This window comes from Atractosteus spatula, chromosome 4 (genome assembly GCF_055471065.1).
Source record: "Atractosteus spatula isolate fAtrSpa1 chromosome 4, fAtrSpa1.hap1, whole genome shotgun sequence".
NCBI lineage: Eukaryota > Metazoa > Chordata > Actinopteri > Semionotiformes > Lepisosteidae > Atractosteus > Atractosteus spatula.
Window position 1 is genome coordinate 6,116,459 of NC_142709.1, and position 144,179 is coordinate 6,260,637.

At 41.4% G+C, this 144,179-nt stretch overlaps 5 protein-coding genes across 6 annotated transcripts; 4 read left to right on the forward strand and 1 right to left on the reverse strand.

Annotated features, from left to right (window-relative positions):
- The first annotated feature begins 964 nt into the window (after positions 1-964).
- On the forward strand, positions 965-12,299 carry gpa33a (glycoprotein A33 (transmembrane), paralog a). The gene is made up of 7 exons (XM_088913110.1): positions 965-1,269; positions 4,549-4,715; positions 6,256-6,472; positions 8,446-8,610; positions 8,890-9,006; positions 10,860-10,986; positions 11,625-12,299. The coding sequence occupies exons 1-7, from the start codon at positions 1,242-1,244 to the stop codon at positions 11,785-11,787; spliced, it is 984 nt and encodes a 327-aa protein (XP_088769236.1). The 5' UTR covers positions 965-1,241; the 3' UTR covers positions 11,788-12,299.
- A 3,896-nt stretch (positions 12,300-16,195) lies between these two features.
- On the forward strand, positions 16,196-54,758 carry ildr2a (immunoglobulin like domain containing receptor 2a). Its single transcript, XM_088914900.1, has 10 exons — positions 16,196-16,323; positions 22,019-22,342; positions 27,783-27,902; positions 38,114-38,170; positions 47,694-47,840; positions 48,545-48,706; positions 50,496-50,612; positions 51,989-52,193; positions 52,879-53,557; positions 54,042-54,758. Exons 1-10 carry the CDS (start codon positions 16,278-16,280, stop codon positions 54,075-54,077), a joined length of 1,893 nt encoding a protein of 630 aa, XP_088771026.1. The 5' UTR covers positions 16,196-16,277; the 3' UTR covers positions 54,078-54,758.
- Positions 54,759-65,655: 10,897 nt separating this feature from the next.
- ildr1a (immunoglobulin-like domain containing receptor 1a) lies at positions 65,656-79,767 on the forward strand. 2 transcript variants are annotated; one of them, XM_088914120.1, is made up of 8 exons: positions 65,656-65,949; positions 70,520-70,690; positions 71,063-71,212; positions 71,828-71,947; positions 74,416-74,562; positions 75,339-75,464; positions 76,197-77,044; positions 78,483-79,767. In XM_088914120.1, the coding sequence occupies exons 1-8, from the start codon at positions 65,883-65,885 to the stop codon at positions 78,519-78,521; spliced, it is 1,668 nt and encodes a 555-aa protein (XP_088770246.1). In that variant the 5' UTR covers positions 65,656-65,882; the 3' UTR covers positions 78,522-79,767. The 2 variants fall into 2 exon arrangements, with proteins under 2 accessions (XP_088770246.1, XP_088770247.1); XM_088914121.1 differs by lacking the exon at positions 74,416-74,562 and having other exon boundaries at positions 65,689-65,949.
- Positions 79,768-88,299: 8,532 nt separating this feature from the next.
- On the forward strand, positions 88,300-111,517 carry tmem39a (transmembrane protein 39A). The gene is made up of 9 exons (XM_088913427.1): positions 88,300-88,605; positions 98,977-99,170; positions 103,262-103,484; positions 104,091-104,174; positions 104,458-104,612; positions 106,109-106,436; positions 109,411-109,598; positions 109,981-110,101; positions 110,953-111,517. Exons 2-9 carry the CDS (start codon positions 99,058-99,060, stop codon positions 111,184-111,186), a joined length of 1,446 nt encoding a protein of 481 aa, XP_088769553.1. The 5' UTR covers positions 88,300-88,605; positions 98,977-99,057; the 3' UTR covers positions 111,187-111,517.
- Positions 111,518-111,644: 127 nt separating this feature from the next.
- LOC148835725 (serine protease 23-like) lies at positions 111,645-124,428 on the reverse strand. The gene is made up of 2 exons (XM_088913428.1): positions 124,043-124,428; positions 111,645-116,282 (listed from the first exon to the last, which is right to left on the reverse strand). The coding sequence occupies exon 2, from the start codon at positions 116,267-116,269 to the stop codon at positions 115,142-115,144; it is 1,128 nt and encodes a 375-aa protein (XP_088769554.1). The 5' UTR covers positions 116,270-116,282; positions 124,043-124,428; the 3' UTR covers positions 111,645-115,141.
- Between the last annotated feature and the right edge of the window lie 19,751 nt (positions 124,429-144,179).

Genomic DNA, 144,179 nt, shown 5'->3' on the forward strand with positions numbered 1-144,179 from the left:
ACTGTGGTAAATACCCGTGAATGTAAAGTGTTAAATTTCTCACTAAAGGAAACGGAGGCAGTCGTTTGAAAATAGTGCTGGCCAGTCCCTGTGGCTTTTACCTTTCCCAGAATGCCATTTTGTCCATTATCGGACATTTTCATTCCTGCTGGAATGTCCTCATTAGTACATTTTGCATCAAAAATGCTACTGTATGTGTGAACTTGTCCGAGTTTCAGAACTTGCCTTTATTCTGGCCTGGTCTCTGAAACTTTCCTCGAACAGAGTTTACACGTGATGTAAATTTAGCTTCATTTTTTTGTGGCTATGAATTTCATTTTCACCTGCTGTTAAACGAGACATTATTTTCAGCAGAATGGAGATGGTGTGTAACATAGCTATTTAAAAGGGGGGAAATGCATATCACTAAACTGGAATCTGGTCCACCTTTGGTGTTTGCTAATGATCATTGAAGGGAATATGCCGTTACAAGTTACAAGTTGTGAAAACACAGAGGCGTTTTATTTATATTTACGTTCAATGTGAATTGTGGGAGAAAGCGTAATGGAGAAATGCTTGAGAAGTAATTGCGACACGTAGAGTATGATGAACACAATATTGTGAAGTGCTTGGTGTTCACAGCACCATAGAAACGGGGATGAGACGACATGCATCTCAGGACTTTTCCTTTTGAGACTTTCTTTTTTTTAAAAAAAAACACGTTTTTTATTTGTTCTATTTATGAGGCTGACGTCTTTATATCCCTGGCTACCAAAATGTATGCAGCGGGATATTTTACTGAAGCAACCTGACAGAAATGCCGCGCTGTGTTTCTGTCACCTGTCTCACACGACGCCGGAGTTTGAACCGACAGCCGCTTACTGAGGCTGCTGGTGTCCTCACCTTTAATCATCTCCGCCGGCGGAAAACAAATTCTCATTTACAATCACTACCTAAAGTACTAATACCTCTGCTCACCACTAGTATCCTGATACTCAAGCAAGTTCGCATGGCGCCATGATTCGCGAGCACCGTCACGAAAAGGCCGATACAGGTGGGGACGCTGGCGGTGGGAGGACACAAACAAGGAAGAGGTTCATTAATATGTGATTGGACAAGACAACCTTTTAACTTGTTCGAAGAAAGTCCCGGAAGAACGGCGGGTTTCGAAAAATTTCGTATTAGGCCACGAAAAGGCTTACAGAGAAGATACGTAAAGCACTATTGTTCCATTTTACGTATTTATAAAACAACAAACAGCAATGTTCGGAGCATTAATTATATCGACAGGTATGTGTTTTTTTACGTCTTATGTAACCTTGCTTACCTGGGACGAGACACACCTATGTACGGAAAGATCAGCAACGCTACATGTTCCCATTGAACTGTACCTGATCAGAAACCGTGCATGAACTCTATTTCTATTCAGACTAATCAAGTAGAGACGGTTCGGTTTTTTTTTAAAAAAGTAATCATCAATGCTCAGATTTTATTGCACTATCAGAGCTATATTTCGTTTTCGTTTTTTATTTTTAACAAAAATCAGACATTGTTATAAGGCGTGGCTAGCGTCTTTCCCGAAGTTTGTATTATAAGAATTAGGGGGAAACGTAGCATTAGTTATAAAGTCTAATGAATGTGACCTGACACTATTGTAAAATAACGTAGTCAAATTAAGACCCATTTTCGTTTATAATGTGCAGGCTGCGGTCTTCAATATGTCATTTTATTTACGGGAAGGGAGTTATTGTCTTACCTGCAGTAAAAACTGTGCTGGTACTACTAAGCGGACTAATACTTCCGAATGAGGTTTTTAATCGAGGTTTGTTTCGCCCGTTTAATGTGTTTAAATATTTTTTGTTCTAAAATTAAGTTTTTTTTTGCGTGGATTTTAAAAAAAGGTTAATATCGTTAACCCTTTTGTATTGGTTCTGTTAGGGGAGAAACATCTTTGGGGGTTTTCGGTCATTCTATCGGAACAAAACTGAACAGTGACTCTAATCTAACCATTTATATTCAGGATTTTCTTTTGACTGAGCACTTACAATCCAGTTACATAAAAATACTTTATAACAGACAGCGACCCCGCTCTGTGATTTATATCTTGCTCTCAGATGTTAGGTATCTGAAATCCTTGATAGCATTTAGCGAGCGCACTTTTTATTTGTAAAAATGCCGTTTATTGTAACATTTAGTTAAAATACTTTTGAGGAATGACTATCCCATAGTTGTTTCGCAATCAAAATGTTTCACTCCCATCACAATTAAAGCGCGATTGTAAAGTGATTAGCAAACTAGCATTTTAACGTTGTTGTTGTTGTTTTAATCTTCGTGGCCGATTATCTCAGTGACCTGTGTTATTAATAGCTGACGAGATCGGTCGTTTGAAAACATTTTTATTTATAATGAGGAATTTGAGTTTTTGGGGAAATGTGTTGAACGTGTGAAACCCGTTCCTAACTTCTGCATTCAAGTTCTATATTGTAGTTGTATTTCTATAATATATTTGTGGCTGAAAATGCATGGATGTTTATTTTTTTTTACACACGAGTCAAATTTTTCTACGTATATAGGCGTATGAAATACTTGGGAAGAAAAGCAGTAGACGTTTAATCTGTAGATAGGGTAGTAACATTGGATTAACTCATCTCTACTTCATATATTTGAATTTTTTTTAAAAAATCAACAGTTGTCACCGGACGGATTGTATTATTTTTAAAAAAACAAATCCCTTAACATGAAACATAACTTCTGACTTCCATTATTTCCTGGGCTGTCTTCACTCAACGGTGCGGTACAGATTCCTTTTGCACTTTGTTCCAACCTGAAGCACGTCGAGGACCTGGGCTACAACACCGAGAATGAACTTTAGCATTTTACAAATTATCATTTTCGATTCGAATGTAGTGTCACTTTACAATGGCAGCTAAGCAAGATGGCTGCTTACAGAGACTTGCCTATGTAAAACATCATTTCTGCCAGTGGCACAACGGTCAGGTTTGAGGTCTATGTAATAAAGCACTTCGCCTGTTAGTACTAAGTGTTCATCTAAATCATTCATTTCCTTTGTAAAGTTGACCATATTGTTAAAATGTTTTCTTTAAAATTTTACAGAAATAACTCTTGTATCTTCTTAAAAATTCATCCGACCTGCTATTGCGGGGATAGTTTACATAATAAACTCACTTTTCACCACTGTATTTCAGTTAAGCATGTGCGTGTTGTGACAGACCCGAGGAAAGGGGAGGAGGAACTGATTGGCGCTCAAATGAAATTGAGATTATTTGCTAAAGGCTGTCTGTCCCCTTGGCTGTTAAAAAGACTTATTTTTTTATTTTAATTTCAGTTCACATGACTTTCCTTTTAAGGAAGTTTAAGTTCAATTCTGTTTGCTGGACAGTTCTCTAAAATAAAAAAAATAGTCATGCTTATCGATAGAAAATACTTCTATTTCACGCAGGCCCATTCAGTGTGTTATTTAAAAGAAGGGACAAAGCGATTATTATATAAGAAGACTATTTTCCTGTGTCACTTCATTTCTTTGATTCAGTTCCTGCTTTGTGGTATACGTACAGTACTTATATTAGTATTTGTGCATCAAATATCACCACAAGGCTGTATTTTTTAAAAAAAAAAACTAAATGAGTGGTGGTCATTAGCAAGGAGGAAAGCCTAAAGCCTATACTGGAAAAAAATAAGCTGTAGACTGCAAAACGTACATCAAGATACTGCAAGCAAACGCCAAAGAAAACGAATGTGTACAGTTCATGAACCCTCTATCGTGCTGATAGCATTTAAGCCATTCTAGCTGTGAGGTTTAAGCAAATGAAATTGACTTGACTGTAGAACAAGGTTTTGTTAGATGGCTGTGTATTTTTTTTACATTATTACATTTCAGCGCATGAAACACGACTGCATTCTGAGCGGATATTGTGATTAATACCAGATAGTAGTTAAAGTTTCCAATCACTGAACAAGACAAGACTCATTATTACTCCATTTTAGTCCTGATAGTATTAAACATTAAAGTGTATCACATGTTTTCCTACTAGCAGAGAAGCTGTTCATAAGGTATTTATAAAAAACTGACATTTGCATGTCCATAAATCTTTTAAAATGTCCTGTAGACTATAGCCTGATCTGTGCCAGTCAGGGGTTGTTAGTGGGACAGAGGGCTGAGAAATACCACACAGAGTCCTGGTCATGACACCTCTAGGGATAAACCACAATCTGACACCCGAAGAAGGCTCCACAGCCAAAACGTTGTTTCTTTTCTTCTCGTGGAATAAACCTTTACTTGGTCCTAAACCACAATCTGTCGTTTGAACAATTCCGACACTTTCCATATTAGAAATTCTGCTGCAAAACATTTTAAGCAAGTGGCACAGGATATGAATACTTATACAGAAAGTTGTATTCATAACATGCTAATTTATTTTCTATGAAATGTAAAAGCTGATGGCGATATTGAGCTCTTTAACTTTTATTTGTATTTTGCTGGCTTCCTTTCTTGGGATGTTCCCTAAAAGGCACTGTGTTTTCTTTTTCTCCATTGTCTTTTCCTTCTAGTGTTATCTGCAGCCTGGGCCATAGAAGTGATCACTCCAAAGGATACGTATGATGCAGCCAGGGGTGGCAATATTACCATTCCCTGCAGCTTCAAGTCCACTGTCGCCAATTTAAATAACATGGTCCTCTCTTGGCTTTATCTCACAAATGACCCTAATGGCGAAGATGTAAGTAACCGTGCATGAGGGGGCATTTGCTTTTCATCGACTGCATTCCCTATCTCGTAACGCGTGGACAGAAGGATGTTTCCCTTGCCTTTATGAAACTGATAGTTATTTTAGTCATTATTCATTCACTCAATATTTAGAAGGCTGACTTGTGATGCGCAGCATGGTGTGTGTGTGTTCTTTGAAATCAAACTGCTGAAGGTGATTCTGCCTGCCTGCCTCCAGTTTGTGGAGGACATGTGAGAAGCACCTTTAGTGGTTGGGAGAAATGCTTCTTAAACATCAAATTCATAACAGGTTCACAGAAAGAGAAAGCCTTCGATTTAGGCCGTTGTGTCAGGGAGCTCTGCTGGCGATCGCTTGCATTTGAGTAATTGCTCAACACTCACCGGTCTTCATATTGGGAAAAATAAATAAGTGGGGAGATTTAGCAGGTCATGCCTGAAGAGATCCTGTGAAAATCTGCTATGGGTTACTGTTTTATAGTCAGTGAAATATTGCAAGGACATCTGTTGATAATGTAAATAAGCTGCTTACTCTCAAAGCAAGGTGATCACTTCCACTTGCATATGTTAAGTGCTTCTTATAACATTGTGTTGACTGTCGTCTGCTCTTTTTTCAATTGCAATGTAATCAGAGTCGATATGCTCTCCCTTTAGCACTTTATCTGATACAGTAACCGAGTCTATGATTTAAACTAACGTGTGAGTCACAGCTATCTCGCCATTTTTGGTTCCACTCCAGCTTTTTACCTCCTTGGCTTTGACTCGACGGGAACCTGCCAACCGCACCTTAGAAACAACAGGAAGTCTGTGCGCTGTAATTACTAGTGGAGTTACTAAGCTCATTTTTATTGAGACATCTTACAGACTTAACTCTGTGTATTAGCGGTAGCCATTCATTTGGGGTGGGGATAATTTAATCATATAGGTGTATTTAAATACAAGCATAGATTACTTCCTCTTTTACTTTTAAATCCTAGTAATTACATTATTACATGCAGAGGGTAAGGGTTTTCCAAAGTAAGCAAGACATGTGGACTTCACACCGATCAAAATGCTGAAAAAGAAAGTCAGAAATATACTCTTGATTTGTTAAACTGTAAAATGCTTTAAGCTTTGACATGAATGCCTATTTAAAACTTTTTTAAAAACAGGAGGGCTGTTTTACTTTCTTGTCTCATTTTGTATGCTAATAACATGCCTTATAGTAAAATACAAAATATATAATCCTTTGATACAGATTTAAGTTCTGACTGAATAATATGAATCTTACTTTTGCTCAGTAATACTCAGTGGATATTTATTAGTTCCAGCCGTGTAGAGTATTTTGCTAGGGTTTTTGGTGAACTGAAATGTACTGATTGTCACCGGTTGTGAGGGTTTCACTGTATCTTAATCACAATTTTATCACATGAAGCAACAAAATATGCAAGTGTAAAATATCAAGATACTCTTTATCTATCAGCTAGATATTTTTCTTAGACCATTTCTTAAAATTAATTCTCATTTGTCTGAGGTATTTGTTGGATTTTTTTTAGAATCAATTTCTTACATATTATGCCGCTGCCAAACAACTGGATTTAGTGGAGGATTATCAAGGCAGAGCAGGTCTAATAAGTGACCCAGTTAGTGGAGATGCTTCGATCTACATCAATCGACTTACAATGAGCGACAATGGGACTTTGGAATGCAGGCTCCAAATTCCAGGAGATAATAAAGGAAAAAAGGCAGCAAAAGTTAACCTGATTGTGTTGGGTAAGTTATATTTTAGTTTTTGTTTTTCAGACTGAGTTCAATATATTTTTCCCCTAGATACCACAGTATGCATCATATTTAGTTGCATCAACTACGGTAGTAATTTTTCTTTAACAAGCTGATGAAAAACCTGTAGCTCAACTTGAGCACCTGCAGTATGTCTCTCCCTCTCGCCTTCAGACCGCTTGTCATTCATGATGTCGCAGGCAATGTAGCCCTGTAGCAGAGGTTCAGGTGAGGCTGCAGGAGAGGCACATCCCTCGCTGATTGCTCGGCATACCTGTAGGTGTCTGGGAGACCATAGGGGTTGCTGCTTCCTTAGAGAGCACCGGTCTATAGAGCTTAGAGAGCATTGCTCGGCCAGTTTAGTGCCACTGTTTAGACAGTTCCTGCTTGCAGTCCGCAGGGCAAGGAGCGCAGAGCTCAGCCTATGATGGGGAAAGTTCATTTAATGTTCGAGTCTTTGTTCTGAGACAAAATCAGTAAAACCCCAAAGTATTAAGGACCTGGTACTTAGGGTGTTCACGTTATGCTGAATGATGAAATTAAAACATGAGGCTTTCTTAAGGCTGTGTTATCTGTAGATCCTTTAGGAGAACATTATGTGTTGGTTTCACAGGCATAAAGTACCACTTTTTGCTTAATTAAAAAAGTTTTTCTGAGAAGACCGGAAAGAATGACAGTGAATTCCTGTCTTGACCAGTAGATTGATCTGATCACCACTTTAAAGTATTAGTGCTCACAATGTCCAGTCTCTTCATCAACTAATAGAACACTATGGATTTAAAGCCAAATGTCAGTCATTGAGGTATTTTATTGTAATAAATAACCATGTTAAATAATGATGATTTTGTCAATCAGTACAGAAATACCCAGCATTTTTAGGTATCTAAATCTTAATTTCTGTTTTCTGTCTGCTGCTTAAAATTTCACAGAACCACATATTACAAACGATACCACTGTAAGACACTCCAGGTGAAAAACATTTACTGTAACATGACAATTCAAGCAATTTGATGCACATAACAGTTTCAGCCCATCATTTTTCAGATATACAAAAAATGCAGTACATTGCACATAGAATAATGAAAAAATAAGGAATAAAAAAGACAATGTACTGTGAAAATAATCCACCTGTTGCACTGTTGTAAAATTCTGTATAGCTTCTAAGCAAGGCTGCATCTGGTCAGTACTGGGATGGAAGGCTTGGAGACTCCTGTAAGTATAGGTGGTAGACCAGTATTAATGTTACAAATGATCCAATATTTTTTACTCTCTCTTAAAGTATAAGGAAATATCTATTAGCTTTTCAACTTATTTTCCCAAAAACGAGAGAAACTGGGGGGTGGCACGGTGGCGCGGTGGTTAGCATTGCTGCCTCACAGCCCTGGGGCCCCGAGTTATATTCCAGACCTGGGGTGCTGTCTGTGTGGAGTTTGCATGCTCTTCCCTGGTTTGTGTGGATTCCGTGGTGCTCCTGTTTCCTCCCACAGTCCAGAAACATACTGGTGGGTTAATTGACTTCTGGTGTGAGTGCGTGTGCCCTGTGATGGACTAGCATCTCGTCAGGGTGTATGCTGCCTTGCTTGCCTGGATAGGCTCTGGCTTCCTCGCAGCCCTGAACCGGAAGAAGCGGTTAGGAAATTAATGGATGGATGGGAGAGAAAATGGGAGGTAAAGTAGGAGTTGGTGCATGATTTATGAATACAGCGAATTCTAGGTAAGGCCTATCCTGAAATAGTGCTTATTGATCTTATAAAGTACACAGCTGAGATGGGCTATTACTTTTTTAAAAAACAATAAACTACCTTGAATAAAACTTGAAAAGTCTGTAAATGTGATTGACGTTTTAGCTTACTTCAGAAATCCCATTGTCAAATTATGGTGTAATGGCACAGGAAATGTATAAATCCATAAATGGCATAGAGCTCAATTAAGGTGCACATCACTGCATTTTGCTTATGTTTCCACAGTGGCTCCTTCTAAGCCTATCTGCAAGCTGGAGGGAACACCAGAATACGGACAGAATATTAAGGCGACGTGCTACTCCGAAGAAGGCTCCCCCCAGCCGACATACAAGTGGCAGATCTATGATGTTCAGAACAAACCAAAGCCAAATCCTCCGAAATCAACTGAAGGTGCAGGAGGGATATTTGTGCAGAAGCAACACCGCATTGCAGTGAACAACTTTTAGTTTTACTCTTTGATTTTTATGCTCAACCAAAAGATGTATGACTGACACATTAATGGTTTCTAAGATACGATTTTATGAACGTTTACATTATTTTTTGCACATGTGTGAGAGAGGAAGGGGCGTTTTATATTCTGGGATAGTACCTGCCACAATATCAGGAAGATTGGAGGTTTTACCTCTGAAGTTATATTTGCTTCACATGTTATTTTCCTTTTTATTGTAGAAAATGGGATTCTAAGCCTTGTGAATGTTTCGATTGACACGTCTGGATTCTACGTTTGCACTTCAAAAAACCGAATCAGTTCTGCCATCTGCAACATGACCGTATCGGTGATGCCTCGTAAGTACCCTCGGAAAGAGAAGAAAATGTCATCATTTGTGTATTTCGTATTATATTTTTCTTTACCTTATATTTTCTCTACCTCTTTAAGGCTTTAAGCCAGAATACAATACAACACAATCCCTCTCTTTAAGAGTGTATGGAAACAGAGAAGAGCCACATTGTTTCTGCATACCTTTAGGGTCAGAATGAGTCTTTCTGATATGCTAGGGAAAACATGATTGGGTGGCCGCTCTGGTCCACTAAGGTTCAGCACGATTTACAGGTCTACATTTTCAGCTTCTTGAAGACAACAAAATGCTTCTACTTGTCCAATGAGGGAAATAAGGGTCAGAAACTGTTTGGACCCCCCAGGACTGGAGTGATGCACCCCTGGTCTGTCTGGAAGATAACTTGTTCCACGCTGCGTGGCAAGATCTTCTCAAATTTTCTTTTTGTAAAGTGGTTTCTTCCATGATGCGTGGGAGCTCCTTGTGTGCCTTTTTAACAGTGTACCGTTCCGTGTGATTACTCCAGTAGAAAAGGCTTCATATGTGAGTGCTCATACATACTTGGTGGGAATGGTAAGATGCTTTGTCATCTAATATTCGCACCATAATCCTCTACAAAGATCAGAGTATTGGAGTAATTTACAGAGTGACTAAGCCATCTAAACAAAGGTAGAGTGTGTAAGGGAAAGGCGGGGGTTAATACGGCACTGGCTTCACAGTGGTTTATAGGATACCCGCACTGTGCTACATGACACAGCATGTCAGGACATGCGTGACTGTGGTTATCGGATAGCCTCCACCTCTATGTTGGGCTCCACCCCAGTTGCCATGGAGAAACTTTGAAATCGCATTGTTCTGGACCTGTGACACTGTGAAAGATCCAGCTGTCTTGTCTGTCTGCGAATGGAGCGATCCAGCCAGGAAAACGTCCAACGTGGTACACACGGTTAAAATCTGTGGCGGATGACATTCCAGTTGGGATTACGTGTGAAGAAGCCAATTACCCTGAGGGAGAGCGTGGGAAGTTTGTTTTTTTTTCCTGTGTGGCATGCCTACATTTTCACTGCTAAAGCAGAAAGCCATGAGAGCAAAGCCAAATGAGTCTCTTCATTAGAAACTCTTAAAAATGAAGGTAGTGAAAGTTAATTCCTAGGTTAGAAGAACCAATAAATATTTTAAAGAACAGTGTGGATATTTTTCAGGTATACAATTTCATAAACACGGCAGAGTTTACCTTTGGAACATTTTATAAGAGACGGTGGCCGCAGTCCCCTTATTTTAAAGGCCAGTGGTCTGTTCTTAGATAAGAATGCATTTCTTGCATTGTCTTTCCAAGCCTGATATTTACTGTATACTTTGAGGTGCCTTGAAGGTGCTTGATGTATTTGTGTGTTGAAATTTACCTGTATCTTATCAAGACTATATCTTGAGCTGCTCACTTTGAGAAACCGAATCAAAGCAATCTCTAATGCAGCCCCTCCAAAATTTCCGTCATTTAAGTACAGTCGGAAAGTTAATATTTATCACGGAATTTTAGATGTAACTTAAAATCCACAACTTTTAGATGGATAAGACTTTATTGATCCTGTAGGGAAATTGATTAACTTTTCTGGAGCTAAAACCATTTAGATCAGTGTGAAATGATTGCTATTGGTGTTTTTCCTGGTTTTGCTTTCCGTCCTCGATCCCTCCCCGGGTTCAAAGCGGTCAGAGCTCTGGCAGCAAACGGAATGTCCTGAGGGCGCGGAATGGGCAGCCATGGTTGCGCTCTCCGGAGAGGCTTCCTCAGCAGGAGGAACTGGGGGGATGGGGGTCTTTGGGTCCGGGATGAAACCTGAACCGTCTGGATCCCGTGTTTTTCAGCCTCTATGAATATCGCCTCCACTGCGGGAATTATCGGCGGGGTAGCTGCTGCGGTGCTTCTGGTCGGCGTCTTGGCCTACTGCTGCTGCTGCCGGAAGAAGGAGCAGCCCCAGGAGTACGCCATGGGGTGAGTGTCGGGACACCGCGCGGCGCGCTCCGGGATTCCGGAGCAAAGGGCGTTCCCCCTGCGTGCGGGCCATTCGGGGGCGCCGCAGGGCAGTCCTCGCGTGTGGGCGATCGTACAGAGCATGTGCTCATCTGAAGAGCCTGACGCCGTGTTGTTGTTGCCCATTTGTTTTATTTGGGGCGTTTCGGGGAGGGGGGGAAGCACGGCGGCAAAGGCCGTTCCTATTGCTTTTCGTCTCGGGAAGATCGGCGCCCCGTGCTCCTAATTGCCCTCGAGCTTCCAGTCAAACTTGACGTTTATTTGGAAACGCCTCGGGTGAACTTGTTTTTCGGTGACCAGTCGCTCGCCGCTCGGCACGTGCCGGTATCGGTATTTTTTTGGGGGGGATTGGCAGGGTTTGATCAGTGCCCCCCTTCTTGATCCATGACCAAGAGGCAGAACAGTCCCTCTCTTGCTCTGTGAGCCAAACCCTGTACCCTCCCAGTCTGGCGTATACGGTTGTTTTTAATCGTTTTTCAGGCCCCATTTGAATAAAACTGACTGGAGTGAAGTGGGTTTTGCCTTCTTTCCTTTCACGTTTAGGAGATGATAAGGTTGGTGCCTTGGCCTTACTCGTCCTCTTTTTTTTTTCCTTGCAGGCCGCCGGAAGAAGGGGAATATCATGATCAGGGAGAAGACAAACAGTCCGCTCACAATGGGGTGGCGTCCTATCGTGACGACGTGTCCGACGACGGCGGTGCGCGGCGTGGGCCTCCCATGGTCCCTCCGAACAAACCTAGGAGAGACGAGTACGAAGACTGAGCTCCGAGAGGCGTCCTTATCGGAAGAGCTTCCCTAAGGACTGGACGAGTCGAAGCTTTGGCACAGTCCTCTCATGTCCAGGAGCGATACTGTGTTAACAAGATAGTCTAGCATTTAGTAAATGAACATGAAAACCAAGAACAGAGGAGAAGAGGAACAGAACCATTACTCATCTTTTATTCCATTTTTTTAAACAAGTACTTGTCATGAATCAATTTCACGTGTGTAAATTGTCGCCTGTGTAGTACTGTGAAGGGGATTCATTAATTGTGAATATATAGGTGTTTTATCTTCTTTAAATAGTTTTGGGGTTTTGTCTATGCTTTCTTCTGTTAAAATTAATGGTTACATTTTCATGTACATAGCGTTTTTATGCACCAGTTTCAAATGTAAGTCTTTAATATGTGATGTTTTTTTTTCTTTGACCCAATTCCACTGCCTGATTATTACATTTTAACTATGCTTTTCAATGTCTGTGGTGGACTTCATAATAAAATCTTTATTGAATCTAAGCTATCATGAGTTGCTTGTTTATTCATATTTTAGCAAAGGAACCAAAACAATTGAAATGTATCAATATTTTTGAGAAATTGGCAATTTTTACACTTCTATCAAAACATATTCTGATCTGTATGTTTAAAAACTGTTGAACATTATTAAACCAAACAGAAGTGCTGGATGTTTTAACAGAGTCTGAACAAACTGTCAAAGTAAGATCTAAAGATAGTATGAGATGTAGAAAACTGGTGTATTGTCTTCATTTGAACCATTAATTTCAATTTTGTTATACTGCAAACTTAAATTCTTAGCTAATTATGCATGTATAACTAAAATACATGCATATTGTGGAACATGTACAGTATGTTACATTTAATTAGTTCTTGGTGTCTATATAGGACATATGAGGGACTATCCCTGTTTTTCAAATGAAGTTGAAGAGGTGAAGAATAGGAATTTTGTCTAGAATTTTTTACCCTGTGATAACAGGCATTTGTAGGAGAGGAGATTTCGTATATTGTCAGCATGCAGACATGTAGCAGCACAATGTATAGTGGGCCTTTAATACGGCAGTTCAGACAGTGGTGATGTTGTAGTGTCAATGGTAAGAACAAAGCAAGACTGGTTTTGCAGGTCAGAGAGTAAAAAATGGCATTTTCTCTGAATCAATTGCCAAATCACACATTTTTGATAGAGGATGTCATACCCAGTGGTGCTTGTTTAATCATTGAATTGCTCTTAATAAGGTGTAATATTTTATACCTGGCAAATGTCTTCTTTAGAATTCTTCCATTTTCCATGCTGTTTTGGAGAGCTGTGTGAGTACTTTGTAGCTGCAGTCTTAAAATTCAGACCACATGTTAAAACACTTCAGCTTTACAGTTTCTTTGTGTTATTTTCATATTTGACCAATCGCTTTCATACCTTTTCCCTTATACTGTATGTTTAAGACTTCTTACAAGTTCAAAGGCCCCCAATATATTTGGAAAACATTTCCCAGGCAGTTTTGACAAATTGAAATAGATATAATTAATGGGTGGAAAATGTGGTTCAAGTTATACATTAAAATGCTTCTCTTTTAACGAAAATAAAAATCCCATAAACTGAGGCAAACACATCTATGAAAGCAGCTTCAGACATTTTTACTCTTTATCAACAGTCTGTGTGTAAAAAGAGATTTATTAAAATGCTTAATGCCAATGCTCTCTCCTGTCTGTTCTTCATGGGGCACACAGCCACAAGAGGCACCTGCTGGTAAAACATGGCTTATGGTATAGCACACTCTGATTTCTCAACTGTATGACTCAGACCTTCCCCCTGCTGGCCCCACGAACACCTCTTCTAGCAGCAATCTCAGTTTTTCCCAGGAGTCTCCCATCCAGGTACTGGCCAGGCTCACACCTGCTGAGCTACAGGGGGTTGGGGGTTGTGAGTTGTGAGTTGCAGGGTGATATGGCTGCATAACAGCAATAATCTGAATATTTGGAAGAATATTATTGTATGTTTAGTTAAATATAGCTAGGTTCAGCTCTCAGATCTTTCCTAATTCCGTTTTTCTTTAGTACAGATAAGCAGCTGGCTTTCTTTGTGGTTTTCTGCTTTACTGTTCCCTGGCTTGCTTTGCGCTGTTCACGGTCATGGTCCCGCTGTGCTGTGAAGACTTCTTTCTGGTCGTCTCTATGGTTTGCCAGTCTGTAACTTTCATCAACCGGATTCCTGGTATTTCAATTAATCATTTTCAGGCTGGTTCCGAGGTTTCAGTCTTTCTTTCCGGCATTTGCATTGCTGGCGGAGTGGGGTTAAAATGAGAATTTTGTTTCGTTTCTTTTCTCAGCCTTTATGTTCTACCATTTTGCGCCCTGCTGTCCTGTGCTCAGAGGTACTGCTCTTCTTTTTAACTAGCCCACTTTTACGGCTTTTAAAAAAAATCTAAAACGTCCTGGCTTAGTCGACGTTTCAAGACAGGTAAGGAAAGTTTCCCATCAGTAAACACACTCGGGGAATCAAAATAACCCTTGCCTTCAAAACACTGGGACAATAACGTTGGTTTTCAGCATTATTCCCTCTTTCTGTAGCTGGGAAACTCATTAACATGCTCATTTATAGTTATGAATGGTTAATAAATTCCTTCGCAAATGTATTTTGGATGTAGGATTGGTTCTTCAAAACATTTTAAGGTGGAGAATGCATAACATCTAACATGCAAATTTGTTCTTGAGCTCCTTGACCTCCCGTTAACACACATAACAATCAACGACGTCAAGAAACATTCTTCACACCTGAAGATCGCTAAATCCTGAACATTGTGTACCTTAACAACAGTTGCAACAATAATACGTTCCCCTAAAACAGACATCTTGCCGTGACATTGATCTGTCCCATTTGTATGAAATTTGAAAGAAATTACCTGCTGCTAGCGGATATGCAAGGCGTACAGCAGAGGGCAGTGTTGTAACACCTGAAAACATCAAATATTTTTTTTACTTGTGACAACAGTTCTTAACCTGACTACTACAGCAGAAGACGAGATTCAGAAAATTCGGAATTATTATTTGTACCAGATCAATAATGACTAATACGTAGGTGTAGATCTATTCATGAATTCTAGAATTCACTGTTCTTAGCAGTTTCGTTGTAAAGTTGACTAATCTCCCATTGGCTCAAAATCACATTTCAAATCACCTTATCATCTTAGTGTTAAAATATGGATACATAAATGATCAAGTAGTAAATGTTTATTTATATAATGGTATATATTATCTAAGTATTTTCGGTAAAAGGGACATTCAACAGAATTTATCTTCAGTAACTATAAAATTGTAGGTAAGTAAAATGCCTTTAGTATAAAATGTACTATGCCAATGAAGAAAAATATTGGAATGAGAAATGCTAAGATTATCAGATTCGATTAAATGGTCAATTCACGAATGATTTTATTCTTACCGTTTTTAAGAAAAATGTTCTTAGCAACTCTTGTCTGGTTGCGGTAGACACTAGAGATTTTTAAACTGAAAACTGGACATTTCATTCAATAAACGCAAACATGGAGAGGAACCGTGAAGTAATTTACTCCAGGCTCATTTTAGTTTTCTTAATTTTAGTCTCTTGGTTTTAGTTGACTGTTAGTGTCGTGTTAGTTAAGGAAAGAAATAAAATAAAGAGAAATATAAGACTATTTCAGAATTAGGCCAATACTTCAGTAAAAGGAGAAAAACTATTTTTCAGTGAAGACGATTGAAACTGAATTTTGTGTTTCAAAAACGAGCCAGGAAAATCTGCGATCTGTTTTATTCATTCTTTTGCTGCTTTTGTTGTGTTCAGAACAGTTTTTTATTCTCCAGTGGGTTTGCTGGAAGTCCTACAACATTCCGCTCTGGGGCAGTGGTCTAGAAAATGTTACAATACAACTGTAACGGTCCCACTCAAACGTTTACATTTGTGGCGAAAAACCCTATGATATAGTGATACAAGCGATGTTTACAGCGACTGCACGAATCTAAAACGCCGCCGAGCAAGTTAGTGGGAGATAGACTCGATTATGTTAACTGATATGAAACGACCGTCCTTCAGCTATGGTACGCGCAGGCGTGCGCATCAAATAGTTCACTTATCAGTTTAATTAGAAACTTTCCCCTTTCCTGCAGCGCAGCTTCGCAGTTCAAACCATTGTGGGGAGGATAGGCCAAACAAAACTAAAAGTATTATGATACTATTATTTACACCGATGCATTTTCACAGATCAGTGTAATACTTTTTAACAATCTAACCGTGCAATATATTAACAACCAACATTGTGAATTGAATCTCTTCAGTTTTAGCGGTGACTCTTCGGATTGCGAGCACACCCGTTGCTGGAGTAGTACATTCCCGGTAGGTGATTGACGGGGCTCGTTTTTATCCTCCTGAAAAGCGGTTTTGGGAATGAGGCGAGCGCCTTCTGCGAGCGACGCGCACCGAATTCTTCTCTAAATGAAAGCGTTAAAAGTTGGGAGATGATTTCGCTGCTGGGTTGCTGGATCCCCTTTCTGTGGCTAACAGGTACGGCTTAAAATCATGTATCGGTCGTTCGTTAGAAATGAGCGGATAATGGGCTGAGCTTGTCAGTGTGTTCAATTCCGTTCACATCTGGCTGATTTCGGGATGTATATGTATCTGCCTCTTGCGAGAATTTGAGTTTCATTACCCAGCTCCTTTTTTTCCCCCCACTACTTGTTATTCTCACCTGGAGCTTTACGATCATTAATTCTTCGGGTATTTTTTTTTTCCTGTGTGTGGAAGAAGTAAGAAGCGAGAAAGACCTGCTCCAGGGTTACACAAAGTGGACAGCGAGCTTGTCCAGCCATACATATGATACAGTACTGCTCGGCTTCTTCAGCTTTGGGGTTCTGATGAATAGGGCGTACTTTGTTTCTTATTCTAGATTTATTTTATTTGATAGAATTTGTGTACCCCTTGTGCGGTGATGTGCAATCGTTAATCCTTCATTCTAATTATTTTTATAACCGAACCCCAAAAGGCTGCATCGTTAGCAGTAAAAAATTCGAAACCTTTGAATAACATTGCCAACGACTTCTAGTGACTGGGGTTTGTTTCACACCACAGGTATTTTACATTAGTTTCCACAGGTACCTGTTCATTCAGTGCCCTTTTACTTGTACGGCGTATGCCTAAAGTAACACGATTGAGTACATTGAAGAATACCGTATTATTTTGCGCTCAGACTTTCTCTTTTTGAGCAGAAAGTAATTACGAAAAAGACGCGTGGCTGTTGTTCACATTCCAGCAGGCTTAGCATTAACATCGGAACGAACTCATTTGTATATATATATACAGTATATTTATGGTAGTATTTCTACAGCTTCTGCCATCACAATTAGTTTGATTTTATAGTCACAGGGATTTATAAAGCAGTAATAGCACTTAACTGTTTCAAGACGGGTGTTATACCTTGTAATATACTGTAGATTTTGCTGGAGCTGTCTAATTTGTATAGTTAAGGAGTACCCAGCCACACAAACTTTAACCAGGCTTGTTAGATTTTATGTAACATTGGAATATAACTTGAGGACCACCTGCTGCTGTTTAAAAGATATTAAACGTTATTATAACACCACAGACTTAAAATATCCACCATATCGGTCAGAAATAAAATGAGTTAAATGCAATTTTTGTTGGCCGCCTTCTATGAAATAGATATTAAAATTTCTTATGATGACGTTTTGTAAATACCATTGCTGAATTTCTCAGAGCTGAAATCATGAAGAAATACTTCGACTCTGCATGTCCAGAACTCCAGTACACCTGGGACATGACCCTTTGTGTGATCTTGCATTCAGTTTGTCTTGTTTTCTTGCATACTCATAGTAGTATATTACATTTTCTCTTTAAGGGGAGTACAATGTTGAAAGAGGAGCAAAGACTTGAAACATAACTGTCTTTGTAGGTTTTTGACTACATAATAAAGAATGGATTAATTGACACAAGAGTTCTGAAGCTAACTCTTGCTGTGAGCTGCCCTGACTGCCAGATGCGTTTAAGTGTAGTTTGTTAGAAGACCTTGTGTGAAATGGAAAGGACACATTAGCCTCGGATTCTAGTTTGTAAAACCACAGCAAAACGATCATTTGCACAGTAAAGTTAGAATTTTTTTTTAAAAACGAAATCAGTTTAAGGAGTCAGTTTTTGCTGGCGCGTTTGGGGTGATGACCCTTGTGTAAATCCTGAGCTTCTGTCATCCGAAAAACAATTCGTCTGAAAATAACGATGAAGGTCAGAGGGTAAAAAAAAAACAACAGAAGTATCTCAAAACAGAAAATAAGGAGCTACTGGATCCACTGTAGGTGTACAGTGGGATTTTTCCTCATTCTTGAAGTAAACCTTTGTTTGATAATATCTGAGATTGGTTTAGAAAGAATGGAAAAAGTAGCCCCAAAAAAACTATTTATGTATTTTAAAACAGCTTGTGAAGATAAATCTTGTCCTGTAGCACTGGGATTGTCAGCAGGGTCTTGTCCCTCTCTAACGGCTCTAATTTCGATTGCAAATCGCCGCCCACACATGCGTGAGCAGACCAGAGCGCCGTGTGTTTAAAATCGCTGTGGCAGGGTGTCTCTGCCCCCTTTGTGCCCCCTCAATGAGCCCCTTGAGGCGCGGGGTGTGTGGGGCGCCCTGGGGCTCAGCGGGGGGGTGAACGAAGGCCAAGCAGGGCAGATGACACTGAGGAGCGACGCTCACGACGTGACCTGGCCAAATCTGATCGCGGGCAAAAGTTGTGTGATCTCCCGCCTTCGGCTGCCCCAAAGCCAAAGGACTCTTGCTGAGTGCCTGTCGGGGTTTCTCAGGGCCACGATTAATAGTAACGACGAGAGATGAGTCATCGTGAATTGGCACTATAAATGGCTATAAATAGCTCTTTCTTTGTATTACAATATCTAACAAAATGCATGTAAATCAGGTGGAAATTGTTTTCCATGCTTGCCATAGGGTCTAGTCTCTGCAATTTAATGCTACAAATTAGCAGAACAGCCTTTTATTCTAATTAATTCCTTGCACTTGTATATCATCCCTTATATTCTTCATCCCAGAGGATCTCAAACGCTTCATGGTTGTAGGGGATACTGTGTACCCCTGAACTGCACCACCTGCCTGGACGACGCCAGACAGCCAATGAGCACCAGCAGCCCCGCTGTTTACCCTGATGTTGCGTCATTAACCCCTTATCTACTGTTTCTTCCGCAATGCCTTCATGCTTTCATTACTGGTACAAGTGCTAACTGTCCATCCACAATGATTGTTGGTGTGGAGAGGGAAGCAGTCGGCTGTTTCAGGAAGGGAGATGAGTATAAGTCTACAACAGGCTAGTAATCCAAAGGAAATATTCATGACATCTGGAATATAGTTTGTAAGAAAAGCTGCAGTAGATGCTGTCTCAGATATGAGAGTAAAAATGATAGGAACTCCTACATGAATGTCATACGTCATGAATTTCCAGTTTAAATATACAGTATCTCCATTTTCTTCACCTCAGTGCTGTGTAGAAATGGCAAAAGTAATACTAATACTGGAGGTGTAGGGGATAATTTCTTGCATATTAGACTACTAACTACTGAACGGGCTGGAGGAGCCAAACGACCCTGCTCTCATCTGTAACCTTTCTTTGTTTTACTACGGTCTTGCTGAACTGCCTGGAGATCTCGGTGTAGGGGAGGTCTGGTACCAGGCTGTGTGCCTCACCAGCTTGTCTGCGATGCTGCTTGTCTTGACTTTCTTCCTCGGGTTAAAGATCAGAAGGTAAAGGAAAATTGGGCATTGATGCCATAAATGGGAATAATAGGTTGTAGAAACTCATGCACAAGTTAAAGACGCACTCTTTGTGTACAGAAGATCTTCCACAAAGTCAGCATTTTTCTGTATTTAATCAAACAGCCAGGTTCTATTTTATCTTTTTATACCTGCTCTTTGTGCTGCATCATATATTCTCATTATTCCATTTACACTGCTGGATATTTAGACAACGGTTTTGGCCTCAGAACAGCTTCATCGTTGCATTTTTACAATTGAACAAGGGCTCGTTTCACTGTGGATTTTATTCAAATTCAGTGGTGAACAATATAGGGAAACGTTTGTCTTAAGAGTTTCATTGCAATGGAATTGTACATTGGAATATTTGGGACATTTAGGGTTTTTCTAACAGAAGCTCTGTTTAAAGTGTTAATGACAGGCCATATCAGAATACGTTGATCACTCTGAAAACTCAGTTAGTATGAACTTGTGTGCTTAGTTCTCGGCCTATATGGAAATTTTCTTGTTTCACGTACTGTATGTACATGTACTGTATGTAGCATGCGCTATCCATTGAATACAAAGCATCTGTTAATCGTAGTTAATATATGGCGTGCTGTGCAGTATGGTACCTTTGCAGTCTTATGGGCAATGGTCTCAACACAAGGGGTTAATAGCAGTATAGCAGGGTGGAGCGGTGGCTCTGTGGCTCAGGATCTGTGCCTGTGGCTGGAAGGTTGCCAGTTCATATCCCGTGGCCGGCAGAGGAATCCTACTCTGTTGGGCCCCTGAGCAAGGCCCGTAACCCCAGCTGCTCCAGGAGCACTGTATAAATGGCTGACCGTGCGCTCTGACCCCCAGCTTCTCTCCCTGTCTGTGTGTCTCATGGAGAGCAAGCTGGGGTATGCGAAAAGACAAATTCCTAATACAAGAAATTGTATATGGCCAATAAAGTGATCTTATCTTATCTTTAGAGCCTGTCAGGGAAGTATTGGGAATCTCATGATGAAGTGCTCTTACCATGGCCTGCTCCAGTGCTTTGTCTGAGGTGGGGCCTCGGACTGGTCTGTGTTGTCTAGGGAGTTTAGATTTTGAGGTCTACATGGAACCTTAAAAATGCCAGTGCATTTTGTTTTCATCTTTGAATGTTTTTTTTTTCTTGCAGATAGATCAAATGGATCAGGTGTTAAGTGATTATGTAGGCTATATTGTTCTAGATATCGAAGAGCTGAGGTATGGAACCTGTGCAGGTTTCAAATACAGTTATGTTGGTGAACAGAGGAGAAGTGGTGGCATCCTGGGCGATGGCTGCCCTCTCCAGCTTCACCTGGTACAGGTCCTGGATCTGTGTGCAAAGGGCATCTTTCTTCAGCTCCTGTGTGACTGCCTTAGTAACTGCTTCAAGGCTGGAGGCAGCAGACTGCATATTGAGGCTCTGTGAAAATATGCATGGAATGCAAATTCCCATTTGATTCGCGGCTCTGAATCCTGCGCCAAGGAGTATATCAATGCTGGGCTATTGCGTCAGGAAACCGTGTACGACTACAATACAGGAATTATTCAGAAAGTGTGAATACTGACCCTGTTGCAACAGTTTGATAAACAGTGGAGGAGTCTGTGAATGACCGAGTATCTTTTGTAACTTTGCGTCTGTTGTGCACGTTATCCTTCGCCTCCATTTTCAGCAGCCCGTATCTCAGAAATGTGTGGTTCACTAACGCTTTTAAATTGTACTGCAAAATGAACGAGTCTTCCTTTATCGGACTTTTTTTAAGGGGGGGGGGGGGGGGGGGGAATAGAAAAGTGCTTTTTTGGCACCAAACCTGAAAAATATCACAACTGATATTCATGTTGTTATTTTTTAAAAACATCCAAATGACAGTTACAAATCTTGACAGAAGCCTCAATGTACGTTTAGGATTCACAACTTTATTTCATACTCCCAGCTGTCTATGAGAGAGCTGGGAATGCGCCGTCTGGACTGAAGGAAAAGAAGTGACTTACTTCTTTATGGTCCTGCAAAACCGAAGTGTGGCGTTTAAGAAAGAAAAGCTCGCTAATTAGCGTGAGCCCTGAACAGTTCGGATTTTCAAACCGGCAGCTCGCCTGCCTTGTTTTCATGTCTCAGTAAAGCTGCAAGGTCAGCCTGGCAGAATTGACGGCGTGTCTTGGGAGCGTGCCGGAGTTGTGTGCGTTTTGAACTGTTATATTGCCGAATCTGTCACAAGAAAGCTGTAAGTTAGTGATAATGAATGCAGCTCGAGCGCCCTGGGGTAAGAAACAATACATTTCGGACAAAGTTACGTGTCGACAGCTCTGCCTTAAACTAATCTGCTTTGCCAGTGAGAAAGCGAGGCACCGAGCTCCTGCGGTCTCCGCCTGGCAGGCTGTGCGGCCCGCCGGTGCTCGGCTCTGCGGTCCCGCCTGTAACCGGCTCCCGGTCTTCTTGCAGCCTGGAGGTGCGAGGGCCTGCACGTGACCGTGCCGGGGGGGAAGAAGCTGGGCATGCTCTTCCAGACGGTTGTCCTGGAGTGCCGCTACACCACGCCCTCCAGCCAGCCGCCCGTGGTCCAGTGGTGGTACAAGTCCTACTGCCACGACCGCACCAGGGACGCCTTCAGCGGCGCCGAGAGCCTGGGCGCCTCCGAGCAGGACTCCGGCGCGCACCTGGACTGCGCCGACGCCGGGCGCACGGTGCGCGTGGTGGCCTCGCGGCAGGGCGAGGTGTTCCGGCTGGCCGAGCACTACAAGGGGCGGGACATCACCATCGTCAACAGTAAGTGAGGCGCTCCCTGCACTGCCAGGGCTCGGATACACAGCGCTTCTGATCTCTGCTCTCTTCCAGAAGGTGCGCAGAGCGACCTGTAGTGCGGTTTGTTTGCTTTCACGATGATGCTTTGCCAGCTGTAGATAAGAAACAAGCCAATTTCAGCCAAAGTCTTACGGGCTAGATGTCGGGCGTATGTATATTTGGTGTGGTTAATTTTTTTTGCTTAGAATAAAATGCTGGAATTTAACACAGGGGGGTCAAGCTCAAAGTGGTCTGTAGGCCACCATCCAGGAGTGCAGGTACCTGCAGGCTATAGCCAGAATTTCAAGTCCTAAAGCACCTGCATAGGCAGCTTACTGTAGTGGCTCTTTATAGGCGGTACTTTAATTTTATTCTTCTTCTTAGAAAGTATTGGTACATGAAGTTTAAACCTGTGGATGCACAAACACAGCCTTCCAAAGGTGCGACACAACAATTTCCAAAAATGACGAGAGCTCGAGCTCTTGAAACAAGAAACATGTCTAACGAAGCAGTTTGGGCCGAATGTTTTGAAGACCTTCCCACTACAGATAAGGGGGTTTTCCCCCATCTTTCAGCAGAAGTTAACTTCAACACATCACATTACTTTCGGTAACCGCTCATCCGATTCCAGCTCACGGTGGCCTGGAGCCTGTCCCAGGATGCACTGGGTGAAAGGCAGGATGTGCCGTGCACAAGTCGCCGGTCCTTCGCAGAGCACACACAGGAACAGAACCAGACATGCACACACACACACACACGCCAGGGACAGTTTTCCCTGGAGACAGCTACCTACCTGTGTGTCTTCGGACTGTGAGAGGAAACGAGTACCCAGAGGAAACCCACACAGACACAGGGAGAGCATACAGACTCCACAAGGACGGCAACCTAGGAATTCGACCCAGTGCTCCAGGGCTGTGAAGCCGGTATACTGACCACTGTGCCACAGTGACCCTGTACTGGATAAAGTGATTAGAAAATGGATGAATTGATGGATACTAATAAAACGTTTCTATTGTATTTCATGCAGTTTTATTTATTATGTTCTTACTTAGTAGATGAACAGTAAGTAGAATGCTAAAATATGTTAAGATGCATTATAGTTCACATCTGATCATTGCTGTCTTTTAGAAGGTACTCAGAGTGACCTGCAGTGCCAGTGTTTGCTTTCACAATACTGCATTGACAGCTGTAGATAAGAAACAACCAATTTCAGACAGTTACGTGTTGACAGCTCTGCATTAAAATAATCTTCTTTGATTCCTTAGCAAAAAAGAACACAGAGGAAACCGCTCAGAACTGTATAATAGTCCAATGTGTTTGTGGATGTGTGTAACCCGAAAGGCTGAGATCTGTAATCTAGCATGTAGTGTTACAAAACAATTTAAATAATCTGGAACACTGTAAATATGAATACACGCTAGAACGAAAAAAATACCAGGAAAATGCAGGTGATGTGAGCTGCTGCTTTTAGAAATGTTGACAATAAGAGGAAGCTGTTTGGTCAGTCCTCTTGTATCCTCTTCTGATCTAATGTTTGAGGACACATTCACATGTAGTTCACTTTTCATTACGATTCTAGGTTTGGAAACAAACCTTTTTTGTTTATTAATCAGATTCTTACTAGACCATTAAATACTAGACATGGCTGTGGAAGAAGTCAATGGTAGAAAGAAGGTAAAATGGATATAACTATAAAATTAGCTTTTGCTTGCTGCTCACCGATTTCCAGCAAGAGGAGCATGGTTTCTAGAGACGCGCAATGCAGTCTGAGAACTTTAATACCAGCCTTGATCAAACCAAAAGTAAACAAGACCATGTTTGAAAGTCTCCTAAATGAAAATTTGTTTCTGAGATATAGCTTGCACTCTAAGAAACTTCAAGAGTGCATTTTGAAAAGTGCCAACAAGTCACCAGCACACTGCAGGCTGCAGAAAGCTGAAAGTGACTTAAACACAGACTTGAGTTCAGTTCAAATGGAACTCAAGTATGACTAAACATTCCTGGTGTCAAAGGAGCCAAACAAAGTTTTTATTTTTTTCTAGTTATAATTGTGCTGTGGTCTGTGATGCATGTAAATGACAATGGTAAGATGCTAATTTGGTGCTTTCTTAACTCCATACAGTATAGTAACATTTTTAAGTAAAGCAGGTTGCTTTTTGGTTTATAGTTCCTTCCACACTTTAACCCTCTTGAAAGAACTAGCTAGCCCTGAGTGATCCCAAAGCCTTCATAGTGATCTGGAGAAAACCTCTGGAGAGCAGGCTTTGAAGGTTATGAGGACCATCTAAAGTGCCAGATTTGCGTTTTAATTGTTTCAATTCATTAGTTTATCAGTTGACTGCAGCAGTAAACTCTCTGGAACCCTAAAAGCCCCTTGTTGGTTTAAAAAGTTTAGGAGCAAAAGATGCACACCAGAAGAATCACTCTAAAATGAATAGGAGGGGAAAACACAAATGTGACAGGTCACCAAACTGCACAGTGCTGACGTTTTTAATTGAAACTGTGGTTGCTTAAGTAAACTGTAGTTACTCTTCCACCAAGGGGCGTGGGGGAAGGGTTGGTAGACCATGGTGGAGATGATTGCCAATAGCTTTCATCTGAAGACAAACACAGTGAAGCCTCAGCCTTTGAGGACTTAGAGCACACAGCGAGAGGTCACTGCTCATTGTGATGGAACGGCTAGCTGTGCGCTGGGGGAGGGGCAGCACACTGGGAAGACTCTTCACTGGTGTAGCTGGAAAATAGAAGGACAGTACCTTAGCCCTATAAACAGGGCTTGGGCTGTTCTCTCTTTATTTAAAATAGGTGACTTTTTTTCAGTGTTTGTGTAGACACTTTAGAATTGATGTTTTTCAATACTTTTAAAGTACTTGTAAAGTACGTTTCAATACTACAATGCTCGTAATCTGCTTTAACACTGTGTTTGAGTCACTTAATATTGATCTGTTAGGCTAGAGCATGTTTATTTTTTCTTAGGAGTGATAATATATTTTAAAATATTTACATTTTATTTAAGTTCTGTTTTCTAGTGTAGTAATATGGAAATAGGTCGATTATTTTCTAATGTAAAATCTTTTTTAGTGTTTACTTTACCTTTATATGCTTACTCAATATTGTGAATTAATACAGTATACAATGTATATGAAGTAAATGGCTGTTCATATTTTTCTGTGCATTGTTAGAGGGCACTGTTTCTTTGAAGTATAAAGATACCATTGTGGAATTTAAGTATGAAATTGAAAGAGTTTTAAGGTGGTTTCCTGTTTGTATATAACCGCCAAGTTTTGGATTCAGAACTTACTATTGGTTGGTTGGTTTAAGATTTGGTTTTATCTGAGGCAGCAGGCACATGAAGTAATAAAAACTGTTGGTGGTCTTTTTTCTGTCAAGACAATTCTGGGAAAGTGTTTGACAATAGTGGCACTTTTAAAGATTGGATGCTGCGATTGCCTTCAGACAAACCTGTTCTCCAGACTTGCCTGTTAATGTCGTTTACCATGTGTAACACACACATTTCAGATCAAATTGTGTGAAAAAAGCATATGACATCGTTCTTTAGCACATACAGGATCACCTAGAAAACCATAGAAATGTGTAAAACAAATAAAGGTTGTCTGTAATATTCTGATGAGCCAATATCCTGATGATAATGTTGTAACTGAAACAGTCAGTATAGTGATACGAACCTCTGTTGTCTATTCGTTTAAATCTTCAATATTAGCTTGGTCCAAAAAGATTGATGTTGAGCTTGGTCAGTTCCTTTCTTGAGAGAGAATTTATTTGCCATATGCACATGTATATTGGGATTCTTAAGATGAGATGTCCTTTTGGTTGAGAAGCTCTTCTTGTCTTGTGTGAGGGTAAGTATAGTACATTTTTAAAGGCGATGGAAGAACTGTTTTTTTTTCCTTATAGCAGTGTCCAGTAAATTGTTCTTTACAATACTCCTCCCAGCTGGAAATGTTTCCCATTGTGCAGCTCTTTTCCTGTTCCCTAAATAGTTTTGTTTGCACTCGCATAACAATAGCCCGGAATCTCAAACCAAACAATTCCTTCCTTGCCCTTCAGTAGAAATGCCTCGGACTCTGAAAGTACGTTTATGCGTCTACTTTTGACATTAATCACGATTCAAAGTATCCGGAGCTCAAGTCTGGATTTAGTGACGCACACAAATAAAAAAGAAAACAAAATCTATATAATAAAAGCCATTCCAGCTTGATTTTAGGTTGTGTTAAAGTCCAACAGCAATATAAAAGAAGTGCTTCCAATTTTTCAACCTGATATTTAATTGAATTTATGTTGGTTTACATATGTAATAAAAGACGTCTGTATAGGTTGCAGATTAGTGTGGTGGTTAGCACTTCAAACCCAAGGCTCCAGGGATCGGGTCCGAGTCTGGCTTTTGCTGCCTGCCTGTGTGTTCCTGTGGTTTTATTCTTTACTCGTTAGACAGTTTTTCTGTAGTTCTTTAGTTTCCTCATATCAAAAGGGCGAGAGTGGGCAAATGGCTTCTTATTGTTTGCAAATATTTGAATGCTCCACCTTTCTCAAAGGTGGTGATAAGTACATTATCAAATCAAATCTTCCATTGTCCACTCTCCTCATGTGCAGCTCCGTCCTCGTGCCCAGCACCAGCTATGGGTTCAGAGATATGGCACAGAGCCGTCTTTTGTGTGTGGAATAGATAGATTGCACGCGTTTTTAAATCTCAAAGGTAGCGTGGACCTATTCAGAACTGTTGATTTGACATTTTTAGTCAATAAAAGTAACTCTGAAGAAATGAGACAGTCTTGCTTTGAATGATGAAAAGTAGGTCAAACGGGAAATAAGGGGCAAACATTGAGTTTCATCTACTCACCATTTTAATTTGATATGTCTTTGCAACATGTACATCATAGATGTGAAAATTCCTTAGTTTAAATTGTTCAGGATTTTCCTGGGCGCTTCATTGGTGAATACAGAATACTTTTCAGCAACCATCATTTTTCAAATTCTGTATTAATCGGTCAAGCCTTTTGTATTACACATGACATTACAAAATAACGTATTATCATCACTAAAATGGCCCAATTCGGACTTGGGAAATGCAAACCAGGGCCACAAGTGGAAACTACGTGCAAGTGCATTTAAAACGGAGAGGGGGGGGGGGCTCTCCTTTACACAAAGGGTGGTGGGAGTGTGGAACAAGCCACCCAGCTGATACCACAAACTGATACCCTGGCTTCCTTCAACAAACCGATTGAAGAGATTCTTAGATCAGCTAACTGCTAAGGACCAAGTGGGAAAGACGGGCCAAGTGGCCTCCTGTCTTTGATCATCTTCATGCTCTTGCCCTGTGTCCTTGAGTTCGAGGGAGTGGCACAGGGCTCTGTGTGCAGTCGTCAGCTGCTTGTGGCTGTGGCTGATGTCTTTCTCCTCTGTCCAGAGGCCGACCTGCGCATCGGAGAGCTGCAGTGGGGCGACAGCGGAGTCTATTACTGCAAGGTGGCAGTCGGAGACGACGTGGAGGGCATAAATGAAGACAAGGTAGAGCTGCTGGTGCTGGGTGAGTGACGGAGTGGGCTCCAGCCCTGCTCCCGGAGGGCCCCGGGGACTCCTCGGGGTCACCCCAAATCTCCCGAGATTCAAAGATCAGGAACGCTTGTTTACACAAGTAATCAATGAAGCAACTATTCTGGAGTACATTCTGATTTCTGTTCCAAATGATCCTCTTAATTAGTCTGAACAACCCACCTGTCGAACTGGTCAAGGCCTTTAGAGACTGCGGACTTAAAAGCTGCTGGACTGGGGCTCTCCAGGACCGGGGTTCCTGACCGCCGGACTACAGACTGCTCTGCTCCTGTATTGACTGAAATTGCTGACATACGTTCCTAAATATCCAGCGTGAAAACTGTTGTCCATGCTGTCTTATAAAGGTTGAGTGAATTGAGTTTTTTGTAGCCGTGCCTGAAGTACAAAATGCAACAGCACCTTCAGTTTGAAGATCTTGTGAGGTTGTTTCGTGAAATAGTGCAGAATGTGGTTTTCCAGTTTAACCTGGCAGTGAAATTGGAGGATGTGAAAAGGAAGCATCTCTTGAGAATGCTTGCTGTTCTTAGTCAAATTGTTTTGAAATGCCTGTGATGAAGGGAACTGAGGTCTGTGGAAAGAAAAGCTGATGTTAAGCTTAAATTGATCACCTTTTCACAAGCAAAAACCAGGGGTGCATAGTTGTGTGTCCGTAAAAGCAACATTTATTATGAAAGTGTAAAAATGCAGGGCTTAAAAATATGAAGATATTTAAAAATGAGTAACAGGTAGGTGTAGAAGCAAGGACATCAATTGAGTGTGTGTTTTTTTAACTTTTTATTTAGCGATGAAAGGGTTTACAAACTACATAACCAAAACAGCAGATTAAGCATTTGCCTTCATCTTACATTTCTGCCACATTGTATATACAAAATGAACTATTTACACTATGCCAGCAGGTACTGTACGGAGGGCCATACAAAAAAATATAATTGTCTGATAAGAAACACAACAAACAACAAAAAAGTCTACACATAGGTAATGGAGTGTGTGTTTTACTACCATAACTCATGGAAGAGTGTTTGTTTTCTACTGTATTTGTAAGACGCTGCTTAACTATGACAAATTTCCACATCCCAATATGCAGCTACGATTGTTGTCATAGCAACAGCCTAGTGCGGGCCTATGTTGCCAGCTAGGCCTTTGATCCCTTCTAAGTAGTTCCTTTGTTTGGCTTGCTGCTCTTCGGAAAGCCCGGAGCCAATAAAAAAGCCAAATTGAATGAATTAATTGGGTCTGCATTCTGTGTGAATGAAGTGTAGCCTGTCTTGTGTACTTTTGGTTTCTTTCTTTATTTGTGAAGCAGATTTTTCGGTGCGTGTTTTTTTTTTCCTGGAACATGTTTCACAACACTGAAGGGAAAAAAAAATACAGGTTACCAATTAGAAGTGCATGCTGTAGGTCGCGTCTTAAGCCGTTACCATGGAAACCTTCAAGAGTTTTTGAGGCCACTATAGGACAGAGGCGTCTCTATTTTTAATTATGACCTGAAAGTACTGTACATGGATAGGGTTCTAGAGTTACAAATGAATGTGTTTTGTGTAGGTGGATTGTGCCATTTGCAAAATCCAGCTAATGCATATGTAAATTGTACAGAATAATAGTTGTATTTAACAGTGATTATTCTGTTGAGCATAATTTTCCTGGGGGTGCTATCGAATCAGAATAAAAAGCAAAGTCTAAAGTGAAATGTTGTTTCTCGAGGGAGGGGTTATTACTAATATTGTGTCACGTTGCCATCTTATTTTACTGAGGGGAGTCAGCTTTCCAAGGACATTCCCAAATTTAGGAAATCCCTGTGGCTGATGGGCTGCCTTTCGCCTTATTCTGGAAGCAGCGTATTCTTGGCATGGTGCTTCAAAACAGAGGTTAGCTCTTGCATAAATGGTAACTGGAGAGATTTTTTTTTAAGGACGGTATTACAAAAGTGGTTCATTCAAAGGTTTAGGTGGGAATCCTTTAGCCTCAGCTCCTTAATATGTATGTGGACTCAGATAAGTCAAAAGTGAGATTATGGGACTCTTCAGACATTGGCATTTGTTGGCTTGTGAATGATATCCCAAATTACAAAGCACCTTCTGCTGAAGTGACTTTGGGGGGAATAGTGGTGCTTATGAAACATGGTCTGTCTACTACAGTACCCCCTGTCACTGGCTCTTAACACGCCTGCTGATGGTCACTAGAGAAGACCTGGCTGAAGACAGCAGAATATCACCTTCCCCCTTTCCCTTCCTGTATAGCTGAGGTCCTGTATAATGGCCCATCTAATGTGTCATCTTTTAAAGCTACAAATCTTCGCTAGTAATAAACTAGTTGTTTTGGTTCTGTCACTGTGGTCTCTAGATCAGGTTAGGTTTCCAACTCCAGACTTCGGAATACAGAATCCAGCAGGATTTCTCTTTCTCTGTAACTCGTCATTACCTAAGAGATGTGGAGAAGAGGATATTTTGTCCACTTAAGCTTTAATTGGATCAATGTAGCTCTTCTCTTCTCCCAGGTAAAGAGCTGTTTATAACTTATGGGGACATAGAAAACCCATTGGATTCCAGACCCAGGGGCTGGAGAAGCCCTGCTCTAGATGCTGGTCTTGAACTCGTTCATCAGCAGCTCTGTGCTACATAACCTCTGAATGACCTGTTCAAGGAGTACTGTTTAATTTGAAACCCTACCGCTGGCCAGGCCTGCATTCCGCAGCATAGAAAACAACGCAAAAAAAGATCTGGCTCTTGTAATTTGTGTAACAAACACATGGAGTGTTTCTTATAAAGAGATGCGTGAATGTATGCCTTTTGAAATGTAAAGGTTTTTTGTATCCTTGTATGTTAATTGTTGTGAGTCCAAATCATAACAATGCTGTAATTGTATTCATTATCAGTGGCTTGAAGAATACAGAAATTACTGTACTTTCAGGACAAACCCAGTTTATTTAGTGACCTCAGCCTTTTCTATTTTTAGCAGACAAGAGAGAGCAATTCAAGCTCAGCCTTTTTAGTTTTTTTCACTAACATAGATACGTTATAATACATTTGAATTATTTTTGGACTTATTGAATTATTGGAATTCTTCATACTCTATGGACATGTAATCTTTCATTTTACAAAATACAGTGTAGCCCAGCTATTCTTTGAAGATCCTTGGACGTTTCCTTGTGCGATCTGTAGACAGTATATATTAGTTAATGTACCATGCCTTTCCTGTTCTGATGCCATTAAGATAAATTAAGACAAGGGATTGGCAAGCAGATTTTCAGATACAGTACTGGTTTATCAGTTGGAAGCTTTGGCATTTTACAAAGTGGGATTTGAAACTATGATGTAAACTTTCTCAGTTGTATCATAAGTGTCACCATCATCAAAATATGCAGACAAACGCATAAAGGGCACTGGCTTTGAGACCAATTTACCAAGAATATAATATAGAACGTAACAGGAGGTATTTAAAGACAAGTTAATGTAAAATGTTACTATACAGTATCTGAAATGTGAATTCTTGAATAAATCAGGATTTGACATTGCAGTTTTCTGACAATGGTGTGTAGCATGTGAGAGTAGCTCTTCTCAAGTGTTACTGAAACCTTAAGTTAATTAGTTTTTGATGGAAAAAAAGTAGAAAAGAACAGTAAGTGAATGAAGGAGAGCTTTATATAACTCTAGCTCTAGCTTTATATAACTGAAGTGTTCTTTTTTTCCTTAGAGGACATACTAGCGCTTATTAAATTGCTAAAAAGGTAAATTAATAATGGCTTATAGAAGTATAAGACAAAGTAAAATGTATAAAATCTTTGACATTCATTCAACATGGTATGCAGTAGAATGTTTTATATGATATGAAAGTTGTTGAAGTACTTCTGTTTTTCTGTACGGATACGGATTAGGAGAGATGCAGACGGTGTTTTACTCTGAAACTGTAAAACACTGTCCGCAGTGTAGGGGCAGGAATGGTGCACTGGGCTACAGGAGGTGCTAACTGAGGGATGACATCCAGCCCATAGTTAAGGTATTTGTCACGATCGCAAACCCTCCTCTTAAGAGCGCTCTGGCTCTTTCACATTTTTGCTGATTCCGTGCACCTGCCCTCAATCCTGCCCCTCCTTATTTAATCCTGGCACTCTTGCTACTGCGGGCGCTGCATTGGAAGATGGACGCCCGGGGGCCCGCCTACCACCAAGTCACCCTGCGTCCGCGGCTTGAGGGCACAGGCTCCTATCGGCGTCCTGACCCTGCTGAGTCCGGGGCTCAGAGCGCATGGCCTCGTCATCCCGTTTTTATTCCCCGTCCCTGTACTGGATCCAGTTCCGGCTTTTAACTCCGTTTTGTCCCGTCTCGTTTGGATCACCCGGTTTTGGACTTTTCGATTTCGCCCCGGATTACCCCCCTGGACTCCTTGGACTTGTTCACCATGGCCACGCCCCCCGAGCACCAGTTCACCATCATCACACCCCCCTGTCTGTCAACCCCTCCTCATCCTCGGGTCTCCTCCCCATCATCCTTCTCCCCTTACTTCCGGATTATACCGTCTGCACAGGGTCCTGAACGACGCTTCGCGGGAGCCTGGACCGGCTCCCGTTACAGTATTAATGAGAGCAGGGTTATCAAATCTAGTCTGGTCATATCTTACATGTATGAAGTACATTATATTGTTTTCTTTTCTGATACCTTGAAATAAAGACAGATGTGAAATCAGGATCCCTCTGTCTAGCTGCTGCATTCACAGCTGACACGGGTCCTGATCACGACTTGATTAGGCTGAGCGATCTGTTTATGCCAGATAATTACAGTCTACACTGTTGTCACGTTTCAAGCAATGTGTGCTATTTTCAACATCAATTTCAAAATCGTTTGATATTTAAAACTCTTTTTTCCCTAGTAGCTATGTGTAGATCATTTTTGATGAGCAAATGTGGCATAATGCAGAATTATTCTGCATTGTTACAACATACATATACACTATGCATTTTTCTGGACGGCATGATAATTCAGTGGGTATTTAAATGTAACCACAAGAAGATGTTTTCAGTTCCTGAATTGCTGTGTGTCACTAATATCCGCACTGACTATCCCTGTTTTTTCCTCTAATTGCCCCTTGTGCAAGGGTTATCAAAATAAGCTTAGCAAGGGTGGATGAAGCCCATTTTCTTCCCCAGTCTGGAGTTATGTGTGAGTAAACAGGTGATTACCGACGAAGGAGTCAGGTTTTGAGACCACATCAGTCAAGCAGAGCTCCTACACTGTCACATGGGCCGCGTTGAGACAGAAAAAAAACTCTTATGCGTCGGAGAACTGGGAGTTGAATTCCAAGTTCAGAAAAATAGTCTCCTCAGTGTAAACAGCAGAAACCTCAGTTGTTGAACAGGAACGAAAGAGATCTTTTATCAAGGAGGAGCTGGAACATTAAAACATTCCCCCTTGCTTTCCGCCCTTTGTTCATGTCTGAGTCAGTTCCAGCCCACAGCTGGGACATGGAAGATTGCTTTTCTTCGTGTTGCAATGGATTTGCAGAGAAAAGAAGGAAATTCTTTTTTTTTTTTACGGCCCCTACAAAGCAACATCAGCTGGCAAAACAAGGACTTTGACTCTGTGTATTAACAAAATAGGTCTTCATTTGTGCTCTTAAACTAAGACATTTTAGCGCTTTTACCCCAGACTTGCAATTAAGGAGCAGCTCGACTACAATCAGACAAGCAGCAATTTTCTGCAATTGTGGGATGATTTTTTTTTGCGTGTAATTTATGTTTTGATGAAGCCTGAGAGGAACAGAAAATTATGTTGTGCTGTTGCATGACCACGGGCACACCTTCTTCAGCAGGGACCTCTTAACACCGTTTAGTGCCATTAGTGTCTCAGCATTGAAGTCCAGGACAGAACGTCTTTCGGCATTTTTGTACTGGTTTGAGTTGTCCAGCTGAGATAAAAAAAATCTTCTGATCGGTTGAAGGCAGAGAATCGGAGAAGGAGAAAAGATATGAGAGAATTTAGTTTTTATTGGTATTATTTGGTTTTTCTATGTCTTTTCATTTGGGTGAAATAGTTCAGATATTATTGTTCTGATCCATTAGAATATAGGCTTGTGAAACATACTGTTCCAGAATGGAGCGTTTACACAGCAGGGGTTATTCCTGCAGAAGTACAATGTGAACATGCACACAGAGACAACCAGAGACCAACAGGCTCCCTGGTCTCCCGTGACTCCCTTAACAAGGACAAAAGGGTTTTGAAATCTAAAATGCAATATATGGATTGCAGTACGTAAATCATCAGTACATTATTTAGGTAATCTTGCAATGCCACCAATAAAGCAAAACAAAAATTAAAAAGCATGGGTTGCGATAGCTATAACAAGATGTAATCATAAGCCTTACACTTATAAAGCACTTTTCTGGACACTCCACTCAAAGCGCTTTACAGGTCATGGGGATCCCCTCCACCACCACCAGTGTGCAGCCCCACCTGGAAGATGTGACAGCAGCCATAGTGCACCAGAACGCTCCCCACACATCAGCTCTCAGTGGGCAGAAGAGCAGAGTAATGAAGCCAATTCAGAGATGGGGATTATTAGGAGGCCATGATTGGTAAAGGCCAGGGGGAAATTTTAAGGTAATAATCTGCCAAGGTTTAGTGTGAGATTGAAGTCTAGCTGTATGGTTTTGGCCGTATTGCAACTTAATGAGAAGAGTAGTAGAGAGTTGCAGAAATCAAACCTCGATTTCAAGTTATAAATGCATGAATCAAGCACTGTACATCAGGCATTGGCAGAAATTCCCTGATGCGGCCAATATTGCTTAGATGAAAAAAAAAAGAGGTTGTAATAAAATGTATTAAATAAAAGTCAAATTATTGTGAGACTTATTGTTGTACATTCCAAAGATTTGTGCTAGTGGAAATTAAATGTCTTAAATGTCATCCCTCTAAAACTATTTCATAAATATTCAAACCAAACATGTAATGCAGGTTTACAGATTATCGAAGTGAGTTCAGACAATGTCAGACATTGGAATAGAGTGATTTCAGGAAGGCTTGCTCTTATAAAAATAGTTATATTGAAACGTATGGGTGTTGATCTTTTATTTTGGCGAGGGACAGTGTGGGTGGGCTCAACTCAGCAGCCTCTAAGAAATGTTGCTCTTCAAAAGGTTCTTGTCCTTAGAACACACCGTAACATTCAGTCCCCCAGCATGCTGAGGGAGGCTGAGGTAGGTGTCTCAACAGGACTTCTTGCAGCTGGTGTGGCAGTCTGAAGATTAGTGACTTAGCACTGCCAATATCTCAGTCTCTGTGTCATGCATACCTTTGTGCTTTCGACAGGCTATTTCCAATCCACATGGGTAACCTGTGATAGCGTCAGTCTCTCCGTGAAGCTGTGATACTGTCCTGGACCTATGGGTTAAAGTTAAAAAAGGAAAGAAAAAATCCCAGCAGACCAAACGACACTTGTCTGAAAATTATCACAGTTGTGGGACAGAAGAGTCTGTTACAAGTGGCGGAAAAAGACAGAATAATCACAGTTTTAGTGAAGAGGCAGTCTGCTTGAACAGTCGGTTCCTGAAATCTCTGCTTCTGTGTTATTTTGTTTTTTTACAGTTTTTTTCTGAGTCCTCTCCTCTTCCATGTCTCTGTGGTTTGGTGTCCTTGTTTTGCTGTGATTGTGACTCTCCAGGCTAATTTGATTAGTTTCCTTATATTTAAGCCCTGAGTTGTTGTTGTTAGAACTGCAACATAACAAGTAATGGGAGACGAGAACAGATAATCTCTATGAACATTCACAATAAAATATTTGAAAACATGTCCTGACGCAAGTCAATAAAATAACAGGAAAAGCATGATGTGAACTACTCTTTTCAAGTGTTATTGAAAATATTTTAGTCATGCTTCATTGGAAATGGTTATTTTATTATATTCATTTGCTGTCATTAAAGGCTCATATTTCAGCTACTGTAGCTGCAATGGGCTTTTGAAATACTAAGATCAGACGTATTTATTAAATTGTTCCACTTGTTGCTTATTACAAGTTCAAGTTTATTGTCATTATACTCATATACAGGTATATGGTATGACGAAATGCTATTTAGCTAGCTCTCGGACGATACTTGGTACGAAAAAAACAACAACAACAATACAATTGTATAATAAAAGAAAGACAGAGACAACAGGCAGTGTGCAAAACAACAACAGGCGATGTGCAAAACAACAAAAAGGTAACAAGTAATGTGCAAAAACAAAACACATTACAACACATTTAGCTAGGGACTCTTTCTTATGAGAGTTCAACAGGTCTATGGTAGATCTCAGAATGCATTTCACACGGCATGTCACTGCTGTATCTTGAAGAGAATGGTCGTCCTTCTCATTGTCTCAATCTGCTATAGTTTTTCTGATTCTGATAATTGTAGGTGACTTCTTCTGTAACAGTGAAATACGACTTTACAGATGCAAAACAGATCACTACACAAAATGTAGAACTTACATGGGTACTTTCATACTCTATTAGTTTTTCTTTTACCCATAGTGTAGACATATATACAGTATATACACTGAAATGTACAATCTAGTCATTCATTCTGTAATATACTGTTGTAAGAGAATCAGAAAAAACAGATTTTTTAATTCTGTTTTGTTCATCAGTTTTATTCATAGAGAAGAATCATTACGCTATAGGCATCTTTTCAAAATACTTCATATAATACAGAAAAGCAGAGGCTGGCGGAGGAATCCTACTCCACTGGGCCCTTGAGCAAGGCAACTGCTCCAGAGGCGCTATATAAATGGCTGACCCTGCGCTCTGACCCCCAGCTTCTCTCCCTGTCTGTGTGTCTCATGGAGAGCAAGCTGGGGAATGTGAAAAGACAAATTCCTAATACAAGAAATTGTACAGTTATGGCCTATAAAGTGATCTTCTTAAATACCTTTTCTATTTATGTAAAATACTAAACTTGACCACAGCCTGCATGCATGTTCTATTACTTAATGAGTTATTGTTTTTAGAAGCAGATATGCATCTTGAATTTGTTTGTGCTTCTTGAAATGGTTTGGGACTTGTCTGTTATTTGTCAGTCCTCCTTATAGAAAGGTGACTCAGGCAATATGGTATTTTATAACCACTGGCCTCAATTGCAAACCAGTCCAAGCAGGTCTTTATCCTCCTTCCCAGAGAACTAGACTGATGGGAGTACATCTGTCTTGTATTGCAGTAGCCCAGTGGAAAGAATGGGTGTCGGGCTTTTAAACTGGTACTTGTGAGCACAGAGAGTGGTAAACCTTTAGACAGTTCCTCAGCTTGTTTGGCTGTATTTTGCCGGCTTAAAATTCTTTCACTATTACGCATGACTTTGCCAAGTTCTGATGTAACTTCAGGAATTAGACATATATCTCCTTAAGTTTTAAAAAGCTGTTGAAGCACAGTCTGTCACTCTGAATCAGTTTTATCCATTGAGAAAAATCATTACACCATCGGCATCTTTTCAAAATACTTCACATAATAATATAATTTCTTCTTCAATCTTGCTTTATATTAACATCATAAAGTCAGTTTGTCCTTAATTGTACTCACCGAAGATCTGAGAAGATTACCCCAGAGCAGAAGACAGTGCCTCTCCAGTGGGCTTCAGGGGATAGTGCAATACTCTTTTTTTGCCCTCAGTACACCTTCCCAAAATCAGCCGTGACACGCATGTTCGAATGCAGCCTTCCTTTTTCTTTTAAAGATGCTTTTATGGCAGATAACAGACTTTGCACAAAAAAACACTCCAAAGTATAATAGAGAATGCAGTTAACAAGGAATGTAAAGGATACAAAGACAATTCCAATGCATAATTACTACTATTATGACATAACTTCCAGTGGAAATGTATGCTGTGACATTATCCCATGACATTTGCTAATGAAAGATATCCACGTGTATCCGACATAAAAGAAAACTGTTTTACCAGCACTTCATGGTTCATGTGTTTTCTTTTTGTCGTGAGAAATAACAACACTGAAAGTACACTAGCAGTGTGTGACAGTACCATAATACAGTTATTTATTCAGATAATGCTGAATTTTAAATAGGGAGCAAACTTTTTGTGTTGTTTTTTTTCCCAGCAGAGCTGAGCTGAACGTGTGCATGCGCCAGACGTTTTTCGCTTCAGCTTGCTTGTAGCTGATGCCTTGCTTGCTTTCCTCCCTTTTCTCACCTGCTTTCTTCTTTTTCCAGGTAGGACAGGGTCTTCTAACGACCTCCTGCCCAGTCTTGATGTGGAGATTATGCCAGGTATCTGTACCTTTCTTGCCACTTTTTGTTCAGTGTCTCTGTGCCCTCACGCTGACTAGGCATCTAACTGCTTCTCTGTGGTCAAGATAAAACTAATTCAAGAAAACAAAACTGAAACTGGCTTTCTGCTCAAATCAGGCATCGGTAGGATGTCAAAAATCCACAAGATGTCAGAAGGTTCTGAAAGCTGCTTGTGAACAGTACTGTGAATTCTGATGGGTTGGGCATTGAGGAAAAACTCTTGATTTGAACTCTGTGAATTCTTAAACCTGTGAAAAAATGGTCTGCTGTTCTTCTATGGTTTCAGTACGTTTTCTGCGAGCAGCTAAATGAAACTACAACATTGAGATTGACTTGAGATTGACAAGTGCAAGTGGTTAATATTCAAGGAACAGAAGCAAAAGCTCTGCCATCCTCTGACTGGTTGGTGGTTTTGGCAATGGCTAACAATTCAACATAAGCACTAGGTAAGAGCAGAAAATGGAGTACTGCAGGTGTTATATGTTTTTAATGTATGATAGCATAGTTGTATGTCTAACTCCAAGTCCAATATATATTTAACATTTTTTTATTGCATACCTTAGAAAATACGAATGGCTGTGAATAGTTGCAAAGCAACTGTTTAATTATTAGTTAAAACAAGCTTTATGTTTGATATAAACTCTTCTTTAGCAGTGCAACGTGTATGCTTAGATAAAATGTTGTAAAATGATCTCTGTACAGAAAGAAACTCTGAGGTTTACAATAGATAAGAGTCATCTGAGAATTGTATTATGCAAAAATGGAAGCTGTGGCAGAATCTAGTATACTGTAGGTATACGTGTGGGGCATTCACATCAGAATAAGGCTGTTAATTGCAGAAAATCAAGCTGCTGCTCAACTAAGCTTGGCACCGATTTTTATAAAGCACTTTTAGAAACTTTTCTTCAGTCAGACGCAGCCAGTTTCCATATGGTATAATAACAGTACTTAAGCAAATATAATGAAAAGACTAACTGACAGTCCATCCATCAGTCTTCGGTAACTGCTTAGTCAAACCCTGGGTGGTGGAGATCCACAGCCTGACGCGGCAGACAATGGGCGCAATGCAGGAAACACCCTGTACAGGACACCAGGGTCACAGACACACTCACATTCACATGGGGAACGTCTAGAAGGGCCAAGCAACCTGGGCAGCACGACTTGAGACTGTGAGAGAAATCTGAGAGAAGAAACTGTGAGGCATTGTGTGCCCACAAAATCATTCCTAAAAGAATTCAGCATCACAGATCCATCAGTTCAAACCCAATAGGAGTGTTGTTAACCCCTTTTCTTACTATTGTGGGGTGTCAAAATCATTCAAGAAGAAAACATCGGCCAAGTCCCTATCAAGCACATGGACTGAGTGGCATTAGGCAGTGTACATATCAGAGTGGAACTGTAGCTCGAGTCTTCTTTTTCAAGAGCATTAAATCAGTGTTAACAGATTCGTAGATCTTTAAAAGCCCGTGAGTTTACCTCGAGACACTAGATGAAATGGGAAAAGACATGTTTGTAAAACGCAGGAAGCATTTTTCAAGAAGTGTTATTAGATATAAAGAGGGTCCTGCTTGAGGACAGCTGCTCTTCCTAATTCACGGTGAGAGTCTGGACCTTTAGAAAACTACTGATCAAAAAGTAGGTGGATCTGGGGAGACAGTGTGGGTGAGTTCAGGGATTTACTGTACGTGAAGGTAGCAAGAATTTCCATTTGAATTTTCAGATGGCTGCTGAACTGGGGCAGCATAGGGTGTGTAAGGTCTTGAGCCAGACATCTTATCTTTGAAGTGACTGGAATGGAAGTAAACTTTTGCACAGAAATCTGGAGAAGCATCTTTACACAGCGACTTACAGGGATTGTGAACAAAACCCCTTTCCACAACTTTGAACCTGACTTTGGGGTATCAGTTTAGAACTGCCTTGATGGGATTCTTACATCACTGAGACACTAATAGCTCAGTAAGATGGACCAAAATGTCCAACCATTTGTAACTGTGCATATGTTTTTAAAACCACGTTTCACACTTAAATACAAAAGTTGCATATTTTTATGCAGTGTGAATGTTAGCAAACACAAATAATTCACAAATAAGCATTGATTCTTGATCTCAGAAATATCCCCAAACTACACCTGATGTTGTCACTGTTGCTGAAAAGCTGGCCGACACTTTTGTCTCTTCTCGAATTGACTATTGTAATGCCCTACTCGCTGGGGTATGTCCTGAATTCAGCAGCGAGAATCCTGACCAGGTGTAGTGCAAGTGATCACATCACTCCCATCCTGGAGTCCTTGCAATGGCTTCCTGTCAGGTTTCGTGTCGACTTGAAAATCCTCACACTCGCCTATATGGCTCTGAATGGCTTGGCACCTCAGGATCTGTCTGTTACTATCGTCCTGCTCCCCACCTTGCAACCTCCGCACATCTAATTCTGGTCTCCTGTCTGTCCCCCAAACCATTCTGCATACTATAGGTGACAGGACCTTCTCCTGGTACGCTCCCAAACTCTGGAACTCTGTCCCTGTGGATATCAGAGGCACTTTCCCTGAGCTCTTTCATATCCAGACTCAGAACCTTTTTAGAAGGGCTCTGATTTAAGTGGTTTTGTGTGCCCCTTGGCCTTCCTACTGTATTCTGTACCTCCATCTACGATCTGCTCTCAATGTCTATTTTTGGTTGTTGTTCTGTAAAGAACTTTGAGAAACCACACTTAAAGGCTCTCTATAAAAATAAAGGTGTTTATTATTATTCAAATTACATCAAGGTTTTAGTTTTTTTCCTCTCTAAAGAAGCACTAGTAGATTTACTGTCTTGACATGACCAAACCTTGAGCATCTTTCCTGCTACAAAAAGAATAGCATTTCTGCCAGTCTTACAGTGAGACCAGACAAAGAGTTAAGAGAAGGGTTTAGTTTAAAGCCGGTGTTCAGATTGCAGGTGCTGGAACACTGAAAAGAAAATGAATCATCAGCCACTGTAATGACAGACTGCTGAGGTAAATTAGCATTCAGTGGCTAGTGACTGAACTTCTCATCTGAAATGCAGTTTAGAAATGGCAGCTTTAACTCCTTACAGACGCATCTTAAGTGACTAAAAAGTGATCTGTCATGCGTGTGGACAGATACATGCTTGAGTTTCTCTTCTCTCAGCAAGAGAAATTATATGGATTTGAAGGTGGACAGGTTTTGTGCTTTGCATTCATAGAATTTCACCTTTAAATAAAAAAAAATTGGGTCTCTTTGTTCTGCTTTTCTACTTTTCTTGTTGGTTAGGTAAGAAAAAAACTTCGAAAGAGGAAAAGAAAGGTTTCAAATTTCCATTTACTATTTAATTGAAAAAGATTTATGAATATGTAATTCATGGCTTAAATAATAGCAAGCATCTCTAAAAATGTTCTGAACAGTTGCTTCAGAAGAAAAGGAACAAATGTTTATGAAGATTATAAACCACCTTTTGAACACTTATATTTACTGTTCTCTAGTGCCTTAACATCAGTGAAAACATTTCACTGCACTTTATGATGCATAGTTTGGATTTGGTTTAGACACAAACAACAAGGAAGAAATAAAGCTTAAGGATGAGCTGTTTTTCAAGACACCGCCCGTGGGCCTGGGTAATGAAATAATAATACACTCATACAGTGTGTTCAGTACTGCAGCACTGTCCTTGAATGGTGCTGAATCACATCGTGGGGGAATCATTTGTTCTTCCCCAGAGGAGAAAAATGTGTTTTTTTCCATAGTTGAGTAATCTTTTATTTCAGAGCCTTAATGACTAAGAGACACAAGCTCCCTGTAAGAGCGTACGTTTGGAGCCGAAAGTATTGAAGGTTATTACACCAGCTGTAGTTAAAAGAAGTTGCAGTACAAGTCCATGTTATTGAAATGGCGGGCCAGCTTAGGTTTTAACTGCCTACAGGAAGCAGCTCCTTTGGAATAGTTAAGTTTTAATAAACTGCTTCAATTTTCATTCCAGTGTATTCCTAGGATATAATCCTTTAGAAAAATAAAACATACTGTAAATATGTCTACGGGGCTACTAATGATGTATATTATAGCACTATGCTGTTCAACCTCAAACACTCCGTGATGCGGTGTACTGCAGCCAGCATCCTGGCTTATCCCTAAAGTTTTCTTCTTTCTCAGTAGATACTGAGCATTGTGTCGATGGGTTGTGGAGGGGACTGAGCGGTGTCGTTCCGTCATTTGATGTGAGTTGTGACCCTGGAGAGTCTTCAGGCAGATTGAGGTTACGCAGTGCTGTGAAGCAGGAGGTGTACTGTTCCTGGTCTTATTAAATGTGCTGCAAACCCAGATTTCCATATAGGTTTGCTAATAATAACCACAGGAAATTAATTAATGAACTCAAAAAGAGGGTTTAATTGTGAATAAAGTGCATGCGTGACATGACTGAATTTCTTTGTCTGCTGCATTTTCATCTCTCTTATAAAGGAAGTTTAATCCTGATTGCAGGTGTCTTTTGTAGCCCTGCTTTGTAAAACTGCACAGATAGATGCCTCAACAGGTATCAAGTGTGATTTCCTGAAAGGGGCTCTGACTGTTTATCATGGCATCGCGTTTAAACTACGTAACCTAACCTTGGGTTTAATTAGGGTACCAGGGTGGGTAGCGCTGCTGTCTCATAGACCAGAGCACATGTGGAGTTTGTATGTTTCCTTCCTGTTTGCAAGTGTTGTCGCAAGGTGCTCTTGTTTCCTTTCACCTAGTAGTCCTGGAGACTGGGTTAATTGAGGTTTCTAAATTGTCCTTGTGCGTGTGTGTGCCCTTTGATGGATTGGCATCCCTGGCATTTTTCACAACTGCAGTTTTTATCCCCATATAACAACGTCTGTATTTTCTACATTGTTCATGGACTCTTGCTGGTAACACATATTTAAAACAAAATAAATGGAAACACTGTAGGAGTAGTTTTACAGAATTGAAAACAGCCCCAAATACCTTACCTAAAGATTTGGTAATTGTGAGCACCATGGAGCTGCAAAACTGGAAACACAAAACATAAAAGTATACTAAAATACACTGCTATAAAATATCATTTTTCCTCATACCCTCCTGCATTTATTGTAATATGATTCATTTTATACCTTCCCTCCCTGACATTTTCTCTTGAGTAATTTACTGTAAGACTCCCACATTTCCCTTATCTTCAAGTGTAGTGATGCACCGCACATCTCCACTCAGGCCTTAGGAATTTAACCAAATATTTTAAATATGTGTCACAGAAAATGTGAACAGCAATCCAGATGACCCTGTCAAAATTAAAACATTCCAAAATTAGAATAGGGTGTAACCTCCCTGCGCATTAACACAATCCAGCATAATCAGGACCCACAGACCTGATCAGCCTCTGTACAGACTGCTGTGGGATGTTTCAGCACTCTTTATGCTGCAGTCTGTTGATGAAGGCTGGGTGGTTGCAGAAGTCTCCTGTCAGAAGCATTGGCAGATTGGTTCCACAGGTGTTCTATGGGACAGATTGGGAGAGAGGGCGGGGCACAGCTTAGACCTTGGGTACACCATTTTCATCCCAACACTGTGTGGTCTTGCATTGTCCTACTGGAAGGTTGACGCTCATCGATTGCCTTGCAGGCAGAGCAGAAAAGCTATTGGATTAAGACGCATCTTAAGTGCATCTTGCATAACTGGATCACTGAGCAGTAAGGCTGCCCTCAGCTCATCTGCAGCAAACATGGTCTTGTGGTAAAGGAGGTGACTCCTCACACACTGTCTTCCTTCAAGTAGGCCAAGGGTATTATGGTGTGCATTAATAGAACACAGTCCAAAGTCCACAGTTCTTTTTGCCACCACCTGATGTTCGGTGATCCACAGAAGGTGGCATGTATCCCCTGAGCAGCCTAATAAATCTCAGAGCATTTTCATGCAGACAGTGAGTTACAACCATCCAGCTGTACACAGGTTTTTTCATCCTGGAATTTTGCAGGCCCCAGCCATTGCAGCCTGACAGCGATTTAACAGATTAGTATTGTACCACATGGTTATGAAGGCCATGAGCTGGTGTGACCCCCTGCTTTCGAGGAAATGGCCTGTCCCCGATAGAGCTGGTTTCTTGGTTTCTGTGGGCTGGTCCTCCAGCTGTTGATAAGAACAAGGACTTCTGCAAACAGGACACTTTCAGTTACGGAGATAGCAGCCAGGTGATCTTCATGACTCAAGCAGGGGGAAGGGTTGTGGGAATGTTTCTCCTTTTTGTGCCGATTACAAGCACGTCTTTTAACTCGAGTGTCAAACGCTGAAGCGTTTTTTAATCACATTTGTTTTACCTCACCAGATTGCTATTTCAAGGAAAAATGTGAAATACATTATTTACAATGAGCTGTTGATACGAACGCAAAACTATTTTCATTGTTTAGCCCATTTTCTTTTTCGGTTCCTTGGAAGTGTTGCATGTCCTTCAGCAAAATCAAACTTTATAATTCCTGCACACTGATACCACAGTAGAAACAGCCTCTGAGGATCTAAAGAAGGATAAGGATGCACAGAATACTTTTTGGAAAGAAATATTTTCCTGCATTGCTTAACACAGTTATGTTAATTAGGACTGGAGAATTGATGCTTGAATGAAGTCGCCTCTGTAGATCATGAAACAGTTCTAGATGAAACCAAGACAAGTGTGTCCTCTGAAATGGGAATAAGCCAGGCTGACCTGTATGCTTTTACACCGAAAGGGAAGGCGTTTCATCTGAATTTAACTCTCCTTCTCTTAGGTTGTACTGTTATTTGAAATGTATATGGTTTGTATACATAAGGTTAATACTTTTACTTTACTTATACCTTTTTCATTGTACTATGATTCTGAGAAGACCTAAAAATGCGCTTGAAGTAATACAAGAAGCAACAATAAGAAATGACAACCCACATTCCTGAATGTAAAAATGAAATAAAGCCTTGACAAGTTATGACAAGTATTTCCTCAGATGTGAGTTCCCATCAAAGCAGGAGGAGGTTTTGTAAATGACCTCAAGGAAAGACAGTGTTTGATTTATGTTATCAGAACCAGGGAAAACAGAAATGCTTTATACTTAAAGGACATGACATTCCAGTGCCTACAAAAGCCTATTGGATTCTTTGGTCTTTATTTCTTCTTTTTGGAGTTTGTTATTAAAAGTTGATAGTGGTGTGGCACTTAACATTGCATTGTCTCCCTGGAGTGTTGATTTTTTCCCACTGTCAAAATATCTTCTTAGATTAATTGGCAGCTCTAGACTATGCCCTGTATGAATTCATGTACAATATGTACCTTGTGAAGCACTGGTATCCCCTCCAGTTTGCTGTTCCAAGGAAAAATATAACTTGCATTGAACGGTTGTAAAACGCAAAAATGTTTTGACCTTGTATTCGTTGTCTGTCTGGTTAGGCAAACCACAGCCCTGTATTGGACTGATGTACTGATTTCTATTAGTTTAGCCAGGACAACTGAGCTGAGGCAGGTTCCAGCAACCTTTTGTATTCAAGAAATGAAAAGGGAATTGGACCATGAATGCAGTAGGACCTCAATAATTGCTAGTTCGACTGTTTGCACAAAATGATTAGTGACCATGTTATCCACATTCGCAGACCAAACTCGCTTGTTCATGAGCAGCGCAGTAGGAGAGTGAATCCACTTGCACATCTTCATCTCATGGATCCACTGAAGGCATGGCTTGGTTAACAAAGTGTTAACATCTTTGTGTCTAAGTGCTTCATGGGTTTAGCTTTGCTTATTCCGTTTCCATCAGGCAAGAGTTAGATTTATATGTTATGTGTATCTTCCTGTGGGACGTTTGTTTCTTTCAGAAACTCATTAGTTGTTTGCTCGGTCATCTGTTGGTGTTGCTGGTCCGGCAGAGACGGAGCTTAAGTGCTTCTACTGGAATCCAAAGAATGAGTGTTGTGCCAGACCTGTGCTGGAGTCTGGAGTATAGCTGCCACTCATAATCCAAGTTGGGAAGTCATATATGTCTGCTTGTAAGGAAGTGTTATTATGCGTTCTTCCAAAGAGGATTTTGCGTCTGTTTGTTCTGTCATTCAGAGTTTGAATTGCCCTGAATGACTAACATGCTTTTCAAATGACAGCTCTTTCATTTCCCATAATTACCTGGCCTTGATGACATTACTCCTGTCAGCACCAAGGGAAACTTTATCAGCACCCGGGCAATCGCTGTTTGAGATTCCTCATACTGCACATTAACGGCCATTCCAGCTCCGGCTAAAAGCTTTTGGTTGCTTTTGTTTTTTTTTCCTCATCTGCTTCTCATTATTGAGATTTATGGTAGTTTAGGACAGTGCCAGGATGACAGAACTGAGAAGCTCTAGTAAACCTTTATATAGGAGAGATGAAAAAAGTGTTTCAATTTTTTTTTTACTATTTCACCATTTAATGAAAAGTAATCCTTCATTGTTTCAATCCTTAGATTTATATGGTCCATCTTTCTGCAGTTCTATATCTAGTGTATTGTGAAATCTGGTAAAAGCCCTCTGACAACCAGACAGAGGATTCAGGGTGCTGACTGAATGTAATCAGTGTGGGTGGGGATTGCAATCTATTGAGTTAATCTAAAAATCGCATTTTGTTGTAATATTATCTAAATGTGCCTTCATGATATCCTTCCTAGCATCTCACAAGTCAATGAGAAAAATATAACTAGCTCTAAACAGCTGTAACTAGTCATTTTTATGAAAGCTCACAGTTTCTGGTAAACTTTATTGCTGTTTTAATTTTCTAATTTCTCTGCATATCATCTTTTTCTTGTAGATTCTTAACTTGTATCTCTTACTAGAGAGGACACATTTTGCAAAACACTGATGTGGCCCCGCTGTCTGTAGTTCAGAAAGCTTTGCCGTGCAGTAACCAGCTGGTTGTAAGGTTCAGGCCAGTAGCTTCATCCAGTGACAGGAAACAATCAGTATCGCGTTATCTTATTAAAAGAGCCATTCTGTGTCAGGCAGTGGTTCTGGAGACAAATTAAAGGGTGTGTCCCTGGAAATGGGACAGGGGGTCCCAGAAAGGCCTGGCATTAATTTACATGCAAACCAGAATGACAGGGGTCAGTGTGATGGGACAAGGTAACATGAAAAGCAATATCTAAAGTAAATGTGTATTATCGCTGTACTCACAGTTACAGAGAAGCGGTCTGTGGCTGGAGACTGAATTTAGGTGCAGGTTTAAGGCACAATTCAGGGAATATACAGGGAAGCAAAGTCAAACAGCCAAGACAGGGGAGGTGGGTAAAGTAGAGAACGCCAAGACCAGAAAACGAATACTAAGACTAAGCGCCAGGGAATACAGCAACAGGTATTAACAGCACAGGAAGTTGCAGTCTAACAAGTGGTACTGATTATCCTCCATAGCGTATTGTCACGCTTCCTAACTGCGTAAGCGCTATTGGAGGTGGTTCTGTGGTGAGCACGGGGATATCAATACTGTAGACCGTTGTAAATGGCTCTGTTCTGCCATCTTACTGACTTGGCAACCTGTTTGATTTTCAGAGTGGGTGTTCGTGGGGGTGGTCATTCTGGGCGGATTCACCTTTATCCTGTTTGTGGGAATCTGCTGGTGTCAGTGCTGCCCTCACAGCTGCTGCTGCTACGTGCCCTGCCCCTGCTGCCCGGAGACTTGCTGCTGCCCCCGACACTGTGAGTAGACCTCTGCCCCGTCGCCTGGACTCTGCCCACCTGTTACCAGCATTAGGGAGAAAGCCTGCTTTTCTTTCAGGAATGTACTGTACCATCACTAATGCTACTGGAATGGCTGCTGAAACTGTAGATGTTTGTGTTGAGAGAGATTGATCTACTGATGTCCTTCAGCAAAATCGAACTTCTTTATAATTCCTACACACTGATAACACACTAAAAACAGCCTCTGAGGATCTAAAGAAGGATAAGAACGCACAGAATACTTTTCGGAAAAAAATATTTTCCTGCATGTAGGAATGCTAATTCCCATTGCACCTTGTCGGTCAGACGGGTGGTGTCAGTCAGTGAATGACGTGGTCATTCAAAGGACCCGGCATTTATTTCAGACCTTACTTATGCTTCTTGCAAGCCGTTTGTGAATTTGTAAAATGATTTTTTTTAAACTATCCTTTACTCATGCCTTTGGAATTTCGCTGTTCTGTATTTTATAGAAGCGTCTTTGGCCTCCTGTGTATTTTGTCTTTTCTTGCATCCGATTTATTGTGTAGGCCAGGAAGCCAGGACCACTTCACTGCCATGCAAAGTACCATTGCAAAGTACTGAACAATTAAAAATAATGAGAATTTAAGTGAATTTTCAGCTTGGTTTCACTGATAGCCTGAGCACTGTTTAATTGTATGTTGTTTTTTCTACTCTGTTGCTAGTGTATGAAGCTGGAAAAGCAGTGAGGACTCATCCAGCCCAACAAATTGCCACTATCTACCCACCTTACTATGTGTCAAATGTGCCCATGGTTCCCATTGGGCCTCCAGCCTTGATGGATCCAAAGGTGGCTGCGCCAACCATAGAGAACAGTGTTGCAGGCGGTGAGTCCATGTGCATAGCCGTTGCCACCCTCTGTCATGACAGCAGCACTGTCAATGTCATGGTTTGTCGGGAGTTAGTAGGTGTCAGTTTTCTCTTTTCATTAAATGGTGAAATAGTCTTAGAGTTTCTTTCTTTGTGAGTTTAACTTGTCTAGAAAGAAGTTAGTTCTTTGTCCCCTTTTTTTGTTGCTGCTCTGTGTTCTGGTGTGTTGCTGGTCCTGCAGAGACAGAGCCTTCAGTGCTGCTACTGGAATCCGAAGAATGAGGGTTCTGCCAGACCTGTGGAGTCTGGAGTGTAGCTGCCACTCATAACTGGGCTGTAATATGTAATAAGGAGCATTAATATATTCTCCTCAAGGTGGAATTGGTGCTGCTCGGTGTCACTCAGGGATTGAATTACTCGGGTGTCTGAATGGCGAACACTTTCAGTTCGCATTTGTGTATCTTAGATTTGACAGCATTATTCTTGACAGCACCGAGGCAAGCATTATGAGCACCAGTGCAAATATCAAAGTGTGTTTACAGAATATTCTACACTGTATGAAGTCATAAGAAATGTGCTGCGTGATGTTCAACGTCTCAGTAACTTTGATACAACATGTTCAGTGGTGTCAGCTTCAGCAACACAGAGATGAACAAAAGCAGAAAATTTAACCTGGAAAGGTTAAAGCAGTCCCAACACGACATGTCCTTTTTAGTAACTTACAGTAGAATTAGGAAATTATTTCTGTGTAAAGAAAAAATATATAAAACCCTATATTTGAAATTAGAATAATTTGATCATATTTTGTTCTGCGTTTGAAAATTTAAAGCTAAGACGTATTATGCTCAGAACAAATGAAGGTTTGTTTTACTTCTCGGCAGAAGAAACTCCCTTTTAAATGTAAGAGAAGTTCTCTTTCACCAGAACTAAAATAGGCTCTTAGTTCAAGGGCTTTTATGCAGTAAATGTTCATAAGCAGTTTGAGACCTTGAAATTTGAGTACAGTATGTATATTGTGTACAGAAAGATATATATAATCATGTAAACATAATGGTAATGGTTAAGATTTCAGTGATATAACAAAACTTTCCTGCAACTAAAATCACTTCTTCCCATTTTGACTTCTCATACTAAAATTGCTTTTAAAAGTACTAAATTGCTCATCATTATAGTTTTTTTTTCTGTTTTTATTGAATTCTCTTTAATCAGATTATCTTTTTTCTCAACAGGTGAAAAACTAGGGATCTTATTTTGATCTGAAACTAAATACTATTTAAATATCACCTGATTAATTCATACAGTGTGTCAGCTTAATTGCTAAATGAATTCCCTTAAGAAAGTGGTTAAACAGTGTATTATGTTCCCTAAAAATTCCCATTTCTGTTCTGTCCTATTTTAGTTTCAGTCGTGTCTAATGATGTAAAATGAGTCATGAAAATCAATAACCTATTTTCTGTTTGGGAGAAGTTGCACCATCATGCTCCTCTACTGAGTCAAATTTGTGAGATAATCTAAATAAAACAAAATCGAATTTTTTCTTTGTTACTTTATTACATTATTCAAATACAAAAAAAATGATTCCAGAAATTTCCACACGAAAATGTCCTCCAAGAGCTTCCTGGAGAAAATAATCCTGTAGGATTCTGAGGTAGTCCTGCAGAACTGCTTCAGTTATCCAAGATTGCTTCCACTAAAAATGAATGGTTTCCCATTCATTCGCATTTATGGCAGGAAAAAAAGGAGTAGCGGGATATTCCAGGCTATAGGCTGTATTTCTGACCTCTTAGTTGTCTGTTGTTCTGTCAGCAGTGTCCAGTGGGTACCACATCCAGGCCAGTAAGGAACAGGACTCTATGAAGGCTCTGTACTACATAGAAAAGGAGATTGCACAGTTTGATCCTGCCAAAAGAGCATATGAGAAATGTAAGCCTTCAGTCATTTCAGTACGCTGTGCTTTGTCTTGTGTTCTAGGACAAGAGTAGGGAGTAGAACTAGAGATGCAAGTGAGATCAGACTTGCTTCCATCAGCTTTGGAGCTTGACTGAACGATGTCATTTAAGAAAACACATCTGTGTTTCCTCAAGCATGCTTCCTCCAAGCAGGCTGCGGCTGCTGAACAGCATAATCCATTAATTTCCTCTGGGTGGTACTTTTTATTGGCTTCTTCTGAATCGGACATCAGATGAATCCGCTTTCCACTCAAGGGAAGGCAGTACAATGCAAATAAAGATCTTACTCTATTCCAGGTCTCGGATTCAAACAGAGCTACAACTCTGCCATTGATTTGACACGCATCTCTTACACTCACAGTGTCAACAGGGCAAAGTGGTTTCCAATCAGTCACAGAAAGACAATCAGATGGCTTAACTGGCAGAGATTTTGCTCGAGGTGGGGGGACAAATAATAAAAAATAAAAAATGATAATGCCCTGCATTTTAAAGTTTCAGTGCCAGTTAAGTATGACAGTAATTATAGTACACACTTGCTAAACAGTTCTCCATTCTTTTGAATTATGTACATTCATCTAAGGTTTATAGAAAACAACTCATCTAGCCACTACAGTTTCCTGCAACTGGTTTCTTGAAACGTGTCTTCCTCTTGTCTTTGTCACTGGCAATGAAAATCTAAACCTGGGCAGTAGAGGAGATGTTTTAATTGATGAGAAAAACATTAAAACTTGCAGTAAAAACAAATGTGTTTTTAAGCATTTTATTTGTAATATTAAAGCATAGAAGAGCAGAAAATATTGGGAGAAGGTTTCCAGACTTTGGAAAGGTTAAAATCGGTCACTCATCTATTTATAAAATCTGTTCAATCTGTTTGTGATTTAACAAAATACAAGAATGTTCCTTGTAGCAAAGGAAGATTAAGGGGAGACATTGGGAGGGAATTATTTTACTCTGCTGAGTCTGGGTCATACCTCCGAGAGAGTCACATTTTCCGCGAAGTTAGAACGACTGTACTCTTACATTTTCTCCTCACCTGAAATTTAAAAATGAAGATGGCAGATGATGCGTTGATGATGCTCTAAAATGCATTACTGAACAAATCTACTTTTGTGTCATAAGATTGAACCTCGATGTTAAATTCAATTATGGCGGAGAAGCTGAGATCCCTGCTTGACCTCCCTGTTATTCAATTCAAAATACTTTATTCGTCCCCAGGGGGGAGATTTAAGACGTTATACAACAGGATGGTGTCTCTCTTCGTGCAGGTCTTCCCTTAGAGGCCTTAGTTGGAGAGTTAAGCAGCCATCGTTCATGTTACGGGAGAAAGAACGTTGTGTTTTATCTTGACAGCCACCAGCTTGTCAGAGCTCAGCTCCCTGCACGAAGGAGACGCCGATTTCCGTCGGTCCTACCACAAAGTGCAGAGAAACGCGCTCCCAGCCATCGCCGACCGCGACGAAGAGTCGGAATTCAGGTCCGCTTCTGCCTCCCAGGGGCGCCGATCCGCACGGTACCCCCTCCAGGCAAACAGGTCTGAGGAGCAGTACCAGAGCAGGTACACGCCGGAGGAACTGCTGTTAATCACAGAACAGGGGTCTTCGCTTTTCATTCTTGTGCTCCCCTCTTGTTACACCATGCAAGAGATCAATCAATCGTAGACATTTGCCTGTTTTCAGTGCATTTCTTCAATGAGGCATCAGTGATGATGCACAGGAAAAAGACCTACTGTTGACAAATATGATAACCTTCTTGGTTTGAAAAAAAAACCTCCCGTGAAAATGTCTGCATTTTACTACACCCTCTAGTACAAACCTTTTATCTCTGTATTTTTGTAACACGTTTACAAAAGTAACAGTCGGCTCTTGCTTAAGACACTTCCTAAAAACGTCCTTTGCTTTAAACAGACGGTCACTGTATTGGGTAGGCAGTGAGATGACTTCATGCTAAAGCTTTAAGGGCAGGTCCACTGGAATTAAGTACAAGAACCAATGATAAAGATTCATTCAAGACTTGGAATTAATTAATCTTGAAGCTGTGTGTAATTCATTTGCAGTTACAGTAGCTTCTTATTCTTTCACTAACTTCACTTACAATCTGTTTTAATTTTACTGGTTTTTGGCACGCAGTGAAAATCGCCACAATGCCTTTTTTAACTGGTTTGGAATCTCTCCCGATTCCCTGTCCAGTGCTGCTGAATTAAGCCTCTTTTTTTTTGTTTCCCCTCGGTGGCCCTGTGACAGCAGGTGGAAGCCCAGGTCGGAGCACCTCCAGAGAAAGTCCATGCGGTCGAGCGGCCGCACGGGCTCCCTGGACGAGCTGGAGGAGTTCGCCCAGTCCTACGACCAGAGGCTCAAGCGGGGCGACTACAGGGACGCCGAGCGGGACTACAGGCTGGCCCTTGAGGATAGGGATGCCTGCCGCCCCTCCCAGGACCACGGCCGTTACCACGACGGCGAGCGCCCGCGCCGCGGGGCGTCCGCGGACGATTACTACCGCAAGGGAGAGCGGGGCGGGTACGAGCCGGAGCGGAGGTGGCCGCCCAGCCCCCCCTCGCCCAGGAAGAGGGAAGCAGGCGAGCGCTACTCTCCCCACTACCTCACCGGCAGCAGGAGCTACGACGGCGCCTACCTGACCAGCGTCCTGGAGAGGAAAGCCCGGGGGAGGGCCCCGGAGGAGAGCTTCGACAGCGAGACGCCCTCCAAGTCCAGCTCCAAGAAGAGCAGCGACTGCCTCTACAACCGAGCCCCCAGCTGCAGGCCTGAGGAGGAGGACTCCCTGCCCCCCTACTCGGAAGGAGAGGCCGACAGGCACCACACGGTGGCGTCCTCAGCAAGGCCCTTCTCCTATATTAGGGATCCTCAGTGCAGCTCTTACACACTGCATGACAGGAGGGAGGAGAGGCAGAAGCTCAGGAAAGTGGTGAGTTATATGTAGCTCTGGTCAGTTAATGAATACATCAGCTGCCCTACTGAAAACCTGTCCCCAGGTGATTATACTATCCTTGATGGCAGATCACCAGTAATATCAGCTGTGCACCCATTTGATTACATGGGAGGAAGAACCCATTTTTTACGGGGCTGTTAGTCAGCGAAGCGCCCGAGTTTCCATCTGATCTAGCTCTAAACCCCATTAAGGCAACAGTGCATGTGTAGAGCATCATAACGTCATGGCACTGGTTTTTGCGCATGAGGACTGGCATGTAACATGGCTTCAAAATACTTTACCCCTTTCGTTTTCGAAGGTTCCTTCTTGAAAGTAACATCCGTTTCATGTACTAACAATACATGCTTTTGTCAGTGTTGCTGTAATGTGTGATGGGTTACCTTGTGCTGGTCCAATTCTTGAGATCTGATAGAATGCTCATTGATACTTTGCTAACCTCTGGATTTTGATATTTTCACAGAGCACACTCCTAAGTAGGGATTCCATTGTAGTGTGAGCTCTGAATCTGCAAGAGACTATGAAGGTTTTTTATGCGTGTTGCATTCAACAGTGGAGCCTGTACCGGAGGGGAACTAATGAAAATGATGCGGAAACTGAGAACTGGAGGAGTGCTTTTACGCAAAGTGTTGCGTGGGTGTCTTGAACACGGGACCTAGCCCAGCTGTTGAAGCTGATACCCTGGCTTTCAAGAAACGACCGGATGAGATTCTCAGAGCAGTTCGTTCCTAGCGTTTGCAAGAGCTGGAGGGCTTAATGGGCTCATTTCATCAGTAGCTCTTGTTGTTTTCAAATCAACGGAGTTGGAATTTGCAGTTATCTTTGTCCATATATGGGATTTTTGAGAAGGAGCTTCAGGCCGATTCCTCACATCAAAGCACTGAACACTGAAGTCAACCAAGGTGCTGTCCACATTGATCAGTCCACTGAAGCATATAGACCCAGCTCCCCACAAACATAACAAGGTCATCTTTGAATGTCTGGGCAGGTTGGTGATGCTTCTGATTGTATGGAGCAGCAGGATGAAACAAAATACAGGAAAAGCCTGTCTGAATATCCTGCTGGGTGGAAAAAGGAAATGCAACTTTTGTTTTCTGGCATGCGCTGAATAACTTTTTGAACTAGGCGCAAGCCTGCCAGCCTCAGGGTTATTGAATGTCTCCTGCTGTTTTTGCTTTCTGTGAGGCTACAGTTCCACTCGTGTCAGCTCATCGCAGTGAGAGCACGGCAGAAGATCCGAAAGCTAAAGTCACGAGGGGCGGATGTCCAATACCATCACGAAACTTCTTTTCCTCTACTCTAGCTTTGCCTTTTGGATCAGGGAATACTGTATGCTGTGTGGAAATGGAAAACTCAATTTTGTATGACAACATACATACAGCATGTGACACCGACATGTTAGAGATGTATCGTACAAGGTATTATAATAAAATGATGAATGAAACTGACTGATAAAAATACATAATTTAAAAATAGTTTTAGTTCCACCCCCACTCCCAAAGACTTGCTTTTTTGAACAGCCGATGAGAATCGGAAACAACCAGCGAACCCATAGGACCTGCTATTAAAACTAATCACTAGGCTGACTGTAGGTTTGTAAAAAAAAAATCTATTCTCAACCTTTCATTTAACTGAGGTTCGGTGAGAGGTTGTGCTACTTCATTTTGAGAACATTGTGCCCTCATTTTGCTCACTAGGAGTGCAGTCTTGTTTCATTTAGTGTATTTATTGCAATGGGAATGAAGCCTTGGTGAGCATGTGCCATGGATCATACAGTTACAGTATAGTTTTTAATTGCGTTCACCCAGCAAGAAGCTACTGAGTGTCAAAAGCTTTGATTCTCCAGACGTATTTGTAGGTCACACCATACGAAATTATTCCAGCAATGCGGTATCTGTCTACGGGTGATTTTATAGTTCTGGAAATTACTGTGCAACTTATAAAAGAAAGTGAGAGCAGCACTGCAATAGCAATAATTATAAATGCTATAGCAACTGATTTTACACTTTTAAGACCCATTTCACCACTTTACTGCACTAATTAAATTATTTCCCATTATTATGCATTTTTGAAAAAGCTGCTTTGAGGGAAAAATAAAGAAGCAGCCACATGCATGTGTTCTGTAACTCACATTTAGCGTCACACTGCTATGTGTGACATGTGATCTCTGCTATGGTCTAGCCACCACTAGACCCAAACTCCACAGTGGCCCTACAGTATACCCTGTTATTGCCTGATCCTTGCACAGTGCATTCAGCAATCTTCCTGGGATTATCTTTCTGTACCAGGTTTGTAGTTTCACAGGCAAGAAATGGTGATCTGGCCATATAGTGTGTTGGCATTGACAAGGCATAGACAGGGCAGCACCAAAATGTGATTACTCCGCTTCTATTTGGCCTGTGTTCTCTGTATTGATAATAAGAACCGTTCCCCTAGGTAAATAAATCATCTTGTGGTTCCAGAGTAAAGAGGCTTTCCTTTGAAACTTTGGCTCATGTACTTTCCTTCATTTCACTGGCCCCCCTCCTGTTTCTGTGGCACAGACTCGTACAGTATGAACGTTAGAGTCAGTGAGCATAAAGCAGGGTTTTTTTTTTATCTGACTTGCACTGAGTAACCTGATCTCAGGCCAAAAATTGGGTTTACCAGACTAATCCTTTGCACATGGCACCTCCTGCTTCTTCTCTGCTTCATTTCCTTCTAATGCATAACAATGACATTCAGCTTTTAGCCATCGGTGACTTACATGCCTTCTATATTTGGTGCCTTTTCTTTCTAAATTACCAGGGCGAATGCTACTGTGGGGCTGGCAGTTTAACCAATACAGCTAATGGATTAGTCTTTGGGCTCATGCTTTATGTGCCTTTTTGAAAGGCTTGAGAAGTAATTGCTTTGTTCCATCACTTAACATGAAGCACAAAATTGTTTTCATGGGCACTGAAGGGAAACACATTTTAGCCTAGCTCTTCAGTGCAGTTTGATATCAGTCTTTGACTTAACTGGTTGTTGAAGATTGGTTTGCATTTATAACGTAAGGTATTACTCACAGGGGTGGCGTAGGGGTGCAGCGGTTAGTCCTGGGGTCCCAGGGTTCAGTTCCAGGTCTGGGGTGCTATGTCTATGGAGTGTGCATGTTCACCTCATGTTCATGTGGGTTTCATCTGGGTGCTCCGGTTTCTACTTTCTGGTACAGGAGGTTAATTGGCTTCTGGGGAAATTGGCCCTGGCACCCCGACGACACTGTACTACATAAAAAATAAATGAATGGATGGTTGTTACAAATGAAAGGAGGGTGTTAATTTGTAACTCTTATGTTCTAAATTTAATTTTGTTCACGCTTTAACATTCTGATTAAGCTTGGAGTCGCTCAGCTATGTATCCGTCACTCTCGTCCTGGGCCTCAATCAGGAAAGGTCCTCTAGTGCTTAGAAACATCTCAATAAAAACGAAGGACAGGAAGTGAAGCACCACATTTACAGAGCACGACTGGGAGCATCCAGGAAGCCCTGCACGTGCAACCATCTAAACTTTAAAATGTCTGAATTTTCTTGCCGTGACTGTTTTCTAACGTATAATAAAGAAAGAAGTGAGGAGGTTAAGGATGTGCGTATTCACAAAACAGCTGGATGTGTCCAACGCCTGTGCTAGTTTATGCTCAGGCATAAAGACCTTAGATCCTTAGGGTCCTCATGAGGTGCAGATTGAGCATGAACACAGCATACAGCACAGTGAGCAGCTATATCTGCTGTAGCAAGTCCACTTCTGCGTTTTTCAATTGGAGCCCCTCAGCTGGCTTTTAGTTTCTTAATTTTATTACCTCCGCTTGTATCCTGTACTTCCCACCACCTTCACAGTCTCTGCCTCTTCCCTTCCTTGCATATCATATGCCTAGAGAATGTTTGTTCGCTAGTCCTGTGCTTACGTTTCATGTGTGTGTGTGAACTAGGCACTAGCAGAAGTGCTAATACGCTAATGATTCTCATTGCTCCTATCTACATTAGGGGTCCTTACATTAGTGAGCATGAGCTTGTGGTGGTTGCATGCGTCTAACGGGATACTGCTTAGATTTGCCTTTTTTAGTTGTTTTCTACATCCTTGGAAGGAGACACTGCTGAATTTATGAGCAACATACTGTACACACAGAGGTGATGATATGGCAAAACAACACTTATTGCATTGGGAGATTTACCTCAGATGGTAAACAAAACCTTAACTCTTATGATCCTTAACTAAATGCTTCTTCAGTCCCTATTTAAACACACAGCTAAACTGCTTACTGATGCCATTACAAATGTACTTTTCCTCAGGCTGAATTAATGTCTGACCCTCAGAAATGTGTTAATTCCCTTGTCCCCACATCCTGCTTCTTAATGCATGATACCTGGTTGCACCTTCTCAGAGGTGCTCTGCATTCCTTGGGGACCTGCACTTTGTCTCTCATGTCAAGTGGGACACGCTTGGCTCTCTTCACTCCCTGTGCTCCAGCTGGTCCAGTGAGCATGGGTGAGAGGCCATTCCCCACAGATTTTATGGGAATCTCTCTGATGCCGGAACCTCCTCCCTTCTCTCATCCCATCCCCCTGCCACAGGTCACTAGAGTCTGAATATTCCTAGAAAAACAGACAGGTTGGCTCAGCCATAAAAGGCCCATAACTGGAGGACAGATGAAGACCTGTAGTCCAGATGTCTCGTTAATTGACCACTGTGCAGGGCTGTCCAGGTGGCAGATTGAGCCCTGCGGGGGCTTGATGAGTTTCTTTGGCTTCTCGTGCAGGATGGACCTGCGAGGTCCCTGCGAAATTGCAGCGACTGCCGTGGGAGACGAACACATGAGTGCTGACGGGTGGGATTACAGGAAGTGTCGGAGAGTGCAGTGAGGACGTCTTTCTCCCTGTGGTCCTCATTCTCTAAGAGTCCACACTGGGTGGATAGAAATGAAAAAATAATAATTCCAACTGCAGCCTGTCTAATAAGCAACACGTCTCTTGTATAAATATAAATATCTATACTTCCTTACCATGATTGCAAGATTTCTTGCAAACATTGCGATTCTGTGCATTATTTGAGAATTGTGCACCGCTACTCCAGTCAGTACTGTACTGTCCAAGCTTTCTTTCTTATCTCACGCAAGGCCTTATCATAAAAACCACAGAGCACACTTTCACCCAACCCGACCATTTATTTAACACCAGATAAAGAACTTTATCTTCTTGAGTGTTGATAACAGTGATCTACAAATGAACCTTAATGAAATGATATATTTACACAGGTACATACAACAGCTCATATTATTACAAACCTTTCTTCAGATGGCACACCATTTGTTCCTTTCCTGCTTTGGTTTATGTTTTTCTGATACATACTGTATTTGTCACGATTAACCAATTGTTTTCTTAGCTTTAATACTGATTTATTGAACATAATTGTCCTTTTGACAACTTAATGTAAACATTTTGTTTGAGATTGTCCAAAGTGCACTTTTCACAGGATGGGTCTAAGTGGTCTAGTATGAAGAGTAGACCTCTCACAGAGGCAAGTTGATTAGATTTCAGTGAATTACAAGGTACCCGCAAACAGGAGCACAGTGAGCACCTTGTGTATCCCTCCTGATTTAACACATGAGGGTAAAGATCAATCATCCCCATAGTCTGGAGTTTCATTTATATGGGACTCTCAGCGATACATTTCCACCTGTGGTGTTCGCCCTACAACTCAGGTGTTGACCTGCTGGAAAGAAGCTGCTTTCGGAGAAGACTTCTAAACCGTTCACCGTTCTCTTTGTGTGACAGCATACATACGGGTCTTCAATAATGAGCCGTCCTGACTAGTGCTGTATGGAAAGCAAAAGAGATGCTTGCGCTCAAATGGTCTGATTTCCAATCTGTTGTCTAAATTACCTCAACAATCCCTCATTATTTGTCCCACTCCATCCTCTCCTGCTCTCAGGACAGCTTTGTTTATACAAGGGTAGGGCTTCAGTCGAAATATATACATTCTGTCTTGGGTTTCATTTGCCAAACGAAGTTTGCTGAACACTGTTGTGGGAATTATGGCTTTTATTTTTGTATGTTTATATATATATATGCTTCTTTTCAATGTTTTTATAATGCACTGTTAGATTTAGGTTTATGCTGATGCGTTAGAGACACACTGGCCAGGTTGCTAGTAGCAACCTGAATACTCATTGTGAAAATCTAGATTTGCTGGTCTGCTGCCAGATGCACATAATTATTTTAAAGAAATACATCTGCAAAGCTTGCCCTATAATTTTCCATAATGCAGATACTTTTACCTGCTTATGAAGTGCAACACCTGATCTGGACTCTGTTTTCTGTTTTCTCCAACACTGTGAGATATATTCCTAGAATATCCAGTATATCTATGTTCTTTACACAGTATGCTTACTTTAAAGAAACTCTCGAGGTCAACCTTACGTCAGTCATATTCTTCTTTGTTCAGTTTCTCTTCTCTTCGTAACTGTACATGTTGTAAAAGTACAGTTCGTGTAACTCCCACACCTTTTCACTGTTCAGCAGTCAGAGATACTGGTTCAGATTTTGTGAGCGGTTCATAATGTTACCTCTGTTTAGATCGTTTCCTCCGTTCAGACCAGTTTCTGAAGCCACTTCTGCAAACTGATTGCAGGGTAGAAGATCTGGAAGGGAATCGCGTTAGCAGTGCCTGAAGATGTGAAGTCCAACAGTCGGGTTTCCAGTGACTGCCTTTGTATCAAACCAAATAAAGTCCATGATCACAGATCACAGTTCAGACTGGGGAACCTCCTGAACTTTAGCACCTTGCTTTGCACATCAAAGCAGGACTCGGAGGTACCAAGTTCCAGGGAGGCTGGAGAACGGCTGAGTAACTCACCCACGTCTTTCAGCCTTTTCCCACTGTTAAATGTGTTTCCCTTCTCTGAATTTAAGAAGCAGCCCATCTTGTAAGCCATAGCATCTGGGGATGTACTGTATTGCCAAAGGGCAGCACTCTGAGCTTCGTGTTGCCTGAGACTGTGGATTTTGTTTGTTTGCTTTGTGTAACATGAAATTCTAAATTAAAAGATCTAATGTCTTATTTTTTTTATTCTTTAAAAATGGTTGTACTCGCCATCCCATTAAGAACCAGTCATAACGATGCTCATATATCCCTTTGTGATATCTTAACGCTTGTTTCTGTTGCCATGGAAGTGTGCCAGTGGTGAGAGATTGCTGTATCACTTGATCGTAGCCATTTACTGAAGTTACACCACTGTTTTCATCTCGATCAGTGTTTTCCTGTTATCCAGGTCTTAATCATTGAGTGTTGATTGTGAACTGATGCAGCAATTGATCTTCTAATTGTAATGTTTATTATACAAGAATCGCTTTATGTGTATCCTGAATCACAAAACCATTACTGAAACAGGAGCTTTAATTTACAATATACATTTCCTGCTCTTGGATACAGCGCGTGTGTACTGTATATATATCCAGATGAATTTGTAGTCACTTTGAAGGTCTAAGAGAATGAAGAACTGAAAGTCTGAAGTCTGTTTTTTATTCTGAACATCACAGCCATACTGTAAATATTCAATTTGTAAAATGCTGTCAATACATACTGTCACTCCCAACAAATAAACTGACCCAAAAAGAAACTGCAGGACAGGTAGGGTAAATGTGTAAACTTTTCTTACAGGTGGTTTTTGGGATCCAAGCTCATTTCCATATGAAAACTGGTGACAAAAGCAGTCAGGTGTGATTTGCCACAAATTATTTCAGCTGGACATGTGCAGGCAAGAGCCAGCATATTCATTGAAAGTATCTGAATCCTTAGTATGTGAGGTGGTGGAGGGGATCCCCATTACCTGTAAAGCGGTTTGAGTGGAGTGTCCAGAAAAGCACTATAGAAGTGTAAGCAATTATAATTATAATTATCAATGCAGATCGCAAGGCAAGATGCTGACCTGCCTTTACACCTGCTTTGTGCCGTCATGTTCAAGACCAACCTGCAGCGCTTGAATGATGCAGACTCTCAGGAGTGCTTCATCCTTTGTCGATTTATATATTGTACACCTTGTATCTCAGAGACACACACTTTTGCCTTTCGATACAGTTTGTTTTTGGGTGGCAGTACTGTACATATAGGTGTATCAACAGTATAGCAGTGATATTGTCTCCTCATTGATGTGCTCTGCTTTTACTCCTTTTTTGTTTACATTGTATCCACAGAAACTGAAAGTTTTGTATGATGTTTTTTGGAAATATTTTTATAAGTATTTACAAAATACTTTGGGGAATTGTTGGGGGACAGTACATGTCTTAATTTTTTTCAGTGTTCCAGGTCAGCTAAGAATGTTTAAAGATAAGCAAGATTTACTCTGAGCTAAGTGCCTATCCAGGATATCAGTTTTTTTTTGCACAATGCTTTCTCAAAACCTGCCCTGTCATGTTTTATATCAAAATGTTTCACTATTCCTGTGATGTGTATTTTCAGATTAAAATATGCCTTGTGAAGCATGCTGTTTTGCATCTTTCTATACAATTCCCAATGTGGCTTCTAGTATTTCTTGTCCAGGGCTATGCTGAGACATTTTTTACGAATTAATAGCAATCTGTAATTTCAGGCGCACTTTATGAGCTGCAGAATAAACTCTAAAGTGGGTCTTCAGTGAAGACAAGAAGCTTATGATCAAAATTTGGTATGATTCTTTGTGGTAATATTTTCATATTCCCAAAATAAATATTCCCATAATAAATATATGCAGTAGTTTAGAGGCTGTATCATGAACAATGGAGAAAGGAACGTAGCTACAATTCTACAAAAGAAACCTTTATTAAGGGATAAAGTATTCATGTCCATACATTCTTGTTACCTACAAAGGTTAAATATTCAAGGATGTGGAGTCCATGTTTGCAAACTCACATCATAACCAGACCGAAAAGATGACGGTACATGAATATGGCTTGCTTCTTTAATTTCCCATTGTGTTCTTTTTCAGGAAAAGTGACAACCTCTTACAATAATGTAAAAGGAAGGAAAACATTCTTGAAAATGTCAGTGCTAGCACTGATTTTCTGTGACATGCTGTCATAAGAGGGATACAGTTCCCTTTTGGATTTTAGGCATAGGCTAAATTTCACCAAATGTGGGTTTTGGTAGAGAGTGGATATAGATGAGGTGTGCGGTGTTCTGGAATGTGGATTATGACTGTTACTTCCAAAGGAAGTTCCAAAAAAAATACACCCCACAGCAAGCTTGTAGACAACAAGAATGTTAGGCAAATACGCTAGCTGAAAGTACAATAACAGGAAGCTGTCTGATTAAAACTCACAGGTGCTTGCGATTCATCTCACACTGCATCTCGCCTACAAATCACCCAGCCTCCTTGTTTGACAGAAGGAAATACTGATCCACCCACATTCATGGTTTATAGTCTGCTGCTTTTTGCAGGATAATCTCTCAGAGAGACCAAGTAAGGCTCAAGCCAAGACCTCTACATTGCGCAGTGGATACCTCAGGTCACTGTCAGTGCTGTGTATTGTATTAAGGAGAAGGAATATATAAGATAAGATAAGATAAGATTACTTTATTGGCCAGATACAATTTCTTGTATTAGGAATTTGTCTTTTCGCATACCCCAACTTGCTCTCCATGAGACACACAGACAAGGAGAGAAGCTTGGGGTCAGAGCGCAGGGTCAGCCATTTATACAGCACCCCTGGAGCAGTTGGGGTGAAGGGCCTTGCTCAGGGGCCCAACGGAGTAGGATTCCTCTGCCGGCAGCAGGATACGAACCAGCAACCTTCCAGCCACAGGCGCAGATCCTGAGCCACAGAGCCACCGCAGTAGCGCGTTAAAGACACAGGGACGAATGTCACATGATTTAATCTTATGTTGCTTTGTGAATTGTATTCAGTACTCTAAAATGTGGTGAGAATTACAGTAAGTCCATCTGTGTAACCACGTCGACAGCTGTTATAAAAAGTCATTTTCTATGACTAAAACCATGGGAAACAATTTTAAAAAGTAATGATGCTGATACCTCAGCTTCAAACAAGGTATTCAGTTTTGTGACAGCCTTGTATTCCTACTGGTGGACAAAACCTTTAATTTTTTTAATGGAATTTAGAAATAACACAACATAAAGTCAGTCTCACTTCATTTCTTACGTCCATCTTCATTTGGAATTCCTTTTAAATATATATATATATATCGAGAGCTTATGAAGTTAGTACAAGACCAAAGACAGATTTTTCAATTCAATTAAAATTCCAACAATGCAATGCAAATTCAGGTCACATGAGTGAAACTATTTTTAAGTTCCTTTCACAACTAAATACTGTATTTCTGTATGTGAAAAAATAAAACTGATGGATAAAGCAATCTTTATTGGCTGTTGTGGAGTCCTGTCCATGTATTTCCAAACAGACCTGAGCATTTATTTCCTGGGTAAAAGTTCACAAAACCCAGCACAATCTGCTGTGAAGCCTGTCAGCAGGACTGCTGCAGGCCTCTCAGTCTTTGTGAATGAAGCTGCCTGTTTTGTGACGATCCGCAGTATTGAATGACCCTGGCTTTATCTCTGGGCTCTGGCCACCCCCTGGAGCTGCTGCAGACGGGACCGGGACACTCCCACGTCTCTTTTCCCGCTGCAGTGTGAAGCTTTTAATTAAAATGCTAATTTACCCAGGGCCCCTGCACTTTGTCATGTTGGAGGCTGTGGACCGGGAGCTGATTGGCAGCCAGTGTTAAAAAAAACAACAACTCTTTGCCAACAAAAGATTTCATCTGGTAAAAGAGGGAACGATCACAAATTTGAAAAGGGTTTAGAGTTAATGCAGAAAAACGCCGTATAAATTGACTTGGAAATCTGTAGAGGATTGCATTGCTTCAGCAAGATTTTGAACATCCCTTCTGCTCAGATGTTCAGTTATTTGCTCAGTTGGCAGATACTTCAAAGCAGATGAAACAGTCTTAAGTGTATATGCAGCATTACACAGGAGCACTTTGTTTGCGCAGTACTGTTAAAGCTTTGGGAAATGGCGCCATCAAGTGGATATTTGCACCACACGCAGGGTTTTGCGGCTTTTGAGCGTTTTGTTGTAAATTTTAAAGCTGATCATTTACTGCCAACGATGGCAAATTGACACAATAGTTAACACTGCTGCCTGGCAGTAGTGGTGCCCTGGGTTCAATTACTGGGGTGCTGTCTGTGTGGAGTTTGTATGTTCTCCTTGGGTTTACATGGGTTTCCTCCTGGTGCTCCAGTTTAACTCCACAGTCCACAGACATACTGGTAGATGAATTGGATTTAGGGAAAATCTGCCCTGGTGCGAGTGTGCGCCTGCCCTGCGATGGACTGGCATCCAGTCCAGGGTGTATCCTGCCTTCTGCCTGTTGCTCGCTGGGATAGGCTCTGGCTCAACTGTAACCCTGAATTGGATGAAGCGGTTAGAAAATGTATGAGCTTTTACAGCATAAATTACAGCATTGGTGTGAAATAGTATAGTATAACAGAAGGGGGTGGTATTTCTGATACATTATTGTATAAACATCATGTGGAGCAGTGATTAGGGTTCTACACTTGTAGCTAGAAGGCTGTAGGTTCTAATCCCAATTGAATACTTCTGTTGTGCTCCTTTCCAAGGTATCTCACTTTAATTGTTGCAAAAAAAATTAGATATCCCAAATGGGTGTAAATTTACGACGCTTCAGATAACTGTCAGCCAGACAGCAGGTAGTTCAAGATACGTCTGCATGCGTAGGCTGCAAAAGGACAGGTAAAGGTTTATTCCGTGCTGAAAGGAAAAGAAGAGTGTCTTTACACCTGAAGAAGGCTCCACAGCCGAAACGTTGTATCTCTTTTCTTTTCAGGACGGAATAAACCTTTACCTGTTCCTTTAGTCACTGGGCTAACTGGATCAAAGTAACGTTTTAAAAGGTAGAGTAGTCAGACTGCTTAACTTCAGGAGATGAAAAGCCGTACAATTACAAAGAACAAAACCAAGGTTGCGTGAATGCTGAAGCCTAAAGCGAAACCTGCAGGGAGGGTCATGTGATGCACCTGTTTCTGGGTGGGGTCAGTGATGCGTTGCTGTCTCCGTGCGGCGGGGGGAGGGGTCGCTCTGACTGGGCTGTCCTGGGAAAAAGCTCAGAGACGACTTTCTCATGAAAAAAAAAAAGGCCGGTCCACAAAGGGGAGATTTTATTCAGTCTATGTGCTGGAAACCAGAATAACAACATTACAACAAGTGAATTACATTAACGGAGATTTCACGGACATGTGAACATTACAAAAGTAGGGTCGGATTAGCAGAACTTCCTTATGGCATTTATCAACACAATGAGGACACCGATACTGACCGCGTTTCTGCTTGGGCTGCTCTCAACAGGTAAAAACCGTTTCATCCGCCGGGTTTGAGCTGATGTGAATACAGGTGAATACTATATCACGAAACCGTGATCCATTTTCTGACGTCGTATGTGCCGGGGCGAGTAATTCCAGTAAAGCTGTGAATAAACGTCCCGAGTTGCGGGCTAGCGCCTGCGCACTTGCCCGTCGACAGGTGAAACTATGACCTCAACAAGCGGAGCTCCAGCAGGCCGAAACCCCGGCGGGGTGGGGGCAGGGCGCATCGCGGCTCACCTGTCCGAAATCCCTTACCCGCAGTGCAATGAAATATGAAATAAAGACGCATGCAATCGTGTGCTTAAAAAGGCACAGAGGTGTAAATTACTTTTGAGTTCTTCACAACCGCAATCACCCTTTTACTCTGTAGCATTATATCAGCCATGGAGAGCCAGGTAAACACCACGGAGCTTCAGCGAGTAGAAGAGAAACTTTGCATTTCTCTCTCGTTCACTCGGTAAAACAAGCAAGCCAACGACATCCATTTGCAAGTCCCGATAGTCCCGAGTTTTCCTTGATTTTCTAAGCCTGTTCATTAATGTTCTGCTCTTAGGAAAAGAAGGACAGTTTCGTATAAATCGATTTTTAAAAGTTTTTTATGCATGTATGGCATGGTTCTGTTTATACACCATCCAGCCGTTGATCATGGTTAATGCATCTGTTTTTTAGAAGCTTTTCAGAAAAGTATTTAGGGGAGATGGAATTTACCGATGTGGAATGAAATTATACATTTTACAACTTGTTTTTAGAGTACAAGTTATGGCTACCTAGCTACATTCAGTTTTTCAAACAATGTTACTAAAGGAACATTAAAAACACTAAATATTGCTACAGTACTACTACTGCTACAATAGGAGTAGATAATTTTGTCTGCCTTGCCGTTTCAGTAATAGTCTTCAGCTATGAATGTAAATATGCCCAAAATGACCAAACACGCTGAGTAATTTTCCTTTATCATTACACTCGAGATGTAACGTGGTCAGGCTACAAGGTGTCAGGACAGTTCGTCTCTTCGTGCTGTTCAGTGTTTGACATCTCAGTCTCGCAAATCTCATTTTGTGCTGCTTGTGAATTGTGATTGAATTAAGGTGCTTTTCCTTTATCGTCACTCTTTCCCATAGTATCCCAGTGAGGTACATTAACTGGGGTACATTGCATGGAGTTTTTTTTCCAAAAGTACACTGTGATATTTAAACAGATAACTGATGTTCACATTTTTTTTATGAAGCCGGAAAGTAAAATCACAAGGTGTGTCCTATGACGGCAAACAACTTTGAAGGCTGTAATTTCAAATTCGTTTGGTGCTTTATTTCATGTGGGATAAAAACGCGTTTTTTTATCATATTGTCTTACACGCTTGTCTCTTTTTTGTATCCCGTACTTAAAGTTAAAGTAATTAACATTTACTGAGACACAAAGCGTGATGGGCAGCGTTAGGACACAATGTGGAGTTTGTTCTTTGTGTTTCCGATAAATGCTTTCTAACTTTCCGTTTCCGATAAACTCGCTGAGGTCGTTAACTCCCAATCGAGCTGCTAGCTTTGGTTAATAACTATCTCTTCATTTTCCATCAAGCTTATTACTTATAATAATAACTGGCCAACCGCAGTTTCAAATAACGCATTTCAAGTATCGGGTGAATTTACGAGGTTAACTTGGAAAGTCCAACAATTCTTGATCTGAATACAAGAAAAAATGCAAATCCAAACAAGACAGCAGCCATATCACCCTTCAATTCACAACTAGCAGCCCACTGAAGCTCAGCAGGTGTGAGCCTAGTCAGTACCTGGGTGGGAGACCTCCTGGGAAAGCTCAGGTTGCTGCTGGAAGAGGTGTTAGTGAGGCCAGCAGGGAGCACTCACCCTGCAGTCTGTGTGGGTCCTACTGCCCCAGTATAGTGATAGAGACACTATACTGTAGAAAGCTGCTGTCCGGATGAGATGTAAAACCGAGGTCCTGACTTCCCATGGTCATTTAAAATCCCGGGACGTTTCTCGAGAAGAGTAGGGGTGTTACCCTTGTGTCCTGGCCAAATTTCCCCCTGGCCTTCACCAATCATGGCCTCCTAATAATCCCTGTCTATGAATTGGCTTCAACTATTTGTTCAAGATACGGTGCTTAATAAAAACTTTAGTCCCTTTAGTTTTGCCAGACTCAACTATTTTCCAAGAATCGTCTGGTGTTGTTTCCCAACTTGGACACGTTTTAAGCCAAGGCTCAGTATACAGTATATGTATATAGGCCTATATAGTGTATAAATAAAGAGCTTTGTTTTTTTTACAGCAAGGTATTCCCATTCAGGATAGCAGATGGCTGTTTCCTAGAGTCATAAAGAGACCTGCTTTTCTGAAATGGGATTCTATGGTCAGGAGGTTAGGTGACCATTGAGGTTTTTCATCTGTGTACAAAATGAAACTAGTCTACAGAGTAAATATGATCTTAGGTTTGTTTTTGTGTTGTGCGATTACCTGAATTTCAAGTTCACCCAGTCCTCAGCTCTGGGGAAGTGGGGCTGAGGTTAAGCAGGTTCTTCAAGTCGATGGCTTTGAAAAAACAGATGGTTTGCAAAGGGAAATGTCTCAAGATGGAGTATTCCCCTGACCAAGATACACATGAAACCTGACGTTTTACTTTATGGTCAGGTATTGTCAATCCAGGACAGGAAGTGTGATTGTTATAATCCTACAAATATTTAGACACAAAAGCTTTATCTGGAAATATCATGTTCCCTAAAGAGTAGATGGTGACTTATCTAAAATAGGGCGGACACTGCACACTGACACAGCAGTAGAACGTGGTGTTAAAGCCTGTTCTGGCACACTTCAGAAATCACACACAGTCTACAGCAGCTCGAACTGCCCTGCGACGATACCTTAGTAACCAGTTTGAGTGTGGTATACCTGCAGATGACATTAAATCTCGCATTCCCTTTTCTCACCTTGGTTATGCTGTGAAAATAAATTGACAATTTCACAAATGTAGTCTAAGAAATATATATCTGTAACTTTGCACAGGTTCTGAACAGAATGACTTACAAGTAATGAAAATCTGTACCCATTTTTTCTTTTTCGCGAGCCAGTCTGGACTGCTCTTTCTTGAAAACAATGAGAGGGTGTGTCATTTTTGAATAACTAGTAGTCTGCATGGTATTCATCAGTGATTTGTCTCCCATTAAGCCCTCATTGCTTATTGCTTGGGGCGGTGCGGTGGCTCTGTGGCTAAGGATTTGCGCCTGTGGCTGGAAGGTTGCTGGTTCGTATCCCGTGGCCGGCAGAGGAATCCTACTCTGTTGGGCCCCTGAGCAAGGCCCTTCACCCCAACTGCTCCAGGGGCGCCATATAAATGGCTGACCCTGCACTCTGACCCCAAGCTTCTCTCCCTGTCTGTGTGTCTCATGGAGAGCAAGCTGGGGTCTGCGAAAAGACACATTCCTAATGCAAGAAATTGTATATTGGCCAATAAAGTGATCATATCTTATCTTATCTAAATAGTACATAATTTGTCATTTTAGGTTAGTTCACAAAACTATAAGTACAAACGCAATCATCACAGCAGGGAAATAGGATGTGTAATATCTCCCTCCCAAAATAATTTTCTTGCACTTCCCATATTTCTGTGAAGAATGAAGACGTACTAAAATTCCAGTTACTTTATCTCAAATAGTTATCTTTTTAAGACTTCTGATTTTATTTTTACGTAGGAGTAAGGAAGGCTGTGAAAGCACAGGACAGTGCAAAGTGTAGTGTCGTGAACTCAGTCACCAGTTATTGAGACAAGAATGAGTAATAACTCATATGATCAGCTATTTAATTGTGTCCGCTGGAATCCGTTCCATTAGGTCATGTGCACCATTCCAGAAGTCCATTCTTAGCAGTAGAAGCCTGTAAGGGATGTCTCATGTATTCATTAATTTTCAGAGGCTTCAAGCAGATCAAATGCATGTCAACCATAAACACAGCTTTTCTCAAAGTATCATACTTTACACATTTTCAGTGATACTTGAACATTAAACAAAATAACAATAATATTTCTGTCTAACACAGTGTACAGAATTATTCTTCAGCACATTTGCAATACCAAACATAACGCTTTTTTACACGTATTTCAGTTTGTAGTCCACGGACAATCTTGGCATTCTGTTGTATTTTTTGGAACTTGTGAAAATTTGCTCAGCTGCCCAGAACGTCCACTCTGACATATACTTCAATTCAGGTCAGTTCTTCATTTCACAGAATCTCCTGTGATGTGCATTGATGGATAATTGCATTGCGATTCTCTGTAGTGTGAAGGCAGGGGAGTACCTGCAGAGACTATGGGGAGATTTTGTGATTTTTTTTTTATTTGTGATTTTGAGATTTTTATGTGATTCTTGTGATTTTTGTGAGCTCGCAGAAAAGACATTTCATTGCCAGCAACTACTGCTGCACGCCGTATTGTTGTGCATTTGATAAATAAACTTTGATTTGATTTCATTTGAGATGTCGCACCTCAGACAGGAAGTTGTGGGCATTGATTCCTGTCACCATCAGTGCTTTGTGATTTGTGGTTTTCAGGGGTCTCTTCTCTGCAAGTGACGGTCCCAGAGACATCTCGCTCCATCACCTTGTTCGCCTCAATCACTCTGCGGTGCGACTATTCGACATCGGCTAATCCACAGGACGTTGTGGTCACCTGGCGCTACAAGTCCTTCTGCAAAGACCCCATCCTTGACTACTACTCCACGTGTAAGTGGGCGACAGGCTTATACAGATGTGCACTTTCCTTTTTCACGCACACGTTCAGGACATTCGCGATAAAATGGCTTAATTCAGTTTGTCCTTCTTCTGAAGCACCATTTCCACAATAATAGTAGAGCATTCCCAATAAACCATCTGTTGTGGGGAAAAATTATTTCATGAAATCAGAGGAAAAACATTCTGGGTTTTGGCTACTCCATCTGTAGCTTTTAATTTCAATGAAGAGGACTGTCTTATAGTCATTTGTTTCTCCTTAGACAGTTCCATTACTTTGGCTTGAATTCCAAGCTGCCTTGATTTTGTATTTGAGTTCCGAAAAGCAAGCATGAATGCGTGATTAACATGTTTTTTTTACTCCAGCATACCAAGCTGCCCTGTCCCTGGGCCAAGACCCTTCAAATGATTGCCAGGACAGTCAACGAACAGTTCGGATAGTGGTCCAAAAGAAAGGCACTAATGAGGCGATCCTCGGATCAGAATACACACAGCGTAAAATCACTGTCCAAAACAGTAAGAGCTTCTCCGTTACCCAACTGCCTTTGTTCTTCCATGAGGTGAACAGCAGACGGTTCCACTGAACCAAGTAAAACATGTTTCACTTTTCTGAAACTGCACTGAATGTCTGAAAAACACAGCAGTGATTCTCCCTAGCGTTTCACAACAGAATCTGCAAACTGTGCTGTCTTACACTAGCTAGATTCTGCTATCACAAGAGCCTATAACTGAACGCAGTTCACTCCTCCACATCCTGAGTTCTATTTTGTAGGGATCTTATGCTAACCTGAAATGTCACAAGCATGTGTAAACAGTCAGCAGAGCCGTCGATCACAGGAACCGCTGGTAGCAAACATTTGACCTGAAAAGATCGCACCTCTAGATCAGTTTAATGACCGCTAAGAATAATTTATCTAGTTGTCCAATGAGTGTTGCAAAAATAGCTTTTTGTTGTCTAAACCAGGAAAAAAAGATGCTGCGTTCACAAGCTTTCCAGCTGAAAGTCGTAAAGAGCAGCATGTGTCAGAAATGTACCAAGGTGCTCCTGGGACCAGCTGGTGACGCGGGGGCGACACCAAGAGGAACGGGGCACCTATGCGGTCGGTGTGACGCCCTGCTCGTCTCTTGCAGAGGCAGACCTCGTGATCAGCGAAGTGATGTGGTGGGACAACGGTGTCTACATCTGTACCGTCGACGCCCCAGGAGACACGACGGGCGACCCCGACAAGGATGTGAAACTCATCGTCTATGGTAAGTCCGGCAGCGGGAGGAGAGCTTTCTGGGGTCGGGGAAAAAAAGATTTTTGTACGTAACATGAGGTTTCATGCAAGCAGTCACTCAAGCCATCTAGCCCACGTGGAGCTAATAACCAACTGACCCTAGATCCCATTTAGTCTGTGTTTTGAAAGACGCCTTCAACGCGGGCTTCACCAGCAAGGCTGGGTAACGTATACCATACCCACACTACCCTGCTTTGTACGGTTTTGCCTCCTGTTTTCAGTTTTATGTATATTCATGCCCTTAGGTTAAATTTGTGTCTTTTTAGTCATGTTACAGTGTTTTTGAAGAATCACATACGGTTGTCTTTGCCAGCCTTACCTTTGAGGATTTTGAATCCTTGAGTCGTTGTTCTCTGAGAATAATTTCTTCTAGCCCTTTAAAGACGGACATTACTTTGAGACCAGGAATGTGTCGTGTCACTCTCCTCTTGACTGATATAAATGCAGTAATATCTTCTGTATAACACGGTGACCAGAAGTGTGCTCAGTATACTGAATGAGGTCTCACAGGTGCATTATGCAGCTTTAATATTGAGTGATTTAAAATTTCTGCTTTTCACAGTTCATCCAGTGTTGTTCAGATTTGAAAAGTTAATTTTTTTAATTTGAATATAGTTTTGTTTCATAAACAGTATCTTCAGACTCAGTATTTCCCAACTGATATATGTATAGTTTTGTATTTTAGCTCTTTGCAGATAGCGCTTTATCCTTGTTCACATCAGTTGTCTGGCAGGTGTTTGCCCAATCTTTGATTGTACCTTCTACAGTGTTCATTAATCCTCCCATGTTGGTGTTATCTGTGAACAGGACTAGACAACCTGACCAGAATCTAGCTCATTGACAGACATTAGGAAGGGCAGTTATTCTGATTACAGTTTCTGAGTCTGAGCATTCATCCTCCCTCTGCGCTCCGTTCTCTATCCATTAACCAGTTCTCAATCCAAATATTTGTGTTTCCTTGAATGCTTGTCTTCTGCAATGCAGAATTAATCATTTATGGGTTTATCAAGAGCTTCTGAAAATCAAAAATGTACCCTGTCCTATGCTTGTGTTGTATGCTTGTACTCTATTATGCCTGCTTCTTGTTTAAAAACTTTGAACAAGTTCAGCTGAGCAAGACTTTTTTTAAATCCACAGAATCCTATTACCAAATAGGTAATAGGTTTAAGATCGAATCTAATGATCATTTCTCTAACTGTGCTTGCAATATAAATACGATTTATTGGTCTATAATTATTTGAGCTACTTTTCTCACCCTTTTTATGGTTGGATGCTACAGTATACATTTTCTGTCAATGGTTATTACCCCAATCTTGAGCAATAGTTATGTTGGAAGATGACTTTTTATTGGCCTGTATTTAGTATCTCATCTCGTTTTCTCCAATTGGTAGAAAAAAAACAAATCTCTAGCAGCTAATGGTAATCTTAAGTTACCTGGAAACTTCTGTTATCTGGAAAAAACTATTCCCTCTTGCAGTATGCCTTTCTAGATCACCTGTTGCATGTACTTGATGTACTTCATTGTACTCTCTTTCTTTAGCTGAATCCTGTCTCTTTTTAAGAATCTTAAACAGTGCTCTTTCTCTTTACTCATTACTTGCTTTATTAAACCATTTAGACCACTGCTTCACTGCTTTCCAGACTTCGACTTGCTCACTCTTGGGATAAACCTGTTTTGTGGTTCAAGCAGAATAGTTTTATAATGTTGCCATCAGGTTTCTGGTCATTCCATATATATTGGGATCTATCTGACGTCTTGTGTCTCATAAACCGGTTGATTTCTTCGTAGCCTGCTTTCTTGAAATGGTAACCTTTTGTTTCTGACTCTGTAGAGTTTCCGAATCTACTTCAAACCACACCACGTTACAATTCTGTTTTGGTTATCTGAAAACATCCATGTGGACATGTTTTCTGACAACCTAAGGGAGGAAGCAAACATCAGACCTCATCATTTTCCTGAATCCATAAGAGAAAGATATGATCTTCATTTACACAAACACCTCTATTTCATTATATAAGACTGCAGTGTAAAGTATAACAGAGGCATCCTCCTGTCATTATGCCCTTTAAAGGTTTTCCCCCATAGTCTGACCCCGAGACATTCTGAGCTCCTTGACATATCTACAGTAGGTTCAGTTCCTGTCGTCCGTGCCCTTGTCCATATGTAGTGCTACAGTTCAGCCACCACCTCTTCCATCTTTCCCGTCAGTCTAGAGTGTTGCGTCTCCACTGCTGTTGTTTCACAGTCAGTTCTGAAGACGTTCCTCGAGTTGAGTTTGTCAAACCCACTGAGGGTCTTTAAGGCTGGAATCGGGTCTGCTCAAAACTAAAATGATCTGCCCGTCGGGGCAGGACTTTCCTGCTGGTTGCACAGTGACCCGAGCCGGACGCCGTGCTCTGCAGCAGCTCTCAGGGGTGCGTTGCGGTCTTGTCCGACAGGCTGGCTGGTCGTGCTGTTCATCATCATCGGCTTCCTGCTGCTGCTGCTGCTCCTCTGCGTCTGCTGGTGCCAGTGCTGCCCCCATCGCTGCTGCTGCTACGTGCGCTGCCCCTGCTGCCCCACCAAGTGCTGCTGTCCGGAGAAAGGTACGAGCGCGGGGCCGCGCAGGCTGGCTTCCATATGCGGCCGCTGAAATGCTTTAAGGACCAGTCATGGCCCTCATGGATAAGGTCATCTGCACTGGGCCACTGAAATGCTTTTGCAACCAGTCGTGGCTAAACGTCTAAGGCCATTTGTACTGTACTACACTGCGCTATGATACGGTTACACCCTTGCTTGCAGACCAGGCATGTGCATGTTGTACCATGATCTGCCTGTTCGTCCTCTCTCTGGTGTGGGATGAGAGCCGGAGCGAGGTTTTAGACCAGAGCGGCTGTTGTGAGTGGGCTTGCCGATGTGTAGCCCCGATTGTGTGGCTGAAAATATTTCTCCTCGTACGTAAGTGGGGGCGAGCCTTTTCGGCGGTAGCCCCTCGTATTTGGAGCACACTGCCTGACCATATTTAAAACACACTTTCTGCTGTTGTTTTTAAATCTCCCCTCAAAACCTGTTTTTGATGTCCTTCAGTTATTAAACTAATTTCACATTTATACATCTTCTTGTATTTTGTTGTTTTTTCAGTGTAGTGTTCATGTTTTATATCTACTATTTATGCAACGTGGCTTGAGAGTGCTTTGGACTGAAAGGCGCTATATAGAAATTGAAAGTGTCAACTGATTTTATATGAGATATCTGCATTTTTTTGCATGGCAAGCCAATACTGCCACCTTGTGGTTCAGATCGGCCTGGAAGTGTGATGGACTCCTTGGCCAAACTTGGCCTCAGCTCTTCCCAGTGCCTCATGCTCTTGTGCTCCTTTCAGCGGTGATGCGCTACAGGATGGTGAAGGACGCCCAGAAAGCCATGTCTCAGTGGGGGTACGGGCAGCCTGTTTATGCGCCGCTTGGCTCCAACACGTCTTCGAACTTACAACCCCTGCTCTACACAGGTAGGAAACGAGAGCAGCCGTCTTCCCACACGTATCTGCTTTTTGCTCAGTTAAGTGCTAGCCTTTCAGCCAGAGAGCCCTGGACCAAGCGTTCACCTAATCAAAGTCAAGAAACCTACTTACTTTACTTGAGCTCTTCCTCCTCTGAAGCCCCGGTTCCCATGGTTAGCTAGTATGACAGTCTCTTGAGATGATGAAGCAGTGCAATCCAGTCCTTCTTTTTTTCTGCTTTAAGATTGTTTTTAAAGATCACTTTACTGGCCAGATACAATTTCTTGTATTAAGATTTTGTCTTTTCACATACCCCAACTTGCTCTCCATGAGACACACAGACAGGGAGAGAAGCTTGGGGTAAGAGCGCAGGGTCAGCCATTTATACAGCACCCCTGGAGCAGCTGGGGTGAAGGGCCTTGCTCAGGGGCCCAACAGAGTAGGATTCCTCTGCCGCCCGCGGGATACAAACCGGCAACCTTCCAGCCACAGGTGCAGATCCTGAGCCACAGAGCCACCGCACCTTAGCTATGAATCCTGCATTCTCCAAGTTCAGAATGGTATAGATTTTTTGTTTGCCTCAGTAATACCACTGGGGTGTTCTTCCCAGCTGCCAAAGACACGCTGGCTAGGTTTGATGGGCTAGCGATGTCGCCTGCACGCAGAGCCAGGTGGTCTGTCAAAGGAGATGCCTTTCGGCTGTCTGTAGGTAACAAAGACGTGGCGCTTTCTTGCTTTCAGATTACGGCCAAAAGCAGAACATTCCTCTGAACGCCATGCCTCCTCCTCTTCCTCAACCCCTCCATCCTGTGGGCGGTCCCAACCCCGTCCTGGATTACATCGAGAACCAGGTGAGGAGCATGGACAGAGGCACTCCCATAATGCCTCTGCAGCAGCAGCAGCAGCAGCAGCAGCAGCAGCAGCAGCAGCAGCAGCAGCAGCAGCAGCCACCCCCCCAGTTCATGCCCCAGCCCGTGGCCTACATGCAGGGCCCTCCCAGCATGCTCTCTTCCCTCAACGAACAGGGGGTATGGGAGCTGGACCGGCGGGTCATCCAGCTGCCCCCCCCCCTCGTGGGAAGGATGTCCAGCTCGGACTCCTCCCGGAGGACCCCCCTGGGGCCGGGCCCGAGGGGCCGCTACTTGGGAAGGTCCAGCGGCAGCTCGGCCGCCACGGGCCGCGGGCAGTTCCGCCCAGGAGCCTCGAGAAACCAGTCGCGCAGGCGGGACGACTCCCCTCCCCGGCGCGGGGCCTCGAGGAGCTACAGCGACGAGTCGGACCTCGATGAGCGGCGCAGGAGCCCCAGGCCCGGCGGGGGCAGCCGGCATCGTGGGAGCCGCCTGAGGACCCGCAGCCGGGACGACCTGATGGAGCAGCCGCGGCGGCGGCCCCCGCGCCGGGAGAGGAGCCACTCCCCTCCGGCCCGCCGCGGCTCCTGGAGCTCGGAGGACGGGGGCAGCAGGAGGGGCGCCTGCAGCCGGGGGAAGAGTGCGGGGCTCTGGCCGGAGAAGCCTCCCAGCTACACCTCCATCGAGTTTCAGCCCGGAAGGACCCGGAACGGCGGCCCGCCGAACAACGACCGCTTCTCCGTGAGTCTGCCGGCAGGCGCCTTCGCTCGTCCTCCGCCCGCTGACGGGACGGTTCGCTTCACTCCGAGCAGGAGTTTGGTTCAGGGACATTTGTTCCATCGTGTTTGGAAGTGAGATTAAACTGTGGCACTTGGAACCCGAGGAATATCCTGAAAGTGAAGCTTTTATTTCTAATAAGCGAAATATTAGATTGAAAGCACACCCAGCCCAAAGCATGTAATATATTCTGTTTGGAATAAGTAATGAGAGGAAATCAATGCATCACATAACTCATTTCAGATCAATCATTAAATAACTGGAACATAATATGGACCCAGTTTGATCCTATATTATATTTAATGGAAGCATCTTGTGTGGAACCAGATTTTTCTATAATGTTCAGAAACTTGACCAGCCTCACATTTTTGGTTAATAATGCCAGCGAAGGAACATAATTTTTTTCCCGTTGTACGTTTGGTGTGAGTGGTACCGCACCGTGTCAGCATCAAACACGCTCAAGCACTGCAGGAGAAATAAGGGCAAAAGTAGTTGCAGTTGTAGTGGTTATTATGCGTGAAGCAGGACTTAGTAAACCCCAATACCATAGTGCTCTGAATGTGAGATAGTGCCATTTTATGGATTATATGAATGGGCTAGACAATATAGTCATATTCATTAGAACAGACTTGCAAACACAGGCAGGTTTGTAGTTTTTGGAGTATTACGAGTGTGTTCATCTGCGGACAGAAGTGCGCGCTATGCTTTTGGGCTTTTGTCAGGTACAGTAAAAACCTTCTCCCTGACAGCCAACATTGTCTTTTCTACATCCTTCCGTTTCCATGCGCTATGAGTGTTTAGTCATCCTAAATACTTCTCTTTGTACAAAGGTTTGTATAAGTTTTTATCTTCTTGAAGACAGTTAATCCATCTTTTCAGATTTAGCTTCACAGGCCAAGTTTCAGATGTGTAACAGCTGGTGCATATCCATTCGTCTGAGGTGGAAGTTAGTTTCATGTAAAACATTTTTGGTTGGTTTACAGAGGCCCTCTTTCTTATTACCTCATCATAATCTGACACTTGAAACGCATTTTCATTAAAAAATGAATTTTCTTTATAATATGCCCAAACCCCAGTGATCTCAACAAAACATGCTGTATGTAGACTCAGTTTCTTATACTGATGGTATCATTTAAAAAACCAAACAGTGCTTCTTCTGCATCCCTGACTCAATGTAATTCGTTTTCCTTTGTTCTATTAAATTATTTTAATGCGTCAAATATGAGAATTAACACCATTCTCCTAATTTCCTTTTCGAATTAATTTCTTTATTATATAAAGAGTTTTACTAATGAATGATGAATCCTCACATAAATTGTGTATACAATACAACGTGTTGATTCGAAAACTCTGGAAAGGGCAGGAATGGAACAGGTGCTAACTGTTTTTTCTTTTTTTCCAGGAGAGGAGTTCTCGCAGTGGGAGAAGCGTAGTGATATGAAACAAGCCTGTATGACACATCGAAGTCTTTTAAATAGCAGCTTTATACTGTTTATTTTTATCAAACTTCTTTTTCAGCCAGTTTTTTTTTCATATTATATAGTTTAGTCCTTATTATCTGCCAGGTGTTGCTTTCTTGGCAGATAGATCTACCTGCCTCATTGTTTTATTACTGCGTCGAGTTCTGGAGGTTGGATTACCTTCCTGAATTGGACACGTAATGCAAATATTCTACTGAAGAGAATCGACAAAACCCACGGCTCCCCCTAGTGGACGCTAAGAGATTCACACCTGTCTTCGCTGGTTGCCGGCAGCTGTTCTTGAAGATGAGACACAGGTTTTTCCCTCTCTGCTGGCTACAGACTGAAGGATTTTACTTGATATAAACGTACTTTATATAAAAGGAGGTAACAACTAAAAAAAAAAGTTAAAGTGTTCATTCCCACAGCAAAAAAAATCATTTTTGAACAGTCATTGGGATTGGCTTTTGGATGCCCAAGCCTGACTTGGGTAAGTTTCTTATTAATGTAATAATAGTGGATCTTATCCTAACTCACTGAAGGTTTTGGGGAAAAAATGTGATAATTTCTAGGAGTTTTTTTTTAATATAGTCATTTTTAGAACTTTGTCTTATGTATTTTTTTACATTGTGTACTGTATGTGTTATGTGTACATACCTCCTGTAAGGACTTGCAGATCATCGTGTGGCACAGCACCGAACTACTGCTCTTAAATTCCTGGCGGATACATTGCCTGCTGTTGGGGAAATGTGCTGCTTTGAATGTCCTGTTTCTGATCCCCCCTACAGATAAGCTAGTAAGTCTCCGAAGTCCTTGTTTTATTGAAAAGGGCACGTGTATTGATCTATGATTATTCTACAGGAGGCCAAACAGAAATCAAGGGGGAAATCGAAACACGACATTAACACGACCGTTAAAAATGACTATATCTGTATATATTTCTGTGACTTATGTGTAAAATGTTTTTCACAAATCAGGATGATTGGTTTTTCTTTTAGTAAAGACCTTTCTGGGCTTTAGCCGATATAGCTGTTGTAAGTATATTGCAATTATTTCTTTATTAGGAAAGGAAAATGAAGTACTTTACATACAATGTGAACATTATAGTTTTGTAAACATGTTTTTGGTTACTTTTTGCTGGGCATAATGAATGCATTGAAAATTTTATCAGGCTCATGTTATCACAGTAGAGTTTTGTTAGAGCGTGCTTATAAAAAGTCTAATGCAGAACAGACTGCTCCTCTGAATTTTTTTCTCCTAAATAACACCATGCATTCTGCAAGAATTTCCATAGAGAATAAAGCATACTTGCATCTTAGTTCCAGGTCAGATAGTATCCCATGCTTTGTGCCTTTAAATTTAACTGCAGTGCTTTGTGGTTGCTAGTGACAGGGTGTGCATTCAGGATATTTCCAAATATTTCTCCTTAAACACCACTTGAACAAACAGGTATTATCTAAAAGGGACTCTATACTTTTTAATAACTGTAAAACATGATTAACGACCCTTGCCTTCTTTTAAGTTAATTAAATTATTTCAAACACAAGTGGAAAAACCTGTTTTAATGTCCTGAATGCAGGATAACGCTTCGATTTCTTTGCACCACAGAATGATGTGAACCAAGATGTCTGGAAGCTGTAACACAATAAAAAAAAACATTTGTTTTTAAACTGCATGCAATCCTGTCACCTGTTCCGTACAGAATATGTACAGTAGGGTGAGCCCAGTACCTGTTTAGTAACTACATCGAAATATAAGCGCCTTCTGTTGCCTGGTGGGTATGAATATTTCAACAGTCCCTGAAATAAATTTAAGCTGAGCTCTTCAGATATCAAAACCCTACTCACTGTTAGTCCTTCAAAGAAGATGTCCAAAGCGCTGGAAGTCTGGCTTGTGGGAAAGGGCACCAGAAAAGAAACAGAAATGGCTGAACTTTCTCTTGTTTAGTGTCGCTTGTATAGTGGGTAACATCTCCTGGACTAGCCCTTCACCTGCTTGGTTTTTAAGTCATTACTATAATTGGGACGTGTCACTCATGAGTCTGTGTTATCAGTGTATGTGGCCAACTGTACCAGCGGCTCCACTGGTGTCTTGGCTTGACTGAAAACTAACCTTTAACTCAAGAAGTGAACAGCCTGTTCAGTGGCTGCATATTAAGCCATATACAGTAAGCATGCTTTACACATAGAATGGGTTGGTGGATCATGCAGGGATGGGTCACATGCACGATATATTTAAAAAAACAGGTGTTTTTTTCTGTTCAGATTATGCAACATGTTCATTTACGTTACCCTAAACACCCACCCACTTTGTTTTAGTGATTCATTCTTTGATCTTTGATTTTGAGATTGGGTTTCTCCTTTTTTTTCCCCCATCACGTGGCAGCAGGAGAATAAAAGGTAATGGAGCCCCTACCAAGTCATGTGCGTTGATGAACCCAAAATAAATGTTACACAATTGGCCAAACTTAGTAATTCTCAGACTTACACCCATCAGTGCATATCAAGAATGGAATGGTGGAATTGTAAAAAATAAATCTTTTTTTCATTGATTATTCACGCCAGATAATCACATTTGCATATTAACGTGCATCCCAGCTTATAAAACTCCTAACTCCCCCCATCCTCACACATAAAATAAAATATCATGGAACTTCATGCATCTAGTATTCAAATCCCACGGTGAGTTGACTCATATGGCTTCAAAAGTGTAACTTCCTCTTTACAGAGGCAGAGCCACAGCTACTTTCAAAACCTTAGAAATTTCCTCTGGCAGAGGCATGCCTCGGCTCACTGGTCAGAAGGTAAGCAGCTGACATCTGGTATTCAAAAACAGCAGTATGAAGTAATCAAGACCTTTGTTAATTATCTCATTAAAAATGTCACTGTCGTAATTATTGTGGAGTGTTTGTTAGGTTTGCTCCATGCTTGTAGAAATATGCTTACAGTAATTACTTTATTTAATCACCTTTTGTATTCTGACAGCAGCTACTGCGATCTTGCTATATCTCAGGAGCTGAGCAACACCAGCTGCTATATCACCATGCAGCCTACTGCAGCTCAGCAGGTGTGAGCCTGGTCAGTACCTGGGTGGGAGACCTCCTGGGAAAGCTCAGGTTGCTGCTGGAAGAGGTGTTAGTGGGGCCAGTAGGGGGTGCTCACCCAGCGGTCTGGGTGGGTCCTAATGCCCAGTACAGTGACGGGGACCGTCAAAAAGGTGCCGTCCTTCAGATGAGATGTAACACCAAGGTCCGGACTCTCAGTGATCATTAAATGCCAGGGCTTTTCTCAAAAAGAGGTGGGGTGTTACGCTGGTGTCCTGGCCAGATTTCCCCCTGGCCTTCACCAATCATGGCCTCCTAATAATCCCCATTTGTTTCATTTGCTTCATTTGTTTGTTCTTCTGCTAACTGAGAACTGGTGTGTGGGGAGAGTACTGGCACACTATGGCTGCCGTTGCATCATCCAGGTGGGGCTGCACACTGGTGGTGGTGGAGGGGATCCCCATTACCTGTAAAGCGCTTTGAGTGGAGTGTCCAGAAAAGCGCTATATAGGTGTGTTGAATGAAATCTTTTTATTATTATTCAGCAAAGCTGGACCTGGTCAGTGTTGGAATGGGAGAGCTCTAAGGCTGCTGCCGTGAATGATGTTGGTGGTCATGTTGGAAGTGCTGGAAGCTCTCCGTCCTCTGAAACCGGATTTTCCAAACCAGTGCCACAGTTTGGAGACAGGGAATATAGCGCTGAAAGTCCCATCATAAACTGGGGGGAAAAAACAGCAATTCTGTTCATTGAAAGTCTGTGCTAGGGAGTCCCAAATGTATCACTGAATTTATAAAATATGAACATAATTTTTGTTTCTTTGCAAGTTCTTTGTTTTGAAGTGCAGATGGGCATCGTTTTGACAGACACTTCCTAACGTGACACAGCCAGCCGATCAGCAAGTCTAACTGAGGTCTGATTTCAGCACGAGTCTGATAAGATTTCGGTAGAACCCGGGCGAAGTGGGTGTCTCTTCTCGGCCACGGAGGCATGGCTCTGGGTTCGTGCCCTGTGGCGAGGGTCTGCGGAGACCAGCCACAGAGTGACCTCCAGCCAGATTCCCCACTCCTGTGAATCAGGCTGCAGTGTGGCGACGGAGAGCTTGCCAGACAAGAACAGAATCGAATGAACTGACCGTCAGACCATTGCTCACTCACATGCAACCTGAATCGGGAATTCCTGGCCAGACAGGAGGACTATGATCATGGGTCATTAATACTGTACATGCCTTTTGATTAAGTGCCTTCTTTAGGATGGGTTTTCCTTCATTCATTTCAGAAGGATAAACCTGCGGCCCTTCCTTGATCACCCATCCATCTCGTGTGCGGTTCAGGGTCAGCATACATGCGCAGCAGTTATGGTTTATATCACAGCAGAGCCACTCCAGGAAATTTCATTGTGATCACTCAAGGTGCACAGATTGAAGAACATCCGTTAGGAAAAAAAAAGGGTAATACACATCATCCTGTTTTCACACTTGCTAACAAACAGAATCAAATTGATGCATGTAGGGTGTATGTTTTATTTTTAGATCTGTTGGGCAGAGATCTTGTTCGTGCTTCTGTTCTGTCACACTGATCTTTTTATACCGACTGGTGGGAAATGTGTGTTAAAATAGGTCAATTACACAGTTACCTTTACAATCTCCATTGTTCTGTTAGAAATTCAACAAGAGGAAAAGATACATCACAATATGAATGTCCCTATACACACACTTGTGATTCTGCTAGGTGTACAATATATTACACTCCGTTTGAAGTACCTTATAAAAAGCTATACAATGCTGAAGAGAGGTAATTTAATATTTTGAAAGGATGAAATGGTTATTTAGCATTTCCATGCGTTTCTTAAAATATGTGTATATATTCCTATAAAACAGCAAGATGGATTTTTATTTTGGGGTGGCATGGTGGTGCAGTGTTTAGCATTGCTGCCTCACAGCCCTGGGGTCCCGGGTCCAATTCCTTGCGTTCTGTCTGTGTGGAGTTTGTATGTTCTCCCTGTGTTTGCGCCGGCTTCCTTCGGGTGTTCTGGTTTCTTTCCACACTCCAAAGACATAACGGTAGCTTAATCGGCTCCTGGGAAAACTGGCGTGAGTGTGTGTGTGTCTGTGTGTATCGAGGAGTCCTGTCCAGGGTGTATTCTGCCTTGCGCCTGTTGCTTGCTGGGATAGGCTCCAGCTCCCCATGCACTGAATAAAGCAGTAAGAAGATGAATGGATTTTTATTTCGCTATTTTGAAGTACTTCACTCAATTAAAAGGTCCACTACAAGAAAAATACCTAGGGGGATATATCAATTAATCATTTGTGAAGTTGACCGTTGTGCCACCCGTTCTCTTGGCAGACGTTATTGTGTTTGATTTCTGTACTGCGCTTGTTTTAAATGAAGTTTACAAAGTTCGGTTCTGCTGTCACTTGATAAGGTGCGGCCATCTTCCAAAAATCTATTTCTTATTTAGGTCTTTTGTAATTCCAAACTGGAAAACAATTTCTCACCTCAGTAGAAATTATTTCAAAAGCCAACCTTACCTCTGGTAAAACAATGTACACACAGCTGAAATAAAAAAAAACTTCACTTCTTACCAGAACTTTCCCCAAGTATAAAGAAAAAAAAGGTAAATATTTCCTTTTCCTGACTCTGAGGAAGCAATAATTTAACCTTAAGTACAATCAAAGAATGATTATTAAATACTTTCTGTTTCTTTCTAACAAAAGATCCTTAGCATGCTTAGTAACAAATAATAAAAAATACATAAAAAAATAATGATTTAGTATTTAATCTTGGGTCTGCCAACAATATAAGAAAGTGAACAAACTAACATAATTAAGATAATAAGACTATCAATTCTGTTTGAGAAACCTAGCAATCTTTTAGTTTTCCAAGCACCTGTAGGAGACCAGCTGGGGAAGATGATGGAGATTCCTGTCTGAACTACATTACCCAGAAGGTAGTGGGAAATGACTAGCCATCCTCAGTCACCTGATCAATTGGTTCATGGCAATTGGTCGGATGACATTTAAAAACAAGGAAGCAGAGCCTTCCAATGGCAGTTGACTTCTGTTATTTAGGAGGAAAGCCTCTGAGATGTGAAGCACCAGGGTGAGAAAGGATTTTGTGTACCTGTTGTGAGTTTTTTGTTTTGAAGCAGGCAAGCAGCTTAGCTGCCTTGTTGTTTATACAGAGGTGATTGAAAGAAGTTTACCTTGACCTTGGAATGATCTAAACTTTTGTTTTTGGTTTATCTTTCCTCAAAATAAAAATGAGCACTTTCTGTGCCTGTTGGCTTCATTTGTGAATCCTTCCTTTGAGACCAGGGCCTTTGAAAAGGCAGCAGCGGTACAGTACTTCCACTTCTTGGTGTGGTATATACCTTACATGACACTATTTCTAATAAAGTGAAAATGTTAGGAAGGCGAAACTTAATACAGTACATTTAAAGACGTGATTTGAAAGTGCTGACTTGCACACTCTAAAATGAGCTGGTGCTTATTCCAGGAGAACTGAAAGCACAGTCTGCGTAGGTTTAGAGCCCACTTCTTGGAAGTGAAAGCAGGCCAGAGTCCGAACAGAGCAAATAACATGCAGGTGTACAGTGAGATAACAGTTCACTGGTGTGAGATGGGATCAAGTAGTTGTTGGGGGGGGAATCAAACAAGGTAGAGAGCAGGGCTGACTGGCCTCAGCTTAGAGACCAGCAGCAGTATTTTCAATGTTATTCTGAAATTTGCAGGGAGGCCATGTGAGCAAGATGAGACATATACTTAGACATATTTTGGTTGTTCTGAGTTCTGAGCAGCTGAGCTCTGAACAAATTCAAACCTAAGAATGAGTTTGGATGGGCCATCGAGCACTGCATCAAACTGGACGGGGGGACTGGAAGAGAAGTGAATGAATACTTGCAAGCTTATGAAAAAAAGGCCACTTTACCACAAACACAGGCATCAAATGCAGGACTCGCGTCAGACATGATGCCAATATTCCTAACCTGAGCACTTGGGCTGATTGCAGTATGATTTAAAATCAAATCGAAGTGAAGAGCATCACAGGGCTGATAGAGAGGCCAAGATGTCTTTAGGTCAGATGTAAAACATTGTTCCGGTCATTTTTTCACCATTAAAGAAGGGTGACAGGACAGGTGGTGCTGGATTAATGAGGGGCTTTGTGCAAATTGCAGAATCTGAGTGCCACTGGCTTTGAGGTGAAAACTGATTTCCTTGTCTGACCCAATGGAAGCATGAACAATAAAATGAATGGAAGCAAAGCAGAAAGACCACTGGGGTGTGGGAAGAGGCCAACCATGTTGGGAAGGAACTGCATGGGTCAAGGAGTGATTTGAACAGGCAGCAGTGTAGTTAGAGCTCTGGCCTCTGGACTTGAGGTTCATGCTGCACTTCACGGTTGTAACTTTAAACAAGGTACTTTGCTCCAATTGCTCCAGAGACCTTGTTCTTAATTTACCTGGTAACGTAAAAGGAAGAAAACAACATTTGATCTACATAGTTTAGATTTAAAGTACAACAAAGCAGTTCCAGTAATACCAGCAACCTCCTGTTAAGCAATGTTACGATCAACAGTGTTGAAGGCAGCACTGAGGTCCAGCAGAACTAGAAAATGTAAAAAACAGTCTGCAGCAGATTACTGATACTCCTAACAAGATGATGTTAATCTTTAATCTAGATTAAAATGGTTTATACAGTTTAATTTCAGATAGTTGTGAAACAATGTCAAAGTGCTGTTCTAAATTCTCACCAAAATCATTTCATAAACAACATTTTTTTGTGCAAAGTCAGCAGTATCAAAACCTAGACAGCCATGACACTATTTTAAAGAGCAGTTTACAAACACCTGATAGCTTTTTTTCCAAATCTACACATGCTCTATAGGGTTGACTCCCAAAAATACTTCTTAAAAAGTAATTTGAAAAAGAAAAGGTTGCTCTGACAAGATCAATCTCCCACCCACTTTGCAACACAGTACAAAAATGTGTTTTGAGAGCGATCAGTCTCATCAGTAAGGGGATACAAATCCTTGCACTGTACTGCTGGGGATGTTACCTGTTCTGTTTTGTTTAACCTGGATTGTCAAGTAAACGGGGCACTGGAGATGTATTATACCTAGCAGAGACTTATCTATCTTCATTTGATTAGATAGTGTTCAGCAAACGTGCCCATACTCTTTGCCATTGAAAGGCTAAACCTTTCTTTGTCAAAACAAACCAGTTAACTTTGTGGGTTTTAATAAGATGTAATGTGAAGAGAATAAGGTTACCAGAAGAGCTGCAGCGTACTTGTGCCATTACAGTGGTAACTGCCTCAGAACTTCAGAGAACAAATGGTGCTTCTCAAGACCTGTAGCATATTATCTTTCTGGAGCCGAATGGAGACTAGAAAGGGTAGTGTGAAAGTTTTTAAATTACTGCCTTAAGTATATGCTCTAAAAGATCTCTGATAAAACTATTAAAAATATCAAATCGTACATTAAATATACACTCAGGTATTTACCTGTATTCAAGTTCTGTGATGAAGCTTTGTGTTGTGTTTGATTCTGCTTCTTCGAACCAATAACTGTACGCTATACGTAAAGAGTAAATTGTATGAATGGCCTAAAAGCAGTTCAAAGTCCAGACGTCTGTGAACACTGCTGGGACCCACATCATACAACACAGCTCCATGGTTTCCTAGGTTACATGAAGCGGCTGTCTCAAATGCCCAATAAACAACTAACTAAGGATAAGTGAGTAATAAAAACATCACAGAGTTAATGACACCAGATTAAATCGAATTAGAGATGGGTACTACATTCTCCATTTTTTATTAGAAATCGGACAGGACAAAATTTTAATAAGTTTGAAATTATTTTCTCTACCTTTCTAACTTATGATACAGCTACATATGTGCTTCTTAGCCAAGTGACAGTGTTTCAAAAATGATTCTTCACCTCCCTGCACTTTACTCAAAAAAGGGAACAATTTAATCAAAATGTGACCTCTCCCAGAGTCTGACAGGGCCACTGACCAGCAGATTTTAATAGGCCACATTAAGTCTGCATCTTCTTCAGAACATGAGACGTGTTTCAACTTGTCCAGTTAAGAAAATAATGTGATAAATTAGGTAATCGAGGGTTTAGGTGAAAAAAAAACAGTTCTGGGTCAGAAACCTTCTGTTTTTCTTAGGATGGTTGAAAAGAACCTGCAGTCACACCATCCCTCCAGAACCAGAATTCAACAATCCAGAATTACAGCAGTCTGTGCTTGTTAATTAACTTACAATGAGCATTTACTGTGGGAAATAATGTATAGAGATGGTAAATGTTGCCTTCACTTATATTTGATAAATACACAATTAACCTAACGTCTGTGTCTTGAAATGAGAAATTATGACCAAGAAACATGTTTTTTGTGTATTACACAGTACCCTCGCAAAATAATGAACAATTAACTTCAAAGTTACAATGTTATCTTCAAAATAACGTAAGAGATAACAATTAGATACGTAAACGGAAAAAAAGCATCTATTTTTTTTGTTATGTATGAAGCCACATCTTAAAGAGAACCGCAGTGTCAAAGATTTCAGAGGAAGCTGTTCTCGACCGTACAGTTAGCAGGGGACTTTCCAGTCACATGTCATGCACATTGTCCATCTACCTGCTCGCTTTCACCTCCACTGCGACTGCGCACTGAAAGGACCTGTCTGTCCGTGTCGCGGAGCTGATGACGTCAGCGAAAAGGAGGCATTGCTTTGCCACGTCGGTCGCTCTGTGGAAGCGACAGGTCTGGAGTGGGAGAAATTGTGATAAGTTTTTTTTTTCTTTGCTTGGAAGTATTGAAATAAGAAGAAAGAAAAACTTTTTTCAGGTCCCTGCGTGCATGAATAAGCATAGCATTCCGGTGTACTTCTGTCATAAAACACAAACCAAAATCACAGAAATAAATGTTCCGTTTTGGACCTGTATAGTTGCAACCCACGATCAGTTTCACCACAACTGATGTATCAGCGTCAACTCCATCCACTGCTCATTAATGTGTGAGTAAAGATCTTTCTTTTCTTCAACAAGGAGGTAAAATCATAGGATGTCTTTCTTTAAAATATTTTTAGCGGTTAGACTAACGTTTGATTAGTGTGGGAAACTTTGAAATACCATTTCCTGGCGTCCGTTCAGTTTTTTTTATTGATTGTCTGCTTCCTGTGTTCAGCATACTTTCGGAATTTGGATTTGATCGAGAGAGCATTGCACGTTACTGCCAATGCATTGAACTTCAGTATAAACAGTACGTTTCCCACAGTGTATGAAATATCCTCATATGTATTTTATTGTCCTCGAGCATCAACACGTAACTTCATTTTTAGCCAATGATGTAAACAAAATCATCGCGGAAAAGGGATTTCCGAAGGACTTTTTCTCTCTGTATTCGTGTGCTAGAATCCTAATAGTGTCATTCCAGTTTTTTTTTGTCAGAACAAACAATTCGTAAAAGACTCTGAAAATGCACCTACTTCTGTACAGTCTTATTTTTGCGAGCGCAGTGAAGCCATTGGCAGCAGTTAATTTGAAACCCATTCCACGTGTAGGAAAATATCATGTGGATCCAGACGACACTAGGAAAAGTGTTAACTTCACGAATATCATATGAATATTGTGGCTGGGCATTTTAGAATAAACGTGAGCCGTTCCTTTCCCGCATTTCGTATTTTTATAAGTTTAATTCCTAATTTATTCTAGAGACCATTTCAAGTACTCGTGATACCGTGGTTCCAAGTGTAACATCAGTGGACTTTACGTGGTGTGATTTTGATTTCTTACCTTGGCGTAAGGAAGTATTAGTGTGCTCATTTTTAGTGGTATGCGGTCTTTTCAGTAGTACTGTAGCAGCGTGTACATATTGCACGAAACCAATGCATGCACCAGACCGTTTTAAATACACCTGGACAACATTTTCGTAACAGGTTAGGGATCGATTTACATGCATTTTTGGTGGTGGGGGATTGGTATTGATTCGGGCTGAATGTGACTTTGATTCTAGCGACAATAATCGTCTTTTCTTGGTGTAAGCGGAGATCACGACCGAAGCACCGAGCCGTGATGACGCCATACCCACTATTGTGGTTGTGCATGATTGGATCACCTCTTAACAAAGGGTCATACCCAGTGGGGGCCCCATTTTCAAAGGTGATGCGACAGCGCGATGCGATTTTTTTTTTTGTTGTTGTTGTTTCCAGGTGCAAGCCCAGTCTGTCGGGGTGAGAAAGACGCAGTTGCGTCCCACTTTCGACATCAGATCTGCCTGGAAAAAAAATATGACTTGTGGCTCCACACAAGCTTTTGTGTCGAGGTATTGGGCGTTACTGGCCTGCTCTGACCCGCCCTGTAGTTTACTAGCCGATGCGTAATCAATTATACCTCACTTCTCCGCGGAAACTGTGAAGTACTCCTCAATGGCTCAGCTTAGTTAACGTGCTCTGATGTGCGAAATTAAACCTGTTTGGCTTCCAGTAATTTTAAGGTTCCAAAGTATACATTCAGCTATTTTTTCCCTCTGCATTCCTTCATACTAAATTGACATTGCTAAGTAATGGTAACTGTTTATCAGTGTGCTGATGTAAAAAAAAAATCATTCACTGTGTGATCGTGTAATTGACGACTGCACGCATGAATGTTAGACAACCTACGCAAAACTCGAGCCAACTGTTAGGAACGGCTGCAGGAGCTATTTGGCTGTGCCACAAAACGTGGTATCGCAGGACTTACAGTTCGGTTTGCTGGCAGAAAACTGGTTTCCAAAGGAGGTCATAAGACACAATATAATCTATTGGACCAGACTAACGTCCGAAGATCAATCAGAAGCACAGCTCAGGCGCTTAGAGGAAGTCCATTTAAAACTGACAGTGGGAAGCACTTCTTTATACTAAGGGTTGTAGGAGTATGGAACAAGATGCCCTGTCTTCCTTCAGGAGATCCTCTCATCAAGTACGTAGCTTGCTCAGTGGAGCGAATTGTATGAGTGGCTGCACTGCAGCAGTTCTGGTTGTTAAATGAAAGCTGTCAGTTTTCAAATAAACTGGAATTGTGTTTAAAACAGGGTACAGGGGATGTATCTTTACCTGAATGGTGTGGGAGCATGAAACAAGTTTCCCAACCATGTTGTTGAAGCCGATACCCTGGCCGTCATTCAAGATTTGGCTGGATGAGATACTTGGACCAATTAGCTACTAATTCAATTCAGTTCAACTTTATTTATCGTTATACTTACACAGGTGTATAGTATAGTGAAAAGTGTTTCTCATTAGTCTCTCTTACTAATGAGAAACTAATGCATTAGTGCAGTATATAAATAGGACAGAAGACAAGACAATGGACAGTGTAAACAACAGTATGGTGCTAGTGCAATATCGTCAAAAACTGTGCAAATACGCAAACAGCGAAAGTATACAAACAGGACAAAAATGCCACCTCTCATGTACAACTTGTTATCTTTAGGTTGTAGATTAAACCTGCTGTGTTTCAGGTCAATCGGTATTTCAATCCACAAGATTTTGACAGGGTTTTTGAGTATGTGAAAAAGGCTGCCATCTTGGTAGATGCAGTGTTCCAATTTTTGCTAAAAATCTGATGATTTTTCTGTCATAGTATATCTGTCTAAGGTACCTGGTCTTTAATCATTCTTTTAAAATGATCACAAACCCTTGCAGTCTCCATAACAGGGCTCTCTTATCCAGATCCTGGAGGGCTAGTGTGTTTGCAGATTTGTTTTCCAACTCATGTCTTCCTGTGTGAAATTGGGCTCAACTGGATCAATTCCTCTGCACATCCCTTCAGGTGCTGCTTTAAATGGACCTGGAAAACCTTCAGACCTCTTCTGCTCCAGGACTGGACAGCCTTTCCCTATAGGCCTCCACTGCGCATCTAGAAAGCTTAACCAAAATTAGGCGTCCAGTTCCTGGGTGGACGGCCTTTGCTTTAGTGCAGTTTTCTGCAGATTCTGATGTCACAAGCTGACCATTTGGCCTGCCATATTGAAGTTACAGTATTATTCTGTCTTGTCTGATATGAGAGCGAAACCAAGTTTATTTGTACTGTCCATACAAAGCTAAGCTTCCTGTTCAGTGGCTGTTGGTTTATTTAGAGACTGGCTGTGATGTATCTTGTGTCTTATTTCCCTACTATTTTGTTTTTTCCTAGTATTTCCTAGTATAATTTAACTTATCTGATTGAAATGACTGCTGTTCAGATGACACAATCATGTACTGATTTTATATCTGCCATTGACAAGAGAACACTGTTATCTTTGTCCCCTGTGCAGTGTGATTGCTCTATTCCTCCTTTTCCCGAATTTTTGCAACGTTAAAGAGAAATACATCACTGCTTTTCCCTGCCATATTACAGTACTCAAATCTTTACGTTGGCGTCAACATGGAGAATTACTCTATATCAATTTAAGTTGCATATTAGGACTTAATATATTAATAATACTTGTTCATACTTACCAGAGGTTGGATTTTGTTGCTGCATTTTCAAGTCAGAAAAACACACTGCGTGACTTTTTTTTTTTACAATTTGCCTAGCTTTCAGAGATCCCTGCCTTCTTCCCCAAAACCATGTGCCAGTGTCAGGCCTCAACGCGAGCTTGTGCTTTTTTTCCTCCCACAATGCCCATCATCATCTTCCTTGTCACAAGCAGGACGCTCAGGCGCTCTTCCAGTCGGAAACTAAGGGGAAGTGCGTTGAAACTGAGAATTGGAGGCGCTTCTTCGAATAAAATACATCAGCACCGTCTGTTCATGACGGATCCTGACCTGGGAGTCCACAGGTCACGCGGCCCCTCAGAGCACTGATATGTCATTGCGGATTCATGATTTTCGTGGCGCCGGTTCCACTGCATCAGGAGCGCCAGGTGGCGACGTGAACGATGGCTGTCTGATGGCATGCTGGGATTTCACTCACTGCCCTTCCTATTACAGGACACTGTCCTCATCCTGCTCGCGTGCGCCTCATCATTGTGTGATGAGAATGTAACAGTTGTACCCTGGATGCCCTACTCGCTGCACTATTTGGATGTTTTGGGGGTGCACTGGGGCACCATGTGGCCCCTAGTGCTCAGAGACCAGTGAACATAAACCGGACACTCAGTGTGTCAGGTACACCTGCCCTTCCCGGGTAACTGACTGCTGAATGAGTGGCGGCCGATGCTATTTGAAGTGGGCGGGCAGGTACCTGCTGTACCAGTGTGTGTACAATTCAGAGGTAACACTGGCAGAGCAAAAGATTGAAAGGGGAGCTGCAACACTGTTTTTATATTTCGGGGTTGGAAAGAATCGGCATTGATGAGTGCTTTTCAAACCACAGTGGAAGTAAAAGGTACACAATAACTTGTAAAACCCCCCAATTTACCTCACAAACTAGATGAAATTTCCAGGTGTGCACAGCGCCATGTTCTGAGAAGGCAACAAAACTCCCGGGTGAGGTGAAGCGGCCTAATTACATTGTAACGAAACAGGTTTGTGAATACATCTCTTTTCATCCAATAGAACTATTGCTTTAAACTTCAAGATGGGTTTGCTGATAAATGCTATTTGCATGCAGATCACATTGGAACATTTCTGTGGTGAAATGTCTCCTTCACAACTTATTCACTAATACATCACGTGGACGCATCACGGTAACTAGTGAGCAGGAAGGGCCGTATCACGTCTCAGTTCGTGGGAGCTCTGGCTCTCCCCAGTGGTGAGAGCAGGGGCTTACGACCACATGGAGACTCGCAGTACTTTCACAAAGTTCATGATTTTGTTCTTAATTTGAAATTTCTCTGATGTTTCTCTACCGTTAATGAACTTATTTTGTTACTGAGATTTAATAACGGGTCGGAGAAGTTGGGACCACAGTTGCCCTATAAGTGACTTTGATTGTGGCATGGTAGTGGGTGCCAGGCTGTATTAGGAACTGCTGGGGTTTTCACACACGCCACCATCCTAATAACACCCTGCCAGCGGCGGTCCTGTGGTCAGGACCTGACACAGGTGCCAGAAGTAACAAGACGGTAGCTAAACCCTTTTCCGCCTTCCCCAAAACCCAGTTCACCTCTAATGGCCAGTCCTAAGAATCCTGCGAAACCAGATCAGCAACTAGGAGATGGGAGAGGGCCTAACAGTGTTTTTATATTCTCTCCCAGAGACGTAGGATTTCTTCTCTGGCACTAAGGATCTGAGCATGAATGCCGTTTCTCAATGACTTTGTACAATACTTGATTAAAAAGCATAGTTTTTCATTAAAAAGTCGAGCTGTACTTTGAAAGAAGTGGCTTTGGACTGCTTCTTCCTTTTACACCTGGTGTGTGGCTGGAAGAATCTGTTAACAATGAGTTCGCAGAACTTCACTGCTGTCCGTCCTACCCAGCATGAAGTTACCTTATTTAAAGTAATGATTCGTTTTTCCTTGTTTTTCTACATATCATGCAAGATAGCATCAGTTTTATTTTCCTAATCGTGACTTTGATCACTGTCAGTCCTGTAGTGACAGTTTTGTTAATTTGTGTGCATTACCAGGCGGAGTTCCCATTTTGTACTAGCTGCAAAAGCTGTGTCATAGCCTACAACACAAAGGCTCTAGCGTGACAGTTTCTGTTATAGCTGGTACTGCATTGGGCCACGGATCTCATTTTCTCAGGACTCGGTGTACTCCTGCACATTCAGTGACAGTCTGTGTAGGCAGCATTATTCCAAGGTCTGAGTGATTCTTCTGTGGCAGAATCACATCATTCTGACCCTTTCACCACTTCGGTTTTTCAAAACTCGCCAGGCACACTGAAGGATCTGAGCTTGACTTGAACAGAGAAGGATACGAGGGGGGCTGATAGAAGTATTCCAAGTCCTAGTAGGTAGACCGCCCAGAACTGAGTCCAGGACCATAGTGCTGTCAGGTAGCAGCATTGACTTCCATACCATCGGGGTCCTATCCCAACGAGCACCGGGTACAGGACAGGATGCCAATCCATCACAGGGCAGATGTGAGCATGGACACACCTGCTCCAGGGCGGCCAGTTTCACAGAAGACGATTGAGCTACCCCTGTCTGTGTCTCTGAGCTGTGAGAGGAAATCCTTGCGAACACGGGGAGTACGTACGAACGTCACGCAGATAGAACGCCAGGAACTGGACCCAGGCCCCAGCTCATGTGAGGCCGCAGTGCTCACCACTGCGCCACTGTGGGTTAAATTGGAGTTGTGAATTATAAGCAATGCATTTCTGAGTTCAGTTATTGCTGCAGAATTGAGGAAGAACACATTGTGCATTACTAGCACCTTTTTTTTGAAGTCTGGTTTTAAACATTATTGTTGATATTCTTCCTTTATTGACGTGCATTGTAACTGTACCAGCATGTGTATGGTTGATCTTGAGATTTCATATAATGGCCATTTTTAAATAGACCTTTGGAGGTTTGCCAAAATGCAACTAAAATTCCCCTGCTGTCACATAGCAGGTTATACTTACTGCTCTGTATTTTCAAAAAAGTCAAAAAGTGAACCATGGCATTTTGCCAGTTTTAAATGTAGCAGTATTACCAACATTTATTTCACGTGTTCCTTTTTTTCTTGGTAACCTGAAACCTTTCCCTTAGTCAGTTTTAAACAGCACTTAGTATACTATTGGAGTAGCTTAGGCCTGGGTTTTGATGTGGGTTTATGTCTGAATTAATGTCTTAATGTTCTTCAGCTAGCAGGCTATGTGGCAGTTCATTAGCATGGACTAGCAGATGGTGGTAGCAGGTGCCCTGCTTGTGTTACTCACTGTATTGCCACTTGCAAGGATGACCATCATGGCCCAGATGGTCACCTTCCTGAATACTTTCCACTTTCTGCTCAGATACAGTACTGCAAAGAAGCAAGTGCTGAAAGACGTGACATTGAGTTCTGGTGTAATACGTGCGTGTTTTGCACAACACCTGGATGACGAGTGGCAGCAGTTACACACAAGTAACACTGCCGCCATGAGAAATGGGTGGAGAGGTGAGGACTTCCTTCAGTTAAATTGAAGTAGGCTGGACCGAGGAAGCTGGGAGTGCAGTTTAGCTTGACTCCCCTGCTCTTATAAACAGAGTTGTGGTCTCTAATGACCAGATACTCTTGGTTTATCCAATGGAAGACATCAGGGATGCTGGTTTGCAAATTGTAGCTCAGAGGGAAGGGAGTCCCCTAGTGGTCCACAGACCCCACTTACAGCAATACCCTGATTTCCCTAGGGGGCACCTGTGAAGGCACAAGCAGAGGCTTTGATTAAAGTCTCCCGCTGGAGTGTTAATTAGACACACCCGGCAGGATTGACCGATTTGTATCCTGTGGGAGTGAAATTCCACAGGCTACAAATGGCCCTTTTGACTGGCCTTGTGGGTAATTGGACCCTCCATGGGATTAGTAATCGGTGTATATGAGTCGTCAGGTGTACAAGGGCTGAGGGCTGCGTCTAAGCTCCTGCAATACAGAGTAGTTTGTGTGCAGACTGTGGGGAGTTTAGATTGCACAGGAGAAGTCTTTTGGCATCAGCAGACAGCCCTGCAGCCACAGTGTCAGTGAAGGATCTTATTTAAGGTTTTGTGTGCTGTTTGGCAGGAAGATCCAGAGTGAATGTTAGCGCATTCCTGGAATTAGTTTTTAAGCTCCAGAGTCTCAATGAGGGAGTTGATTAGTATTGATTAAAGCAGAGGTGGAAAATTTGAGCATGAAGGGCTAACCCAAGGCACCAGGATGTCTCTTGAGGACAGCGGGACAGATTTCTGCCAGTTTAAGCAAAGACTGCCCGTAAGTAGACAAGCCCAGTTAAGTGCACCAGGGGTCCCAGAGAAGGAAAAGGACAAGTTTGTTTTATTTAATGGAGTCTTTAAAGGAATTTACTCTATCCTCTTTGCTGAAGATTACTGAAGATCAAAGAGTTGATCTCCAATAAAGAGGAATTGAAGATACTGTGCTGTTAATACCTCTGAGTGATGAACTGATCCTTGGACTGTGCAGGCTTTCCTGAAAGGGCATGTCCAATAATTGGAGCCTGGAGGGGTTCTATTTGCAACATGGTAAAAGTCCAAAATCAGATACGTGTGTAATCCAGCAGCTGACTCAAAGCTACAAATATGGTTCATGGCTTGGCATTTGTCACATTTGATGTGAAAGTGGGATTTGCGCACCGGAGTGATCTGTCAAGCCTGCGTCAGTCCATTTTTCACTCTGATAATACAGTCTGAAGACACTCAGGGGTATTAATAGCACAGTCCCTTTAATTCCTCAGGTTCGCTCAAAAGTGATTTTTCATCAAATGAAAAATAATGGTGTAATGGTAGTGGTGTTAGCTGTGGGATATTTAGGATAACACCCATTTATGCTACTGGGAGAGACATGTTAGAATAAATAAGATCAGACTATAAGTTAATAATGCAACTGTTTTTTTATGGGGTAAGCTTAATATTTTGAATGTCTGTTCTTAGTTATTCACAACCAATACTGTATTGTGCTATAGTGGTGTCAAAACTGTTTTCAGGGATAGTGGAGTTTTAAGGAAACCACTTCACTCTTTCTCATTATTCAGTGTAAACATGTTGTGCATCTCTTTTATCGGCAGATGTGTTGGCTCCTGTTGTGGCCCAGAATCTTGAATTTAAACTCAATTGAATGCAGGAATTTAACCCAATAATATGTTACAATTTGCAAAGCAAATGTGTGTCTAATACATTTGTTCAAGATGGCAAATTGCATTTGAAACGGTACGGTATGCAATATGTCATGTAGGTAGTGGCTGAGGCTCTGGACATTTAATTGATCATTTAGGTTCAAATTCTGAGTGGAAATGCTGTTGTTGTACTCTTGAGAAGGGTTCTTCTTTCAGATTACTGAGTGATCTGTAATCAGCAGTACAGATGGGTACAAGTATGAGTTGCCGCGCAGTTGTGTAATAAAAATGAATGAATGCTCTGTTGTCACATACTACTGTCACCAAAGCAAAACAAAAATGACCGAAATACAGATAGTGGTAACTGGAACAAAAGCAGTAGATTCCAGGGCAGAGAATCTGCGACAATCATTCCAGTCTAAATGTCAAGTCCAGACAGGTGGGTCTTGAGGAGGTGGGAGAAGATACTGGAATGTGCAATTCTGGGTATTCCCAGGAATGAGCTCCAGAAGAGGCAGGAGAGCAAAGAGACTGAGCAGCTCAAGGCCCAGGAGAAGGAGCAGTGGAGAGGACAAGAGTCGGTCAAGGGAGGAATGTGGGATTGGAGAACAACGCACGGTAGTTACCTAGTGAAGACGCCACGCAAAAGGGTTGCTTGACACCAGTCGGGCAGAGAGAATGCTTCCGAAGCCGCAGAGTTTCAGATGGGCAGGTAGCTGATGCAAGAAGACCAGCTAGGCTTGCAGTTGTAGTGATCTGGTCTAGGGAGAGCAAGGACTAGGATCAGATACGATACATGAATTTCTGGTGTTTTTATGTTCCGAACAATTTTTGCTACTTCGTTTTCTCGCAGCATTATTTGGTGTTTGAAGAATGCTGCAGGTAACGTGCTGTTCTGTGCTCTGTCCTTGAATTAACATTGAAGTAGTGGGTTTAAAATAGTCGTTTATCACGTGTTAAATCTTGCTAAGGTCGACTTTTTCCATCATTTCAGAGCTGCCCCTGGGACTCCTGCCTGTCGAGGCTGGACTTTTGCAGTGTTTTTACTGCTCTGGTGTGTCCTTGTGGGTGACACAGTACAGCCGAGTGAGCTGTCCAATGTGTGATCATCCAGTTCTTTCAGATCCACACCTACTTCCTCTTGAGCAAAAAAGAAAGTCATTTTGCAAATGTTCCTGGATTTCTGATCTTTCTATGCTCAGCCTCATTTCTTAGAGCATTAATCTTATTTTTGGCAGTCCACGTCCTCGTACTTGGGCTAAACTGAAATAAAAAGTTCTTGCCCATATCATGAGTCAATATAGGCTTATTTCTTTCTCTCTCTGTTGGCAAAAACAAATTTGTACTGCTAGTCCCCCTTGAGAATAATGGCGTACATAGTCTGAACATTTAAGACTTTTCACACCATGAACTTGTTTATCTTCAAAGCCTTGTGAAAGTGGTGACACTGACCAGATAATAGGAGAGACGTGGGTGGTGAGTCAGCAGTTACTCACAGTAGCCATTTTATGCTGCATAAAAGCCCTTTCATACTTCATCTGTTGTAAAAGAGGAAAGGATCAGATATTAAACATGATCCAGGGAGGACTTTCCACTCCAAGTGATCAAAGTCTGGAGTTCCTGTGTGGCTCACGTTGGGGGGTCAGGGAGTGATTTACTGCTGCCTTTCGCATGCAGCATAAGACCCTCCTGGGTTTCGGGAGAGATGAGGTGCCCGGCTCGGTGTCGTCACCACCCTCTTGTGTTGCAGTGGTCGGGCAGCGCTGGACTCAGCTGTGAGAGTGCGGGGGGGAGCAGCCCGGAGCCTCGGGGGTCGGTGGGGTGCCTCGCCATGCCTGGGGGACGGAGGGGCCCGAGCCGACAGCAGCTGAGCAGGTCAGCCCTGCCATCCCTGCAAACCCTGGTGGGAGGCAGCTGCAGTAACGGCACAGGCCTCAGAAACAGGTAAGTGCTGCCGCGCCAGGCCGTCGGCCCACTCCCCCCCCCCCCGTCATTTCACTGTCCCAGAAGACCAGAGGAAGAGCGCCGGAGGCGTGCTCTTCCCTCTTGACAGCTGCCACCACATTCCGACTGCACTGCAGTAGCTGCAGCTGATCTTATTTTTACAGTGATGCCTAACATGCATTCCAGTGATGTATTCCTCCTCCATTTCTGCTCTTTCTACCTTCAAATGCAGCTGTGCTCCTTGGTCTTTGCGTTTTTGGATTGTGTGCGTGTGTTGGGGTGGGGGTGGGGGAACCACTTTGCAAAACGTGGAACAGCACAAGACGGCACCTCCGCGATAAGATTATGCCATTCGAATTGCGCCACTGATGGAGAACTGTACCGTACAGCATCCGTTTTCAATTTGAGGAGCCATCTGGAAGGTTAGGGGCACAGACACAGCGCATGATGAAAGCAGATCTGTGCAGTATAAATCATGTGTTTTTACCAATGAACCCTATCCCTGCTCTTGCTTTTGCAGGTCCATTTACTTGGCCACCTCAGTGTTCCCTGGCTTTCATGTAAAGACTGTAATGTGTCGGTAATGTCACACACTTCAGCTGGCTAGTTGGGATCAGAGAAAGCTGAAATTACAGTGCCATTCCTTTGTCAGAAGTAGTTTTCCACTATTCCCCCTCTCTATTTTGTTGTGTATATTCCACCATTTCATTTTTCCATCACTCTCCAGTATAATCAAGGCTGCTAATCTTTAATTACTTGTGCTCAGTTTCAGGCTGATGGCAATGAGGTTAGGCACTACTTGTACAAATGCTAATCTCTTTAAATCAGGGCAGTGTCTGCAGAAAAGTGTTCAATCTGTGCAATCTGTGCCTTTCTTTTAGTTCAGATTGAGTGTTTTTTTGCTCTAGATGAAATCTAAGCTCTGAGGTATTAACAGGAGTGGAGAAGCACTGATTTCATTGCCAGGGAATGAAATAGCAGCGCTATTTTCTGTGATGTACTTGACGCCCTGAAGATGAATTTGTAAAGGTGTGCCACGCAATGCTTTTGTAGATTCTTGCTCATTCTTAGTCTGTAACTAAGGATTGTAGGACTTGAAGTAACAAGTTTACTGTTTCACAGAAGATCCCAGCACACCCAGAAAGTAGGCAAAGAAAGGAAAAACACTTTCCCAGTCTTTTATAAAACCTTGCATGTTTTAACTTTTTTTGGCTTCAAAATCCATCAGAAACACAAAGTAAGAAGGAAAAGGGGGGATTATTAAAGAGATATTTAAGTTATGAACAGGCATCAGACCAGACGGCCAGGTATTTTTTACATTAAATCTTTTGCATTTATTCATCTTGATGCTCCATGTCCCCTAAAGACCACTCTTTTAACCACAGAGTATTTTCTGTATTATCTGACTGATCAAAACATAAGATGTCTTAGAAATTTTGGTTACAGCCAGCAGGAAAATGCTAGACAGGCAGTATTATTTTGTTAACCACTTGCAGTATCAGCATCTAGTTCAGCAATTGTGTGGTTCTTGTATAAAGTACCTGTTTGCAGGAAGTGTAAAGCTTGTCTGAACAGGTCTTGCCGTTCAGAAACCATTCATGTGTCTTATGTGGATGAGCGAAAATCCTCACTCTTAAAAATGTAATGATATACTTCTCTATAGCCTCCAGCCCAAAAGATTGCAGCACTTGTACAAAGTCCATGACTTTGTAGGAAGGTGTATGCTATTATTTAAAAAATGTAGTAGACATTTTTAGCCTTTAAAGATACAGGAAGCATTCTTCTTAGCTTTTTTCTGAAATCAAACTTCTGTACAGCCACCAACAGTGAACTGCTTAAAGAATTTTACAGCATACTCTTCTCTGTCCTCCGGGTTGTAGCACAGGGTTAATTTATGTACATGTATAATGATGTCAGAATCCAGTTATTCATTGTCACTGGGAAATTAGCATCTCAAGCTCCAGTCCTTTGAATTCTCTCTAAATGTGAAAAATGTAACAGTTATCAAAATTATACAAAATGTTGTCTTGTATGACACTTTCAGAAAGAAATGTTCATGGTTTTTGCGTGAACACTAGCCTATTCATACATGAATTTGAATACTTGCTCATGCAGTTCATAAAGGGGTAATTTGTTCAGTATTCAGAAGGTCACATAACCCCAGTTCTGAAAATGTTAGAAGTGATTTATTTTTAATATTTGTATTAACCTGCCTGGCTGAGGGAATGTCAGCTGGACCATAAGAATGAGGCCATTGCAATCCCCAGAAGCACATGGGCCCTGAAAAGGCATGTTCAAACTGCTGAATGTAAGATCAGGGCCAGGTCGATGTACATTTGGTAGGTTGGTCACGAGTCTCTACTCAAAACGGTTTGATTCTTGTTGAACTAGAATAGAGGCTGTGCTGATCTGAAGAGGGGCCAGAAGTACTTGTCAGTAACCAAGACTTCTTTTTAGATTGAACTTTATCGAGGTAGTTAGAGCCGTTAGACGAGACTATTTGCCGGGTCCTACTGAGGAACAGAGGATCAATTGAGCACCGTCAATCAAGTTAGTCTAAATAGGAGTAGAGGGGATTGGATTTATTGAGCCTTGATCAACTGTCGGTTTTGATTCTTTTAAGAAGTGGTACCGAGCTATTAGAGTACCGTGAAAGGAGTTGGACTCTCTGAAGCCTGAGCACCAAAGCAAACCGGAGGGAGTTAGTTCACAGTAGGGCTTTGAGAGTTTTGCCCATGAGTTATTTTGAGGGCGAGAATACAGCAAGTGGTAACGTCTGTAGTTAGACACAGACAGTGATGGAAAAAATCGCAAGTTCTTAGAGGCCTTATTGGAGCACATCTATTTATGGATTAACTGATGAGCAAGTGGTTTTAATAATAATTATGGAAAAAAATGCAGGCGGGTAATTCTTATTTTGCTTTGAATTAAATGGCAGTGAAAGAGGATAGAAGTAGTAAAGAGGTTCAAGTGTGGAGCTGTAATGAACAGTTAGATGCTGAAAATGAGAACAATGTTCAGCTGTTGAGCCTTCTTCAGGTGTAGCAAATGAAGCACGACCGGAAGCAAAACACCCTGTTTTTTCTCCTTTCAGCATGTAATGAATGCCTACTTGAACCTGTATAACTAATATGGCCCCATTCCAGCATTTGAGAGATTTTAAGATATGACAGTATTTAAATAACCAAGGGAACAAGCAGGACAGGTTAGTCATCTTGATATAATTCATACAGGAAGGTAAGAGCACAGTTTATCTGACCACCAGAAGAATATGGCGATAACAATGAGGTACAGTTAGCATAACATGGAAGAAGCATCCAAAAGAGGAATCTGGGATATTCCTTTTTTCAGAGAATAGTTAGTGAGCCGTATACAGCCGTCTTGTTTACCTTTATTTCTGTTTTTATGCTTATATTTGATATCTTGAATTAGTGGGGGGGGGGGTTAAATTTGACTGTACGTGAATTTATAGTGAATTATACATGAATCCACGCTACTCAAAATCCCTAAGTTGCAAAACGTGCATATTTTATAGTAATTAGTAACTGCAATTAGTCATTAAAATTAACTAAAGTTATACAATAATGACATGTTAATATGTAGCAATTTAAAAATGGTAAAACAGTCAAAAAAACGGCACTCCCCATCCCTGATGAAGCTTCAGTAACGTAATAAAACTGATCAGCGCAGCGCCACAGTGTGAGCGGGATCCAAACTTGTGAGATTTTGTTTTATGCCGGTTAATTTTTATTAACGGGGATACGAGCAGGTGTACTGTCATATGGCGTGTGAGATAATGTTTTTATGTAATCTGCCCTAGAAGCAGATTCGTACTTTATATCCGTGTTCTTCATCCGGCCTGTTTGACGAGATTTCGGAGTGGTTCGGCGCGTTACCGTGGGAACAGTTCCTAGGGGCAAGTATGTGACGGATTAACTTCCCAGTGTTTGACTCGCTATGGATTTTGACCCGGAGGGGCGAGCAGGTTTTAAAGCAAGGCGTCCTGGTGCGATTGTTTTAAATGGCTCAGTTTTGGGGTTTCGGGAGGCGGTGTTTCACCCACGCGTGACGCTGCCCCTTGTCTCGTGCAGGAGCGGCAACTCCGTGGGCCTGTCCGCGCCTCCCATCACGGCTCTCATCACCCCGGAGCCGGTGCGCCACTCCCGCATCCCAGAGCTCCCTCTGGACGGCAGCCTGCTCTTCGAGTTCCTGCTCTTCACGTACCTGCTGGTGGCGCTCTTCGTGCAGTATATCAACATTTACAAGACTGTCTGGTGGTACCCGTACAGCCACCCCGCAGCCTCTACCTCACTGGTAATTACACCTGCGCCAGCTTGATTCACAGACTTGGGCCTCGTATCCCTCCTGTCTCGGGTGGTATCCTAAAACTTAAGAATCGTGTACGTCATGACTTTGACATTGACTTCTTTTACCACGCTCTCATGCTTAGAGAGGCTTTAGAAATGTGAAAGTGCCCTCACACCTCAGGCTTGCTTCTCTGCAGTCTTTTTAGATGTTAGGCTATTAACTCCAGCAAGTGATCTTCTGCAGACATTATCCTTTGTGTCGGTCTCTCTTGCAGAGTTGAACCCGACAGCTAAGCGGAATCAGGTGGTCTGATTGTAATGCACCTTGTATTGGCCCTTGGAGAGCTCTTTCAAAGTATTTTTGTTAAGTTTGTGAAGTGCCAACGTTCTTTCAAATTATTCCGCCTTAAGGCAGCAGATCCAGAACTAGTCGATCATTCTGTGGGTTACTCTGAATGCGGATCGTTTAATTGTGGACAGCAGACTAGCACTGAAGACCAGAGCCAGTTTCTTGTACCGAGGCGCTCCTTGCAGTATTCTCCCGTCTTACGTGATATCTGCAGGACTGAGGACGTGTCTGTGTGCATTAACAGCTATGTTGTCTTGTCTCCAGAACTTCCATCTAATTGATTATCACCTGGCCACATTCATCACTGTCATGCTGGCGCGGAGATTAGTGTGGACAATCATTTCAGAGGTAGCATTTCTGGCTTTTTTTTTTTCCTCACAGCCTTACTGCACTGGAAAGATCTTACCAGGAGTCGTGTTTCGTAATCTTCTTGAATAATTAATTCATAAAGCTTAATGGAACTTGGAACCAATTATGTGTTCTATTTTACTTTCTTGAAGTACTTTTTTTTTCCACTTCACTGATAAGGTGTTTCCAGGCCATTTCAGGTTTCGAGTTTTAAAAAAAATACATATAGTTAGTGATTCTGGGTTAAGGCTTGAAAAGTCACTCTGGTTGGTTTGGGTTGCAGGCCTCTCAGACTGGGCCCACCTCTGTGGTAAGGTACACAGTGCTGATCGCAGCTCGCTTGACTCTGCTCACATTGTGCGGATGGGTGCTGTGCTGGACTCTTGTGAGCCTCTTCAAAAATCACTCGGTGCTCAACCTTCTGTTTCTAGGGTACCCGTAAGTACGCTCTTTCCTTTCATTAACAGCTTTATGTTAAAGATTTCTTGGCTTTTTGTCATCTAAGTAAAAATGCCTTTATCTCACTCTGCCCCCCTGTTTTTCATTGTCTCATCCAGCGTACTTTTGTCACTGTCTTGTTTGTAGATTAAAAAATATATTAGGGTCTTTATAGAATCTTACAGACATCTTAATGTTGGTGTGTTCTTAATTTACTAAAATACCAGTAGTATATTAAGATCATTGTGAAAATACATTTGTGAAATTCAGTGAGCAAGGGCTTTAACTCTAATATCCTGGGAACGGAAGTTTAACTGAAATGCCTGAAATGTTAAAGATGGTAAGAAAAACAGCAGGGAATCAGCAGTGCGGTATGTCTGCCACTGTTTATTATCCTCCAAACACACATTTCTTAAGGCTAAAAAGATCATATCAAAACCACTGTCTTAATCTGAATGTATCTTGTAGTCCCCCTTCCTTGTGTGTGTGAAAATATGTTTCTCAGTACTCACAGAATTTGTGGTTTCCAAAGCAAGATATCTAATGAGGCTTTTTATTTGTTCTGTGTTTCTGTGTCTGACCTTGCCCAGAAGGCAGTCATTTCCCATTACTCATCCCATTGCCTTTTTACAGTGCTGTTTTTCGTGTGCAGAAGCATTTTCAATCTTTCCCATGCCTCTAGTGGAAAAACATTTGCATTTTCATTCCTTTGCGTTTGATCCTATGGCCAGTTTGATCAAAGTGCATATAGGAAGCAGCTGTTTTGCAGATCCATAAAGACATTGACCAACCTCTTAATAGTGAACTGTTAATATAACCTGTTAATCACAAATCGTGTTGAGTGCTTTTGAAGTGAAGTATTAAGTCTCTTGAGTACGGTGCGCACCAGCTCTGCTCTCCGCTACATGTTTGAGCCAGCCTGAGGACAGTGCACGCACTCCTCCAGTATGCTTTGAGGCTTAGCCACCTGCTGTTCAGCACAGCACAAATTCCATAATTCAGGCACCTAGAGTGAGGATGCTGTGGCCAGCCCAGGCTCCTTGTGACACCTGGCCATTTGTGTGCTAGCCAGTGATGTAGCCAGAAAGAAGCAACCATCTCATATGTTATAAGGCTCAACTTGTTGAACAAGAGAGCCTCCGTAGTGCTTTTACAGCCCAGCATTTCCCACCTTAGGCTGCTCTTGAAAGTAGGTGCCGGTCTTGGGTTGACCAGCTCAAGACCAATAAATGAGTATTCAAGATTGCATTGCGGAGGGAAGCATTTTTAATTCCTGCAAAATAGTCCTGTATTTAGTTTATATAACCCATGCTAACATTTAACATGAAAGTTGGGTCTTCTGCATTTGCAGCATCCATAAAAAGCCAGTGGTTCTGACCTGTTTTATGAAGTGTTATGTTTCTTGATGCAGTGCGAGTCATTGATTAACACGTTCGCCAGGCAGCGAGGCTCTTGCGCAGTGTAAAACGTCACAGTAACCGAAATGTGCCTTGCAGGTTTGGGGTGTATGTGCCGCTGTGCTGTTTCCACCAGGAGAGTCGAGCCCAGACTCTTCCCGCAGACTGCGGCTACCTGGAGCAGGAGCAGATGGATGGGCCGCTCCTCAGACCAAAGGACTTCTTGACTCTGCTGCGGGAGAACTTGAGGGAACAGTTCAACAGCCCCACCTCCATTCCTGCGCACACCTGCCCCCTCTCCCCCGACCTCATCCGCAATGAGGTGGAGTGCCTGAAAGCCGACTTCAACAGGAGGATCAAGGAAGTCCTCTTCAACTCCCTCTTCAGTGCCTACTATGTAGCCTTCCTTCCACTTTGTTTTGTAAAAGTAAGCCTGCTTTTGATCAGTGTTTGATCTAGTTCAGTTTGTCCAAGTGTAGGACTATTGTTGTATGAAATGTCACCATGCAGAGCTTTTTTTTCCCAACATTACAGAAATCTGTTTCAGTGAACTGCCTGTCGTTTTGTTTAGTAGATGTGAGCTCCTAACTAATAACTATAATTCTAGCAGCCACTTGCTGGGAAGGTTAATGTAGCGGAGGCCTAGTTTGATCATTCATTTTTAATTAGGTATATATTTAATATGAATGTGACAGTTCTCTTTTAGCTGAGGCAGACCGTAGATAAACTTTGCTCTAGTTTTCTTAGTTTAATGAATAACTCGCTGCCTTCACTTCTAAAACTGATACACAAGACAGATTTTTTCAGGGCACGCAGTGATGTAGTGCAGCATGCCGTAAACTGAACAAATCAGTCTCATGTCAAAGAGAAACTCAAGGTACATACTTAACACCTAGCTGAACAAGATTCCACCCTACAAGACAAGTTTTCTTCAGAAATACTCCTCAGTATCCTTACTACTCAGACTCCTGAATTGCATAGAAGTAGTTACCTGAGGCTAAAACGTTTTTCTATTGGCAATCATTAATAATCTTCGAGCCAAGGCTGTAGTTTTTTAGACACCTGGTTCAGATTTTTAAAATAAATTATTCTCTTTTCTTTCCCCTTGGCGGAAAATGCCAGAGCTATCTGAAAGAGCAGAGTATAAAACAGTGTTTTCTTTCCAGTTTAGTGAAATATTCCAGTCTCGGGGACACTGCTGTTAGTTCCAAAACTCTAACTGTACATTCATTATTTAAAACATATTTATTTGAGCACTTGTCAGACCTTTTCCAGATGGTGTTAAATCCTGAAGTTTTTACACCTTTTCTTTTTCTTATTTTAATATTTATTAAGCAAAACATACCACAGAGCAAAACCTATGGAGTACGGTCATCTTCAAAATTGATTTGTAATTAATTGCATATGTCATATTAATGCTGGTACAGTGAGTAGGAAGTATTAAAAGGAAGGTGGAATTGTTTATGCTGTCCTCATAAAGATTACATTTTTTCCCTTGATAATTGTGGACAGAAGTTCATAGAGAAATTTCCCTTTTCCTTCGAGAGTTTTGTATGTACTGTGTGCTTCACATCAAGCGTTTGGTATCTGTTATGACAATTGCAAGAATTAGTACTCTATTGGAATATTTTTTTTCTCCAGTATTCTTAACATTATCATTTAAATTACAATTTATCTCTTTGGATTTCATAGAATTTCTAGTTTGTTCTGGTGAGCTTTAGGTGCCCTGCTATGTTCAGTGGCTTTTGGAGGTTGGATTTTCAGAGGCGGAACAATTTGCCAGACTTAATGTTGCTATGTGTTTCACACAACAAACAAATTTGAGGTATTCTGTTCATAAGAAATAATTGGGGGCAAAATTAGTTGCATAATTAATGCGGTTTCATGTCGTTTATGATGACCTGTCAGTTATACAGAATCTATTTTGTTTTACATTGGGGAAAAAAAAAACCCATGGTACCTTTGAGGTGCAGCTAGTCATACAATCAGATTATTGAAAATTCCTAGCTAGCAATGAATAAGCTTTACATCAGAGAAGTCACCTGTCAGTGAAAGTAAAATTGTAGAACTGAAGTGATGACAAAAGAATAATTCTCTTTTTTTCACTCAATGTTCCTGTTCCTAACACACTACCACCACACAGAGCTGCTGCCTGCTTTGAAGAATGCATGCATCTGCAATAGTTTTTTTTTCCCCCGGACTTAGAACACTCTTAAAAAAAAAAGAACTAAATAAAATCTGAAGGTGACATCTGTCGTTCTGGAGGCTGTATCCGGTTGTTGATGCTCTCAGAATTCAGAATGAAGGACTGGATGTTAGAAATACTGTTCAGATCCCCTTAGATTTTTGGCCTAGCACTCTCATTGTTCAGTAGAGGATTTCTAAAATCTCAGATCCAGAGAACTTTTCTTTTTGTAAACTACAGCAGGCAAGCCAGCATATACAGTAACTAACTTTGTAAAAGATTTAATTATTAGAAGTGATGTGCTCTACTGCTATTGTAGAACTCTAGAACATCCATAGATTTAATAGCTATGACAAAACTTATTCAGTCTAAAGAATATTATATGGATATAGAAATAATGTAGAAACAAAATATTCAAAAACAACTTCATGTGCTATAGTAACAATAGTGGTCAACGTACTAATTATATGTAGTGAATATGTACTGTTAATTAAAATCTGTTTTGTTTAATTCACTTTTATTTTAGTTCTCTGCGACTCATTTGTAAAAAGACTTAACTGTTATAATTTATAATTTCAAAAATATTCCGTACTTCAGTACTTCTTAGCTTTAAGCATTTTTCCACTGATGTTCTCGTTGCAGTAGTTATTAGTCATGGCAAAAATATTTAGGAAGAAACATTAACTTAACTAGGAAAAAATAGGAAAAAGCAGTAACAGGAAGATGTATTGCTCACTTTGGCAAAACATTTCAAATGTGGACGTGCTATTAATCCAAGTGTATTTACATCAGCGATGAGTAATCAGTATTTAGATGGCATAACTGTATCCCTCTTGAGTTAAAAGGTTAAATGAAAAAATTCTTATCATAATATTTCATACGTTTTCTATCATACTTTAAACCTAAATGTAAACAAGCTCGTTTAAACAAATGAAATGCCTCATTGATCAAAGTTTTTGCCTGAACTCTTTAGTAATTACTAATCTACTTTACAAGTGTGTGTTGTGGTAATAAAATACAGCAGATGTTATTAGGCTTGAAATTGAAAAGGTTTGGCTAATGTTCAAAAGTTGCTCATTGTATTTAAGAGATTAGCTGATAGCTTATTTCTCTGCCCAGATGCAGTGTAAAGGCAGGTTTTCTCCAACAAGAGGCGCGTTCTCATTCGATTCGGATGCGAAAGTAACCCGAGGGCTTGCTTGTCCTGCTTTTCCAGAGCACGCAGTACTACGACATGCGGTGGTCCTGTGAGCACCTCATCATGGTGTGGATCAACGCCTTCGTCATGCTGATGAGCCAGCTGCTGCCGCCGAAGTACTGCGACCTCCTGCACAGGTCCGCCGCCCACCTGGGCAAGTGGCAGAAGCTAGAGCACGGCTCGTACAGCAACGCGCCGCAGCACGTGTGAGTCATGCTCGCTGACCGCGGGCGCCGGCAGACGGCTCCGTGTCTGACGAGACGCCCTTGTTCTTCGACTGGGAGACTGACTTTAGGTTTTTCTTCTCACTTTGTAATGCTGTGCCTCAGGGCCTTTGTTTGTCAGCAGGGAGGTGGGCTGGGGTGGCTGTGAGGCCAGAGTAGTTATGGTAGTTATGCATGACCAGTCAATTCTGGCAGTGCGCCACCCGTCCACATATCGTACCTTGATTTCATTGCTAAACTACAAACCTCGACAGTGTTGGTGAAATCTGGTCCAGTTCCGCTCAGTAGGTGGTTTTTCCTCCTGTTCTTTGATGTTTGATCTGTACGTCAGCTCTCCTTAATTCCATTTTTTTTGTTGTTGTAGATGGTCAGAAAACACAATATGGCCCCAGGGTGTGTTGGTGCGACATAACCGGTGCCTGTACAAAGCTGTAGGGCCGTGTAACGTGGCAGTGCCTTCAGATGTATCCCATGCCAGATTTTATGTAAGTAAATATTCTCGTTGAAACTTCACTGTCTTCTTACTACACGTGGAACAATTAAGTATCCATTTGTAAAAGACAGCCCTTGTCTAGTTAACTAACATGTCTGTTGGGCTGGGTTGTTGGAGATCACAGTGAGCTTTTGGGATCAATGCAGTTTAGTCCGTTTAACTCTCTGCGCTAATGTGCACCTTAAGAATATTAAAGGAGGGGCACAAGCTGGGAACCTGGGAACTGACGTTTTCCAGATCATCACTGTCCTGTCAGTGTGCGGCTCCAGCTTTTTATTACTTAAACCAAGACCTGATGTGTTTCAGTGCAGCCTTGCTTACAGGGAGATGGACAGCTGAAGAAATGCTTTGCAAATGACTCATCAACATTTGCGCTCGAAGAAGGTGTTAAGATCTTTGCTTTAATTTTAAGTGGAGGACGCCGTTGGTGGCTTAACGTGGCTCATCTCGTGGTCAGGGTGGTCTGTGAGTGGGAGAATTTGATTTGTTTAGATCAAGGCAGGAAGACGCGCGAAAGAGCAACATTTTCACCGTGTAGCAGGATGAGATCCAATTACCTTTCCCCCCCATCTTCTCGAAACAATCGTGCACACAAACGGATCCCTGTCTTCTACTGGTGTTATTTTAGCCACTGGGTTGAGGAAACAACCTTTTATCGCTGTGTTACCCACAAAATTCGCATGTACACTTCACCTTCCTCCCCGTTTGTGTCGTTCCAGTAACTGAAGGCAGTGCCCCATCGTTAATTGGTTTCAGATCTAGCATGGGATTGGCTTTCCAGGGTGGGCTCAGATTTGTATTGTAGTATGGAGTGACCTGTGCGATGTATGCCTTGTCTTGCAGTTCCTATTTCACAAGCCGTTACGGATCCTGAACCTTCTGATCCTGATTGAAGGCAGCGTGGTGCTGTACCAGCTCTACTCACTGCTCAGATCTGAAAAATGGAACCACACGCTCTCCTTGGCTTTAATTCTTTTTTGTAATTATTATGTTTTATTTAAACTGCTTAGGGACAGGATTGTACTGGGGAAAGCTTACTCCTATCCTCTGCACAGCTTCGGAATCAAGTCTCATTGAACAGGCTGAGGGTGGGGGATGGACGGGATTGGGGGGAAAAACTGATGTTGAACTCAGAAATATTATTTTGATACGGTTCTATTTTTCATGCAATGTTTGTATCTATTTAAAAAAAATATTTTATATTTTGTATACCGTTTCAAGACTTCTGTTTCTTTGCATATGCAAGATGTTGTGTTGTGCATGTGTTATGTATGCCATCTCAGAACATCTGCTTTGCTCCACCTTTTGAACAACGACCAATTAATTACCGGAGTGCCAAGATTGTCACAGCCAAATGCCATACTGCAGCATTGATTATGGAAAAGAATAAAGACAAATTTGTCTCTTACCCTTCTTGTGAATATTGCATTTATTTTTTTATATATCAGCAAAGCAAGTCAATTCATAGCAACACCAAGCTGCAAATGTGTGACTAAATGATCAAATAAAAAACCCATTTTTGATACAGGTAGGTAGAATATAGCATGAACAGCATTTTATTCCAAGCTCTGTTTACAAAAATGAACATAAAAGGTAGTTGACTTTCAGCAACAAAAGAACAATCTTTCTTGTTTAGGCCTGTGTAGGTTAAACATGATAGAATTAGAAAGTGAATATTTAAACATTTAAATCCATATTGTTTTCTTGCACTGCAGCATTTATTACCTGAATATTTTGAGTACCAGGGGGTCCGAGAGCTAATGCTGCTGTAGTATATTAAATCTCTTCCCCTTTCTGACAGACATTCTTCTGTCATCTCCTTAAACACTGATAGATTTGCAGACCTTTATAGAAAACAAGACATCCTCCAGATACTTCAGCTAGATATTTAATTATTTTGTTGCATTCTTCAGTGTCAAAGATCACAACGCACTGTCAATGAGAAATATGCAGAGACAGTAGTTCCATGGTCAACCGCGGAAACATTTACATTCCAGGCAGGCTCGACTCTTCTCTCTTGGGAAGAAGTGGTTCACACAGACCTGTGGCTGTGCATTTTCTGCACATAAAATTAAAACTATAATCTTTCAATGAGATCTTGTACATTGTAAATGGCTCCGACTTTCGTCAAAGTGTCAGACTAATATGAAAGGGCAGTTGTAGGGGTTTTATAAATTATGGCTAAGAGTAAAATACTTCTGGCCACACTTTCAATCACGGAAATTATTTCCCCTCCAGTCTTAGTTGAATTAGCCATTTACTCCCTTGAAGTGGGTCATGATTTTAAAGTGACTGTCAGGAATGCTCTTTCCCTTTCAGAATAGAATGTATTCATGCCTATTGCTAAGATGGTTACTAAAATTAAACCTTTTCAAGCAGTGCACATTTATCTTGTCCAAATTAGTACAAAGTTTTCAGAATGCCACATTTAATTCTGCTCTTTTGGCAAGCTACATTCCGTAGAAATATTCCACTGTGCACAACCTGCACTTCATACTGTTCCAAGATTACCAGATGCACAAATGCAAATAAGGCACAGCTAACGACAGTGTACTTTTAGTGATTATTCCAGGATAGTGACTGATTTTTTAAGTGGCAGATTTCCTGTTCTTTAAAAACATGTACAACTCTTTTTTTTAAAACATCCAAAATTTTCTCCTCGAATCTCTTTTTCAAAAAAACATATACAGGACAAGATTTTAAAGGTCCCTTGAAACTGAACAAAATTAAGATGAAAACTGAGAGCTAAAACCTTAACTAATTTGATCTTGCTGTTCATGGGGACAGTGAAAGTCAAATAAGTATTTTGGAACATTTTTTTTCCATTTAACTTGATCAGTAAAATTATCAATTTTTTTTAAAGACTTCATTCAGTTTCACTGACTACTAATCTAACATTCAGCCGCCAAAAGAGTAGTGCACAACTGATAATTGAATCAGCAGCAAGTTAGGACAATAGTACAAAGAAAATGTAAATGGCAGATCTTCGATATAAACAGCTGTAGATTTAAGTCAAATTCGAACATTTTCCAAGTTGTGTTTAAAACTTCACATCAGGCTATTGGCCAGCAATTCATGAGCAGTATCAGTTTGATACCCAATTCATACATTAATTTACTTAAGCTTCAGGGCAAATTTAAAACCCTCTTCTGTCTTTAAAGTGTGCAAGGATAATGGGGTCAACTACTGTTTTTGGATTTTGTTTAGAAGGTAAGAAAATATATATCCACTATGGATAATGCTTTAATGTAAATCCCATCTCTGATCTTATTATATACAGTTAAAATAAATTTTATGTAATTTTTTACTGTAGGTAGTAAAGAACTATCTTGCAGTATTTTTGCATTTGAAAACCATGTTGAATATTTCACCTATGCCCACAAGGAGGCGCAAAATATCTCCTTTTTGTTTAGCAGATACGGTAGCCTCCTTCAACACTGTTTCAAAAAAATGTATAGAAAGAGTGCAAAACGACATCCTTTTGATCGCTGCCTAATCCTAAAGACAAAGAAAGTATTTCTATTTTTTTTCCTTAAAAAAGACTTTGGACAACATTGTCAAAGACTGCTGTACCATTTGGCCGAAACTGCTCTGATAAAAAATAATTCCCCAGAGCTGGTACTTTATGTATTCAGATACAGCTGCAATATTGTGGCAGTCTGCTTATTATGATCTCTAGCTTTAGAATAACAGGACTGTGTAGAAAATAATTCAAAACTACTATATTTGTGAAGCGACCTACGGTGTTAGAATGAAAACACCCCAGAAGTTTTTTTTAAAAAGTGCAAGATTTTATGTTCAAATGCCTTCTGTATTTTAGACCTTCAGATATATTTGCCTGACCACAAATAATTCAGTATTGGTCCTTTAGCTTCCATTTCACTATTTCACTGTTTTAACCTTCTTGGGGATTGACAAACACTGGAATTAAACTCTCTGAACTGTGGACAAGCACTTGCAGACCATTGTGAACATCTCTGTTCATGCATGTGTCTAAGTACACTGTATATGCATATAAATGGACTCAGAAATATGCAAATAGAATAAATTAAACAAGTCATAGTTTGTTCATTTTCTCTCCAATGTTTTTTGCAGAGTATGAAACACAAGTGTCAAAATACAATTCTTAAACTGGATGTTGAATATTGTGATGGGCAGCTGTTCTATTCAGGAATACAGCAGTGTGCTTTCAGTCCTGCTTTGTGCCTAGAGTTCACCAGGATGAGCATCTCTCTGATAAATGATGGATGGAAAATGTCTGCAAATTCTTTCATTATATTCGTAATATAATCCTGTTTTTACTGGCACACTTTCCATTTGTGTAGAGTGCAAGCTACAGCACAGACTGCTGTTCATGGCATACTATAACCTGTGTTTCCAGTTGTGCTGTTCTTTTTTCCAAAATGTGGAGAGCTGTTTGAAATACAGATACACATTACATAACCCCTCATCTGAAATGTTTAAGATAATCTTAAAAAGCATCACTGGTCTTAGTTGGAATTTCGAGTACAATACGCCAAATCCATTTTACGTCAAAATTTGCACCTGGTTTTTAAGGAACAGAAATGGCTGCACCACATGTGGCACGATTAGGAACAGTGCTTCGATGTTGTTGTTTTCACCTCAGATATGTATGTGCAATAAAGTGTTTAGAATATTTTCTTGAAACATTTTACATTTGATATAGGCAAATAAAATATTTAACATCTACCACGACATTACTTTAGTCTTGTGGAGAAAAGATGATTAATATTTAAATACGAAGGGAAACAAACTCCCTTTTCCAGAACTCAGGATGTTCACGTGCTGTGAAGGCCACATCCTTCCGCTTACACGAGACTTCAAAAACCGAGGACCCCTGTGCCTCGGTTACTTTCTTCGTCTTGCTTGCTTACTCCACTCTGCAGGCAGAAGTTCTGGAAAAGTTCTGTTCGGTTTCTCTTAAAAGAAGCCAAATTCTCTCAGTCTAACATCGTGATTTTGTGATGTACGTCTCTGTGTTGCACTCACTTTCCGTCGCAAATCTTCTTATCTATCCGTCTCGACAATCTACGTAGTTCCCCTTAATCCAGTAGCAGATCTGGGCGTACTTCAGGGGAGTGATGCGCACGGCCACGTTAAACTCCTGCGGAGAGCCGTTGCGGTCCACCCACTGGTGGCCCGAGAAGATGCCAATGATTTTGCGCTCCCAGCGGCGATGCTGCCTGTTCCACATGCGGACGTAGACCCCCGAGCCGCTGGCCCCGGGCTGGGCGTCGCAGTGCTGGTACAGGAGGTCGTACGTCTCGTCTCTCACCTCGCAGAACCGGTACACCAGATTGCCTGGACGGTCGTTGTCAAAGCCGGAGAAATGGATCCTGCGGCCTGGCAGCTCACTGGCAGAGGGGCTCACCCCAATCTTCATATAGCGGCGCTTGTGGGTCTTCTTGAGTTCCAGGAGGGCGTAGTCATAATCCATGCCGATGTCGTTGGCGTTCCCCTTGATCCAGCCCTTGGGAACGTGAGTGCGTTTGACCCGAATCCATTGGAACTTCATTTTTTCTGGCACGTCAGAGCTGGTCTTGTTCGATTCGGCCGTCTCCTTGTGCCTGGGCTTCAGGAAGCCAACCTTGAGTTTCTGCGCACCTTTCACGTAGCTCTTCCCATCGTGAATGCAGTGGGCGGCCGTCAGCACGTGTTTCTCCGCCACCAGCGTCCCCGTGCAACCGGTCGAGATCTTGACCGACGTGGAGAAAGGGTAATTCAACAAAAAGCTCTTCCCGAAAATGCTGAACCTGCTGTCATGACCGTAGATCTGCCTCTTGGCCCTTGATCGCCCCCTGGCTCCCTGGGGCCCTGCCAGGTCAGCCAGGTGAAAGCCATAGATGCCCACTTTGGTCTCAGTCAGGCTCCCATTGAAGTAGAGAGTTTCATATGAGAGGAACTCTTTCAGATCCTCATAACTTGGTATTGGAGCCTGCTTGTGACACTCTGGCCCACAGGGCGACAGCACCTCGAGCTTGGCATCTGCGTTGAACTTTGGAGCTCCCAAGTCCTCTGTCAGCTGGGGCAGGACCACTGGCAGCTTTGCCCTGGGCCAAGAGGGCTTCCAGAAGGGGCTGTAGTGATAAGCACCTTGGACTGAACCCAGCAGGAGGAGGAGAGTAGGTAAAGCTTCCATGTTGAAGACCGGCCTGTGGAAAGACCATGTACACATTAGATCAAACTGTTTGTACAGCAGGCTAAAAAAGGTTTATCTTGCTCTAAAATGATCTTACTTAAGTAGCATGTGACTGGCCCCAACCTAAAAAAGGGGACAGAGCACATTAAAAATTCACAATGGCTTGAAGTGCAGTGAAATAGTCTTTATTTAACAGAACAGCAGCCACCCATCCACCAGCTACCACCGCTAAGACCTTAATATACAGGTAACTATCGAAATAAAGGAAACACTTGAGTAAATGAGGGATACAAAGTATACTGAAAGCAGGTGCTTCCACACAGCTGGGGGACCTGAGTTAATTAAGCAATTAACATCCCATCATGCTTAGGTCATGTATAAAAATGCTGGGCGGGCACTGTTGCCCATTATTTTGGCTACTGTGGCTAGAAAAAGAGATCTCAGAGACTGTGAGCAGGAGCTTCAGTGAGGAAGACGGCTCAACTTCCACGAGGAGCAGTGGCTGAGGTGATGTTGGCATGGACGTCTGACAGAAAGACATCATCAACTAGGCGCAACCGTGGACGAAAGTGGATACTACTTAACCCTGATGTCTGTGTACTGGCACGAGATGCAAGACAAAACAGATGAGCAACTCAGAATCAGTTGCATGCAAATATCAATCTGATGCATGAGCAGGCAGTTTCAACACATATGGTCTGTCAAGAACTTGACTGAGAGTTCATTTCTCATTCAATTCCATTAAAGTTACAGACTGTAATGAAAGTTACTTTTCAGATTAGTTATAAATGGAGTACATCACCAGCTTGCTTACATTAAGTAGTTGGCTATGGTCAACATGGGGAAGTACGTCTGTGATTTGGAATCACAGTTCGATTCCCAAACCTTTAATTCTGTATTGATTGACGATTGGCGGGAGTGCTGTAACAGGAAATATCTAAAAAGCTTTTCCTGAGAAAAACTAATATGGTCCAAATGTTGCTTACTTTGCCTTTAGGGAATTCTGAGATTCTAAAAATGAGAGCAGGGGTCATAGTGCTTGATAAACATAAGCCCGCAGACACAGGGCCGGATTTTGGCGTCCATAGGCCCTAGGCACTTTCACTCTGAAATGTGCAAAAAGATGCCAATTGAATGACGTCGATTGACATAATGCACTTTAAACTATTCTAATGCTAAACCACGTGATTGATGGAGCGAGTCGAGCGACCAACACATTGATTCCTCTAGTTTCTAGAACAGCCGCTAGACAGCGTCTGATTATTGATCTGGACCACCCAGGGTAGATCGCAAGCACGTTGTTTCAGCTCGTTTTTCATGAGTCACTGGTGTTTCCCTCCTTTGTAGGCCCGAAACATTTTGTAGGCCCTAGGCACTGCGCCTACAGGGCCTAAATGGGAAATCCGGCACTGCATAGTCACTGCTAGCAGCGGATTTTCCAGGTTTAGTCTGTTCCACAGACGGAAAATTAATGAGTAAACAAAGGAAGGTGCTGTCCTTAGACACACTGTACTGTAGGTGCCAGCGCTCAGGCAGTAATGCAGAAAAACTTGAGCTGACCAAACCCCCACCAGGCAAACACAGCGGAAGCTGAGCCCCATGGGATTCAGTTTAGTTTTTGTATATTCCTCCCTCCCAAATTTATTGTGCAGATTTCTTTCGTCAGCAGCCGTGTGTGTCAGAAAGGATGAGCCCTGTGTGGGTGGGGCTCACACTAGGGAAAAGAGGAAGCAGCTGCACAGTCGATTAAGGGAGAGGCGGCGCAGAGCTGTGGGAATTCTGGTACAGATTTATTCTGTAGGACTTGTATGACCAGGGCTTCTTCCCTGTAGCGATTCCGGTCTCTGGCTTTGTGGCAGGCCTGGTCAGGAAAGCCGACCTGCCGTTACAGACCTTCAAAGGCTCAGATACCTGTAAATAGACACAATGGGCGATGACTGGCTAATTTTCGATGACTGAGGAAAATTTTAAAATTTCATACTTCCACATGGGTGAGATTAAGGGGTTCTGTTAGGTACAGGGAACTGCCAACATAAAGGAAACACCAACATGAAGTGTCTTAATAAAGCATTGGGCCACCACAGGCCACCACAACAGCTTCAACAGGCCTTTGCATAGATTCTACAAGTGTGTGGAACTCTACTGGAGGGGTAGGACAGCCAGTGGATTCTTCCACTAGAAATTCCACCGTTTTTTGTGTTTTGTTGATGGTGGTGGAAAATGCTGTCTCAGGTGCTGCTCCATCATCTCTCGAGTGTTCGGTTGGGTTGAGACCTGGTGACTGGGACGGCCACGGCATCCGATTGACGTCGTTTTCATGCTCATCAAGCCATTCAGTGACCACTCGTGCCCTGTGGATGAGGTCATTGATATCCTGGAAGATTCCACTCCCGTCAGGACAGACATGCAATAACATGGAAATGCGCAAATAAACAAAAAAATTAAAATGCAATAAACGCTGCGTAGGTTTAAAATTCAGGAACATCAATGGTGCCCTATAAGGGTAGGTCAAATGCTTACAGTGGGTATTGTTTTTTTCCTATGATTTAGTGAATTTGATACACAATATTTATGAGATAAAAAAGAGCTTGTATATTTATGATAGAAAAGGCACAGGAACAATTTTGTATGGACTGCATTATTCGCAATCGTTAAAAAATAAGTCAGCGCCCTTATTAGTCCATTAAACCAAGGGTTTACTGTAACGATGTCCCACAACGCTATGTTAAACGAAAACCACTGAAGCATACCTCCTACTTGTGTTTGGTTTGTCACTCCAACAGACAAGGTCAGTTGTGTTACAGGTTCACTCCTCCGCTGGTTGAACATTATCAAAGCCTTTCACTGCTTTCTTTATGTCACTCACAGGAATAGGTCTTCAAATTCATGTTCCCATCTCACCTGTTCCCTGACTCTTACCCTGTTTTAGAATAAGCTTAACAGAACAGTTAAAAAACACTAAAAAGGACTCAAAGCATCGTTTGACACTTCTAATGACTTCTAAAGTGATTGCTGTCCTAGTGTTCTTGGTGCTTGGGCTACTAGGGTCATTAATTGTTTAGAACTCATGTGGATAGGAATATACTATCTGAATGAGACAGTACAACAATCTCCTTCACACTCATTTGTTCCCCTGAATCTGGCCACGTACACAGATCACTGGTCAGGGGGAAAGCCTTACCTAGCAACTGATACCCAGAACCACCACCCTGCTCTCCGCCACATAACACAGTACCCACTGGCATCCCAGTGATGTTACTGCTAAACCACAGCATTAAATGGACAAATGATTGGTAATTCTTCTGCATTGTTTGTAGCTGACTTCTTTGGGCCTGGCTTTGGGAAGGCAGGTGACACAATCGCACACAATGAATGTAAAACAAAATTGGAATGCCATATAACAACAGCAGTTCATCCTTCCTTCCACCCTCAGATCCCCTGCTTACTAAATACTTTGATTTTGCTGATTAAATGGCAAGAACACAGCTTCCTGAAAAAGTGAAACATATAAGAGGAATAACCCAGCTACTTGCCAAAGTTACTAAATCCTGCTAAGGAATTTTTGTACTAAATTACAATACAGTGAATGTGACCAACGCTGGCCAATTCCTAAAACACCACACATTCGCATTAGCAATTCCATGACATTGTTGTCTATGTCTATGCTTGAGGGGTTCAACCAAAGATTGTGTTTGTCTTCTGCCATCCATTCCAAGAATATTTCTCTTTTGCTGTCAAAACACTTGGCTAAAAGTGTAGCAGTGGAATGTCACATCTCAAAGAGGGAAAAGTACTGGGCTTTTTTCTACTTGTCTGCACTGGAAAGACCTCCCAAGCCCTGCAGTCCTGATTCTGCTCCTCCTCAGCAGAAATGTGCATATAGCAGCTCTGACTGTCCTGGCATTGTATTCCATTTTGTTGAAACAGCAGTTACATCATTAACTAACTAGCTCCATTATTACTACTGACGCGAGAGATATCCATATATACTGGTCATTAAGGGAATTAGAAGTTCTGTCACACTTAGCCCCTGGGGAGGAACATCTTGTGAGCGACTGAACATGTACAACCCCAATAAACTGCTTTTCTTTCCCTTGCCATTTGTTATACATTCCACTGAACAACGGGGTATAATTCTGGCTCTACTTTTGTACACAAAGAAGCAGGCGTATAACAAGGGAATAACCAATACCTTCACTCACGTCCTGCAGGCTGGATGATGTGCACAATGTCGAGATAAGAGGTGATTCAGTGAATGCCAAGGTTCCCTAGCGGTGCTGCAGACACAGGGACTGGTGTCAAATACTTCTGTGTTCTTGGCGCTCCAGGCTATACTACAGTAAAGGGCTTCACCCAGTCCAGCCGTAACTGCTCAGTGTGCAGCTACTTTCTGCTCAGTCTAGATCCCATCTGCATTGTCCCAAAATAAACAGTAATTTCTCCTTTTTACTTCAAAGCCACTGCAAAATCAAATTAAATGCAGAATATAGTCCTGATGCGCTAAGGATCTTATAAGACATATGAAAAGAGCATTTTCATGTTATTACACTATTCAGATAGATTTTCTTAGATCTTTGGACTTGTTTAAGGCATAAGGAATATTAACCAGGTATTTGGTATTAACCTGCGGATATTTGAGATCTGATGGTTAGAAATTACCTAGTGGAATCAGCTTACGCTACACACGAAACCTGCTCCGACAAAGTCTACAGTGGTCGCTGGTTAATCAGTAGAGCTGCAGCGTCGTCCCAGTTCTCACACTGTTAATATAAAGTTAACTCATTTGGGAATTCACAGTACATCAAGGGGAGCCAGTCTACAGAGGCAACATGAGGGACGTTCGGCCCTGTAGTTCAGTGAAGACGCAGGGCCTGCAGAGATGCAAACCTGCAGACCTTTCTGTTTCTCTTAACCTTTCAATACAGGAAATTTTATTTTGTCACACCTACAGTGAATTTCTCATTCAGAATCATCTAGAATGTCAACACAAAGGTATGTAATGGCTTATTTGATACTATGTAACTTTTTAAATTTAAACTCTGTAATTGATTCACTTTTGACTGTGTATTTCAGGGCTTAAAACTGACTCGATATCCATGCACATGAAGTGGCTGGCACAATGTATTGTTAAAAAGCTGAAATCGATAATTATTGCCTAAGCATTTTAAGATGAACTTACTCTTTTCTCCTTTATATTACTTTTCCAGTTAAACTATAAGCAAAAAAATGCTTACACTAGGTCATTTTTATAATAGAGCTGACTAAAATAAGCTCCAGAGAACTGGAGTTGTTGAATCAGGTGGTAAGAAGATAGTAGTTTTTACCCATAGAGGGAAATTAGACCCCACGGAAGTCTAAATTGTTCCTTTTGAGAAGTTCTTTCCTTTAAAGAATGTTGCTCCCTTAGAGAAGTCCTGAATTATTTCTGAAGCTGATAAGTTGGGTGTCATGAACTGAACGCTGTCTATTTTTAGCTGAAGGACTGGGTGCATTGAAAGGAAACCAGCAGAGAATGTTGATCCATACTGGAATTTAGCCAAGATCTTTCCTGCTGTCTTTAAGGCTCCCAAGACCCTTTCTTTTATTTTGTCCAAAGAAGCAAATAGTTTCGGATTAGTGTTGTGTGTATTTAAGAGTGGCTGTGGGATCTAACCCTCTGGATAATTCTGGCGTAGCTCATTCCGCTGTCTCCCCCGACAGGCTGTTCCGATCTCTCTCGCTTTCTTTCTTGCACAACAGTTTGTCTTGTTTAGTCACCCACTCATTTGCCCGGCCGAGGTCTTGTGGGGAGACCCTTACTCTCATTGTCCGAGGACAGCCCCAGCCGCGTCAAGTGAAAGAACTCGAAGTGACGGAGGCTGAATGCAAAGACGAGAACTGCAGAACTGCAGTACGGGCGCTCAGTGACAATCTACAGAATACTGCCATGCCCTCACTTCGTGCTCATGGTCGAGTTTCTTCACTGAGCATGAACAAAAAAAGGAGAGGGGTTTTCGCCTGGCTAGAAGGAGGCAGGCGGTATTTGGACAGAGCTCGTACTTTGCGCGCAATTACCGTTAATTGATGATAGGATCTTCACCAGATCATTAAGACCCGAACAGTTTAGGGGGCGTTCTTCTTTTCTGTAGAAGTCTTAGCTTGAGAGCACTGCTCCTTCGAGAGGGGGAAAACCCCAATTTTTGCTTTAAATCTGAACTCCAAGCCCAAACTTTTGGCAAAATGAAATTGTATTAAAGTTGCTGAAACTCGCTTAAGTTTATTTTAGATAGTACATTATCAGCGCTGTACTTTTCCCTAACCAGTCTGTTACTTTTTACGATTGATACAAAAGACAACACCCATTATTTGCAGTGCAAGCGAGATGACCACACCATACCCCAAAACCAAGGGTTTAACTATCAAACACACGTTTTTCATCATTTTATAACATCGCCTGTCATCGTATTTGCACTGCTCGATTAAGAACGCAATATTCATTCAAATGTCACCAGAAATAAACGTCTGATCTCACATATTTAAACAATTCAGGTATTGATTCCAATGTATTGGACGAGATTTGTAGTTATCACGTAAAGAATCAGCACTAAGATATACTGGGTAGTCTTCTCCATGCTTTAATTAATGCTAAACTCTATCACCATATTTAAGTAACTCCTCTGATTGCGTTATACATATAGAATAAAGTCAGTCTATTTAGTTAGCAAGTTGCGCAGCCGAATGAAGTACCAAATTCTCCTTAATACAGTACCTAGATGTTTTTTAAAGAAATGTAATGTTCTTAGTGATGTCAGTATTTAAACCATTTTTATGTTATTTGAACAGATGCCTTTTTAATATAAAAATAACGATATGTAAATAATTTGATATGTAAAAGGAGTAACATAATGAAACTGAAATTTAGCTCTGACTTAATGAAACTCTTAAGGTAGATCTGTACAGTCGACTTTTTCCGCCTGTTCTACTTTTTGATACATCGCTGTGTAATGATATGAATGCCAACCTAATCGTCACTTTAATATGTCAAGCACACTAGCACGTAGAACAAACACGACGCTTTATGTAAGCTCTAGACAATGTCAGGATTTTGTGAATGCTGTTTGACTTTTGCCTTATCTAGTATTGCTTCTGGAAGAACAATCCCGTCCTGAAGACAAATACGGATAAGAGAATGGGATAACCGACTTACTTTAAAGTCATATCAATTACATCGACAGTTAAGCTTTAGTTTAACTATCCCTTAAATTGTACTTCCTCGTTCACATCGATCCAGAAACTAAATCTGCTTTAAAATTATTCATCAGTGACCAGCTTTCTCTAGCGCTTCATTGACATTCATATTTGGTTAAAGGTTAACGAGTACCAGGAGGAAAACAGCGACAAAGCTATTCTTTAAAAACAAAAAAAGTTAGTTATAATATTTGAAAACTGTATTTTTGGACAATGCTTAATTTAACGACTCTTAAATCCTATGTATTATGTTTCTATTTATTCGACAACGCATTTTTATCCTCATCGATTTTCAAACTTTTAATTCAAAGGAAATCAAAATGCAGCATTTTTTTCCTGCTCTGTAACAACACAATGTTTTCGATACACAATACCTGTCATGCATTCACCATTAACCTTCGCGGACAATATAAAAGCAGCTCTGTTCACACACCCTGTGCGCATCTGAAGTCTGCTCATTTATATTCATCAGGTTCATTATTTCGCTATGCTTTTTTTTTTTGGTAAACGCAGGCTCATTCTGACATGATTGAATCACAGCCTTACCTATTCGAGTTTAAAACGCGCCGCAGAAGGAGCTGATCTCCGCCTCCGCGGCAGGTGAGAACCCACTGTAGCGCGTCCCTAGACCGGCATGAGCGGATGCAAGGAGCGAACTCTTCGACGGACGAGCTCTGCCGAAAGACTCCGTTACAGGAACGAATCCTGGCGGTTTCAGTCAAAGCCCTAGGAAATCCTTCTCCCCCTTTCCTGCTCCGGGATTCATTTCCTTCTCTCCCCCGCTGGCAGTGCACGCTGTGGTGGAAAGCGTGAACGGGCGGATTTCTGCAGGCTCAGGTGGCCGGTGGGGAACTCCGCTGACTGCCGGACCCCCCGAGCGCGGCCAGGCTCGCCGAAAACTCCAGCCTCCTCTTTCTGACCACGTGACGGCAAACCCCTCGCCGTCTTCTGCGCTCCAAGGCTGCAGAAAGCTCAGCGGTTTGGCACGGTCCTGGGGCGAAACAACCCCAGGAGGGTTTTTTTTGTTTGTTTTAATTGTTTTCGAAAAGCATTTTTTCTGTATTTGTACAGTACGTGTGTTGTTGCACGGCGATTCGGCCGTACGCTGCGAATTTAAATTCAGAAAGGAGCAAATGCACTGCAGAATGGAGACGATATTCTTCTTACCCCTGTATAACCCCTATTTCTTCCTGGATAGGTAACAGTCTTATCCTTTAAAATAAATCATATCGGTACTAAACGACAAAGGTAAACAATTTCCCCCTTTAAGTGTAGAAAATCTGCAATGTACTGTATGAATTCCCCCCCACAACTCAAAGTGTATCAACCAAATACAATAATATGAGAAAACTTTGAATAAATAAAAATGTCCCTTTTCTTGGGATGGGTATTACAAATTTATACAGATTGCATACGTGTCCTGTTACATGTTACCGTTTACATCTTTACGCCAAGACACAGCCTATCTGAGCCAAACCTAACTAACTGAGCTGATTAGCAAGCCTTAATTGGGCTCAGGCCACAAGCCAGATGAATTTGTGACCTCTGTCAGGATTGCAGTACCACTGTGGTCTGGAACTGGCTGGCATCCTTCATGGTAATGGAAAGAATAAGAACTACATGAGCTCTCTCATCTCCTTGTGCTGGTTGCTCAGACCTCTGGGTTAGGATGGACACGGTCTTACACGAGTCTGTCAGAAACAGGGAAGTTCTCACCTGAGCTGTGAAGTTGCTCTTTGCAAGAATCAAGGATGTTGTTTTTTCAAGCGCAGATTTTCAAGCACAACTTTGAACGTGACGTTTCTGTTCACAAAAGAACAATATCAAGTCAGTGGGCAGTTTAAGAAGGCCACTGATTGATCGTTACTGAGAAGCAGTAAAAATGAGGTGCCCCTCAGACACTCCAGCTTCAAATTCAGGCAGTGTGGCTCTGAAAAACATTGTCATTACTCCCCACATTTTGATCAAGCTGTGTAAGTGCCATACCTATCATTTTATTTTCTGCAATTAATATTCTGAGATTTTTTACAGCCAAAGGCTGATGTCCCTCTTACTCTGTAAGGCAGAATTTTCCCAATATAGGCTGTATTTTCTGGGCTGGTCTGCCCTGTTACTCCCTCTCGCAAAGTGCCAAAAGCAATACACAGTGTTTGCCTGCATCTCGTAAGATAGTGATGTTCAGACAAGGATTCAACCATGAAGACCAAGGAACTTTCAAAACAACTCACAGATAAAGCTGTGTATCTGTTTAGAGATGCAACAGTGGTTCTTCCATTTGCTAACCACTTCATCCAATTCAGGGTCATGGGGGAGCCAGAGCCTATCCCAGCAAGCAACAGGCACAAGGCAGGGTACACCCTGGCCAGACACCAATCCAGCACAGAGCAGTCACTTCACAGTCAAAAGTAATACATTTCCAGACTGATGCTCAAAAAGCCAGTGGGAAACTGGTATGGTGCATTAGATTTTTCTGACACACACACCCCCCCCCAACTAGAGCCAGCTTACCAACCAGTACATCTTTGGATTGTGGGAGGAAACCCAGGAAGAATATCCAGTCTCCACACAAACAGCACCCTAAGCAGGGAATTGAACCTGGGGCTTCAGCATTGCAAAGCTTCTCTGCTAACCACTGTCCCACCTTGCCCCCTGAGACAAGTTATAATAAACCCACATTTTATGTGAAAGAGGAAAGTTGAAGCACTTGTATTTTTAGCTTTTACAGCATATTTATTTTCTGGCATAGAAAGCTATAACCATGTACCAAAAAGAAGACACCCTGAAAACTATTTCTCATAGACCCCAGTCTTCCTCCACACTGCAAGGCTATTAGGATGGTAATCGTTCGATCGTTATAGGTAACAGAGTATTCAGATGCGCTTATCGCCTCAGCACCGTGCACCTGAATGTCTTATCAACATCCAGAAACAAATACCAATCATCTGGCCTGCATTAATTCTTTTTTGGGGAAGTGGAGTGTTGGGAAATGTGGTGACCACGCCTGCTTTTGTGGTTAGTCAGATGACTCTGTGAGGCTGCTGCTATTGTTTCTCTGCTTGTGCCTCTCTCAGTTGTGGTAACAGCTGGCAGAGGCTGTGTCTGTCTAGACAGGCTTCGGATTAGAACACCATTAAGCCAGGGGCTGTGCTTGAGCCCACCTGACTGGTAGAGCTCGGGCAAGTCTGCCTGACATTCCTGCCAGCCTCCCCCATCACATCACTTGGTCTCGCTGCAGTTCAGTCAGGGGCGATGTTTGTTTGGGTCAGAGCAAAGCTTGTCAGGGTGTCTAAAGGAGAAATGTACTGTGGCTTTCTCAATTACAAAACAACGTTTTTTTAGGATAAAGGAATTTTGGAATCCACACCATTCTCATCCTTATCATTTAGTACAGATTTACAGGAGTATTATGAAAAAGAAACCCCTCAGTCCAGTTCTCTATTCCATGGTCATGACTCTGTGCGGACAGCTCACTGGGCTCATTTTTTTGGTGTTTTCTCCATCAGTTTCACATTTTGTTCTTCATCGTTGCTAGCTCCTAAAGCTGTAAATGGCTTTGTTTCGTGTCCTACTACGTATTGTGTATCTGCACATGTGTTTCGGGATTCTCTGATGACATTTTAATTTAAAAAATAGTTACAACTGAGAGGAGGCCACTTGGCACATCTACTGTGCTTTTGAGGATTTTGAATACATGAATCCAATCGCTCTCGTAGTCTTCTTTGTTCAAGAATAAAAATGATTAAATTCAGTATTTCCCATTTTAGGTCATTTTTGCTACATCTGTGCAACACCCTGCACTTTTCTATATTGAATGTCTGCAGTTAGGTATTTGCCCAGTCCTAATTTTAGTCTAATTCACAATGTACGTACATTATCTTGGCTGCACACCATTTTGTATTTTAAGAGTTCATTCTTAATGAGGAGTTATAGCAGAAGACAACTGAAGTGCTAAACATACTCCGCCACACGCTGTAACGGTATCCAGTTCTGCTGTTGCCTGTTCTTCTCTTTACTCATATTGATTCGATTAGATCACCTGATTGGCCATATACAATTTCTTGCATGAGGAATTTGTCTTTTTGCAAACCCCAACTAGCTCTCCATGAGACACCACAGACAGGGAGAGAAGCTTGGGGTCAGGGCCTTGCTTGGGGGCCCAACGGAGTAGGATTCCTCTGCCGGCAGCGGGATACAAACCGGCAACCTTCCAGCCACAGCCGCTGATCCTGAGCCACAGGGCCACCACTCCGATTATCCACTGGTGTTTCCCAGGCCTCATGCTCAAGCCCCTGTCTCTTCTGTGTTCTATTCCAGCTGAACCTTGTCCGCTGGGCTCGTCAAGCCCCCAGATTGAACCGTCTCAGTTCGCAAATCACAGAAAGAGGGTAGAAATGAGCATGAAACCTGTGCCAGATACCAGAGGCCTGCCATTCAGCTCTCCTCTCACTGAGGTTTAATGGTCCGATGACTTGAATTCTATGGTTGAATTTAACTAATGAGGCCCCTGCAGTGCTGAGAATGATGATTATAAAGTGTTTGATGATTTTATTCCCGCCTGCTACTGCATATCCTTAATTAATAAACAGTAATTGCAGTTTAGAAAGCTAAGGGACACCAACAATTGTAAACCGAGCTGAGACGGCGTTTTGGCCACTATAGAGTATTTCTGGGAAACGGCATAAAAGATAAAGAGAATTCTTTGTCTGGAGTGCAAAAAAAAAACAGTTGAAACTCAATCACTTTGTCCAATTAAGGGTTCAATAAGCACGATTGATTAAGAGCTCAGTTGGAATGAGTGCCAGAAGACACAAAGGTACTCCAGGACTAGGACTGGAAAACACATCTTTCGAATTGTGTTGTCATAGATATGATCTATGTTCTAATTCTATGTACTAATTCTTGTGTGGTGTCTATAACCTTGCAGGAACTAGAAGTGAGACTTTATGGTCTTTAATTGCTCAGTTTAGTTTCATCACTCTTTTAGACGGGCATTACATTAGCAATTTTTCCAGTCAGTGGGTATTGCCCCTGTCTCTAGAGAATGCTGAAATGGTATGTAAATAACATTTCTTTTTTTTCTGCAGTACTATTGATAGCATACCATCTGGCCCTGGAGTTTTGTTTATCTTATTTCATTTCAGCACTTGTAACACTACTGCCTCTCCAGTGAAAAAAAATCATTGAATTTATTTAACTTTGTCTTTTCTTTTCCTGAGGAATGATGTTTCTTCCTTCCTTGGAAAACACCTGAGTAACATATTAATTGAGAGCATCAGCTACTTCCTTGTCATCATCTCAACATTTCCCATTTTTATCTCTGGGATACTTTACTTCATCTTTTTTTGTTCTTTTGCTGTCGCCATGCTGGAAAAAAACCTCATCTGGTTTTTTATTTTAGCCACCATTGCAATATTCCTTTTTTCTCGCTCTCTTGACCTTTGTAAATATCCTTTCCAGCCTCTGCTTGCTACCCCGTATGTGCCTTTCCTGAACTGGGGTGTGTTCTTTCTCTTAATATTCTTCTAAATTGATTTGTTTAACCATTTGGGCTACTGTTTTCCTAACTTTGATTTTCTTAGTTTTCTTCACTCCTATAACTACAGCGACAGACTGAACAGGACAGGACATTGCAGAAACTGGTCATGATTTATTATGATTAACTTGCCTGGAGGGGAACACCCACTGGGCCTGGAATCCCCAGAGGTTTCTTTTCTAATACGGGCCATTCTGTTTTCCTCTCCTCTGTGCCCGTATGATCAACTGTTGCTATGTTGTAAACTGCCATACACAGCTGTTATGCACACTGTGGGAAAGTGCTGCAAAGGGAGCTATAGCTATTTCGGTTGATTTTGTTAATATGTTCTGAGCCTAAATGTTTCGCAGACATAATCAAACACAGAGAGTCTCACTTACATGCATATGCTACGAACCTCAGTAAAATGCTTCTGCAGCCTGATGAGGATCGCTGGGTGTTAATGGTTTATTAATAGTGGCTGGAATATTCTGCATGATGAAAAATCCTCTTTCTCAGTCTCCCAGATTCTTATGAGTCATGTTGTCGGGAGTGATGGAGCCCTTGTGTTCCAGACAGGGATACTGTATATGCCTCACAGAGGACCAAGAGAGGCGAGATGGGATCTATAAACGTTTTAACATCTGTCACCAGGAGTATTTTTGGACTTCCCCATAACTTCCTTCAGGATCATAAATATTTGGTTGCGTAAAGCGACAGGATAGCTCAAAATGTGTCGGTGTAGGTCTCAGTCTTATTGGTCTGTACAATGTGTTTTTAAGCTGTTACTTAGAGTTATTTCTTCCAGTGTGGAGGGGTGCCAAGGTTTTCTGGTGGCACACAAACACCTGAATGTTTCTTATTCTTTGTCTGCCTATCACCAGATCCTGGCGATGAGTCATTAAGCATACCATAGCAATGAGCTTGTCTACTGTGATGTGTGCTGCACAGCCTTCTTCCGTTCTTGTAATGGAATCAGGCACAATGTGATCTTGAAACCAAGTCTTATCTAGTACTTATTCACTCCTAATGATTCCCTGAGAATTTTCCCCCCTGTTCTCACCTACAGTCCATAGAAGACTGCAACTTATATTTACAGTATTGGCATTATTTCATGAATCATTCTCTAGTGTTCCTTCTGTTTTTTCTTTCTTTCTCTGTGACTGTTAGAAATCGGTTTTCTACTGCACCACGAAGCTAGATATGATCTGCAGGTGTTTGAGCCAGGAAGCTGGAGTTCGCGTTATGCAGTCCTTCACTGGTACTGTACATTTCCCAGTGGTGATAAAGCACATAGAGGTGCTGTACACGCAAAGATGTTCTGATCTCTAACTCGTGAAACAACATATTCTTTCTCTGTGGGCACTCAGTTGAGCTTGAAGTAACTTGGATGAAACTTTGGAATTTCTGGAGCTTCATGTTTTGCGTTTCTGCCTGTTACGCATTCCGCACGCGCCCGAGACCAGGCTCACATTCCCACGCGCACTGTGCTTAACAAACGCTCACGCCGCAATTAATTTACCTACTGTGTGACCATTCACTCCCCTCACTACTGTAGCTTAGTTCCCCCTTTCTTCTCACTTCCCTGCTCACTATCGCGGATTCTCCCTGAGCTCCCTAGTGCGCGTAATATTAGCAATTGTTTTTATTGATTCCACACAGAAAAAACGTTATCTGGAAGATGAAAATGATGTGTCAGCATAAATGCCTAAGTCATTTTCAAAGTTTCTAGTTCAATGATTCCCATTTCTTGTAGATACTTTGTTTTTATTACATGCACGTACAATTCCTCACTTGTCTCCATTAAATGCTGTCTCTGAGATGTTTGTCCAGTCTTGAACTCTAAATCTTTTGGAGTTCCTTCTACAGTGTTTGGTAATCCTCCTTTTTTAAGTATCGATGAACTTGACATGCTTATTAACTACACCAGAATCTAGATCATTGATTTAAATGAGGAAAAGTGGTGGTCCTGCAGTTCAGATCCCTGTGGTACTTCACTAATGATATAACACCTATTTGAGAGCTGAGATTTATTTCTATTAACCTTAATTAAAAAACTCAAATTTCCTGGTATCTGAACTTTATCAAGAGCCTTCCATTTGTATCTGTTACTTATGTTGTGTATTAAGAAAATTATAACAAATTAGTTAAGGAAACCAAACCTTTTCTTAATCCATGCACAAAATTCTATTGCCCTACATACTATGTAATCGTCTAGTTTTGTCATTTTCCAATCAATAGGTATTACCCCTATCTTGACTGATGATTGTAATCTTGTTTCATTGAGTACACTTGTGAGTATCAGATCCTGGACATTTATTTATTAAAGTATTAGAACTAATTCCAATAATACTGTAACACATCTGTTTCTTGTATGCTAATATTATTTAATAAAGAACTTTGTCTTTCGTCACCTGTGGCATGTTGTCTGGCTTTTCCTTGGCGAGCAACTGAGACAGATATGCCTCTGCTTAATCAGCCATTTCCCTTTCATCATCCAAAAGTTTCCCATTTTTATCTTTAGTATACATTACTTAATTCTTTGTTGTTTGTTTGATCTTGTAATACTGAAGAAAAATGTTAGCAGTGATTTGGACCACTGTGTTGTAGCATTTGCTTACTCCTGGGATAAATCTGCTCTGTGCTTTAACTGGAATAGCTTTAAGATTTTGCCATCAGCTGATTCCATATTTATCCTGTCCCATCCTGTTATAATCCCTTACTCATTACTTTATAGTTTGCTTTCCTAAAATTATAATCCTTTGTTTTTGTCTCTGCTTGTTTGGTTTCAGAATAGACTCTAAAGCACACCAAAATAAGATTCTCTAATCTCACACCTGTCTGAATTTTTTTAAACACCAGACCAGTACAGGCGTTGCCTCTAGTAGGTGTTCAGACTAAGAAAGCAATTATAGATAGTTGAAATATAGTAGCTGAAACTCAAGGTAATTTTGTATGTGTTTTTTCCTACTTTATGGGAGAAAAATTAAATCTTAGATTATAAAAACGGTCTTAATAAAAAAGATTTTAATTTCTATTGTACTACTTAAGTTTTTTTAAATAGCTGGCTTTAATTATCATTCCTACAAATGAAATTAAAATAATTGCACAGTTAATTCAAACAGCATGGGCCACCTGTGATTGTTGATATTTGGCTGTAAAAGAGCTAATTTCTTAATTGTGAAGCTGGTTCTGCTATTGGCAGTCCGTAGCCTAACAAGTATACTGTTAACAGTAATTCTGATTTCAGCATTCTTCATTGTATAATAGCAACAAATTAAGACCTGACAAAGACTAACAATTTGATTTTTCAGTAGAATGAAGGAATGTTATTGTGCTGAACAACAGGACAGAAAAAGTTTAATAGAAGATAATGACCTGCAGTGTGTTGATGCACAAATATTTAGACTTTGAATCATTTGTTTAATGGCACATTAAAAGCAGTATTACAGTATTTAACAAGACAGATGTGAAATCTTGAAATAAACAGATGCAAAGAAAAGCACTGTATTAGTTTTTAAGGCAAAATCTACCAAAGGTTATTTACTAGACAATGTACAGCTCTGGTCCTCACACGGTATTCTAGTTTTCATTGTAACCCAGTTTTAATGAATTAATTGAATCAGTTTTTTGTCACTTCTTGTACTGTAGATTAATGTGATCTTTAGATACAGGTTTAAAACGCCTGTAAACCATGACAGAACAGGACTGGTCTATCCCTAGAATTACTGTAGAGTATTGCTATTACACCTCCTAAGACACAAAGCAGGGATTGCTGCCAGCCTAAATTTGTTTCGGTATTGTTGACGTTTGTCTGATTATATATAATTGAGGGTGTGTGGTTCTGCTTTTAATCTCATGAAACAGCTTCAAAGACTTCTTGTTATGCTCTTTTCATCAGAGCCTGGCCCTCCTTTCTGATTGCTCCTGTCAGAGCAGGACTTTCCTTTGCTGTGTTGTTTGTACTTGAACAGCTGTGGACAGCTGGCTCAGATAAAGGAATCTAAGTAAAAACGGAGTACATCCAAACAAACACTTGCATGTAACCTACACTTATGCAATGCTTTTAATGTATCAACCAACAGAGGTTTCATTAATTTTTATTGAGTTAACAACATGAGATCTTCCATGCTTTTATACACACACACAAAAAAAGAACTCATCATTCTGAGCCCTTTCTTTGAAAAGTCTGGTATGAATATTTATATGATACTGAAAGGAAAACTAGTTTTCAGTGTTTTTCTCCTGTATAATCAGTGGGTTCTTTTATGCTGTAAGGCTCGATACAGTGGCTCTCAAACAGGGGTAAGCAGACCCCAAAGTCCACTGCGACCCCAGAAATAAAGGTGAACTTTTTTTAACAAGTGTAAGATTGACACTCCTACATAGTACATCTCCTCTGACAATGACAATGCTTAAGGAGGAAAGATTGCCCTAAATTCTGTGTCTAATACTTTAGGATTAATAGTAGAATCACAGAATCGTTAAGAATGGCGACATATTGCTTTTAGAGATTTTTTGCACAGGTGTATCTGAGAGTCCTGACTGAGGATGATTTCTTGGCACGCAGTCCTCCAAAGGGACAAGATGTCCTGGAGCACTGTAACACAGACACCCTGTATGGTAAAGTCAGTCCGAGAAATACGTCTTATTTCCTGTTTCTGCTGCCCCAAAAAATATTAAACTATATTTTTGTCTCTTAATGTACTTGCCCGCTAATTTCCACTTTGAAAGATCCAGGAATTTTGTGGTTATCTGTGAATAACTGAATATTGTTATAAACTGTTTACTCATAATAAATTCTGCACAAATTCTGGTCTGCAGTGAGATCCCATTATGAATAACTAATATATTAATACTTATCATATAACATAGTAATAATAGGTTCAGTAATCCCTGTCTATTTATAAGGTTTTCTTCTTATACTATGGATGTAATTTGGATTGCCAGTTTTAGGCCTGGTTATAGCCCTAATACCTATTCCTTTCGCTCACGTGTGTTGGAAGACAGAATCAATAGAATATACTTCTACAACTATGCAGCATTGTCTTTGTGGACTGTGTTTCATACACCATACCTAGGGAAGAACGCTGAGAGCTTTAAGAATTACAGCACTGATATATACAGTATATATATGTGCTCCAGGGAAGATCCAGGGAAGAACTTTTTGGACTCCTTTCATCTGAAAGCACTACAAAATGTTGTGCTATTATTATAAATATAGTAAATTAAATCATTGTGAATTATTCATAGTTTGATCGTGTATTGCACTGGAATATCTTACAGTAGGATCGATGGCAGTGAGATATGTTTTAGCCTCATGGTACTGTATATAAATTCAGTGTCATGTAACACAAAATATTTCTCTTGCTGATTTCCTACTTGTCACATCTCACCCCCACGTACAGAGGGTGGGGAATTGATTGTGTTTTCAAGCTGAGAGAGATCCAGTAAATTCGGGCAGCAGACAATAAGCTCTGTTAGCACTGAAATGGCAGCTGGCAAGGCCTGTGTGTAGCTGTGGGTTGATCTGCTTAGCTCTTCAGAAATCTGTACACAAAGCTGGAAAGAACACATGGTTGTGCATCTCAGCAGCTTGGAGGGGTATCACCAGCAGCGACCATCTCTTGTAAAAGCTGGCTTGAAAAATAAGGAATTTGCCTCTTTCAAAAGCTAACTCTTCTTAAAATTTGCCTGCTTAAGAAGTTCCTGGATGGGTGTCTGGGTAAGAAAACTGAAATAACTACATTTGTTTTCTTTGCTTTGGTGACATTTAGCATTGAGAGGGCACAGAGGAGATGAAAGAGCCTTTCTGTTTTCGGTTATGTCACCATGGTATCGTCCTGAGGCTGCTGTCACCCACCTACTTCTCCAGTCAGCAGCCTTCAGCACATTCCACCATGAAAGGACATTTACATCTCTGGGGCTCTGCTAGGCTACACGTACTCACAGCCCAGTTCTTCAAGACCAGTAGACAGCTCCCAGGCAAAATAGCCTTGCTGTCTGGTACCTGGTTTCTGAAATCTGGAACGTGACAGAGGAGTCCGTGTTTAGTTTTTGCTTTAGATACTCCAACATCTGTTAAAATTGGTGTTTATGAAGTCAAAACGTAAAGTGCACAGTGAATTGATCTTTGCAGCAGAAGTGCCTCAAACATTTCGAAGGAAACTGATAAGTAATCGCTTCGTAATAGTTATGTGTGTGTGTGGGGGGGGAAACATAAAACTAATTTTCACGTATAATTGAAAAAATGACAGTCCTTTGAAATGCAAAGTATTTTCCGAGGCTGGCCTATTTTTGGAATGATATACTTAACTGCTAGTTTAGAAGCACGTTTGCTCCATTTTGCGCTTTTTCCAAAGATCGTCTTCAGAGTATTTCATCATTGTAAAAAAATCACTGTGCTTTGCCAAAGTCCTACCCTTAATACGCTGATGGCACTATTTGGATAAACATTGTTTTTTCTCTGGGTTTTGTTTGATCCGGGCGATGTTATTAGAATTTAATGCTTCTGAATGTAAAATTGTAGAGCTTCGCAGCTGTGATCCCCTTCACGCTAATGGGTGTTCTCCACTCCTTACGTTTCATTGACAGATGGCGCTATTAAAAGCTCTTGAATACACTGACCTTTATTTTATGAACTTGAACTTAACACAGGAGGACATTGTTAATGTTCCTGAAGTTGCCCTTTGGGTAATAAAATAACGGAGATGGGCCAGAGCAGCGATTGTTGTGGAGGGCTGGTGTGTCTGCAATGTTTTAGTCCCAGTTCAATTCTTAATGATCTAAATCAGCTCGTTATGGGCTAAATGGGACCAATGTAAGCGCTTCTCCCAGCTCTTCAGCTGCTGGTGCTTTGAGGAGAGTTAGAAAACCTCCAGCATGCCAGCACTGCCCATCGGTAGACGCTTCCTGACCCCATGTCTCCACTGCAGAATGAAAACCAGATGACGGGCGCAGAATAAAACCCATCACAGGCTGATGGACGAATGTTGGGATGACTCCACTTTTCGGAGGAAAAAATGTTCCCTTGTATTCCATGTTTTCAATTGTCTCTTGGCCCTGGGTCTCCCCCCACCCACTTTCCTGTCCAGCCATGCCCTTTGCTCAAGTTAATAACAAGTTCCTTGAATGGAACTTTGGAAAATGCTTTAAACTCCTTAAAAACGGGAAATCTTAAGTTACTTAAGGAGCACAGTAATTAAAAGGCAGCGTTTGATGTGCTTAGGAAATGAAAACAACAAAAGAGTTCAGATTAAATAGATTATTAGATCAATGTGGCAATTAATTATGTAACTGAGAGCTCAGCTCGAACAAATGAGCACACATGTGTGTCCCTGGGACCAGCGATATGGATTTTAAAAGCTGTAGAAGTAAGACAATTCTATGATGCACTTTTTCAAAAAATTGTTATTGAGTTTCCCAAATATATATCTATACTTAAACTAATTTACATTAACTAGCACCTGTAATCCACTTGTATTGGATTACGTCCCTGTGTTTTTCCATACCTTAACACAGACGTTTTTGTAGTGAAAATAAAGACACTGGAAGGTAGTGAAGGATCTAACCTTTTGTTTTATAATTCTTCCATGACCACCTCATACAATGCTGAGTGGATATGAGAACATACACATGGTGATTACAGGGGTGCTTCAGAGATCTTGTTTTATTTCTCTCTTAATCGGCTGAATTAATTCTTAAATAAAGACACACAAACAGAAAACAGAACAAATTCTGCTAAATGTCAACCGGCATGTCCGCTGGATCATGGAGTCTGAAATTTCTTGCTTTTAGAAGGGAAGTATGAGCATTTAAGAAAATGTTATTACATCCCGGTTTTGTCCACGTGTGTTGAATTAGTGTGTGAAAGGTGGTATTTGTTTCTGAAAATGTGCTTTTGCCATGGTAACTGACCATTTGTTCGAAGACTTGAAAGCTTGGCTGGAGTGTCTGCTTCCTTCTTGCCACATCAGCTTCTATTCCTCTGCAGCTCTTCAGTTCTGGGGCAAGATGGCGCGTTCAACGTGCCAGAGCTTCTGGACTGTCAAAAACACTGACAGTGCCAATGCTCGTTTATCTTAGCTGTACGGTTTAGCCAAGAATTATGCCTCACCCTTCCATAAATGCCTCTCTGAGATTTTTCACAGTACGCATCACTATGTTTATCATCTTTCCTTGCCCTTCTCAGTTAGCAAAGCTGTCAGAATATACCACCTTCGCAACAGCTACATAGTGACTAATTATTATTACCTATCCTGTGATCCTGGTGTGGATGGACTGACTTCGTTCCCGTGATATGCTGATGAATACTGATTGCAAGTTAGCAGTTTGAAGTCTGATCTTGCTGATTGACAGAAGCCAGGCAAAGACTGGCCCTCATCTCCGCTCCTCCCTGTGATTTTGGTGGACCGTCAAGCAATGATGCTGGCCCAGAAACAACAATATTCACTACCGCAGTCATAGTGGATCCTGTGCTGTGGAACAAACCGTCCTTTCGATGAGATTTTAAACTGCACTTTTATTGAATTTCCCTATTCTTCCCGAGAGCAGGGGTACATATCCCATGTGCTGGTGACAGTTTGACGGGGGATTGCTGAATCTTGAGTTTAGTCCTTAGCTGAATCTGCTGCTCTGATATCTCACTCCCCCCCCTTTGCTCCAGCAGCTCACAGCACAGCAGTTATGTATTACCCAGGCTGCCCTCCGGAAAAACGCAAAGCATTGTGATGTCTCATACCTTCTGTATTTCCTTACCTAAGGAATAATGAATAATCATGGCTGCTTCATATACCAGTTTGTGGCTCAAGGTCTGTTTCCTATTCTAGATTGAGGATGACATCGCACTGAAAGGCTCTTGGTCCTGAAGAGCATGGCACAGCGCCATAGTTCTCTTTGTCCTCTTTTCTTAGATGGATGGGACAGAGGGGTGAGGTCCAGCAAGCACTGTGTCCCCGCTGCAGGGAGGACAGTTACAGCACTGAAAGTACTGTAGCTCTCTTCTCCTGGGTGCGGCTGCTGTCACACCAACATGATTTCCAGCCTCTGTCCTGTTGCTGCCCTGCCTCCTAGGCACACTAGTCATACTGGGCTCCGGCTGCTCCTATTACACTATTTTATGCAGAAGAGTGTGGGTGTTCTGCTTCATGACACGGAGAGAGTTACTCATCATGCCTGTGTTCAGAAACCATTATCAAAACAAGTAGAAGCAAATGCAGATGCTGTATATTTCACCACCTTTTCTCTCCCTTCTGACAATGTACAATTTGTGTCTGCGTTTTAACAGGGCTTTCTTTCACAACATAGCCCACAGTTCTGAAACATAGTCTCCAGTTCAGTTTCTGATATGTTAGAAGAGATGTGAACTACATTTTCAAAATATTCTGTGAGTCAATTTTGATAAGTCAATCAACCCTTGTGAGGTAAATATGCTGCAAAATTACATTTTGTGTATCATGCGTACCTATGGGATACTTTTCTGCAGGAACTGTTCATTTGGCTCATTCTGAATCTTCTGCTGAGAAGCTTTTTGCCTGCTACAGTATTTGTGAAGCAAACAACGGCTAAAATACATCTTATTCCGCTGGGGGCAGCAATATCGTTAGGAATCTTTGATCTTGTTGTATCTCAGAGGCAAAGCGAGAGTGACACTTAGAGTAGACAATTTGATCACATCTGGAGCAGGTGATGGCGGACCAGTAGGTGAGACTCTCCTCTCTGGACAAAACTAATGCCAAGTCACAGCCCTTTGTGAAGGCTGTATTGTAGAAGAACCTGTTCTCATCTTTCTCTTCAAAGGTCGCTTTTAATGAGAACAGCTGCTTTCACTCAGCCAACATTATAAACACCTGACAGGTCACTTTAAAATTCTTCCTATTCCTATTCACCTGGCTTTGGGATAAAGGTCCCCACATTGTAGTTAGTATATGTGCCTGCAGGAATCTGAAATGATATAAAGGAAATCTTTCTTCAGATGATAACATACTGTAACAATGGACTAAAATCACGCCACTCATGATTACAGCTTACAGCACTTAGATTTGTGCAGGTCTGGCTGTGTATGTGTTTACTTATTATACTCCACATTTTTGTCCATTAATATGCCTGTTATCAATAATGTAAGTTAGAAAGTGTTAGAATTGCAAAATTTATAGTTTTGGAAGACTAGACCCTCTCTAAAAAACATACATATTTTCAACCTGTAGAAAATCTGGACATCGTGGAAACAGTGAAAATGTCGAACAGATAAAATCTTGCAAGAAGAAGCTAAATTGAAGGACATGCACATTCTTAATATGGGTCACTGGAAAGGCATTCAAGATAATTGCTGTTGTCAGACATTGTGTTGTTTACAAGTGGCCATTCTGATCAGTAACACATGGTCCTCAGCAGTCTGTGTCCTGTTAGCCAGGCCTGAGGCAGAAAAGCTAATCAGCTGCTGAATAATGTCCAGGCTAAAGGATTTAAGGGTGGGGCAACTGGTTTTGTGACAAGTCCCTTGACAAGTTATGTCATCAGACTAAAGATTTGTCCTTATGGTGACTCCATCCTCCTTTCATGGTGATTCATTACGGGAACTGGATAGGCTCAAAAAAGCTATATTAAATTAAAACCTACTGGATACAAAGGAAAGTCCATGCCAGCATTGTATACGTCAAAAGAAGACATTTGCTTCGTAAACGTTTTAGGGAACTTGAAACTTTTTAATGTTGTTGTGCCTATGAATCCCTTTTTTTTTAACCAACATCCTTGCTGACCAATGTAATCATCTACTTTAGCCATGTAGCCTGAAATATTCAAGCTGAAATATCTCCTGAAACATTACAATTAAATTAGCATGATACTTGATCAACTCCCTGTCCACTTGGGGATTTTGAGGACAGGAATCAAGGATCGGTTCAGCAGTCAGGAAATGAAATGAAATCTCCTCTCTATACTGAGGAGATACTACATACTGAGAGGAGGACCACCATTGGTGAACACAGTATAGCCAGAGTTCTGTGAGCAGTAATATTAGATGATTAGAGACCAGGACTGATCTAGGCCACCTGCATCCAATTAAATAACATTTTTCTAGCATTCCAGTTCAGATGATTTTGAAACCCCTGCTCTCTATCACACAAACTCAAATAGTGAATTATTTCAAAGTGTTACAGTATCTTCATTACAAAAAATGCATTATATAGGATTGTTAACTGCTGGTCGAACCTTTTAAAAACATAATATCTGCTGTAGTTTAATTCTGTTTTATACTTTCCTTCCAAGTCAAGTCTGAGTAGTTTCTAGTTACTTCTGACCGCATTGATTAGGATTTTTTTTTAAATCGTACTTAAAATAAGTGTTTAATGTGTTTTAAGGTGTGTGATTAAACTGTTAAAGTAGGATTCTTTTTTTCTTTTGAAATATCCAGAATTACTCTATTTCTTGAAATTACTGTATCACATTTGTACATTTTCTTAACTGACGTGATAATAAATTCAATCTATTGCACCGGCCTCCAGTGTTATGTAGTCTACAGCGAACAATGTATAAACAACATGTACAGTATATGCCGACTACCCAACAAGCTCATAACCCAATTACTATTATACTTCAAGCACCATGTTATGCCACAAATGACTGATGTGATTTATCATTTTATTCTCACTGGGGAGCTGGTAAGAGTACATTACTTTTCCATTTGAAATCCAATATATGAAAACAGACAAGGCGCCTTGAAGGTGAAAGGGGATTTTATTTGTTATTTAAATAGTTCCTGTGTTTACGTTCCCCTGTTCCTGGTGTCCTCCCTGCGTGTGTGTGCAGGTGGGTGTTGTCACTGCAGCACGCTGTCAGTACTGGAGCCCCACAGCTGTGGGTATTCCCTCCAGAACCCACACAGCACTGCAGGGGAAGAGACAGGATGTGTGTGAGGGGTCCCCCTGGTTTTGAATAGGGATCTCACCCACATGGCCTCCTCCGACAGGAGGCCCCCTGAGAGAGGTGCTTTCCCTTTTCCATTATCTCATGTTAATGAAAGTGTTTTGCTCAGGTCGGTGTCCTGTGGCCCTGCCCTTGGACCCTGCAGAAACACCAGGGAATGCATACAGCTCAGTCAATTGCATTAATGAAAGTAGACCACATAGTGACTAGTTTGGCACTCTGAAACTTAGTTTTGCATTGCAGACAATAGGTCTTTTCCCAGCTCATCCTTAAAAACTGGTCTTCAGATTAAGCAGTGTAGTGTTTTAATATTTTATTGACATCCATCTGATAACTTAGACATGAGAGGCAGAATATTCATCTTTCTTTCTTTCCTGCTTCTGATGAATGTGCTTCGTGTTGCATGTATCATCCACCCAGGGAGTTTGTGAACAGCTACACTGTTTTGTGTATAGAATAAATCTTTTTGACTAATTTATAGAACAATTGAAGTTTATTTTCAATCCATAGCTAGATGCTGCTTCCCCGGATTAATGTAATACAGGTGACTAATGAATACTAAATGAATGTGACTAAAACATTTTATTACCCTTTTTTATGCAGACACAAAGGATACTCTTGTATTGCCTTGCTGCAGTACATGAACTCCTGATACACAATTAGACCATTTTTTACCTCCAAGGGGTTGATGGACTTTTTAGATATTAATAATGACCCTGAAATTAACCCTCATTGCTTTTTAAACCCTTAAATACTTTCTTACAAGGAGGTATTGTGCTGCTTTTCCTGTAATCTGGATGAAAATAGAGATCTGGCCAAGATCAAGAAATTCTCCAACTCACTGAAATTAAGATGATAAACCAGGACTTTTATATGTCAAATTAAAACTAAGATAACATTTTAAACTAATCAAATAAGTCATTTTATACCTGTAATTTTGCAGGAGTTAAAGGTAATTGTTCACTCCCTACAGAATGCTTGCTGTTCAATGGTAAATTCTGTTCAGATTGCTATTGCAAACTGGCTTCTGTAATAAAGACCAGAAATCAGCTTTGATATCACTTCTTCTGAATAAAGGCAACGACCAACTTTAATACTCTAGCTATAAACCTCTATTTGTATTAAATTCAGTCATAAAAATATTTGCAGCAGGTCTTTGAAGTAGATGAAAACATGAAAGCATTATCTAATATAGATAGGTTTTTAATGGACCCATTTGCTTCTGATAACATATTGTACCTCTTTTAAATTCTGGTCCAAGCCACTCATCTCCTGGCCTCTAATGCAATGCTTTCTTTAGATGCAAAGAGGGAATGGAACTTATGTTGTCCCCGTGTTCTCTTCTAGGACATTAGCTGTGTGACTAGTAATTTCTCCTACAATGTTCCCACGTCTTGTGTGCCCTTTGGGTCTGTGATACCCTACTCCCACAGTTTGCCCTGGGATGAGGTACTTGGCATTGGCTGTCCACTATCAGCATTATTGATTGTTTTTTGCGGGCACAAACTATGAGACAGCACGTCAGCCTTTCTTCGACCATTGACGTGCAGTGGTCTAAATGCCAGATTTGAAACTATGCCAATGGCATTCTTCTGCTGCTTTCAGATATTTATTCAGCCTTGCACAATCTATACTTATGCCACGTTTAAATACAAGATTAAAAAATATGGTATACATCAGTTATTTTCGTCAAATACAATATACATCAGTTATATACTTATATAACAATATAAATCAGTTCATCTGCCTTTAAATCTAACTGATTGTACAGTTCTAATCTTCAAGCTTTGTGAATCTCCCTTAATTTTAATCCGATTCATTAAAGAGAACATCTCCAAGTTAAATCAACCAAATATTTTATATTTGGATTTAGTTCTAAATTAATCTGTAATATTTAAACTAATAATATTTATTTAGTTCTAAACAAATGGAAATGTGTAGATACACCATTTGACCCCCACCAGAGCAGTGTCACCACCTTGGTATCAGAAGCCAGGCAAGGCTGGTGCTGGTCATTACTGGGACAGGAGGCAGGAGATTTCTATGGAACGCCAGGTTGTCGCTGCTGTCCAGTTCAGTTCGGACCAGAAGGTGGCCCCGATCTCCTGGGCCAGTACTTCCAAACCGATGCCCCAGGATGGTGATGAGAGACACCATGCTGCAGGAGCTACCACCCTTCAGATTAACTGAAGTCCTGATACCTAGTCATTAAAGAGCCCATGGCACTTCTCAAAAGAGCACAGGTGATATCCCCAGCGTCTGGGTTAAATTCCACTATGGGCTTGCACAGTCTTGCTTTTGTAAAGCTCAACTTCTCTATCTGAGAAGCCCCAGTGCGGTGGAGCTGATGCTACATAATTGCTGCCACACTGACCTCCTTCAATGGGCTTCTGCCAGCCTGGCTCAACTCACTTTCAACCCAAGTATGGTACTTTCACAACAGGAAAAGGTGTGACATGCTTAGCTATTAAGTGGGTCAGGGTTTGGGTCAAAGTACGGAACATATGGAAAAGAATGTGTTATTATTTCACAGGTCTCATCTCTGTGTTTCCTACTGTAGAAAATGAATACAGTACATTAACTTTGATCTGCAATGGAGATCTACCCATACAAGTTGGTAGCCCTACTTGGAACACTGAAAAGGACAATGCTTTCTTGTTCTCTAAAACAGTAACACTCCAGCCAGTCCAGCAACCAAAAAAAAAATACATTTAGAGATTTGGGGTAGAGACTGGGACATCCTTAAAATTCACTTCGTTGTATGCAGTTGCAGAAGTTGGCCTTATGGAAAGAAATACAAGTAGATTGCAGTTTGCCAGATCAAAAAACAGTTCAAATGATTTCATTTCATCTTCAGAGTTTGGTGAATTAGGGCCCTTCCTTTGTTTTTATGCTTGTAAACTCCCATTTTCTTGATGTAATTTGTAATTGTTGTATTTTGTCTTGTTTTAAAAAATTGAAGTGGTTCAAAAAATAGAATCACAAATCAGATTTTAAACATTTACGGGCTTCTCTGGTCTTTGATGTACATTATATTGGCAGAATGCCTAGGAGGGCTGCAAATACAGAGACTTTCAAATACAGATAAATAAGCACATGAGTATATCTTTAATGACTGTTCTCCAAACCAAGGCTGTCTGATCCAATTGTACAGTGTCATTCTAAAGCACAGTTAACACATAAAGTAGCTGTATGACATTGAGGAGAGAGATACTCTGCCCCGGTTAACAAAGCACAGCAGTTCATGTG

Excerpts from the sequence above, each read along its gene's own strand:
- gpa33a (XM_088913110.1), top strand. The coding sequence starts at position 1,242 with ATGTTCGGAGCATTAATTATATCGACAG. Across the intron at positions 1,270-4,548 it reads AGCATTAATTATATCGACAG|TGTTATCTGCAGCCTGGGCC; the intron begins GTATGTGTTTTT and ends TTTTCCTTCTAG. Across the intron at positions 4,716-6,255 it reads ATGACCCTAATGGCGAAGAT|AATCAATTTCTTACATATTA; the intron begins GTAAGTAACCGT and ends GATTTTTTTTAG.
- ildr2a (XM_088914900.1), top strand. The coding sequence starts at position 16,278 with ATGATTTCGCTGCTGGGTTGCTGGATCCCCTTTCTGTGGCTAACAG. Across the intron at positions 38,171-47,693 it reads TGATGTGGAGATTATGCCAG|AGTGGGTGTTCGTGGGGGTG; the intron begins GTATCTGTACCT and ends TTTGATTTTCAG. Across the intron at positions 47,841-48,544 it reads TTGCTGCTGCCCCCGACACT|TGTATGAAGCTGGAAAAGCA; the intron begins GTGAGTAGACCT and ends CTCTGTTGCTAG.
- ildr1a (XM_088914120.1), top strand. The coding sequence starts at position 65,883 with ATGGCATTTATCAACACAATGAGGACACCGATACTGACCGCGTTTCTG. Across the intron at positions 71,948-74,415 it reads TGTGAAACTCATCGTCTATG|GCTGGCTGGTCGTGCTGTTC; the intron begins GTAAGTCCGGCA and ends CTTGTCCGACAG. Across the intron at positions 74,563-75,338 it reads GTGCTGCTGTCCGGAGAAAG|CGGTGATGCGCTACAGGATG; the intron begins GTACGAGCGCGG and ends TGCTCCTTTCAG.
- tmem39a (XM_088913427.1), top strand. The coding sequence starts at position 99,058 with ATGCCTGGGGGACGGAGGGGCCCGAGCCGACAGCAGCTGAGCAGGTCA. Across the intron at positions 104,613-106,108 it reads CTTCTGTTTCTAGGGTACCC|GTTTGGGGTGTATGTGCCGC; the intron begins GTAAGTACGCTC and ends TGTGCCTTGCAG. Across the intron at positions 110,102-110,952 it reads TATCCCATGCCAGATTTTAT|TTCCTATTTCACAAGCCGTT; the intron begins GTAAGTAAATAT and ends CTTGTCTTGCAG.
- LOC148835725 (XM_088913428.1), bottom strand. The coding sequence starts at position 116,269 with ATGGAAGCTTTACCTACTCTCCTCCTCCTGCTGGGTTCAGTCCAAGGT.